Source organism: Bufo bufo, chromosome 9 (genome assembly GCF_905171765.1).
Source record: "Bufo bufo chromosome 9, aBufBuf1.1, whole genome shotgun sequence".
Lineage (NCBI taxonomy): Eukaryota > Metazoa > Chordata > Amphibia > Anura > Bufonidae > Bufo > Bufo bufo.
In genome coordinates this window covers 216,140,791-216,284,969 of record NC_053397.1, presented here as the reverse complement: position 1 = coordinate 216,284,969, position 144,179 = coordinate 216,140,791, and the positions used below count along the sequence as shown (strand labels likewise).

Here is a 144,179-nt window from a genome sequence, read left to right as displayed (position 1 = left end):
GACATGCGAATGATGTGTCAGACATCATCACTGCAGGATCGGTAGATAGCACCGCAGTGGTGGGGGATTTGATGGGCGAGTTTTTATTTTATACCATTTCCTTCCATTAGCCAACCTTTTTAAAATCTCAAACAACCACTTCAACCCTCCTAGTACTTCCTTAAGCTTAAACTAATATTTTATATAGTCATTTATATATTTTATATGCAGTAAGTGCCTAAACTCACCCTAGTGGTGGCTGCACATGGGCAATATTTTACCATTTAATGGGGCTGTCCAGGATTTTGATATGGGATGTCCTATCCTCAGGACAGGACCGCCAATCAGCTTTTTCGTTGGAACCCCAGCACTGGAATGACATCGCTCAGTCGGTTGTGTAGTGGATGGTGCTGGTAAGTGCAGCGCTGCTCTACTCGCTTCAGGGGGGGTGCAGGGCAATGGACCCCCCGACGATCTGATATCCCGAGTATAGGCCATCAATATCAAAATCCTGGAAACCCCCTACTGTATGTTGGGGATCTCGACCTCTGTGTCAGAACAGAGCTCCGCTATAAAGATATATTACGGAATTTTGTAATATATATATATATATATATATATATATATATATATATATATATATATATATATATATATTTGTGGTAGGAGCTAATCGAGGAACAGAGTAGGCATGCCTATGTACTGCCCTGAACCAACTGGCTGGAGTGTGCCCGGTGCCAGTGACGAGGTAAGGCCTAGATAAGTGGGCCACCCAGGAGGAGTGAATGAAAAGGGGATGGGAGGGAGGGGCAAAGAAACGAGCGCCCTCCTGCTTGGACTAGGGGGTTTAAATGGGGGAGGTCGCTCCACCCACAATTACAGGCTGCACGCAGCCTTAACTAATATATATATATATATATATATATATAAAAATTTAAAAAATGTAAGTAAAAATTTTGTTCAATGGATTACATTTATCTGGGAATAAACATTTTATCGGAGTGAACTTCCCATGAAATTTCCCCCCGCTGTATCCAATAAGGAAACAATCTGTTCCGCATATATTCTCTTCACTTTAGAGGTTTAGCAAAATTAAATTATCAAGCCCGGGGATAATTAGTATCCTGGTGGGAACTGCATAGACGTGTGACAGACTGCAGCTTTCAGGACAATTACAACTTTGTCATTTTCATGCGATGTGGAAAAAGGAATATCTTGTCTTAGACCAGAGAGCGTAAATTACAAAGAGTGGAATTTTACAGCAATTAGGCGGCAGAACAGAACATAACCAAAAAAGACCAATATACAAAAGAAAACTATTTAAAAATATTATTTTCCTGGTCAAAACTACCAAACTGTCTTATGCCGGTTGCAGGATTCTTGGAAAGGGAGCAAGACATAGTTTATTTTAGGTGGTATTTGAATCCCTCGGGCCCTGTACTAATCATACCTGGAGTGCTCCTTTAAGATCTAACTCCAAGAAAATCCTATTTACAGCTCTGATTATAGCTAAAGGGGTTTTCCGGGTGCTTAATATTGACGAACTAGGATAGGTCTGATCGGCAGGGATTGAGGAGGCCACATCACTCATCATAGCATACCAAGCACAGCACCATCCATTAGATAGTGGCTGTCCTTGGTATTGCATGGCCTAGGCGCAGCTTAGTCTCATTCAAGTGAATGGGGCTGACCTGCAACCGATGCACATGACGTCACTGACCTAGGAAGAGGCTGCAGCACTCACCAGAGCGCCGCGGCCTCTTCAAGCAGCTGATTGGTTGGGGGGGGAAGGATGCCAGGAGTTGGACTCCCGCCGATCTGAAATTGTTGACCAATGCCGAGGATAGGCCATCAATATCAAAATCTTGGACAACCCCTTTATCATCAATATCCCCAGGTCATATTCAGAGGGGCCCAGGAAGCTGAGCTATGTGGAGCTGTTTGGTGAGGTCCCTCCATTGTAGAGCTGCTTTATCATTTCCTCTGGTGTCTATGACGTGGGAAACACTCTGGTCGCCGACGGTTTCTCCCCTTGATTAAATAGGATCATACAGAATTTCACATTGTTCTGTCAGTAATGGAAGTCGCTGGGTGGATAAAGCAGCTGTATTCATATCTCAGATTCCTGGACCCCAGTGATAAGATAAAGAAGGGTTAAATGCTACGGCCTAGTCCCGTATCCTACCAAGCTGTGCCCTGGAACAGCATGATATTGCACCCTACATGGAACCATACAAGTCCTGTGCCGGTTTACACCTCCCATGATGCAGGGGATGGGGACCACAATAGTAGTAGGGTCCCAAAGTAACTACAGGCACACTTCCCAATCATAATGCAAAGAGTTTTTGTTTTTAAAGGGGTTGTGCAGGCATTGAGGTAGAGAGGCGCCACCGGACACTGTAGTATTGTGCATGGGTCCAACTAATTAAAAGACTGTGCATGACACTCACCGGGCGTCCCAATCACGCGCAGACTGGGTGGCTGTCAAGAGTCAGTTTGGTAACAGGTACTGACCACAAAGGGTCCTGCAGCAGGCTTCCTGCAACGGCACCCAAAATCCGCGACTATCCCGTTTGAGCCAGACAGTTGGGAGGTTTGGCTATAGGGGCTACACCTGCTCCATACATTTGGTTTTGCAGTACATTAAGGGCTCGTTCACACGACCGTATGTCTTTTTCAGTGTTTTGCAGGCAGTTTTTCAGTAGTGTTTCCGGTTCCGTTCTTCCGTATCGCATATACAGTATACGGTAATTACATAGAAAAAATTGCGCTAGGCATAACATTTTCAATAGATGGTTCTGCAAAAACGGTACATTCCGTATGTGTTCCATTTTTTTTGCGGACCCATTGACTTGAATGGAGCCACGGAACGTGATTTGCGGGCAATAATAGGACATGTTCTATCTTTCAACGGAACGGAAAAACAGAAACAGAATGCATACGGAGTACATTCTGTTTTTTTTTTGCAGAACCATCCGTATACGGAACGCAAAAAACGTTAGTGTGAACGAGCCCCAACACTGCACGACTTTGATTTACTCACATTCTGCGTCCTGACATCCAAAAAACGTGTCATATAATCGTCCAGAAGTCACTGAGGAGTCACCAGCTTCATAAACACCTCAGATCCTTGTCAATTACAGTACAGCGCCCTGTGAATGCTGTGAAATTCCCGGGAAGGGATGTTGTGGAGGACGTTTCCAGCAGTTGCAGCCATTGTAGTCACACTGTGAAACATGCAAAAATGAAAACATAAAAATGTGTGCAGTAAATAAATAATGAATCAGCAAACAGGACTAACGATCAGGACTTTGGTTAAGGGCTCATGCACACAAACATATTTTCTTTCTGTGTCCATTCCGGTTTTTTTGCGGACAGTGTACGGAACCATTCATTTCAATGGGTCAGAAAAAAAACGAAAGTTACTCCGTGTGCATTCCGTTTCCGTATGTCCGTGTTTCCATTCCGCAAAAAAAAAAAAAAAAAAAATAGAACATGTCCTATTATTGTCCGCATTACGGACAAGGATTGTACTGTTCTATTAGGGGCCGGCTGTTCCGTTATGCAAAATACGGAATGCACACGGACGTCATCCTTATTTTTTGCGGACCGCAAAATACATACGGTCATGTGCATGAGTCCTAAAGGAGCGCTCCGGGCAAAGCTGACACATTGCCTATTGCAGGGATTTCCTGAACTGCTACTACGCTCAGAGGGCTAATAATCCTGTTTACGGCATCACTATATCATAGTCTACAATGTGTCCGAAGCAAAACACACTGGTGACAACTTCCAGGAAACCAAGGGTATGTTTTTGTAGCATGTGAGGAAATTGGAGAACCCAGAGGAAACCTAAACACACACAAACTCCATGCAGATGGTGACCTGTGCTACAACTCATCCATTATATATGTATGTACATGCTCAACAACAAAAAGGATATATTACTGTGTATGGGATAGAAAATAGCTCTACCTTCCAAGGGGTACAATCACTGATCGACAGATCTTCTAGAGCTCACCACTAGGTGGCAGTACAGCCGGGTGTAAGACTCTACATGTCCCAGTGAAAAACTTCTGTAACCCATCCAAGTTGTTTCTGTACAAAGTTTCCCAACAAGGAAATAAAAGCAGAACAAGAACAAGAACACAGGTATCAAGGTTCCAGGACAGGGCTGATGAGGCTTGGTTCACACCAGCGCCATCAACTTCCTTAATGCACTCCAGTATAAGGCCCCTTTCACACGGGCGAGTATTCCGCGCGGATGCGATGCGCGAGTTGAACGCATTGCACCCGCACTGAATCCCGACCCATTCATTTCTATGGGGCTGTTCACATGAGCTGTGATTTTCACGCATCACTTGTGCGTTGCGTGAAAATCGCAGCATGCTCTATTTTGTGCGTTTTTTCACGTAACGGTAGGCCCCATAGAAATGAATGGGGTTGCGTGAAAATCGCAAGCATCCACAAGCAAGTGCGATTTTCACGCACGGTTGCTAGGAGACAATCGGGATGGAGACCCGATCATTATTATTTTCCCTTATAACATGGTTATAAGGGAAAATAATAGCATTCTGAATACAGAATGCATAGTACAATAGCGCTGGAGGGGTTAAAAAAAAAAATAATTAAAAAATTTGAACTCACCTTAATCCACTTGATCGCGCAGCCGGCATCGCTTCTGTCTTCTTTCTTTGCTGTGTGCAGGAACAGGACCTGTGGTGACGTCACTCCGGTCATCACATGATCTTTTACCAGAAGAAGTTCGGGTTTGGGTACCAAACATGCGCGATTTTTCTAACGCGAGTGCAAAACGCATTACAATGTTTTGCACTTGCGCGGAAAAATCGCGCATGTTTTCGCAACGTACTCGCACCTTTTCGCGCAACGCCCGTCTGAAAGAGGCCTAAGAGCAGAGCAACGACAATAATGGAAATGCTGGATCCAGGACATAACTAACTGAATGGCACCAAATGGACCCTGTTGACTATAATGGGGTCTGTTCAGAAGTCCGCTCTTAGCAGGGGGGAAAAAAAAACAAAAACTTTTTTGTCCACTGCTTTTGACCAAATCTGCAATGTAGCCTCCGACGCAGATGTGAATTTAGCCTAAGCAACATTCACAAGCAAGTCCTAGAGGCAGCCATTTTTAAGGGTATCAATCCAGGGATACAAATTGGGCATAGACAAAAAAAAATATCACCGAGTAAATATCACCGAGTAAAAACAAAAAACAAAAAAAACACCACAATTCACAAAGTAATGCTAATATACATGAGGCATAGTTTCAAACGATAGCAGAGGCATGCTGACCAAACGAGATGCCCAGGAGCCCCAACGCACGTTTCGCTTGCATACTTCCTCTAGGGCAGGGATGTCCAACCTGCGGCCCTCTTGCTGTTGCAAACCTACAACTCCCAGTACGCCTGGACAGCCTACAGCTATTAGGGCGTGCTGGGAATTGTAGTTTTGCAACAGCTGGAGGGCAGCAGGTTGAACATCCCTGCTCTAGGGGGTTTACCGTGGGCTCCTGGCCATTTTGTTTGGTCGGTATACCTCGGCTATAATTTGAACCAATGCCTCATGTAATGTACATTTATTTAGTGCTATACTGTTATTTTGTGCCAAAGGACAGGGTTGATCTAGGTCTTGCGTGCTGTCCACTGTTAGACATGGCTGACTTTGAAATCTAGGGGGTCGTCCGGTCTTACTAGGTGGTAGGTATGCACCTGCTTTTATCCATTTTTTTATTGTATGTTTTATTCCGATTGAATATATAAGAAAGATATGATTTGATATTAGGAATACTTTGTGCATTGTGGTGTTTTTTACTTGACAATAGCTCTCTATCTACGACACATTTCTAAAAGGAGCTGAAATTCCATATGACATCCCAGCAATCTGTGGCACCACAGTGATGTCACTTGTCCTCCACCTTCCCTGTAGCTGAACTGAATCAATCACAGGTCAGTGTAGATTCGGGTCTTGTGGTCATAATACAGAAGCGCTGAATCGGCCTCCACCTCATAACGCTATGCACATTTTAAGGCCTTACCCGTTTTGCTATCTGACCACATCCATATTTTTCAGTGTGCCGTCTGCATTTTTTATTTTTTTTGTGGACCCTTTGACTTTAATGGGTCCGTGGTCCGCATTTTGCAGACATATTTTATCTTTTTGCAGGACGGACGTACGGATGTGGAAAGCAAACCAATGACACATCGTTCCGCAAAAAGACTTTAATTGGTCTGTGGACAACATTTTGGTGCCAAGAATAGGTTATGTTCTATCTTGCAGAACAGACGTACCACGGACGTCATCCGTATTTTGGGAATGCGCATTTTATGGACTGCAAAATACATACGGCCGTGTGCATGAGGCCATATTGGATGGCAAAATGTGGACCACAGACCCATTGAAGGGAGGGGAGTTATTAATTTTCTCACTGTCGCCCTATGAATCCTACAGGACAGTGCACACTTCCATTCGTTACCGCCAGACTATACCAAAGGCAACCCTACATTTAAAGGAAAACTCTAGCAACCATTGGAGCTCCTTATTGCGATTACTGTGATACTCTGAGTTGTCAGACCATACAATGATGTTACTCCCTCTAGCTCAGGCATGCTCAACCTGCGGCCCTCCAGCTGTTGTAAAACTACAACTCCTACAATGCTGGAGGCTGTCTGGGCATGCTGGGAGTTGTAGTTTTGCAACAGCTGGAGGGCCGCAGGTTAAGCATGCCTGCCCTAGCTCCTGTTCTTGCTAATCTGCGGATCATATAGGGGGCAAAGTGATTAACACCCGGCTGCAGGATCAGACCACATAGGGTTTGTCTGAAGTCTATCTATGGAGACACATAGGAGCTGTGTGCACAAAACGGTAGGAGGTTATTTGCAAAGCAGCTTGACGCATTGGAGCAATACAGAAATGGATTGCGGAAGTTTACATACCCTGTATTGTTTTACATGCACAAGTGCGATTTCAGCTTAAACCTCTGGGCGATGAAGCTCTGTGCGTGACATAAGATAATGCAATACCTACTAAATAGTTATGCAATAGAAAAGGCTCATGTGGCAGAATAAATTGTGCAACATGAATATTTAAAAGGAGGAAAAAAAAAAAAAGTAAAATGTTAAAATAACAAAAAGATTATAATTTTTTTTTATTTGGCTTGAACGTGCACAAAAATCCCCAGCAGCCCATCCCATTTCCTCCACCAGCACTAACAGAATGGAAACCAGCGATCAGCTATAGTGGAAAAGCTTATGACAATAACTCTTTTGTTTTGGGAAAAGCTGGCCCCTGGAGAGGTGATATAACCTAAGTGGCACGGGAGGAATGAAAGAGACCAAGGTCCAATCAGCTCTGCAAAAGCGGCTGTGCTTTTCACATTTTCCAAAACAAGGAGTATCCACCATGTGCTTTTCAGTCAGGTTTTATAGAATGTAGTCTTCATTTATTAAATCTGCTTCTTTTGCCCCCACAAACAGTGCCCCTCTTGTCCATGTGGCTGCGTTGGGCATTGCAGCTCAGCCCCATTCACTCAGGCACAGCCAATACACAGGGATCAGCAGCCTCCTGCACTCAAGCTGTTCTGAAACTACAACTCCCAGAATCCTCCTCTCACCTCTATGGGAATTACAAAGGACAGCCGAATAAGTGTGCATGCTGGGAGTTGTAGTGCCAAAGGTTTCTGATCTCTGTGTTACACTGTTAAATCTCATGCACGTTACTGCAAATACCGGCCGTGTCCTTTCCGCTTTTTGTAGAATGGAACAGTCAGCCAATAATAGAACAGTCCTATCCTTGTCCGTAATGCGGACAATAATAGTCATTTCCGGTTTTTTTTGCAGCCCCATTTAAGTGAATGGTTCCACATAATGGAAAAAATGGAACGGACAAAAAAATAGTTTGTGTGCATGAGCCTTTAGGAATGAGTTATACAGCCAGGATCCTGTAGGTCATCAATATCAGATCAGTGGGGGTCCGACGTCCCCTCCAATCGCTCAGTGCGAGCGCAGCCTTCCCTTGTCAGTTTACCTGCTTGCCGTCGACAGCACAGCGGTGAGTGGGTGTAACTACAAGCCGTATTATTCACTTCGATGGGACGGCTCTGTAGTGTTCAAGTGTATAGGAACGAGCCAATCCATTGAAATGAATGGAACGGCTTGTAATTACACCTGCTTAGCGCTGCGCTGTCGACGGCGAGCAGGTAAACAATGAAGGGAAGGCAGCGCTCACACAGGGAGACGGCCTTCCCTTCATCCAAGTGATGTGTCAGGTGGCGAACCCCCACAAATCGGATATTGGTGACCTATCCCGAGGATAGGTCATCAATATTCAAATCCAGAAAACCCCTTTAAGTGGTTTTAGAGGTAGCGCTTTACAGAGGCACCTGAAATATTGAACGCCTGTCAGTATTAGGCTCCATTCACACATCCGCAATTCCGTTCCGCATTTTGCGGAACATAATTGCGGACCCATTCATTTCTATGGGGCCACACGATGTACAGCCCAGATCCGGGATTGCGGACCCGCACTTCTGGGTCTGCAATTCCGATCCTGAAAAAAATAGAACATGTCCTATTCTTGTCCGCAATAGCGGACAAGAATAGGCCTATTCTATTAGTGTCCGCAAAATGCGGAACGCACATCGCCGGTTTCCGTGTTTTGCGGATCCGCAAAACACACACGGATGTGTGAATGGACCCTTAAGCTGACAGGCATAATATAAATGCAATACAGAAGTACTGAAATGTATTACACAAGAAATCAATCACATGTTCAGATCCCCAGAGGAGACCAAAAAAAATAATAATAAAAAAAAAAAAAAGTAAAAAAATTAAATATATATAAAAATAAACCCCTGCTTTTCCATAATTTTATTAGAGATACATTAATACTTTAAATTCTCACTTATAGTTCTATAATTTTGCAAACTGACACTAAAACAATGTAATAAATTTACTTACCATATTTTATGGACCATAAGATGTACCTGACCCTAAAACGCCTCTCAGCTTTAGGCCTCTTTCACATTGCGGATCCGCAATACACGGGCGCTGTTCCGTGGTCATTCCGCATCACGGATGCGGACCCATTCACTTGAATGGGTCTGCAAATCTGGAGATGCGGAATGGAAGCACGGAACCCTACGGAGTGCTTCCGTGGGGTTTCATCCCGTACTTCCGTTCCGCAAAAAGATAGAAAATGTCTTATCTTTTTCCGGAATGGGCGGATCGCGGACCTATTAAAGTGAATGTGTCTGCGATACGCTGTGGCTGCCCCACGGTTGGTGTTCGTGCAAATTGTGGGCCGCAGCACGGCCACACAACAAAAATTTTTGAAAATAAAGATTTTTATTAATTATTCTATGGGTTCATGAAACCCACCAACACAACATAGATGCCATTCAGGTTTGGTCCATGGTTTTCACAGATCATGGCTAGAAGAGGCCTCGGCAACTAATTTTAAGCCTAGCGGTGTCCGTGAAACACGGATGACAAAAGGACTGAAAATCATAGAACTGTGAATTAAACACAGATGAATAAACAGACAGTGTCACAGATGAAACACTGACTATTCGGTCATGGACATACCATGGTCTTAGAAGTGTGAATGAGGCCTTGTCCATTTGAAGTCCGTGAAAAAAAGTCCACGTTTCATCCCATCCATGAAGAATCCACGTTTGTTCTGTGTGTCACCCGTATTCCACGGACACTGCTCAGCTGAAAAGAGATTTCCAAAGCATCTCCTACCAATGGTCCTTGAATCACTGACCGAACACGGATGGCATCCATGTTGTATTAGTGTTTTCTTACGGACCTATAGACTTCAATGGGTGTATTTGGTCTGCATCATGGACCAAAGTGGTGCATGTCTCCATGATCTTTCCCACTGACTCACGGTCCATGGAAACCCACTGATGTGTGAACAAACACATTAAAATCAATGGTTTATGGACAGCATACATCTATGAAAAATGGAGATCTGAACGAGGGCTTAGGGCTCGTTCACACTACCGTGTGAAGCCCGTGCTGTGGACCGCAAATTGCAGTCCGCAATGCACGGGCACCTTCCGTGGGGCATGTGCATGGGGATCGCAGACCCATTCACTTGAATGGGTCCGCGATCCTTCCGTTTTGCAAAAAGATAGAGCATGTTCGATCTTTTTGCGGTGCGGAGGCACGGAACAGAACCCCAGAAAGTACTCCGTAGTGTTCCGTTCCGCATCTCCGGATTTGCAGACCCATTGAAATGAATGGGTCCGCATCCGTGATGCGGAATGACAACGGAATGATACCCGTCTATTGCGAATCCGCAATACGGGAACAGGACACCAACATTCGTCTGAACGAGCCCTTAGGTTGACATTGGCGCTACGTGCTTTTCTTTATTTTATTTTTTATTTTATATTTTATTTTTTCTTACAAATTTCTGCAGACTTTGTATCCAGGCCTCATGCATACGACCATATTCATCCGTGTCCGATCCGCATTCATTTCTATGGGTCCGCCCCCCCCCCCCCCCCCATATTTTATTGTCTGAATACACCATAAGGGCATAGCCAAATGTGGCAATTGGCTTCAAAAACTGCAAACAAAACGAACGTATGGGGCAGCACCTTAGAGCGTTGGGCAAAAAAAAAAAGATTGATTATATATATATATATATAAATAAATAAATAAAAATAAAAAAATACTATACTAATATATATAAATATACACAAATCGGATTCCAAAAAGGTTGGGACACTATACAAATCGTGAATAAAAACTGAATGCAATGATGTGGAGGTGCCAACTTCTAATATTTTATTCAGAATAGAACATAAATCACGGAACAAAAGTTTAAACTGAGAAAATGTACCATTTTAAGGGAAAAATATGTTGAATCAGAATTTCATGGTGTCAACAAGTCCCAAAAAAGTTGGGACAAGGCCATTTTCACCACTGTGTGGCATCTCCCCTTCTTCTTACAACACTCAACAGACGTCTGGGGACCGAGGAGACCAGTTTCTCAAGTTTAGAAATAGGAATGCTCTCCCATTCTTGTCTAATACAGGCCTCTAACTGTTCAATCGTCTTGGGCCTTCTTTGTTGCACCTTCCTCTTTATGATGCGCCAAATGTTCTCTATAGGTGAAAGATCTGGACTGCAGACCGGCCATTTCAGTACCCGGATCCTTCTCCTACGCAGCAATGATGTTGTGATTGATGCAGAATGTGGTCTGGCATTATCTTGTTGAAAAATGCAGGGTCTTCCCTGAAAGAGATGACGTCTGGATGGGAGCAGATGTTGTTCTAGAACCTGAATAGATTTTTCTGCATTGATGGTGCCTTTCCAGACATGCGAGCTGCCCATGCCACACGCACTCATGCAGCCCCATACCATCAGAGATGCAGGCTTCTGAACTGAGCGTTGATAACAACTTGGGTTGTCCTTGTCCTCTTTGGTCCGGATGACATGGCGTCCCAGATTTCCAAAAAGAACTTCGAATCGTGACTCGTCTGACCACAGAACAGTCTTCCATTTTGCCACACTCCATTTTAAATGATCCCTGGCCCAGTGAAAACGCCTGAGCTTGTGGATCTTGCTTAGAAATGGCTTCTTCTTTGCACTGTAGAGTTTCAGCTGGCAACGGCGGATGGCACGGTGGATTGTGTTCACTGACAATGGTTTCTGGAAGTATTCCTGAGCCCATTCTGTGATTTCCTTTACAGTAGCATTCCTGTTTGTGGTGCAGTGTCGTTTAAGGGCCCGGAGATCACGGGCATCCAGTATGGTTTTACCGCCTTGACCCTTACGCACAGAGATTGTTCCAGATTCTCTGAATCTTCGGATGATGTTATGCACAGTTGATGAGGATAGATGCAAAGTCTTTGCAATTTTTCGCTGGGTAACACCTTTCTGATATTGCTCCACTATCTTTCTGCGCAACATTGTGGGAATTGGTGATCCTCTACCCATCTTGGCTTCTGAGAGACACTGCCACTCTGAGAAGCTCTTTTTATACCCAATCATGTTGCCAATTGACCTAATTAGTGTTAATTGGTCTTCCAGCTCTTCGTTATGCTCAAATTTACATTTTCCAGCCTCTTATTGCTACTTGTCCCAACTTTTTGGGGATAAGTTGACACCGTGAAATTTTGAATCAATGTATTTTTCCTTTAAAATGATACATTTACTCGGATTAAACGTTTGATCTGTCATCTACGTTCTATTACAAATAAAATATTGACATTTGCCATCTCCACATCATTGCATTCAGTTTTTATTCACAATTTGTTTAGTGTCCCAACTTTTTTGGAATCCGGTGTGTGTGTGTGTGTGTGTGTGTGTGTGTGTGTGTGTGTGTGTGTAATATATATATATATACACACTGCTCAAAAAAATAAAGGGAACACTTAAACAACACAATGTAACTCCAAGTCAATCACACTTCTGTGAAATCAAACTGTCCACTTAGGAAGCAACACTGAGTGACAATCAATTTCACATGCTGTTGTGCAAATGGGATAGACAACAGGTGGAAATTATAGGCAATTAGCAAGACACCCCCAATAAAGGAGTGGTTCTGCAGGTGGTAACCACAGACCACTTCTCAGTTCCTATGCTTCCTGGCTGATGTTTTGGTCACTTTTGAATGCTGGCGGTGCTTTCACTCTAGTGGTAGCATGAGACGGAGTCTACAACCCACACAAGTGGCTCAGGTAGTGCAGCTTATTCAGGATGGCACATCAATGCGAGCTGTGGCAAGAAGGTTTGCTGTGTCTGTCAGCGTAGTGTCCATAGCATGGAGGCGCTACCAGGAGACAGGCCAGTACATCAGGAGACGTGGAGGAGGCTGTAGGAGGGCAACAACCCAGCAGCAGGACCGCTACCTCCGCCTTTGTGCAAGGAGGAACAGGAGGAGCACTGCCAGAGCCCTGCAAATGACCTCCAGCAGGCCACAAATGTGCATGTGTCTGCTCAAATGGTCAGAAACAGACTCCATGAGGGTGATATGAGGGTCCGACATCCACAGGTGGGGGTTGTGCTTACAGCCCAACACCGTGCAGGACGTTTGGCATTTGCCAGAGAACACCAAGATTGGCAAATTCGCCACTGGCGCCCTGTGCTCTTCACTGATGAAAGCAGGTTCACACTGAGCACATGTGACAGACGTGACAGAGTCTGGAGACGCCGTGGAGAACGTTCTGCTGCCTGCAACATCCTCCAGCATGACCGGTTTGGCATTGGGTCAGTAATAGTGTGGGGTGGCATTTCTTTGGAGGGCCGCACAGCCCTCCATGTGCTCGCCAGAGGTAGCCTGACTGCCATTAGGTACCGAGATGAGATCCTCAGACCCCTTGTGAGACCATATGCTGGTGCGGTTGGCCCTGGGTTCCTCCTAATGCAAGACAATGCTAGACTTCATGTGGCTGGAGTGTGTCAGCAGTTCGTGCAAGACGAAGGCATTGATGCTATGGACTGGCCCGCCCGTTCCCCAGACCTGAATCCAATTGAGCACATCTGGGACATCATGTCTCGCTCTATCCACCAACGTCACGTTGCACCACAGACTGTCCAGGAGTTGGCAGATGCTTTAGTCCAGGTCTCGGAGGAGATCCCTCAGGAGACCGTCCGCCACCTCGTCAGAAGCATGCACAGGCGTTGTAGGGAGGTCATACAGGCACGTGGAGGCCACACACACTACTGAGCCTCATTTTGACTTGTTTTAAGGACATTACATCAAAGTTGGATCAGCCTGTAGTGTGTTTTTCCACTTTAATTTTGAGTGTGACTCCAAATCCAGACCTCCATGGGTTAAAAAATTTGATTTCCATTTTTTAATTTTTGTGTGATTTTGTTGTCAGCACATTCAACTATGTAAAGAACAAAGTATTTCAGAAGAATATTTAATTAATTCAGATCTAGGATGTGTTATTTTTGTGTTCCCTTTATTTTTTTGAGCAGTGTATATACACACACACATACATACACACACACACACCTAAAGAATTATTAGTGCCCCCATACTTATACGGTGTTGGACCCCCTTTTGCCTTCAGAACTGCCTTAATTCTACGTGGCATTGATTCCACAAGGTGCTGATAGCATTCTTTAGAAATGTTGGCCCATATTGATAGGATAGCATCTTGCAGTTGATGGAGATTTGAGGGATGCACATCCAGGGCACGAAGCTCCCGTTCCACCACATCCCAAAGATGCTCTATTGGGTTGAGATCTGGTGACTGTGGGGCCATTTTAGTCCAGTGAACTCATTGTCATCTTCAAGAAACCAATGTGAAATGATTCGAGCTTTATGACATGTTGCATTATCCTGCTGGAAGTAGCCGTCAGAGGATGGATACATGTTCTCATTCTGTTTACGCCAAATTCGGACTCTACCATTTGAATGTCTCAACAGAAATCGAGACTCATCAGACCAGGCAACATTTTTCCAGTCTTCAACAGTCCAATTTTGGTGAGCTCGTGCAAATTGTAGCCTCTTTTTCCTATTTGTAGTGGAGATGAGTGGTACCCGGTGGGGTCTTCTGCTGTTGTAGCCCATCCGCCTCAAGGTTGTGCGTGTTGTGGCTTCACAAATGCTTTGCTGCATACCTCGGTTGTAACGAGTGGTTATTTCAGTCAACGTTGCTCTTCTATCAGCTGGAATCCGTCGGCCCATTCTCCTCTGACCTCTAGCATCCACAAGGCATTTTTGCCCACAGGACGGCCGCATACTGGATGTTTTTCACTTTTCACACCATTCTTTGTAAACCCTAGAAATGTTTGTGCGTGAAAATCCCAGTAACTGAGCAGATTGTGAAATACTCAGACCGGCCCGTCTGGCACCAACAACCATGCCACGCTCAAAATTGCTTAAATCACCTTTCTTTCCCATTCTGACATTCAGTTTGGAGTTCAGGAGATTGTATTGACCAGGAGCACCCCCCTAAATGCATTGAAGCAACTGCCATGTGATTGGTTGACTAGATAATTGCATTAATGAGAAATAGAACAGGTGTTCCTAATAATTCTTTAGGTGAGATATAATATAAATTTATATATACACAGTACAGACCAAAAGTTTGGACACACCTTCTCATTCAAAGAGTTTTCTTTATTTTCATGACTATGAAGGCATCAAAACTATGAATTAACACATGTGGAATTATATACATAACAAACAAGTGTGAAACAACTGAAAATATGTCATGTTCTAGGTTCTTCAAAGTAGCCACCTTTTGCTTTGATTACTGCTTTGCACACTCTTGGCATTCTCTTGATGAGCTTCAAGAGGTAGTCCCCTGAAATGGTCTTCCAACAGTCTTGAAGGAGTTCCCAGAGATGCTTAGCACTTGTTGGCCCTTTTGCCTTCACTCTGAGGTCCAGCTCACCCTAAACCATCTCGATTGGGTTCAGGTCCGTTGACTGTGGAGGCCAGGTCATCTGGCGCAGCACCCCATCACTCTCCTTTATGGTCAAATAGCCCTTACTGTCAAAGTTTTCCCAATTTTTCGGCTGACTGACTGACCTTCCTTTCTTAAAGTAATGATGGCCACTCGTTTTTCTTTACTTAGAATTTGTATTATGGCAAGAAAAAAGCTTCTAACAGTCTATTCAGTAGGACTATCAGCTGTGTATCCACCTGACTTCTCCTCAACGCAACTGATGGTCCCAACCCCATTTATAAGGCAAGAAATCCCACTTATTAAACCTGACAGGGCACACCTGTGAAGTGAAAACCATTTCAGGGGACTACCTCTTGAAGCTCATCAAGAGAATACCAAGAGTGTGCAAAGCAGTAATCAAAGCAAAAGGTGGCTACTTTGAAGAACCTAGAATATGACATATTTTCAGTTGTTTCACACTTGTTTATGTATATAATTCCACATGTGTTAATTCATAGTTTTGATGCCTTCAGTGTGAATCTACAATTTTCATAGTCATGAAAATAAAGAAAACTCTTTGAATGAGAAGGTGTGTCCAAACTTTTGGTCTGTACTGTATATATAACAATAAAATAAAATATGATAAAAAAAAAAGAAGCATAATAAGATTTGAAACAACTAAAGGCGTTAAATATATATATAAATATAAAATAAAAAATTAAGAAATGATCAGTAAGGGGGCACATACTGAATCACACTCATAGATTTCCCTTTTTGGCAGCTATGAGCCTTCATTTCAGAGTCCCTTTCATGCAGCTACGTGGAGGTGAACCAGTTAATCCACAATGAGCCTGGGCATTTATGTAGCAATTTTCAGTCATCAGGATACAATGTAACATCAGACAGTCACTATTTACACTGCAAGCCCCCACTTCAAAGGCTTGATGTTTTTGCAACTCGCTACAAATCCGTTACAGTCTCCAGACATGAAAAACAGCTTCATCCTCACACTAATCACTGGTGTTTTCAATGCTCAGAAACCAGCCAAGCTTTTCAACAAATACTCGAGTGTTAATAACAAGGATTCTTTTTTAATGATCTGGTTTTTTTTGCTCTTCCTCGTAAACACACAGTGAAAAAATATTGCATCCCTGACATCAGGTATCCAGTAAACAGTCTGTAGACAACAGCACCTGCAAAATTGTTGTCACCTGTGTCACCCGCAGGTGTTTATAGCACACAGCAACAGCATGTAACCAATGCACTGAGTGAACACAGGCGTAACCAAAAGTGGCTCCAGGGCCCCAATGCAAAATCTGTAATAGGGCCTGACAACCATTATACAGTATATAATTGATAGTACCGCTGACCAGAAGGTTCCTGTGTTCCAATGAAAAGTCCTCCCAACTTTTACACAGTTAATAGCACTAATGGCCCTTTTATGTGGCTTTAGGGTCAATAAGCCCCTTCAGACAGCAAGGAGCAGCCAACCATCTAATGTTTATGGGGACCTCCCGACTCCCCCAACAGCGAGGGAGATCAAGATCTGGATTTCAACTGCCCAATCCCTTTGATCTCGGTAAAGGCCTTGTTCACATTTCTGTGTCCGTTTGAAAATCTGTCCGCGTTTCATCAGTGAAGGATCCGCGTTTGGTCTGTATGTCCGTTATTTCAGGGACAATCATTTCCACAGCATCTCCTAATGGTCAGTGAAAAACAGACCAAACACAAATGCAATCCGTGTTGCGCCAGTAATTTTTCATGGACTCATAGGGGCGCCTTTACCAAGCTTGCCTGTTTTTAGGCGTAAGATTAGACGGGAGTATTTCATTCGGCTGTCTTTCGTTTGCCGGGCAGTAATGGCCAGTTCTACGTGTTCGCCCGCGAAAACATGCGGGCTGCCATCTTAAATCACAAGTCCGGCGAAGCACAGGTAAGCCCTTACCTGTCCCTGCGCCGCGAGCTGGTCTGAAACAAATGCGGTCACCGGGAGCAGGCAGTTCCAAGAACAGCCTGATGAAGGCCCCCGGTGGCTGTTCTCGGAACTGCCTGCTCCCGGTGACCGCATTTGTTTCAGACCGACTCGCGGCGCAGGGACAGGTAAGGACATACCTGTGCCTCGCCGGACTTGTGATTTAAGATGGTAGCACGCATGTGTTCGCGGGTAAACAAGGCGAACTGGCCATCACTGTTGCCGAGTGTTTATTAAAAGTCGCTCAGCCGTTCATGAATTAGGCGAGGCGTATTTTTATTAGTCTGACCTCTGGTGGTTGTTTCTCCAGTTAGACGGGTTCATATTCACTTAGACTGGTCTTATTTATGTGCGCATGAAAAAAGTCGCACCTGTTCAGAGAAAAGTCGCATGTCTTCAGGCAAGTGCACCTTTTAATGCAAAAAAGAAAGTCGCACTTCACCACTGAAAACAGACAAAGAAAAGTACACCGACCCTGGGGTGGAGTAGAAATTAGACAAATTCAGATGCAAAAAAATGGCGTACCTACATAAATATGATATCCGTATGACATCCGTTTTTTTTGCGGATCCATTGTAACAATGCCTAAAACAGACAAGAATAGGACATGTTATATTTTTTTTGCGGGGCTACGGAATGGAAATACTGATGCGGACAGCACACGGTGTGCTGTCCACAATTTTTGCAGACCCATTGAAATGAATTGTGTTTCCTTGTGTCTGCCTTTTTTTTTTTGTCTGACAGGAGAAAAAAAAAAAAGGAAGGTTAATGAAAAGTGTAATTTTATTGCACCAAGGTCTTATACAAGAAAAAAACAGACACGGACGTGGATGACATACTGTTGTGCATCCGTTTTTTTTGACGGACCCATTGACTTGAATGGGTCCGTCCTCCGTTTTCCACTGACAAGAATAGGACAGGTTATATTTTTTTGACGGACTGGAATCACGGATGTGGAGAAAAAACGGAGGACTATATGTTTTTTTCCACAGCTCCATAGAAATGAATGGGACCTCCGCTAAACTGTGAAAAATGACGGAACGGACGCGGATGCACACAACGGTCGTGTGCACGAGGCATTTAATCTGCAGATTACACATATCTATGAAAAACTGAAATGTGAACGAGGTCTGATATAAAGCCACTACCTCAGGGTCCATTCACACGTCCGTGGTGTGTTGCGGACCCGAAAATTGCCCAGCCGGCACCCCCTATAGAAATGCCTATTCTTGTCCGCAGCTGCGGACAGGAAGTTCGGGGCCGAAACGCGGAAGTTCAGGGCCGCGCGCCACAAATGCGGAAGCGGAGAGCACAGTGTGCTCTCCGCTTCATGTCCGGGCCCATAGAGATTGAATGGGTCCGCACCCGTTCCGCAAAATTGCGGAACGGGTGCGGACCCTTTTGCGGACGTGTGAATGGACACTCACACTGACAAAAAAAAATACGTTTGTGTGCATGAGCCCTTTTACTGTACCCCCACCACCTCCATGGCCTAGGAGGGTTTCAGTTGTGACCATCAATATATCATACAGTAAAAAATTATTTTATCCAACAATTGGTACTCCAGAAATTGTCGTCCACCATAATTTTTTTTTTTTTTACAATAATCCAGAAAATCGGATAATCCAGCACCCGTTGGGTCCCGTTACTATTTTCCTATATTTTGTTTCTGGCACAGATCTCTCAAGCCACTTGAGAGAAGAATATCACAGTCGGGTGTTGTATAAAGCAGATTATTTAGCGAAGGAACAGAGCAGTTTTGTCAGGTGAGGTCATAGGTGTCTGCGTCTGACTCGTCTGTCGCCTCACGCAACATGCAGGACATAAACATATTATATAACACAGGAGCGCTGCAGCGCCACAGCTGGCCAGACGTGGTAGTAACTGTAGTCCCTCCAAGGGTGGAATAGCACCAGTCGCCCTATTTTGCCATGTAAACCGTTCTTTTTTCCCCTCATCATGATCTTCCCCACAACAAAGGCCGAGCAGCGGCTCCTTGTGTCGTCCTTTTACACTACTGGTAGGATTATGAGAGGTGGTCCGCTCCTTTGAGGCTCATCTGTGTCCATAACTCCTATAGCCTTTTGCGCAGGCATGCTCAACCTGCGGCCCTTCAGCTGTTGCAATACTACAACTCCCAGCATGCCCGAATAGCCTACAGCCATCAGCCTACAGCAGGGCATTGTGGGAGTTGTAGTTTTACAACAGCTGGAGAGCCGCAGGTTGAGCGTGCCCGCTTTAGCGGAAAGGGTAACTCGCATGTATGTCTGCCTCTACTATATGTGGTTGCCATAGGGTCCTCAGCGAAGGGATCATAGGAGGGCCATAGAAAGAATACCATCAGGCAGTGCTCACAGTGGTGTCATGTCTTCTGTTTATAATGGAGCCATGACGGCTATGCTAGATCTGCACCTACCCATTGCCTGCACCAGGAGCCGTGTACCCTGACCCTAGGGAGTACTTCATGTTCTCCACTATGACAAATCTCCTTTCCATAGCTTAAGGGCTGATTCACATGACTGCGATCTGCCCGGAAAACACAGTCTGTGCGTCGGCCAAGGCTCCCCTGACCCGAAGTGACTTCATCATAGTGTTTTATTACACCGTCAGTTCATATGTGAGTGCAGCTCTATTGTACTGTACTGACATGATGATAGACCTGCAATCACATATCAATTGACTGTATCAGCTCAGGAGCAGAGATGGCAGTCGCACCCAGGCCCTATTATCTAAGACCCTAGTGGTTGGCCCCCTTACAGGTTTTGCATGGGGACCCAAAATAAACCTCTGCTGCATTTAGGGTTTAGCTACAAGACAGCACATTTCATGTAATGATTGTCATTTGTGTGTCGCAATGCAGCAATTATGTAATAAATAAAGGGCTTATCCAAGGATTTGATATTGATGACCTATCATCAGGGGTCCAGCTCTTGAGACCCCGATGCTCCATGAGAGCTGCGGCCTCTTTCCAGGCCACTGTGCACATGGTCTAAGCAAGTGAATGGGGCTGAGCTGCAATACCAAACACAACCACTATCCAATGTACGGCAGTGAAGAGACCGCAGCAGTCAATGGACTGCTGGTGAGTGCAGTGACCTCTTCAAACAGCTGGTTGTCAGGGGTGTCACCAGGCGGATATGATCTATCCTGAGGATAGGTTATCAATATCAAATTCCCGGATAGCCCCTTTAAGCTTTATTTACAAGAGCGTAAAACCCCTTTAAATCCTAAATAACAGTTCTCGATGCCAGTGGGATAAGTGGTTTAAAAGGAAGACTTCAGATAAGGCCTCATGCACACGGCCGTTCCGTGGATAGGGGACCGCAATTTGCCACATCCGTGCTGTAGCCGGTACGGAACGAGACCCATTCAACTTGAATGGGTCCGTGATCCGTCCGCACCGCAAAAAGAATAGAACATGTTCTATTTTTTTTTGCGGTGCGGAGGCACGGACAGTAACACCACGGAAGCACTCCGTAGTGCTTCCGTGCCTCAGTTCCGCACCGCAGCTCTGGATTGCGGACCCATTCAAGTGAATAGGTCCGCATCCTTGATGCAGGGAGCACACGGCCGGTTCCCGTATATTGCTGACCCGCTGTTTGCGGGCCTCATCACGGCCGGCATGAGGCCTAAATCTGATGCACTTGTCTTATATCTTGGGCAGGGCCAGAGGGTGCGGGACATGACACAGGGAGTCTCTCTAACACAGTGTAGTACAGTACAGGGGTAGGAAACCTCTGGTACTCCAGCTGTTGTGAAACTACAACTCCCAGCAGGCATACTTGCATTGCTCTACTCGGAACTCTCATAGAAATGAATGGTGCATGCTGGGAATTGTAGTTTCACAACAGCTGGTGTGCTAAAGGTTGCTGTGGTGGTTAGGCCTGGAGGGTTCCTTTAAAAAGAGGGGGGGGGGGGGGGGGGGGGGGAATAATAAAATATGCAGAAAATGTTGATTATTTTTTTGTCTATGCATTCAGATTCCTTGGCTTGAGCGCGTTATATAAACCTGAATGACAGCCGACACGCACCTCCTGTCATTTTGAGGATTAATGAAATTTCATGCCACAAACCTATTGTGCTCAGTTCTCCGGACCCCGTCACACCCGCAGGGAGGCGCACATATCTTTCTAGTACATAACAAACAAATTACACAAAAATAGATATAATTACACAGAACAAAAGATTTGATTCCTTGACCGTTCCTTTCACAGTGCATGCATTTATCTAAGGAGAGATGAAAGCTTCCGTGGCCGGTCAGACACAAGGGGCGAATTCACGGTCCAGTAAAGAGGACGGTAAAATTCTCCGATCCGATCGTTCAAAAATGATGAACTGCAAGACCCCTCTGATTTGGGCCTGGACTCCATGTCGCTTTTTCAGCCCATGATATTGTGTGCTATGGAAGCTAACGTTAGCCTATGGGGGGGGGGCACGTGCAGTACGGTTTATTCTGACCATGCTTTCAGATCACAAGGTAATATGTGTACGTCATTCCAACCTGGATGGATTTTTTGCAACCGTCGAGTGGCAGTACATTACCATTGACTATCATTATGATAAATGTTGAGCAACATTGCTGCGACAAATAGTTATGCGACACACGTCGCCGTGTAGCCCTAAAGGGCATTTCCATCAAATTACCAGATACAATTCCTTGATTCATCCTCTTCTGTTACATTTTACTCAGCTGCAGTGATGGTCAGTTCGCAGTGTTCGCCAGTAAGGTAGACTCACCCGTCCGGCGATGCACAGGTGAGCCCTTACCTGTGACGGGAGCCGGTCTGAAATCAAATGCAGTCACCGGGAGCAGGCAGTTCCGAGAACAGCCCGATGAAGGCCCCCGGCGGCTGTTCTGCTCCCGGTGATTTCAGACCGGCACAGGTAAGGGCTTACCTGTGCATCGCCAGACGGGCGAGTCTACCTTACTAAAGATGGCAGCCCGCATGTGTTCGTTGGCGAACACTGCGAACAGACCATCACTGCTCAACTGTTTCAATTCCTCCGGAAGCCATCATTACAGGTGCACTATGACTGTCAGAACACATTCACATAACCCGAATTTTATGTGGATTTTGAGGGATGTCTCGTGACAAAGTCCACGTGACACCGCCTGTGCCCCATGGCTTTCAGTGGAAATCCACAATTCCTGTTTATGCAACCGTGGAAATAAAATGTCACCTTACGGCGGAATCCACATTAAGGGTATATTTTACACAACCGTAGGTATTTTGCTGTCTGCAAAACGAACAAGAATAGGACATGTTCTATCTTTTTTGTGGGGCTACGGAATGGACCTATGGATGCCGCGTGCTGTCCGTATTTTTGGCAGACCCATTGAAATGAATTGGGTCTTTATCCTATCCGCAAATAATGCAGATCAGATGCGGACCAAAAATATGGTTGTGTGAATGGCTAGGATCAAACGTATCCCACAGCAGAATCTGCTGCTCTGTGCTGTGGGTTATCATGCATACTCTCTAGGTTTAGCGTTGCGAGAGGTCCGCACAGTAACCACGCCAAAAATGGACCTGTACATTCTTGCACGGTCTGGAAAAACAGTGTGTGTGGGGGGGACCTCGGATGCATGAACTATGGAGGCAGTTTCAGCGCAGATTTTGACCAGTTTTTGGCACTGAATCTGTGCTAAAACCCTCACCCAAAATCCTCCATCTGAACATACCCTAAATCTATGCGGAAAACGCATCCGGATAGCCGCACACAGATTTGATCATGGTTGGATCAGCAGCAGCATTACAAACTCCAACTCCCCAGCAGAAATCTGAGGGATGGACTCCGATTTCTACTGCAGGTTCCTGGATTTTTCTTGCATGTATTTTGGACGGTGTGAGCGCGCCCCTCGCGGTACATTCCTGTGGGATATATTTTGCTGCACAAAATCCACAACGAATCCATGTCAAGATCTGCACGAGTCACATGTGGATTTTGCTGCGGTTTTCACTCTATGCCAGACAAAGGATACAATCCGAGGATGATCCACTTTGCTGCTATTGCAATAAACTGAGCAAATCTGTGGCGTAAAAAAAATAAAAATCGGCAGCGTATCCGCCGCGTATGAACATCCCCTCAACTCAGCTTTTGGGGGGATGAACTACTGTGACCTATTCGATTGGAATTTCATGAATCGATGGGCCAACTACCAACCTCAGTTCACAAGCTGAAATCACTGACTTTAGCCCAGGCCCCATTCCCACGATAACTGACTCGCGGGCCGAGCGGATTTCCCGTACGTTATACCCAGGTGCTCTTAATTAAAGGAGCCAGAAATCCATAAATTAAAACCATTCCTGTCTCGTTTTTCTTTTCTCACCAATGTTTCCTCCGCTCACACACTGGGAACATCAGGATTTTCAGGAACACGTCCTCCCCCGCCGTACGTGGAACAGAGGATTCCTTTCCCCCGGAGCACTGGCTTCTTCACATGTCTAGAGCTGGAAGTACAGTTGATCTGTGTGAGAATTCCCTTCATTTACAAGGCTCCCACACATCAGAGATGCAAAGTGCGACCCTGTGAAGACTTCACCGTACATTTCTCAATATGATACATAGAACACTGGCATCGGGCCAACGTGCGCCCCACCCTGCCATACAATAACCGGGACCCTCATGTCTTTCATATCATTCACCCGCCCGCTGATCCACCCTGTAATTACATCATACTGCTATTTTATATGCTCTGCTGTGTATCCCACTCTCACCCTCATGACCTGATATCACCTCCATGAATGAGAACCAGAATAGTAAAAAGATTTAAAAAAAAATAATACATTTAAGTGGATGCTGCATCTTAAGGACTCAGGCACACGAGTCCCGCGACCATATGTACTTTGCAGTCCACAAAACAAGGATCTGCAAAAAATACGGATGACGTCCGTGTGCATTCCGGAATTTGCTGAACGGAACAGCTGGCCCCTAATAGAACAGTCCTATCCTTGTCCGTAACAGCCGTAATAATAGGACATGTTCTATTTTTTTGCAGTGAGGACGGATCGTCTGCGCCAGCCACACGGATGGTGCCCGTGCATTGGGGACAGCAATTTGCCATCCCCAATGCATGGAACGAGCAGCACACGTTTTTTTGCATGAGCCCTCACTGCGGGCCTTATTGTAGAAATGCCTATTCTGTTAGCAAAACTGTGAATACATGTTCTATAATTTGCGGAACAGCCGCATGGATGGATGACATCCATGTGCTGTCTGCACGTCGCCCCATGGAGGTGAATGGGTCCACATGCAATCCGAAAATAAATGCCCATTAGAAGTGTACCCAATATACATGAACATGAGCCCTTATTCCAACACACTTCGTATTAAAGGGGTTTTCTGGGAGTAGAATATTGATTAGCTATCCTCAGGATGGGTCACCAGTGTCTGATAGGTGGGGGGGTCCAACTACCTAGGTTTTTGAAGAGTTGCAGTGTTGCAATCACAGCATACCAGGTACAGCGCCATACATTGTATAGTGGCAGTGCTTGGTATTGCAGCCCAGGCCCATTCACTTGAATCGGAAAGATCTCCACACAGGCAGACCTAGGAACAGACTGACGATTGTCGGAGGGGCTGGGAGTTGGACCCCCACTGATCTGATATATTGATGACCTATCCTGAGGATGCTCCCAGGGTTGTATGAAACAGGAGTCTCAATAAATTGTCATAGAAATTCTGTAACAACTCAGCCATGTGCGAATATAGTCTTAGATAGTGTTGAGCGAACTTGTGTTTTAAGTTCGGCGTCCTAACTTCGGATTATCGAAGATTGCCGTTATGGATTCCGCTACCACGGACCATAACGGAATTTGGAATCCATAACAGGATTCTTCGATAACCCGACACCGAACTTAAAACACAAGTTAGCTCAACACTAGTCTTAGACCACCCCCAAACAGGGATCACATGCTACTCAAGGGCTCATGCACACAAACGTATTTTCTTTCCGTGTCCGTTCAGTTTTATTTGCGGGCCGTATGCGGAACCATTCATTTTTAATGGGGCCGCAAAAAATAAAAATGACTCTGTGTGCATTCCGTTTCCGTATGTCCGTACCGCAAAAATATAGAACAGGTCCTACTATTGCCCGCGTTACGGACAAGCATAGGACTGTTCTATTAGGGGCCAGCTGTTCCGTTCCGCAAAATACAGAATGCACACAGAGGTCATAGGTATTTTTTGCGGATCCGTTTTTTTGTGGATTGCAAAATACATACAGCCGCGTGCATGAGCCCTAAAGGGGATGTCCACACAAGCCATAATTTGCATTTTTTTTAAATAAGTGCAACAAAATCTGCATGATTTACACGTGGATTTGTTGTGCATTACAAAGCATAAACAGCCATGCTTCAATTCTAAAAAGTCAAGTCATGGTGCTTTTTTTTTTTTTTTCTGCAGCGTTCTGGGAGAGATTTCTCTCACATTCTCTTTGCGGATACTGGAAAATGCTGTGGATTTGTGCAAAATCACCATCTGCATCTGTGTGCAAACACCCAAAAAGTGCTAATAGCACACAATCAATTTATACTTTGAAGCACGGTCACAGCATGCTGAGATTACAGTAGAGTCTATTTATTGACTTTTCTTGGGTGCAGATTTCAGGATTTGCACATTTTAATGCTATTATGTCTCTAACACACAGGAGGAGGAACACTTGCCGTACTTCTTAGGTGCCTGGTGTTAATAAACAAACCAGTTTTACACAGTCAATAATTAGGACATTACTAGGAATGTGGGTCATCGTGCATAGCATTCCTCACATTGGCTACTGCCCTTGGGCCCCAGGCATAGTCAGGCGTGGTGCACTGGGTGCTATTGCACTGTCTGCACCCCTATATATATGCAATGCTGTGCATTATCATCATCACAGGACCCCCTCCAGAAGATACTGGAGGTTTTTTTGGGGGGGATGGGGGTGACTCCAAACAAAACTAACCATGCAACTGAGCTCATTGTCATGCAGATTGCAGAGCAGACTGAAACTCACCTGGAGCAACCTGGGCTGTGGCCTGCAGCGTTTTCCACGTGCGGTTTTGGTTACCAGGCTGCAGCCATTGTGCTGCTGGGTTCCCAAAGCTCCTCAGTCTGCCCAAATAACAACACCCTTCCCTCATTAACTCTTGCAGGGAACTGGACACAGTTGCAATGTTATTCCCATTTAGGCCTACATTGCTATGAAAAGAATTACACTGTATTATACAATGTTTGCTACATATCTGTTAAAGGGGACATGATGAGACTTGTAGTTCTCCAAATAATAAAGATCCCCCCCCCCTCACAATACTGCCCATTGCCCTCTTTAATATTAAAATTATATTTTCCTTCTCCATTTCTATTTTAAATCTGATTTCCGATCAGCTCTTTACTATTCAAATTATCTTTTCCTTCTCCATTTCTATTTTAAATCTGATTTCCGATCAGCAAGAGCCGCACTTGGCTTTCGCCTGTTGTTATGATAATTACGGTAAAACGCCCCTGTCTTGTAGTGGGAGAATCCAAAATAACCTGGCCAGACTAGTCCAACGATTGTGGAGGAGGGGTGCCTGACTGGATAGCCGGAGGGTCCCTGGAGATTGCGCGCCTCTAAATCCGTCGCCGTGCAGATTAGGCTGCGGGTCTTTTGTTATGTAACTACAGTAGATCCAGGTATTATCCCGCTGTTTCCTACGTGAGGCCATTTTTTGGTGGGAATATAGGCTCAGATAATTTGAACCACTGAAGTGACAATTTTAGGTTCTTTTTAGGTCTAATCTTCTGCCATTTTTGCAGATTTATCAGAACTTCTAGAAAAACGAGTGTTGCACTTGTTGCCTGTAGCAACCAATCAGAGCCCAGCTTTCATTTTATCAGAGCAGAGTAAGAAATGAAAGCTGAGCTCTGTTTGGTTGCTATGGGCAACAGGGCTACTTCTATTGGGAAGGTTGGGTAAAAAAAAAATATGGCTGCCATAACAGTTCCCATGTGGGATGTCCCCAACTTTACTACAGTTCCTACAGCCCCTGGCCCCCTGCATACAGGCAGGGGAGGGCCAGCCGTAGACCCTACAGGGAAATTTCCTGGTGGGCCGATGCCCAGGGGGGCGCCGGAGCCCGCCTCACGGCTGCCTTTCAAGTACATCTGATCCTCTTAGCAATTAATGCTAGGAGCATCAGGTACTTATTATGCACCTGACCAGCGGCTGCAGGTGCGCTCCCGAATTCAACTGTATCGCTGTTCTCAGGACAGTAAAGCCTCATTCACACGTCAGTAGGGGTGCACCTAGCCTTTCTGCTGCCTGAGGCAAAAACTGATATAGCGCGCCCCCCTCCTGCCCCAACCTGGTGCCGCCTGAAGCAATCGCCTCACCTGGCCTCATTGGTGGTGCACCCCTGCACGGACGTGTGCTGTCCATGTTCTCCACGGACAGCACACGTCCCCATTCATTTTAATGTTTGTGCTCACACATCAGTGTTTTATCCCGGTCCATGGATCCGTGTTTTTACTACGGATGCACGCTCTATTTTGTCTGTGTTCACAGATCCATCACGCCCATTATAGTCTATGGGTCAGTGAAAACCACGGATGCAACACGGATGTTTCACGGATCTATCATGTAGAAAAAGTTAATACATGGCACTTACTAATGTATTGTTATTATCCATATTGCCTCCTTTGCTGGGTGGATTCATTTTTCCATCACTTTATATACTGCTCATTTCCATGGTTACGACCACCCTGCAATCCATCAGTGGTGGTCGTGCTTGCACACTATAGGAAAACATACCGGACTAGGCGCACTCTCATGGTCTCGGCCACCAGAGAGGCTTGCACTTTTTCCTATATTATACAAGCAAGACAACCGCTGCTGGATTACAGGGTGGTCGTAACCATGGAAACGAGCAGTGTATAATGTGATGAAAAAATGAATCCAGCCAGCAAGGGAAGCAATATGGATAATATCAAATCCATTAAGTGCCTTGTATTAACTTTCTCTACATAATACATATCATTTCCTGAAGTGAGACAACCCCTTTAATGGCATTTTTTAACAGAAAAATTAATAACCACAGTAGCATATTCCGTTTCATATTCCCCACAGGATAGTAAAAGGTGTGCATCGAAAATTGCTACTTTTTTTCTGGCAGCTGCAGAGGTAATGATACATTTCATGCAGATTGTCCAGCATGCAGCATGGGCGTATACCTGGAGCCTGTACGAAGGCGTGCACCATAACCGCATCTCTGTACCGCGGAGCCGTAGACACCCTGCCTGCCCCTGCCACCTGCACACGTTGCTGAATACGTGCAGTTTTTCCGCAATGAAAAACCGCAGCACATTACAGAACCAGCCAAGCGTATGAAATTACACAAATCTCATGTACACTTTGTGGATTTGTTCCGTGCGGAAATTGACCTGCGGATTTCGAAATAAATAGCAGGTCAATTACGTTTGCTGTTTTAGCTGCAGATTTCACCCTTTTCAATGGAAGGGTGAGATCTGCGGCAAAACGGCATCAAATCCTCACCATAAACGGCTAATGGACATTGCGGATTTTGGTGCGGATATGCTGCAGAAACGCACATAAATCTGCACGGAAATTCGTGCGGATCTTATGTGCGTTCACCCGCCCTCGTGTGCAGGTGGCCTAAGGCCTCTTTCACGCAAGCGTGACGGATTGGCTCTGGATGGGTTCAGAGTGCGTTCAGTGAAACTCGCACCATTTTGCAAGCAAGTTCAGTCAGTTTTGTCTGCAATTGCGTTCAGTTGTTCAGTTTTTTTCGCGCGGGTGCAATGCGTTTTGAAGGTTTACAAACAACATCTCCTAGCAACCAACAGTGAAAAACGCATCACACCCGCACTTGCTTGCGGATGCAATGCGTTTTTCACTGAAGCCCCATTCACTTCTATGGGGCCAGGGCTGCGTGAAAAATGCAGAATATAGAACATGCTGCGTTTTTCACGCAACGCAGAACTGATGCGTGAAAAAAAAAAGCTCATGTACACAGACCCATTGAAATGAATGGGTCAGGATTCAGTGCGGGTGCTATGCGTTCACGTCACGCATTGCACTGACGCTGAAAACTCGCTCGTGTGCAGGTGGCCAAAGGGTGCCGTCACACGCTGCAGATTTTTTTTGCTGAATTTTCCCCAGACTGAAAATCTGTTCCATCCACCTGAATGGGGCTTGCAGATATCCATGTGCTTGCTGCTCTATTCCAATGATTGGAACAGATTTTCAGTTGCGGAAAATTCTGCAACAAAATCCGCAGAGTGTGAAGGCACCGGTTATCACCCAGCTTTCCCAGAAACAGATACAACATAGATATTGCTGAATAGGATTTTTAGCAAACAGATGGCAATGTATGTACGTATGCAAGTAGCTAATATTTCAGTGGTTATAAGGCCCCTTTCACACGGGCAAAATTTTCGCGCGGGTGCAATGCGTGAGGTGAACGCATTGCACCCGCACTGAATCCGGACCCATTCATTTCTATGGGGCTGTTCACATGAGCAGTGATTTTCACGCATCACTTGTGCGTTGCGTGAAAATCTCAGCATGCTCCTCTTTGTGCTTTTTTCACGTAACGCAGGCCCCATAGAAATGAATGGGGTCGCAAGCAAGTACGGATGCGGTGCGATTTTCACGCAGGGTTGCTAGGAGACGATCGGGATGGGGACCCGATCATTATTATTTTCCCTTATAACATGGTTATACAGAATGCATAATACAATAGCGCTGGAGGGGTTAAAAAAATAATAATAATATTTTAACTCCCCTTAATCCACTTGTTCGCGCAGCTGGCATCTCTTCTGTCTTCATCTATGAGGAAAAGGACCTTTGATGACATCACTACGCTCATCACATGATCCATCACCATGGTGATGGATCATGTGACGGACCATGTGATGAGTGTAATGACGTCATCAAAGGTCCTATTGCTCACAGAAAAAGACAGAAGAGATGCCGGCTGCGCGAACAAGTGGATTAAGGTGAGTTAAAATATATATATATATTTTTTTTTTTAACCCCTCCAGCCCTATTGTACTAAGAATTCTGTATTCAGAATGCTATTATTTTCCATTATAACCATGCTATAAGGGAAAATAATACAATCTACACAACCTTGAACCCAAACCTGAACTTCTGTGAAGAAGTTCGGGTCTGGGTACCACATTCAGTTTTTTTTATCACGCGCGTGCAAAACGCATTGCACCCGCGCGATAAAAACTGAACAACGGAACGCAATCGCAGTCAAAACTGACCGCAATTGCGTACCTACTCACGCGGGTTTGCCGCAATGCACCGGGACGCATCCGGACCTAATCCGGACCTAATCCGGACACGCTCGTGTGAAAGAGGCCTAAAGGTGGAGCTCCCTTTTAAGTCCATTGTTGCGGCGGGGCAGGAATTCTGCTCCCGGCTTACATCATGCAGGCTGCTGCTTATCACATCGTCCAGATGACAGTGTCCAGCAATTACCCTGCTCCGTATTCTGGATTCATTTCCTCTCCAGGGACTTAGAATGATTTTCCACGATTACAGCTACACCTCGTGCCCGTCACGTGCAAACCCGCAGCACTGCGACCCCTGAACATGCACGGAGATGAGCGAATCCCTCCACTCATCTGCTGCTGCTGCTGCTGCTGCTATTCCGAGTGGATTATTTCATAGATTTCTCATTGTGTCATGAGGGTGATTATAATATGAGTCAGCGTGAAGTCAGGCCGACCTTTACTCCGCTTCTGAGACAATATATTGTAATAGTAAAATCCATCTTCCAGCTGTGTATTGGCGAGAGCCTGGAAACCGGGGAAATCTTACGTAACAGTGTCATCATTTATTAGACAAATATGGCAGCTATCAGTGCGATGCTCTCACTCTCCAGTCATGGGACATCATAAACGGATAATCTGGGTCCATAAAATACCAGTTATTGACATGGCGCTCTGCCAAGTATTACACCGGCGCCTGCGCGGTTAAACAGTGCTTAGGGTAAAGGGCATAGACCATTAAGGGCTGCAACTGTGCAGTATAAATGGAAGGGAGCCTTCGTAAGCGGCAGATTTAGGCCCCATGCACACGACCGTTGTTTTGGTCCACCTCCGAGCCGCAGTTTTTGCGGCTCGGATGTGGACCCATTAAATTCAGTGGGGCCGCAAAAGAGGCGGGCAGCACTCCGTGTGCTGTCCGCATCCGTTGCTCCGTTCCGTGGCCCCGCAAAAAAAAATATAACCTGTCCTATTCTTGTCCGTTTTGCCGGAAAAGAATAGGCAGTTATATCAATGGCTGTCCGTGCCGTTCCGCAAATTGCGGAACGTACACGGACGCCATCCGTGTTTTGCGGATCCGCAATTTGCGGACCGCAAAACACACCACGGTCGTGTGCATGAGGCCTTAGTTGCAGAAATTTCCGCCATGGAAAATCACTTCCGTTCATTTGAAAGAGACTTGCAGAAATCTATGCGCCTGCCGCCAGAACAACCCCATTCAGATGAATGGAACTGATTTTCAGTGGCGCCACGTGCGGAGGCACACTAAGTAGTCAGGTTGTCGCCCAATGCAAAAAATGTAAGGATCTCATCTTGACACCCCCTTGTTCAGTTGAAGCGGACCCAGGCTGTCCCATAGGAGGGATAGCCCGACCATGCTGGCCATTCAGTTGATGCGCCAGACACTCTGGGGGTCATTTATCAAGGGACTTGTGACTATTTCAGTTTTCAAAAAAATATTTAGTCGCCATTTTCGACAGTTAATACCTGAAAAAAAACGCTTCAGTTTTGTCCCCATTCATTGTCAAAATGTAACTGAACAGAACGGAGCGCTCCAAAATGCATTCTGTTCCATTCTCATACCGGAGAGCAGCGTGCTGCAGTTTGCTTTCCGCCCTGGGATGCGGAGCAAGACGTCATGACACAATAGAAGATCCGTCTTGGCTTTGTTAAAGATAATACAACTGGATCTGTTCATAACGGACGCAGACGGCTGTATTATCAGTAACGGAAGCGTTTTTGCTGAACCCTGCCGGATCTAGTAAAAACGCTAGTGTACAAGTAGCCTTACCCACAAGGCACAGAAGATGCAGAGAGTGCTCCTCGCTCATGTCGGATTATGTCGGCTGATGCGGCTTGTCACGCTGCGGAGGGTGTTTGTGATGTTCTCCTTGACTTCATCCAGGGGACGTGGATTGTTCGCGGAAATTTGCCGTTTTAAATTTCCCCACCGATAAAAATCGCATGTGGACAAGTCTGGGGAACATGGAGGCCATAACCCCTCACTCACAGTTCGGTTCTAAATGTAAGACCGATTCCGAGCTGTCTTACATTTAGACCGTTTTCTACTCCTAAAACGGTGTAGAAAATGATGACTGAGACGGGCCTGTCCCCTTCCGTGCCCACAATTTTGGCGTGAGCGGGGAAAAGTCGCAGATAGTGGTGCAGCGATTAGTCTGAAATATGCCTAATTTAGTTGCATTTCAGATTAGTAAATGACCCCCTATATGGCTATTTAACTTGATCACTGTAGGCTGAACGCATTTTGAAGACGGATCAGTCTTCAAATGCTTTCAGTTCACTTGCGGTGTTACGGATCCGGTGGGCACCTCCGGCAACGGAAGTGCACGCCGGATCCCAACAACGCAAGTGTGAAAGAGCCCTTAGGCCTCTTTCACACTTGCGTTGTCCGGATCCGTCGTGCACTCCATTTGCCGGAGGTGCCCGCCGGATCCGTAACACCGCAAGTGAACTGAAAGCATTTGAAGACGGATCCGTCTTCAAAATGCGTTCAGTGTTACTATGGCAGCCAGGACGCTATTAAAGTCCTGGTTGCCATAGTAGTAGTGGGGAGCGGGGGAGCAGTATACTTACCGTCCGTGCGGCTCCCGGGGCGCTCCAGAATGACGTCAGAGCGCCCCATGCGCATGGATGACGTGATCCATGCGATCACGTCATCCATGCGCGTGGGGCGCCCTGACATCACTCTGAAGCGCCCCGGGAGCCGCACGGACGGTAAGTATACTGCTCCCCGCTCCCCACTACACTTTACCATGGCAAACAGGACTTTAGTGTCCTGGCAGCCATGGTAACCATTCAGAAAAAGCTAAACGTCGGATCCGGTAATGCGCCAAAACTACGTTTAGCTTAAGGCCGGCTCCGGATTAATGCCTTTCAATGGGCATTAATTCCGGATCCGGCCTTGCGGCAAGTGTTCAGGATTTTTGACCGGAGCAAAAAGCGCAGCATGCTGCGGTATTTTCTCCAGCCAAAAAACGTTCCGGTCCGGAACTGAAGACATCCTGATGCATCCTGAACGGATTTCTCTCCATTCAGAATGCATTAGGATAAAACTGATCAGGATTCTTCCGGCATAGAGCCCTGACGACGGAACTCTATGCCGGAAGACAAGAACGCAAGTGTGAAAGAGCCCTAATACTGATCAGGATCCTGATCAGTCTTAAAAATGCATTGAAATGCCGGATCCCTCTTTCCAGTGCCATCTGGAAACACGAATCCGGCATTTATTTTTTTCACCTTTTTTCCGGTCTGCGGATCCAGCACTAATACATTCTTATGGAAAAAAAATTGATGCATTCAGACAAGTCTTCAGTTTTTTTGGCCGTAGATAAAACCGTAGCATGCTGTGGTTTTATCTTTTGCCTGATCAGTCAAAAAGACTGAACTGAAGACATCCTGAACGGATTATACTCTCCATTCAGAATGCATGGGGATATGCCTGATCAGTTCTTTTCCGGTATAGAGCCCCTAGGACCGAACTCTATGCCGGAAAAAAAAAACGCAAGTGTGAAAGAAACGATGCATCAGGATGTCTTCAGTTCAGTCTTTTTGACTTTTCAGGACGTAGATAATACTTGATCCGGCATTTTTTTCCCATAGGAATGTATTAGTGCCGGATCCGGCATTCAAATTGCCGCATTGACGGATCCGGTATTCCGGTCTGTGCATGTGCAGACCTTTTAAAAATGTGAAAAAAATAAATACTGGATCCGTTTTGCCGGATGACACCGGAAAAACGGATCTGGTATTGCAATGCATTTTTCTGACTGATCAGGCATTTTTCAGGATCCTGATCAGTCTAAAAAATGCCTGATCAGTCAGAAAAAATGACATGCGTTTGCATACAGTTTGGCAGTTCAGGCAACGGAACTGCCTGCCGAAATCAAACAACGCAAGTGTGAAAGTAACCTTATTGTTTGATTCCGGCAGGCAGTTCCGTTGCCTGAACTGCCAAACTGTATGCAAACGCATGTCATTTTTTCTGACTGATCAGGCATTTTTCAGACTGATCAGGATCCTGATCAGTCTGAAAAATGCCTGATCAGTCTGAAAAATGCATTGCAATACCGGATCAGTTTTTCCAGTGTCATCAGACAAAACGGATCAGGTATTTTTTTCCCATCATTTTTAAAGGTCTGCGCATGCGCATGCCGGATCCGGCACTAATACATTTCTATGGAAAAAAATGCCGGATCCGGCATTCAGGCAAGTCTTCAGTTTTTTTCGCCGGAGATAAAACCGTAGCATGCTACGGTTTTCTCTTTTGCCTGATCAGTCAAAATGACTGAACTGAAGACATCCTGATGCATCCTGAATGGATTGCTCTCCATTCAGAATGCATGGGGATATGCCTGATCAGTTATTTTCCAGTATACAGGGAGTGCAGAATTATTAGGCAAGTTGTATTTTTGAGGATTAATTTTATTATTGAACAACAACCATGTTCTCAATGAACCCGAAATACTCATTAATATCAAAGCTGAATATTTTTGGAAGTAGTTTTTAGTTTGTTTTTAGTTTTAGCTATTTTAGGGGGATATCTGTGTGTGCAGGTGACTATTACTGTGCATAATTATTAGGCAACTTAACAAAAAACAAATATATACCCATTTCAATTATTTATTTTTACCAGTGAAACCAATATAACATCTCAACATTCACAAATATACATTTCTGACATTCAAAAACAAAACAAAAACAAATCAGTGACCAATATAGCCACCTTTCTTTGCAAAGACACTCAAAAGCCTGCCATCCATGGATTCTGTCAGTGTTTTGATCTGTTCACCATCAACATTGCGTGCAGCAGCAACCACAGCCTCCCAGACACTGTTCAGAGAGGTGTACTGTTTTCCCTCCTTGTAAATCTCACATTTGATGATGGACCACAGGTTCTCAATGGGGTTCAGATCAGGTGAACAAGGAGGCCATGTCATTAGATTTTCTTCTTTTATACCCTTTCTTGCCAGCCACGCTGTGGAGTACTTGGACGCGTGTGATGGAGCATTGTCCTGCATGAAAATCATGTTTTTCTTGAAGGATGCAGACTTCTTCCTGTACCACTGCTTGAAGAAAGTGTCTTCCAGAAACTGGCAGTAGGACTGGGAGTTGAGCTTGACTCCATCCTCAACCCGAAAAGGCCCCACAAGCTCATCTTTGATGATACCAGCCCAAACCAGTACTCCACCTCCACCTTGCTGGCGTCTGAGTCGGACTGGAGCTCTCTGCCCTTTACCAATCCAGCCAAGGGCCCATCCATCTGGCCCATCAAGACTCACTCTCATTTCATCAGTCCATAAAACCTTAGAGAAATCAGTCTTGAGATATTTCTTGGCCCAGTCTTGACGTTTCAGCTTGTGTGTCTTGTTCAGGTGTGGTCGTCTTTCAGCCTTTCTTACCTTGGCCATGTCTCTGAGTATTGCACACCTTGTGCTTTTGGGCACTCCAGTGATGTTGCAGCTCTGAAATATGGCCAAACTGGTGGCAAGTGGCATCTTGGCAGCTGCACGCTTGACTTTTCTCAGTTCATGAGCAGTTATTTTGTGCCTTGGTTTTTCCACACGCTTCTTGCGACCCTGTTGACTATTTTGAATGAAACGCTTGATTGTTCGATGATCACGCTTCAGAAGCTTTGCAATTTTAAGAGTGCTGCATCCCTCTGCAAGATATCTCACTATTTTTGACTTTTCTGAGCCTGTCAAGTCCTTCTTTTGACCCATTTTGCCAAAGGAAAGGAAGTTGCCTAATAATTATGCACACCTAATATAGGGTGTTGATGTCATTAGACCACACCCCTTCTCATTACAGAGATGCACATCACCTAATATGCTTAATTGGTAGTAGGCTTTCGAGCCTATACAGCTTGGAGTAAGACAACATGCATAAAGAGGATGATGTGGTCAAAATACTAATTTGCCTAATAATTCTGCACGCAGTGTAGAGCCCCTAGGACGGAACTCTATGTCGGAAAAGCAAAACGCTAGTGTGAAAGTAGCCTTAGGTGACATGGGCACCCACGTGCATGCTTATATCATAGATTGGACCTGCTACTAGATAGCAGCGAATTGTGGAACCTCAGATCTGTCCCATCAGAACGGCTGAGAACACAGGCATAGGGTGATACCGATATATGAGAAGTTAGATTCACTTTTGCGTGTGGTGTAAAGTCTCAACAACTGTATGCACATGTGTGCCAATGTGGCATCGGGTTACAGGCTTGCCGATTAACCACATCAGGATGGAGCAGGAGAATCTCAAAAAAGTGTCACTGTGATTTCGTAGTAAAGAGGTCACAGAGAGGCACGGAGCGTTATCAGTCATGTTAATGCTCCGTGCCTCTGCAGTCTGCATCGGGTCTTGGCACTCTTTCACAGAGCGGATGCCACGCACGGCATCCGCTCGTGTGAAACAGCCCTAACAGTTTCAACTGGTTTTTATTGTAGTAAAAAAATATAAATATAAAAACACTAAAATCCATACATAACGCGTTTGGGGGCTCTGCCCCTGTCTCAGAGAATGGATAGCTGGATTCCTCACTCTATGGCTTCTTTCACACGACCGTATGTATTTTGATGTCCGCAAAAAATACGGATGAAGTCTGTGTGCATTCCGTATTTTGCAGAACGGAGCAGTTGGCCCCTAATAGAACAGTACTATCCTTGTCCGTAATGCGGACAATAATAGGACATGTTCTATTTTTTTTGGAATGGAATGCACACGGAGTACCTTCTGTTTTTTTGCAGACCCATTGAAGTGAATGGTTCCGCATGCGGTTCGCAAAAAAAACGGAACGGACACGGAAAGAAAATAAGTTTGTGTGCAGGGATGGGCAGAGCCCCGATACGCGTTATATATGGATTTTGTTGTTTTTATATTTTAGTTTTTACTACCATAAAAAAACATCTGAAACTGCAAGAGGAAGCGCTGGACAGAATTTCTGTTTTGAGATTTTCCTCCTCCACATCTGTCACATGGCGGACAGCGCGCAGAACAAGTGTGACCGGCTGTATTGTGATAGCTACTGTGGGTATTAATGAAAAGCATGACACAAAATGACTCAAAATCAGAAAAACAAAAGGAACCCTTTTTATTTTCTTCAGGTTTTGTGCCACTATAAGCATCCATTCACACATCCGTGTGTGTTTTGCAAAACACGGACAGCGGCAATGTGAGTTCGTGTGAACGAGCCCTAACCCTGAGCGCTTCCCTGTGATATCAAAATATAGGATGCACCATGCAGGCATGGTGTCTGACGGATATCTCTTCGCCCTCCGTGCATTTCTCGCTGCTGCAGCCTCTCTGCTCCACATCACGGTTTTCCATCGTGCAGCACCCGACACTGTAATCCATTTGATCAGGAGAGGGTGGCGGTGCTTTGGGTGATTCCACTTTCCATAGGAAATAAATGCTGCACAAACAGGGCAGACTGTCTGATAAATCAATGGGTAACAATCCGGCTCTGCATAGTGGAAAATAAACACGTATTAGCGGCTTTACACCTTACAGGTCAAGTGAGGTTATATGATCAGTAAGCGGTAGGGGCCGAAAAGTAGTTTTCCATGAATCATTAAGGGCCCCAACACACATGACTTTAGTCTAGTGTTTTCTTTATTTTTTTTACAACTAAACCCCCCCCATAAAAGCCACTTAGATTTTATCTCGGACGCTATCTCCTGGTGCTGACCCTGTTTCAGTTCCGACCTGACTCTCTGGATTTGACTTAGGCCTCATGCACACGACAGTGTTTTTTTACTGTCAGTGATTTGGCTTCAGTGGTCCGTGTCCGATTTTGCTTCAGTTGTGTCTCCTTGTGTCTTCCTTTTTTTTTGTCTGACAGGGGAAAAAAACGGAGGGTTAATGAAAAGTGTAATTTTATTGCACCAAGGTCTTGTAAAAAAAAAATGACACGGACGCGGATGACATACCAGTTAAACATCCGTTTTTTTTTTGACAGACCCATTGACTTGAATGGGTCCGTCCTCCGTTTTCCACTGACAAGAATAGGACAGGTTATATTTTTTTGACGGACTGGAATAACGGACGAGGAGAAAAAACGGAGGACTATCAGTTTTCTTTCACAGCTCCACAGAAATGAATGGGACCTCCGCTAAACTGTGAAAAGTGACGGAACGGACGCGGATGCACACAACGGTCGTGTGCATGAGGCCTTAGGCTACTTTCACACTTGTCGCAGAGGATTCTGGCAGGCAGTTCCGTCCCTGGAACTGCTTGCCAGATCCGGCAATCAGGGCGAAAACAGATGGCATTTGTCAGACGGATCCGTCTGACAAATGCATTGAAATACCGGATCCGTCTCTCCGGTGTCATCCAGAAAAACGGATCCGGTATTTATTTATTTTCACAGATTTAAATTTCTGCGCATGCGCAGACCGGAAGAACGGATCCTTCTATGCGGCAATTTAAATGCCGGATCCAGCACTATTACATTTCAATGGAAATTAATGCCGGATCCGGCATTCCAGCAAGTGTTCAGGATTTTGGGCCGGAGAGAAAAATACAGCATGCTGTGGTATTTTCTTCGGCCAAAAAACCGCAAGGCCCCTTTCACACGGGCGAGTTTTCCGCGCGGGTGCGATGCGTGAGTTGAACGCATTGCACCCGCACTGAATCCAGACCCATTCATTTCTATGGGGCTGTGCACATGAGCGGTGATTTTCACGCATCACTTGTGCGTTGCGTGAAAATCGCAGCAAGCTCTATTTTGTACGTTTTTCACGCAAAGCAGGCCCCATAGAAGTGAATGGGGCTGCGTGAAAATCGCAAGCATCTGCAAGCAAGTGCGGATGCGGTGCGATTTTCACGCACGGTTGCTAGGAGACGATCGGGATGGGGACCCGATCTTTATTATGTTCCCTTATAACATGGTTACAAGGGAAAATAATAGCATTCTGAATACAGAATGCATAGTACAATAGCGCTGGAGGGGTTAAAAAATAAATAAATAATAATTTAACTCATCTTAATCCACTTGTTCGCGCAGCCGGCATCTCTTCTGCGAGGAATAGGACCTTTGATGATGTCACTGCGTTCATCACATGGTCCGTCACATGATCCATCACCATGGTAAAAGATCATGTGATGAGCGTAGTGACGTCATCAAAGGTCCTATTCCTCACAGAAGAAGGCAGAAGAGATGCCGGCTGCGCGAACAAGTGGATTAAGGGGAGTTTAATTTTTTTAATTTTTTTTTAACCCCTCCAGCCCTATTATACTATGCATTTTGTATTCAGAATGCTATTATTTTCCCTTATAACCATGTTATAAGGGGAAATAATACAATCTACACAACCTTGAACCCAAACCTGAACTTCTGTGAAGAAGTTCGGGTCTGGGTACCACATTCAGTTTTTTATCACACGCGTGCAAAACGCATTGCACCCGCGCGATAAAAACTGAACAACGGAACGCAATCGCAGTCAAAACTGACTGCAATTGCGTACCTACTCACGCGGGTTTGCCGCAACGCATCCGGACCTTATCTGGACACGCTCGTGTGAAAGAGGCCTAAGAGTGACTGAACTGATGCATCCTGAACGGAATGCATTAGGATAAAACTGATCAGTTTTTTTCCGGTATTGAGCCCCTAGGACGGAACTCAATACCGGAAAAGAAAAATGCCAGTGTGAAAGTACCCTTAAGCTTGTTATTGGTTAGCTCATTGATTCTGATTCTGTCTCAGTCGTGTCCGTCTGGTTCTGACCCTGTCTGTCTGACTACCCCTTCATTCCCCTGATTAGGTCCTGTGCACTTAGGGTACTTTCACACTAGCGTTAGAGGAATCCGGCAGGCAGTTCCGTTGCTGGAACTGCCTGCCGGATCCGGAAATCCGTGTGCAAACGGATACCATTTGTTTCCGGATCCGTTTGACAAATGCATTGAAATACCGGATCCGTCTCTCCAGGGTCATCCGGAAAAACGGATCCAGTATTCATTTTTTTCACATTTTTAGGGATCCCGATCCGTTTTTCCAGAACACCGGATCCAGCATTAATACATTTCAATGGGAAATAATGCCGGATCCAGCATTCCGGCAAGTGTTCCGGAATTTTGGCCGGAGAAAATACCGCAGCATGCTGCAGTATTTTCTCCGGCCAAATACCGTAAGAGTGACTGAACTGAAGACATCCGGATGCATACGGTACGGAATGCTTTCCATTCAGAATGCATTAGGACAAAACTGAAGCTTTTTCTTCCAGTATTGAGCCCCTAGGACGGAACTCAATACCGGAAAACTTTAACGCTAGTGTGAAAGTACAGCCAGAATAGGGACCGTCGCCCAGTTGGGGTTCACCATTTAGGGTGGATCGTCCAAGTAGGTAGGGACAGTGGTGTGGGTGGAATTTAGGGCTGCACTATTCCCTATCTAATGTGACAACAGCACACTGGCCCATTCATTTCTATAGGGCCCTGAACACATCTGTACGTTGTGCTGATCCATGTGGCCTTTCTGCAAATTATAGAACATGTCCTATTCATGTGTAGATTGTAAATGAGAATAGTCCTTTCTGTTGATGGAAGTGATACAAATATGGAATGCACATAGAAGGTATCTGTGCATTTTAGGGACCACCTCTGGGAAGTGGCTCCCTAGGAGTCAAAATCTGACTTTCCAACAAGCCTTGGGATTTGACAAGGGAAAATCCATCCGTAGACAGCTGTTTCAGGGTGCTTGCCCCTCGTCAATACGGAGGACTGGCTGGGTGCGATGCCCTGAATGCGGCTCAGGCCTCTTGCACACGACCGTATGGCTTTTTCAGTATTTTGCGGTCCGCAGAAAACAGATCCACAAAAAATACGGATGACGTCCGTGTGCAATCTTTTGCGGCCCCATTGAAGTGAATGGGTCCGCACCCGAGCCGCAAAAAAATGCGGCTCAGATGCGGACCACAAAAACGGTTGTGTGCATGAGGCCTTACTTGTATTTTATTTTCAGTGGTAATGTACTGCAAAAAAAAAGTAGTGTTGAGCGAACTTGTGTTTTAAGTTCGGCATCTAGAGTTCGGGTTAGGGTTATCGAAGTATCCCGTTATGGATTCCGCTACCACGGGCCATAACGGAATTTAGAATCCGTAACGGGATACTTCGATAACCCGAACCCGAACTTTAGACACCAAACTTAAAACACAAGTTTGCTCAACACTATAAAAAAAGGCAACAATTTCATTTTTTTCTTTTTATGACTATTTAGTTAAAAAATACCCCTTTCTGATGGAAGTATCCCTTTAACCCCTTGGGTATTCCGTCCCAGTGACTAGACACCGGTGCATCCTCCTCATGACAGCATCTTGTGACAATGTATTTGTTTTCCGAATGATGAGCATTAAATATTAGCAGACAGCCGCCGCTCACACACATCCTAGCAACAGACTGACACACACATTTACACAAATGAGGCCGGGAGACTCCTCAGGAGGGAACTTGAAGACGCACATGATGAGGGGGGATCTTGTGATTATGTTTCAACTTCAGCTCATGAATTATTATGTCCTCTAACAAAATGCATTTTGTATCTACTTGTATGGATGCCTTTACCTGGCGGCAGACGCCTGCACCAGATGAAGTAGTAATGTGCATCTCTGCAAGGAATCGTCAGCGAAATCTGCACGTGCATCACAAGCGCATCTGCTGGAACTCCACAACCGCTAAATCTGCACCACGAAATTGTAAATGCGGAGGGTTAGGCCGGGTTCACATCACCGCTTATTTTTCCATTCTTCGGATCCTTCAGAAGAACAGAAAAATAAAGGGGGAAAAAAAAAATCGGATCCTGTATTTTCAGCCTCTTTTATGCTCATTTATGTACATTTGTCATCTGTTTTAGGCCTCGTGCACACGGCCATTCCGTGCATTGGGGGTCGCAATTAGCGTTCCCTAATGCACAGGCACCATCCGTGCGGATTCCGCAGACGGATCCAGACCCATTCAACTTGAATGGGTCCGTGTTCTGTCCTCGACGCAAAAAAAAATGCACCTTCCAAGTGAATGGGTTCCGCAAACGTGATGCGGTGAGCACACGGCCGGTGCCCGCATATTGCAGACCCGCTGTTTGCACGATGCAATATAGGCACGGCCGTGTGCATGAGCCCTTAGCCATGTCCGTCTGAGATCCGTTATTTTAGAAGGAACAAAAGTCCATTCAGAAGAGAAGCCGTATTTATCGCAGTCAGCGGCCTGGTTATTGTCTCCACCATCTGCCGGCCCTCGCACCTGACTGACCACTGATCACCATCAAGGGCAGCACCAGGCAGGAGCCAGAGTACCAGGGTGTGCCCCGAGGGTCCCTGCACAGCCACAGTGAACTGTGAATACTACTACCCCTCTCACAACCACCACTCCCATCTTCTCAGCCCTGCATGTCCCTTCCGTTATGGTCCGAGGTAGCGGAATCCATAACAGAATTCTTAGATAGCCCGAACCTTGATCTTGAAAACACAAGTTCGCTCAACACTACTGGGGAGGAAGGTCGTACTGGACAGACAGTGAGGTAACGCTCGTTTATTGCCAAGGACTTTACTGCTTGTGGCCTTGGTATATTGCTTCCCCCAACTTTGAAGACGGATTTACACTCCACAGACTGGGCATTGATGAAAGAGTTAATGACGACGGGATTGCAAGCCTGTGGAATTGCACTATCACTACCATCATTGCTGCTGCCTATTGGGAAAGGCTCACTCTGTAATGTACCTCAAAACTGTGCCTATTGCTGCAACATGTACTGCAACCCCTGATGAAGACACCAATTGACCATCTATGTGTCAGCGTCTAGTCTCTCAGCCACGCGTGGATATTAACCCCGGGGGGGGGGGTACATTGATTTGGAGCACCAGAGTGTATCACAAATGCTCTGATTTAGGGCGTCTTCATCACCCCTATCATCCATTCAGTAACGAGAGACTTTATTTACTGAAACCAAACGGACTTGGTCATTGACTCCACCAGCCATCCGCCTGCCTCGCACTCTGCCAACCATCCACCATCAAGGGCATCCCAACAATGAGCAGGCAGAAGCCCCCAAAAGGCCCAGGGTGTGTCCTCCCATCACTGCACGGCCCAGGGAGCTACAGGGTGAGGACTGCCACTGTGAGAGCTACCACCCCCATCATTGTCAATGCCACATCTCCTCTGTGTGCTGCACAGGCACCCAATGGACCCTATTATGGGATGGGGTGCCGTTCTTTTCTGCCATGTGAGAGATTTGTTGCTGTGTTTATTTATTTTTTTGCTATTTTTTTTTATTTTTCTGTTCCAAGAACGTAACAGAAAAATGATGCAGATGTGAACACAGTCTTATGGCCCTAAGTTTGTATGTGCCCCACACGTCTATGTCAGCGTTGGGGTTGCGCAAATTTTGGATTTCCACATTTTTTTGGGTATTTTTCTTGTGACGTGGCTGCTTGTTACTTCGGCAGCAGGTATTCTACTGAAAACGTATCCGCAAGAGGTTCCGCAGCAGCCATTTTCAGTCAGGTGACAGCCTCACACTCTGCCAGGCTCTTTGCTGACAGGAAGCCCCAGCATTGTGCAAGGCCCCGTGTGATGAAGAGGAGACCGGCACCACGTGACCGGCTTCCTGCATTCCAGCCCCGGGAGCGACGCGGTTTCCAGTCAGTTCGGGCGCCGTGGCAACAGCCTTGTCCCCGCCCTCTATCTTGACGTCACCACAGTGTGATTTACCCGCGCTTTACCCTTCCTCAGTGCGGGGAATGGTTTGTCACCTAGTCCCTGGGGGAGCAGTAATCGTGCGGCCGAGCAATGTGTCCTCCTGTGTTATCAGCACTGAGCATCTCCATGTGTAAAAAGATCACAGAAACTCGCCATGTGTCTGAATAAAGGCTGTATACAGTTGTGGTGGCACTACAAGCCCCAGCATGCCCAGTGAATAGCCTAATTCCACTTAAACCTAAAAAGGCAAAGCTGTTTATCTCTCGGTATCATATAACATAGATGCATATATAAGCATCAAGGAACAGTTTCCTCACAAAATATGTATATAGAACAGAAAATGAGTGGCTCAATCGTACTATTAAAATATGTATACGCCATGCATTATGGCTTTTGCGCGCATTTACGGTAATTTTTGGCTGAGGTGTGGACTGCAGCAAGGACGCCACACAACTGATCACCATCAAGGGCAGCACCAGGCAGGAGCCAGAGTACCAGGGTGTGCCCCGAGGGTCCCTGCACAGCCCCGAGGGTCCCTGCACAGCCACAGTGAACTGTGAATACTACTACCCCTCTCACAACCACCACTCCCATCTTCTCAGCCCTGCATGTCCCTTCCGTTATGGTCCGAGGTAGCGGAATCCATAATGGAATTCTTAGATAGCCCGAACCTTGTACGCCGATCTTGAAAACACAAGTTCGCTCAACACTACTGGGGAGAGAGACTTTATTTACTGAAACCAAACGGACTTGGTCATTGACTCCACCAGCCATTTGCCTGCCTCGCACTCTGCCAACCATCCACCATCAAGGGCATCCCAACAATGAGCAGGCAGAAGCCCCCAAAAGGCCCAGGGTGTGCCCTCCCATCACTGCACGCCTTCATGTCCAATATTTTACCTCAGAGTCCATGGGTTTTGTACCCCCATTGAATTCAGTGGGAAAATAAGGCCTTTTTGCAAGTGGCACTGCGAGGGGCGCAGCTATAAGGGGTGCGTAGGTCGCCCTAAGACCTCCCAAATACACACAAATAGGGATGAGCGAACTTGTGTTTTCAAGTTCGGTGTACAAGGTTCCTGTAATCTAAGAATTTTGTTATGGATTTTTCTACCACGGATCATAACTTATGGTCCGTGGTAGCGGAATCCATAATGGAATTCTTAGATAACCCGAACCTTGTACGCCGAGCAAAAACATACGTTCGCTCATCCCTAATGGCTCATGGAGGGCGGGGGCCCTGTTAGATTGTGTATGCACATTTTGACTCTCGGAAGCCATGACCCTGTCCCGAATCTGTTGTATAGCAGATCCCAGTGATGAGCACATGTGGTCTGTGGCGGGTTTATTGCGGTTTACATCAATATGGCAGCTAGAAAAGCAATGCACTGCAGGTTGCCGTATTCTTGCTGCCAATGGAGCCTCCAACGCAAGTGTGAAAAGTAGCCTTATGCCCCATTCACACTGGTTTCTTTTCTGTCAGAATTTTGGTGCAGCCATTGCTCCAAAAAGCCACCTACAGCAGCACAGTTTGCCAGCCATTGTTTTCCATGGAAGGCCATTTTGCACTTCATGCAGCCATAATTTATAGCCATGACCGCGGACAAGGTGTATGGACGACACTGGCACTAGCAGTTTAGCTCCATTCAGCATTGAAAAACTCAGCATTGAAATTCAGGATGCGGATTATGCATGTTTTTCCCATGCAGAAAAAAATGCAGTGTAAGGTCCATTCACACGTCCGGAGTGTATTGCGGATCAGCACCCCCATAGAAATGCCTATTCTTGTCCACAATTGCAGACAAGAATAGGACATGTTCTATTTTTTTCTGTAGCCACGGACCGGAATATCGGCGGCGCACTCCTGAAATGCGGATGCGGACAGCACACTGTCCCCGTAGAGAATGAATGGATCCGCACCCGTTCCACACAATTGCATACATAACGGATGCGGACGTGTGAATGGAGCCTAAGGGCCCTTGCACACGACCGTATGCCCTCCGAGACATACGGTCTGTGAGCGGGCCATATGTCCCGGAACGGCATTGAGTGTGCGCACGGGAGTACACAGCATCATAGGTTACTATGATGCTGTGCGCATCGGGCCATCCGCCCTGGCTATTGTCCTGCACTCATATGATCTTATTTGTGCGGGACAATAATCCCGCGGGCGGCCCGATGTGCACAGCATCATTGTAATCTATGATGCTGTGTACTCCCATGCGCAAGATCAATGCCGCTCCGAGACATATGGCCCGCTCACGGACCATATATCTTGGAGGGCATACGGTCATGTGCAACGGCCCTAATACAGTACCAGCAAAGTGTATGAGAAAAATCTAAAACTCTCATGTATGCTTTGCCTTTTTCTTTCGTGCAGATTCTGAAATTGTGTGGTTCTTTTGTGCACATTTCACTTTTTTCAACGGAAGGGTGAGATCCGCGGCAGAACTGCATAAAATCCACACCAAAAAACACAAGTAAATATGTGGGTACAGACACACGTGGCATAATACTACTATGTGCAGCACCAGCAGAGGGGACGAGATTTCAGAAATGTCACCGACATGCTGCGGAAAAATCCTGCAGCATAAATCGACTTTAATGCGGTTATCAATTTGTGTTGCGGGTTTTATCTGCATCTTTTAAAATTTTGCAATACTGCAAAATACAGCGTCTTTTTGCGAGACAGATTTAAAAGAAATTGCTGGTAAATTTCCGCCAATCTTAAAGGGCTTCTGTCACCCCCAAAACACATTTTTCATTTTTGGGCTTGTTAAAATCCTTATTGAACGACTATTCCCTATATAGGGCTCTTAGCTTGGTCTGTGGCTTCGTTTCATTAAAAATCGATCTTTTAAAATATGCAAATGACTTCACTACCAGCAAGCAGGGCGTCTAGCCACCACAAAAAACCGCCCCCTCCTCCTGTTGATTGACAGGGCCAGCGAGCGCTCTCTTCCTCCGGCTGGCCCTGTCAGCATTTCAAATCCCGCGCCTGTCTTCATTCGGCGCAGGCGCTCTGAGAGAAGGACGCTCGCCTCCTCAGCACTCCCTCAGTGCGCCTGCGCCGATAACGTCTTCTCTTTCGGTGACGTCATCGGCGCAGGCGCACTGAGGGAGTGCTGAGGAGGCGAGCGTCCTTCTCTCAGAGCGCCTGCGCCGAATGAAGACAGGCGCGGGATTTGAAATGCTGACAGGGCCAGCCGGAGGAGGAGAGCGCTCGCTGGCCCTGTCAATCCACAGGAGGAGGGGGCGGTTTTTTGCGGCGGCTACCAGCAAGTAGACGCCCTACTTGCTGGTAGTGAAGTCATTTGCATATTTTAAATGATCGATTTTTAATGAAACGAAGCCACAGACCAAGCTAAGAGCCCTATATAGGGAATAGTCGTTCAATAAGGATTTTAACAAGCCCAAAAATGAAAAATGTGTTTTGGGGGTGACAGAAGCCCTTTAATAGTTATCAACAGACTAGTATTTTAATGTGTATGGGGACCTCAAAGGGGGGTACGTCTTTGGGGGGAAGGGGAGTTTGCCAAACCCCATCCTCATAGGCAGACCTGCAAAGGGAAGCATACTTACCTACTTCCTGAAACTGGCTTTCTGCTCCTACGCTCCCAGGATGCAAAGTTCAATTTTGACGCCGCTGCAGCCAATCACTGGGCGCAGAGGTGGTCTGCTCCCCTTGCGTCATGTTAAATGGTCACATGACGCAAGGGGGGCAGGTCACCGCTGAGGCCAATGATAGGCTGCAGTGGCGTCAAAATGGAACTTTGCATCCTGGCAGCGCAGCAGCTGAGGCCGGGGAGAGAAGGAGTCGGGAGCCAGCATCAGGAAGAAGGTAAGTATGCTTCTCTTCACAGGTCAGCCCAAAGGTGCACAACCCCTTTAAGAACTTTTCTGTAGTGTATGTTTCCATTGAACAGCGATGCTGCAAATTTAACAGGGCAGAATTGTGGGAAGATCTGCAGTGTTTACAGCTGCAGCGAAGTGGGTGAGAATTTACAAAAATCTGCAGCTGATATTGAGTTTTTAAATCGTAGCATGTCAATTTATCATGTGGATTTCCACTGCGTATTCACACTTTGCAATGCACAGGCAACTCTGCTGCCAAATCGGTGGCAACTCCGCATGTGAATTGCACCGTGGATTAATTGCGGATATTGGCACAGAACCACGGCAGAAATTCTGCTGCAAAAAATAAAGAACCCTGTGTGGTCATCACTTAAAACAAGCAAACATTTTTTACGTGGCTGCGGTCCAGCTTCGTACCACGCTGCAATACCCATTTGGAATCCGGTGTCTTCCGCTGCATCAGATTTTTTTTTTTTAATCAGTTTTATCAACGTAACGCAAGCAAATCTGAACTGGATGACAAGTCGTAGTGTGAACAGAACCTAGCAGCGCTCAGTCATCAAGGTAAAACATTCCACCGAGGTCGTGGAGGGGGAAGATTTGGTGCAGATTTTGCGTCTTTTGAGATGTGCATTATTCCTTTCTACTACACTGTAAAAAAAATATGCAAAAAGTGCACTGCACTCGGTCTTGTTTCGTAACGTCCCGATGACTGGGCACCGTTTGCTAATGTCTGACATGTTTTGTTCTAGTCACACTACAATTTCTCATTCGATCAGTTTTTTTCCCCTTTCCCTACAGATTAGGGTCATGCAAACAAACGTATTTTCTTTCCGCGTCTGTTCCGTGTTTTTTTTTTTTTGCGGATGGTATGTGGAACCATTCATTTCAATGTGTCAGCATTCCTTTTTTCGTATGTCCGTTCCGCAAAAGAATAGAACATGTCCTATTATTGTCCGCATTACGGACAAGGATAGGACTGTTCTATTAGGGGCCAACTGTTCCATTCCCTAAAATATGGAATGCACACGGACGTCATTCGTATTTTTTGCAGACCGAAAAATACATACGGCCGTGTGCATGAGCCCTAACACTGGTCATCATTCATCACATTTTTATTGCCTTGTCATCTTGTGCATGGAGATCCAAGGTAGTCACCTATAACAGCAGGGCTTGTTGCTAGGCAACAGACACCACTCTGCAGCGCTTCCTATATGAACGGGCATAATGCATATTATTAAAGTGTAGCTTGAGGCTCATGGGCCCTAATGCAAATCATTACAGGCCCCTCGCCATGAAACGCCATTCCTAGTTCTGCTGCCATCTTAGGCACAAGGACACGGGTGTGACTGCGACTTTTGCACCCGGTATATCGGTCTCTGGAAGTTTTATGCTTTTGGTTATGATATTTCTTACTGCCTGTCAGATTTTCAGCTGAGCGTTACACATCATGAAGTCATAGCCTTAACTGGACCTCGCCCGAATGGGTGACTACCTGGGGTCCCGCTGTAAGTAATGACATCACACTGGCGATTTGTGGCGGAGCATGATCGCCTCCATATTGTCTGGAAGTGGAGGCCGTTGGGCCCCAAAAGAGCAAGGGCCCAGGTCTGACTGCACTTATGTACATCTGTCACTGATTATGAGGGATTTATGCTAAAAATGTGTAATTTTGGGATCCCACTGCCAGGAATGGGGGGGGGGGGGGGGGGGGGGGGGTCATCGTTCCCCGCAGAGCCTTGTGACCCCGTGTCGCACAGATTTTGGGCGCCCACATATTGGTGGGGTAGACTTTTGCACCAGTTGAACACACTTTTATTGGTTTTGTCATCGAAACAGCAGTTATCAGAAAGAATGAGCATTACTGGCAGAACCATCAGCTCCCATCCATGCATTGCCTTCAGGTCACAGAGCTGAGGTACTACCTGTAGTTTTTACAGTAAGGGGGGGGGGAGCTACTTCTGATGATATCACTATTATTTAAAGGACATGATGGGCACAGCCTGACCATTGCTCATCCTCTGCACCCCCTCTGTGAGGAGGAGCAGCCAATGCCAGGAGCCGCTTCCAGCACCGAAAGGGTTATGCCACCAATCCAATCGCCTAGCAACCGTCTTCCTTACAACAGCGCCGCCCCTCATCCCTAGGCCAGCCAATCGCAGCCCGCGCCTTCGTACTCGCTCCTTTACAAAGTAGTAGCCGTGGTGTCGTGCTGACTGGAGCTCCAGCCCAGAGCCAATCAGAGGGCGGTATGTTAATGAGGTGCGCGCCGGTTGGCTGGCAGTCCGGCACATGTAGCCGGGTAGGGGACGAGTTGAGTCAGAGACACTGGAGCTGAAGTACAGAGAAGACGCGCGAGTGAGACTTGGAGCAGTGACGGGCAGCAGGATTACTGTACGGACTGTCGGGAGCACTATGACACTGGAGGAGCTGGCTGCTGGAGAGCAAAGCATGGGAAAGTAAGGAGCGCGCAGCACTATTCCCGGGGCTGGGGTGACCGGAGCCTGTGACCCCCCTGATGGGGTGACTCGGTGACGATCTGAGGGTGCATGTCTCTGTTATGAGGTGACTGGGCTGCTGTGCATCGTGCATGACTGTTGTAAGGATGTGGGGGTGACCCTTCCTTCCAGTTTGCAGCGCTGACAGTTGTCTATGGGATGAGTGACCGTTGCTGTGTGACCCGCCGGGTGTCCTGTGCAGGGTGCTGACCCGCTGCCCGTGTTGTTTGCAGGATGGACATTGTGGGGTCTGCGCTGGAGGAGGTGCTGAGCAAAGCCAAGCTGCAGAGGACCATCACCATCGGGGTGTACGAGGCGGCCAAGCTGCTCAACGTGTAAGTGTCAGCTCTCTGCAATCACGGGGGACTACGACCCTCAGCGTGCCCTTACATGGGTGCAGCTCTCCAGATCCTAGAGCATGCTGAGCGTTGTAGTGCCCCAATTTTCCTTTATTCAGAATTGGTATAAATACTAAGTATCTGCCGGTCAGGGTAACATATTTGCTGCACTGACTTTAATGTTGCAGACCATGCATATAAATTATCTTGCAATTTCTGTCTTTATATACTTTTTCTGCATTTTCTCTCATACTTTTTTCCCCAGTTTTCTGTCCTATTACACTTTTTTTTTTTTTTGCAGTTTTCTTAGCATTTTTTTTGTTGTTGTTATTTTGATTACTTTGTGCTGCGTGTCCTGACCAGCCCTCTTATTTGTACCTTGCAGGGACCCAGACAATGTGGTGCTTTGTCTTCTGGCCACGGATGAGACGGAAGATCAGGATGTCGCCTTGCAGATTCACTTCACTCTGATCCAGGCGTTTTGCTGCGAGAATGACATCAACATCCTGCGAGTGAGCAACATGAGCCGGCTGGCCGAGATCCTGGGCGGCGCTGACAAGGCCGGGGAACCTGCTGATCTGCATTGTATTCTGATCAACGTAGGTGACATTCTCTCAGGGAGGGAGGGAGCCGGGGTGGTTTCTGCTGAATTTCAGGCTTATCACCTGAGAGGGGATTGTTGTGGGTTACTATGTGTACAATCCCCGGGAGGGGACGACATTCACAAGCGCACAGTCTCCCCCGCACCTGTCTGATAGAAGTAAAACAGGTCCTCGAGTTGTCATCATTGCAAATTCAGACATAACCGAGTGGCAACTAATATTAACGCCATATACGGGTTGTCGCCCAACTTTCCCAGACTTTTTTGAGTGGTAGATGTAACGTTGCATTTTAAATTTTGCAGTCCAGATCCGAATATGATCTCGTATTTATTGGTCTTTTTTTTTTTTATGATTTTATATTCGGCTGCAGTTTACGATTAGCATGGCACATGCAGATATATGGTAATTATTAGTGCAATGCACTTTTTTTTTTTGTGCAGAATAGTTTTCGCTCTCTTGATTTCTAATGCCCTGAGGTATACGGAGCCTGTGTGTGTGATAAACCTTACAAAGGACACCTGTGCTCTCCACTGTCCCCCCTACACCTACAACCCCCCCCCCGCACAGAACAATTGACGCTCAGAGGGTATTGTGAGCGTGTCCTACCCAGCCCTCGGCTCTCTACTGCCAGCTCCCGTTCCCAAGCTCCCGTAAGACTGACTCACTCCCACATTCCTAAGCTCCCTGTGTCGCCCCCGCCCCAGCACGGAGTTTCGGTAATGCAAGATCACAGTGACTTTGCTCTCTGCGCTCTCATTTCTTTCTAGTTGGACTTTGGACAACTGCTTGTGATCTCATCACTGGGGCATTCCTGCCCGTTAACTTGTTCTGACATGTCTTTTAGTAACGGACTCCACAGGTAGAGTAGGATGTAGTGCAACAAGTGCTTCTACGTTTGGGGGATTCACTTTAAAGGCTATTCTGAGTTATTTTCCAGACTTGTTTAAGGAGACCCTCTTTTGTAACTCTTTCAAATAAAAAATGTCGAATTTTTTATTTTTTTAATACAGTTCATTGAATTTATTTTTTTCCTATCTAGAATCCACATGCTTCCCAGCTGAAGGATCCCGCCATCAATCAAGTGATCAGTTTCTGCAAAGAGAGCCGTTATTTGGATCAATGGGTGCCTGTGATCAACCTCCCCGAGCGATGAGCTTTGTCGGACCTCCATAGGACACTTTCTGTTTTAAAAATAATATAAACAAAAATACAAAAAGTACTGTTCCCTCCAGAGGACGCTTCCACCCACCTGACAAGTGGACATGACTGGGCGACTGCTGCCTATTGTGTTTCAGTGGGAGAAAGGAGAAAAACTGTTTAAATATGGAAGAGGAGATGAGCACGTCTGTTGCGGCACCACCTCACGTTTTGGAGGCGACCGGATTTTATTGTTCAGGAGGAGTCGGGGATTCCCAGAAGTAAATGGACTCTACGTGTCTGACGTATTTTATATAAGATGCTATTTAATGGAGAAGAATGGTCGATATTTAAAGTTATCGATATGAAAAGTTAATTTATTTCTTAAACTTATTTATGCAACTTTGTTACCTATTCGATGAGTTCACTGAGCTGGTACTGTCTGCTTTTATATTCCGAATGGTTAAGAGAACCAGATTTTACATTGTTATTTTTTTTAAATATTTAGTATTATTAAATAAAATTTTAAAGACAAATGAGTCTTCCTCTTGTTTATCTTGCATGTAATGGAGTTGGAACTCTTGTACTGGTCAAACTCGGGGCTGATTCACACGACCGAGTTCACTACGGAACACACTGGCCGCATCTTCTGCACTGATCACCGCTTCCCTGACCGGAATGGACTGCATGGTAGTGATTTGATACAGTCAGTACATATCTAATCGCAGGTCTACTTACTGTGAATACAGTACAAGAGACCCATGATCAGATAGGAACTCCCTGCATCATAAATTGCTATGATGCCATCAGTTGGGGTCAGAGGAGCCGAGATGTGGCCGACGCATGGTCGTGTGAATTGGCCCTAAGGGAAAATGCATTGTGAGGGTGCCGGCACACTTTGCAGCTGTGCCACAATTGTGTTTTTGTTTTTTTTTGCAACAAACTACCAGTGTTTTATGGTGTTTTCTGCCATCAAAGGAAAACGCTATAATTACAGTATTTTTTTTCACCCCATGAGACGCACCTAGGTTTTAGAGGAGGAAAATAAATAAGAATATTTTTTTTTTTTTTTTTTTAGACCTCAGCTCAGACCCCAATATGAATAAGACCCCCTCCATTCAGACCCCCAAAGCATACCTCAGATCAGACCCTCTTAGAGCAGACAAAAAAAACCTTACCTCTTCTGCTCCAGATTCGGCCGTCGCTCCCAACATCCACACTTTTCTAGTTTCTTCCTGCCATGCACTGTGCTGTGACCTGACACCGCACAGCGAGCGGCCGAGGAAGATCAGGAAGTGGCGAGTACAGAGCCTGGGAGCGCTGCATTCAGTTTCCTGGTCCTCCTGTACTAATGAGCACTTTCTTAAAGGAAGCGCTCATTAGTATTCACCCCATAAGACTCATTGACCTTTTGCCCCCACTTTAGGTGTGTGTGTGTGTGGGGGAAGGCAAATACGGTAATGTAATTCAGTTTTGCTGTGTTTTTGCAGGTATGTTGTAAAAATTGCATGCGTTTTTTTTGCAACATCAAAAACACAGCACAGCCGTGATGTGCGCCAGCACCCTTGGGCCTCCTGCGCCCCGTGGCCGCAATGCATGACTGTGGGGCAGCTGCAGCAGATTGTGGACCCATTCACTTTAATGGGTCCGCGATCCGGCCATTCCGCAAAAAGATAGGACATGTTCTATCTTTTTGTCGAACTGAAGTACGGGACAAAACCCCATGGAAGCACTCCGTAGTGGTTCTGTTTCGCATCTCCGGATTTGCGGACCCATTGAAGTGAATAGGTCCGCATCCGTGATACGGAACGGTGCCCGTGTATTGCAGGTCTGCAATACGGCAACTGGACACCTATGGTCGTGTGCAGGTGGCCTTAGGCCTCTTTCACACGGGCGTGTCCGGATGCGTTGCGGCAAACCCGCGCGAGTAGGTACGCAATTGCAGTCAGTTTTGACTGCGATTGAGTTCCGTTCAGTTTTTATCGCGCGGGTGCAATCTGTTTTGCACGTGCGTGATAAAGAACTGAATGTGGTACCCAGACCCGAACTTCTTCACAGAAGTTATGGTTTGGGTTCAAGGTTGTGTAGATTGTATTATTTCCCCTTATAACATGGCTATAAGGGAAAATAATAGCATTCTGAATACAGACTGCATAGTATAATAGGGCTGGAAGGGTTAAAAAAAATATATATATAACTCACCTTAATCTACTTGTTCGCACAGCCGGCATCTCTTCTGTCTTCTTCTTTGAGGAATAGGACCTTTGATGACATCATTGCGCTCATCACATGGTCCATCACATGATATTTTACCATGGTGATGGATCATGTGATGAGCGTAGTGATGTGATAAAAGGTCCTATTCCTCAAAGATGAAGACAGAAGAGAAGCCGCCTGCGCAAACAAGTGGATTAAGGTGTTATATTATTTTTTTTTTAACCCTTCCAGCCCTATTGTACTATGCATTCTGTATTCAGAATGCTTATAACCATGTTATAAGGGAAAATAATAAAGATCGGGTCCCCATCCCGATAGCAACCGTGCGTGAAAATCGCACCGCATTTGCTTGCGATTTTCACGCAGCCCCGTTCACTTCTATGGGGCCTGCGTTGCGTGAAAAACGCACAAAATAGAACATGCTGCGATTTTCATGCAACGCACAAGTGATGCATGAAAACCACCGCTCATGTGCACCCGGATTCAGTGCGGGTGCAATGCGTTCACCTCTCGTATTGCGCCCGTGTGAAAGAGGCCTTAGGTTGCGATCAGACTGGCGATGTTTGACGCAGTGCAAGATGGAGAGCACCTGGACTAAACCACTGTTCCATGCAGAGACAATTGCAGCATATTCCATTTTTTTATTCACTCATTCAAATGAATGGCAGAAATGCAGAGGATTTTTTAGCAATGGATTTCCATGCGGAAAGTCTACGGCATCCACTTTACAGCAGAACAATGAATGAGATTTTGCTGTAGCAAACAAAGGCCTGTGTGGGTGTTCTCTAAGGGGGTATTCCAGTGTAATGTCCAGTAGATGCAGCTTCCACCTCTGGGACGGGTAACTGCATGGACTACTGTGGTCCTCCAGAGAGGCGGTTGTAAATGTCTGCATCTCTCCCCATTCACTTACATGGTTGCTACCATAGTTGAGTGGACACCTGTTCATTCATCCTCTGGATCTAGTAGCCGCCTCTCCACAAAGGTAGGGGACTCCTGTTCACATAAATGCACGTCCCAGATGTTCGTTGCATATCTTGCTGGAAATAGCCATGTACAGTACGTCCAAATTGAGAATATCCCTTTAAGATGATTTGCACATTCTGGTGTCTGCACTACAGCTTTCCCTTTATCGGACTCTGCATTCTCCTCGGATGAACTCTCACTTTCGGACCCTTGACAGCACCTGTCCAGCCACCCCCCCCCCCCCCCCCACTATCTGTCACATGGATGGCCTGATGCAGTTTTATCCATATCTCCAGACTCCTTATGTCCTGGAATCCCACTAACTGAATCCACATTCCCAGTCACCCACTATTTCCCGTCTTCCCACACTCCACGATAGCAGTCGCCAAAAGAACTTTAAATATTTATTCAAATGGGAAGCGTGCCCTCGGCCAGCACATCTGACAACATGTTCTGTGTTGCTGTCCTCGGGCTCCGTGCGTCCCCAGCTTCTTTACTTCCTGTTTTTTTAATTTTTTTATTGTGCCGATATACTCAACAGCGCTGTACAAACACAGCCAGTGCAATTGATGTACAATAGTGTGCAAAAAAATAATAATTGCTGCATTAAAAAAAAACCTGCAGTATAATGCGGCATACATTGTTTGCACGGGAGCACAGCATCATAGGTTACCATGATACCGTGCACATCGGGCCGCCCGCGGGACTACTGTCCTGCACTCAGAATAATAGCCCCGCGTGCGGCCTGATGCTCATATGAGTGCAGAATAATAGCCCCGCGGGCGGCCTGATGCTCATATGAGTGCAGAATAATAGCCCCGCGGGCGGCCTGATGTGCACAGTATCATGGTAACCTATGATGCCGTGCGCACAATGTATGCCGCTCTCGGAGGGCATGCGGTCGTTTGCATGAGCCCTAAATTACATGGAAGAAAGTGGCCATCATTTTCTAATCCTGGAGAAAGCAAAATTCGGAATTATGCCGGATTTTGGCTAGCAGTGCATTGCGGGAGCTCTGCTGCAGGGTACAGTTTAACCACACAAGATTCCAAGGAGCAAGCAACAGAATGCTTTGCTTTCACTTTGGCTGTGAATGGAGAAGAAAATGAAACCTCTAAGTTTACCAAAGTTGCCCATCAGAGACCCTCCGATTCCACCCCCACTCCCCCCCAATATAAAAAGGCACAGACACAAGAAGGAGACACGGTAAATGGCTACAACTTTGATGTATTTGCATGGTAAAGTTTTTACAGAGTCACAATCTGCTGCGTCTCGCGAAATGAGAACCATTCTGGTAGAACATAACACGCACAAAATCATACAAAAAGCATTTCACCGACAGCCCGGGGACACGGCATGGATTGTGGACTTTATACTGACGGGTTACAGCTCGCAATTTCAGCAATAAAAGATAAAAACAAAAGTTTTAAAAAATTATTATTTTTTTAAAATGCATCATCAGCAAAGCAAACAGGGCAGCGACGGACGATGTGGGCGGAGGCCATTTTGTGGTTGGTGCCAAAATTTGTAAGAATTCAGCAAATAGCTGAAGGTGGCGGTCCGACTCTCAGCATCCCCTCCTATTAGCGGTTTGAAAGGGTTGCGGTGCTTGGGCCAATCCCATCTAAAGGAATGGGCCTGAGCTGCAGTACCTAGCATGGCCACTATATGGTGTACACTACGAAGAGGCCGCAGCTGATAGACACGGGTGTTGGGAGTCAGACCCTTCGGGAAAAACCCTTTAATGGGGGTGTCCAAGATTAGAAAAACACCTGTTTTCTTCTACAAACAGCGCCACACCTGAAGCAGGTTGTGCATGGTACTGCAGATCCACCTCACTTTTCTGGAGTTGCAATACCAGGCATAACCCAGTGACTGGGACTGGTGTGGTGCCGTTTTTTTTTTAGGGAGATTTTAGAAGGTTTAGTTATTCTGGACAACCCCTTTAAGACAATGAATGGTTCATGAAGGGGAAGCCAAGGATTCCAAAAAAAACAACTGGGGTGAAGGAAACCTCAACTTTGACTAGTGGTGGCCATTTTTGGGGTTTTCATAAAGGAGGTCATCATGGTGAAGGTGCTGCTCATATCAACCAATCATATTCCATCTTATTTCTAAATTTGAACCTGAAAGTGATCTGATATGGCTATAGACAACTCGTGGACTTCCAGGCTGAAAAAAAAAAAAGAAAAGCCAACCCCAACAACAAAATGGCCACGGCTCCTGTGCGTCTGTGCTGGGTTTGTTTGCTGCCAAACAACAAGATGTTTCACAATTCTCATTACAAACAGCAATAACCCCTCAGGTGCCAGCGTTACATGCCCGCCCATGCTTCCTGAGCCCCACTGGCACCCGAAAGGGGCGATACGAAAAAAAACAAAAATACAAATCCTGTTGAAAATGTCTAAATGTACTGTGAATCTGTCAGTTTAGAAAAATATAGATTACAAAAATAGCTGAAGAATAAAAAGAAAGGAGTCGTCCTCTAGAAGATCAGCAGATTTATTTATTTATTTATTTTTGATGATTCAAAAATATTTGCTAAAAACGATGAGGAGAAAACGCAACGTACGCCCCTCCCGGGGGTCTCTGAATAGACCCCTCACAATGCCATGCAGCACCACAGCTCTAAGGAATAATAATAATAATATTAAAAAAAAAAAAACATAAATCCACCAATCATCTCACAGGGTAAAACACAACTGAACACAATGTTGCATCATGATTTAGAAAAAAAATTAAATCACATTCAACGTTTATTTTTTTTCGTGGCGCAAAAGATCATTTTTATTAACTTTTTTTTTTTAATCCACCCCCCCCCCCCCCCCCCCCCAAAATGGCAAATAGCGTTTTAGACATAATACATAGATGCCACTGGTGGCTTCAGGAATGTGTAGTAGGACTGGGAAGGTGCTTTGTCAAGATGGCGGACGGCCGTAGCAGTAGACTACGGAGACAATCAGTGGCCAATCCTTAAGATTTTAAGTCCATCCTTGGCATTGGCTCAGGGATCAGAGATCATTGGTGTAGCGGAAACCCGCCACTGGCAAGGTATTTCTACGTTTAGTCCGCCAGGATGGAGCGGTACATTCCTGTTCAGTGGCACTTGCATAAATGGATGAAGGTTTACAAAGCCCGCCCCTTTTAGGGAATTCTGGGTTAATAGAGCGGAGTCGTTTTTTTCAGGATCGTTTGGCTAGAGTGGAGAGCGGTTACAAAGAGCGGCACGTGCTGGAGGACCCGTCCTGTCTTACACAGGCAACCTATTGATTTGAATGGACACCATGTAATACCGTGTCTCCCCTGCTGTGGCACTGTGGGGAAACTGAACACCTATTGCCAGCTTTCGCCACAGCAGAAAACTGGAGGAGCTTTTCTAGACAAAAGTTTTAGGTTAAAAGAAAAGTCCAATTTAACATGTGCCGTTTGATTAAATTTGGCGCAAAGTACTCCAGCGCAGACTGACCGAAAATGGACTACAAATATAACCCTCATGATAAATATCCCTCCCCCATTCACATAATGACCACTCTCGGGGTGATGGCTGCCATTTTGTCACCTTCCCCCTCACCTGGACCAGAACTGCTACTAGTCCTTGATTCAGTGAAACTTCCCTTTATGGGGCCCAGTTCACACATGTCCTACGATGGAAGGACAGGAGCATTCCTGACTAAATCCCACCGCCCTCCGCCCCAGAAGACGATGCCTGGTCCCAGTCACTACTCCCATCATCCATTAGCACAATCCCTGCTATATGGTTGATTACACCACACACAGTCCTCTTGCCGTTCTCCTCGATTCTTGCGGTCATTTCCTAGTTTGGCTTTGTGTCACAAAACACGTATAATCTTATCAGCAGAGCACGGATTAGAAATGACCCCCACCGTGCCATTACTGATAGTGGGGGGGGGGGAAGAGGGTATGGCTTGCATCCTATGGACAAATATAGATGGGAAAGAGTTAAAACCAGGATCGTTGTGAAAAAAAAAAGAGATCGGCCTTGTTGCCCATGGAAACCAGTGTTCAGATCAAACTGGCTAAACCGGAATGGGAAACGGTCGCCCAAAGCAACCAATCACAGCACAGCTTTCATTCTGCATTCGACAAATGAAAGCTGCACTGTGACTGGTTGTTACGAGAAACAAGCCCCCTGGAAACCAAGTCCCTAAGCAACCAATCAATCCCCTAGCAACCAAACTAAATCAGGTCCCTAGGAACCAGAATCAAACTTTGTTTTTTTTTTCTTTAAAAAATTAAAGCAGCGACCCGACTGGATTTATAGACAACCTCTCCACACGAGGATCTGCGTTCCCATATTTTGGTCTGTTAGTGGTCATACAACCCCCCAATAAAACGCCCGTATACCCCTTATAAAGTATATTATTTTATAAAGTGTCATGATAAGACCCCCCCCCCCCCCCCCCTTAGAAATATACCTTCTCCTTGCACCCCCTGAGCAGCCATTTTGTGCAAGCCCACATCCATTATACAATGGCACCAAGGGGGCTTGTAAAAAAAAATAAAAAAAAAATAAAAAAATAAATGGCTTCCACGATTGTTCCGGCCGTCGATGCGGCCCACAAAATGGCTGGTCTGAGAAGAGGGTCGAGGACAGAACACCCAGCGGTGTGTAAAATACATCGGCAGCCATTGTAATACGGATCATTTTTAATTAAAAACACAGCGATCCTTAACCAACCAGGCGTTGGACTACAACACCCATCGTACCCCTAGAACATCGTGTAGAATGCGTTAACCCTCTCTGTCCTGGCAAGCCATGAATACATATATACAAGAGCCACCGCTATGGCACATGAGGAGTGTACTAGAAATTCTCACATCGATAGAAACAACCGCCCGCCATCACAAGACATCACATTAGCGCCTCGTACAAAAAAAAAAAAAAAAAATCAAATAAAAAATCCCGCCCCCAGTTCACTAGGTCATAAAATACTTCACCAATTTAAAAAAATACACACGGAGAAGGAGGCTTTCTAATAGAAACAGACTGGAGTCTTCTCACTACGTAGGGAGTTTCTACGGTTCATGGCGTTATCTCGAAGCACCGGCTTTAGTCGTTTGGAGAGAGAAAATAAAAAGGATAGGACGCAAAAAGTATATAATTTTTCGGCACAATTTTCTTGGCTGATTTTAGGTGCTCAAACAATATGATGGGGGGGGTGTTTCTTTTAAAAACCGTTGACGAGGAACCGAGTGCAAAAAAAGTCCTTTGGCTTCATGGTTTCAATACTTGGCTTTAAAACACTGACGTGAAGATGAAACAAGAACCAACGTGATGAGAAGGACGGAGACATCTTAGGTGACCCCCATGGTGGGACCAATACTAAACACTGGTGATTTAGATGAGGCGTCGGGCCCGGGCTCGTGACGCCAGGTTTCCAGCCTGTTGGTTTGCATGGAGCCAGGCAGGATTGTCCTGCAGCTGACTGGCATTGGTTAACAGCCTGGGCCTTAGGGATCCGTAAATGATGCTGCAATAATCTTGTGTCGCGCTCCTTCAGGAGCAATGCAATACTGTCCGTAATGCAAATCTGCAAGTCAAGGCTTCCAAGCGTAAGAGCAGAAGATCCTCCCCAGCGGTGATGCAGATAGAGCATGCAACTTCTTTGGTAAAACAAAATAAAAACTGTCCCTCGTGCTACATGGGTGGATGGGGCTTCCAGATAGCTCAGCGTCTATATGGATTCTCTGTAGAGGACTTTGCCCGTTTGCTTCTCCGGTGGGATGCTAGCACCACCTAATAAACAGAAATGGACTGGAGTGACAACCGTCGCCAAGGGTCCGTAAAATACTCTATGCATGAGTAGAGGGAATGTAGAGTGGTCATATACGGTGCCTTAAAGTACCTCCAGTGCCTACACTCAGTATCAGCAGTCATTCTGTGGCCCGACTAGCACAGAACCTATAGGAACTATCGAGGGGGATGGGGGCCTCTGGCCTAGTCTACATGAGCAATGGGTTCAAGTAATTAAAGATTTTCTGGATTTAGAAGATAAAAATGGACCCGGGCAAAGGCCTTGGAATGAGAAAAGGTCAGGTCTATGGCAACGGACTTCGAGTTGCACTTCACTATTTGCATCCTGCAGCGCTAATCTGTGCAGAAAACGGAAGCAACTTTGGTCTCGATAAGAATTTTCCTAGCAATACGTAGACTAGACGAGTAGACACTGCACATTAAAGAAAAGAAAAAAAAACATGAAATACAACAAAAATGACCGCCCCCAGTCCCGAAAATAAGAAGTATGGTTTAAGAAAGATTTAAAAAAAAAAAAAAAAAGGGGGGGGGGGGGGGGGGAATTATTCATTGGTATAGATTAAAGAGTTTGCATTTTTTTTTTTTCTATTTTTTTTTTTTCTTTTTATGTGGAAACCAGAACCCCTGGGTATCATGGGAGTAAGGATCTGCTCGGTGTAAGTGACGAGAGACGGTGGAGATGTTCGCGCTGGATACTACAATATAATGCACGGCTTTTTATCCTTGAAGGGGTTTTCTGAGGCAGGAATGCCCACGAGTAAAGGGTCGTTCTTGGCGTGTTCATCACAGTAGCGCATGAGGTCGGCTGATGCTTTGGAAATCTAAAAAAAAAAAAAAAGGGGGGGGGGGGGGGGGGGGAAATAGAGGATGTTACTGGTGCCAATATCTAATGCTGTGGAATTTCCAACCATCCTGGGGATGTCGCGTTGCATTCTAGGAGACAGACGGTTACCTTTATTCTTTCTATGGACGCCTCCACTTTCAGCTGCTGGACGGTTCTGCGTACTTGTGCTATGTTATTTGTGCTGGTTGTTTTGGTAGACATCTTTGGTGAAGCCTATGGATGGAGACAAAAGGAAAGAGTAGGTTACAAAATCTCCTATTGTAGTGTGTAATGCAGTCATATGTGTCTCCATGGTAACAGACAACAAACAAACCCTGTGTAGTCTGGTCCTGCAGTCATATTATGTGTGCCCCATTACTACTGGTATGTAGGTTGGCATGAAGTTGGATGGCAATATGACAGCAGGGACGGTCTACACAAAGTATACAGCCTGCACCACAACGATATGCAAATTAGGAATATTTGCAAAGTTGCTTTATTTTAGATGCCAAAAAAGAAAAAGAAAAAAAGCATAAAGTCGCCCATCTACATGCCATGCAGTGACCTACTGCTTCTCAGTACAATTAATAGTATACAATGCCATAATTAATCTTTACACGAGACATTTCTATACATTTTCATAGAAAAAGCATAAGCCCAGACACCACTTCAAGGTAACCTCTTTTGAGTCGGTACGTACATGGTGACCGCCACAAGTCCCATGGCATCTGTTCAGATGGTGCGGTACTGTGTGGTTGCTGGAAACCAGTGCCAAGGGGGCTTAGTCCGACAGCAGCAGTGCTGGGTCACGCCTCCTGTGGGCGCTGTGTTGTGGCGGTCGCCAAGTGGAGCTGCACATAATTAGAGTAGGCACCCACTCAAAAGGAGGCCACTTTAACGAGGCGAGTGGGTTTATGCACTTTGATCAAAACGTGCACCAATGCCTCAGGTACAGTATGTGAGTTATGGTGTGGGATACGATTAATTATGCTGGGAAGCAAGAGATCAGCGCACAGCATGTGGATGCGGGATGTAAGCCGTCTTGCACAGTTGGACCTCCACTGTCCTTCCTGATGAAAAGATAGTTCTGCGGACAGTCCTATTCGTCCCGTCACAAAGACAGACACGACAGGCTCCATTATAATCCAATGTGGTCTGCAGAGCGAACGTGATCTCCTCGCATGTATCTACGACCGACCGGAAGACCATCTGCTCTGGATTTGCCCTTTAGCTGCATCCGTGGAGCTCATCCAGTACAAATGACACATATCTGGGTGTCACAAGTACAGTAGTGGACTCCCGGAAGGGGGTACGTGCAATGATCCAGGGCTTTATAACGCACAAGAGTCAGCATTTGACAGAAAGCACACAAATCTCAGAATGGTGGCACAGAGCCAAACCCTCAAGACATCACAACACATGGCCGGAGTGGCAGAACCTGGAACCAGACCCTCTAATTACATAGCACTGAGGAGGGACGTCGGCCATGGATGACAACAGCGGACGCGCTGCACTTATGGGGACCTGGAGTTGTCAATCATGGGGAACAGAAGGCTGCGTCTCCCCCCCTTTACTTACACAGGGGTCATGGCCCATGGATGCTGAAGAGGCATTATTGGGACTGGGCTGCAGATGAGGGGACACCCCCAACTTCCCGATCAGGCAGATTTAGTGTGTCCGTAGAGGAGCTCGCTGTACGACATGAGGATATATGTGGGGCCTGCTCAGTAAGTGGCCCTCGCTGGGCTCCGGTGACACCAACCTGTTTACATCAGTGGCCGGAGCTCGACGTCGACATCACGGAGCCCGTGACTCATTGTACAGGCAAGAAAACAAACAACAAAAAAAAAGGCTTGGCCCCTGTAAACTGCTGAATGAACGCAGCTCCTCTGCCGCGTGGGAGCTGCAGGTATGTGGCTCCGGGTGCACCTGTCCATTGTATCCCGAATCATGACGTGGAGAGAAAGTCTGGATTGTTCACATAACTGAGAGGAAGCAACGCAACAATCCGACATCACACCGACGATCACGGGATCCATGCCCCGTCACAGAGGATACTGCAAGTGTCACATATGATATTGTGCATCCCTGGCCAGGTTCCAGGGCAGCGCCGGCTATAGCAGGCTAGACACTGCAGTCACGTGTGGTGCTACTCATCGTGACGTACATATGTCTGACACACATACATAGAGAGATATATGGAACTATTTTTAAACCAGGTTATGAATAAACTCCTGGGTGAGAGTCCACTTCTTCACAGATTCCTAAAGGGGTTTTAGGGGAGTTCAAAAGGCTTTACTACTGATGTCCTAATCCTCTGGATAGGTCATCAATACCTAATGGGTGGGGGTGAGACACCTGGGACCCGGCCAATCAGCTTTTGAGAAAGCATTGGCGCTCCTGTGAGCTCGCCAAGCACAGCGCCGTACATTGTATAGTGGCTGTGCTTGGTAGTGCAGTTCAGGCCCATTCACTTGAATGAGGGGCGCCTAGGCCATGCGACCGATGAACGCGACATCACTTGGCCTAGGGAAAGCTGAGAGCAGGCCGCGGCACTCACAGGAGCACTGATGCCTTCTCAAACAGCTGATAGACGGGGGTCCCGGGTGTCGCACCCCCACCAATCAAATACTGATGACCTATCCAGAGGATAGGTCATCAGTATTTACAGTCTCGGAAAACCGATTTAATCCTGGGAAAGGTCATCAATATCAGGCAGGGGTCTGACATATGGCACCCACCTCATCGGTCACGTGGCCTAGGTGCAGCTCAGTCCCATTCGAGTGAATGGGTCTGGTTTGCAATACCAGTTCAATGGACGACGCTGTTGTTGGTAAGCTGCAGAGCTCAGTGGAGCACCGCGGCCGCCTCAAACACTTGAGGACAGGTCATCAGTATTTGCCTTCTGGAGAACCCCTTTAAGCATTGCAGCAGGAATTGCAATTGAGTTTTGTGCGAGTGAAGCCCGCAGCATAAACAGACATAAAAAACCTGCAGCGCAAGACGGTTTATTCCGCAGGGTGTATGTGATATTTCCAAAAGCTTGTGCACTTTGTTTGTGCTGTAAGACCGCGGATTCTCCATGTGCAATTCCACAGCGGACAATCAGCGGCATCACAGCGATCGCCTCTAAAATCCCATTCCCTTACATGAAGCTGGATGCAGAAATTATAAAATAATAAATAAAACAAGTTGTGTGGGGTCTGAGCGTCTATCATTTGGATGGCACTTGTCCCGCTCAACGACAACTGGCACTAATTTAGGAAGAGGCTGGGGCCGTGCCCCTTGATGTGCCGGGGCCACACATGCCGTGAGGCGATATGTCCGGAGACTCCGATGCCGCCTGTGTTTCCTGTTGTGCAATTACTCGGATGCCCTGTAAACCGCAGGATAAAGTCATCGCCGTGTACAGGGTTCAGTAAATGGAGTGGGCAGTCGGCCAAGTCGCTCCAACCCGCTGCACTGGAAAGTTGGTCCAGACAAGTTAGAAAGCAATAAAGCCACGGGCATCAGGCGGCCGGGGAGCGAGCCAGGTCGACTCTTGTACAAATCAGATCCAACTGGATAAAATTCAGTAAAGCCGCCGTTCTACAGCTCTGTGCACACTGCGCAGGAACCGGACCATTGGCTTAGGGTTTGGTGCGTGCACCCGTCCATATGTTTTTTATTTTTTTATTTTATTTCTTAGAAAGAGGCTCTTGGACCCTAGAACAGAGCGGCTTCTGCTCTGGAGGACTATGGTCGCCTTGCAATGTGAATCTCCACTTTTTAACACAATCTAATTTTTAGGTATAAAGTCTGGAGCCCCTGCATAGTCCTAGAGGTGGAAGAGAACATGCTAGCTGTCTGCAGCCACCACTAGGGGGAGCTTTCTGTATACAGTTTTATTAGGGAGGTCAATAGATAAACCAGCATGCAGTACGCTCTCCCTAGTGGTGGCTCATGCCTGTATAGGTCTTAAAAGGGTTGTAAAGGATTCGAAAAACATGGCTGCGTTCTTCCAGAAACGGTGCCACAGGCTGTCTGCGGTACTGCAACACCGGACATAACTAATGGACAGGTGAGGCGCTACTTCTGGAATAACGCAGCCATGTTTTTGTGATCCTGGAGAACCTCAGTGTATGCGCAGCTTTACCGGTACAGTAGAAGCTCAGATGCCGCCTGAGAATGGAGAATTATAGCGGGACTCGGAGGAATGTCAGTAAGGAGCTTTACTGGAAATCACTGGTGATCGGGGGTCATTCACACAGACTTTCAGAAGCTCCGGTGTCTTTTCATAACCCTCCCACAGCAGAAGGGGATTTTTTTTTTCAGACTTACAAGTTTCAGGCTGTCAGGAGGAGTCCTGCCCGGGCACTTTCTTCCAGTTTCATCACTTCACGTGCTTTGTGCCCTCCCCCTCACATTCACCTGACACTGCTGACACTACACCGGCTCTTTAACCTACATTCACCCTGCCCCGGCATTTTACAACTGATCAAAGTGTAACGAAGCAGCTTCAAGTCAGCTCTTTCCTGCATGAAACTGCTGATGACATGGAGCAACAGACCGCAGCGTCCCGGACAATGGTAGTGCAGACTTTAGCTTGGACCCTATAGTCCGATGCGCCGGTCACTGCACCCCAAAGTCCACGCTGCGGATGGGAGGGGGGAGGATCAGTATTTGGCAGCTTATAAGCCATCACAATTATGAGAAAATCCACCACAATAGCCTCATATTTTATATCTGTCATCGCGTGAATCTCTTTGTCTGACTGGAACAAAAGTTTCTTCTGTCAGTGAGAAAAGGAGGAAGCAGAACAAGAGGCAGCAGCTTCCTCCTGGGACAGGCGGGCATTCATCAAGCGTCCAGCGGCCGGGCACTGCAGGTCCATGGGATCGTCTACTGCCCTTGTCCTACATGCAAAAACCAAAAGTAAAAAGGCTTAAAGTGTCGGTTCAGTGTCACTGAATTGGTCAGTTGCTCCTTAGCACAGACTACAAACTCAATCTGGTCATGTCAAACCACGGGGAGAATTGGGTATAAGGTTTACATCCACTGACAGCAATCAGACAGTCGCTAAAGGTTTCATTACAAAGTGAAGGAGCTTGATTTACATAGCACCGCGCTGAATCCGTTTTTGCAGTCATGGTTCATGTTCACACGGAGCAGATGCGATGCAGATTTTCCGGCCGCGTCAGCCATGAATAGTGCGAATTCAATGCAGTTTTCTCAGACTCCAGGGTGGTAAAATCTGCCAGTGCCGAAGATTTACCAACCCCTGTCGGAGCTGTAGCAGCACCCATATTGGATATCACCCAGCTTTCCCAGAGGAAGATATGGGTAATATATGGCTGCGGGATACTTGGAGGGACAGTCTCGGTATATTCTGCAGAGTATAGAGGTGGCACAGGCTGGCATCAGCCGTGGGCTGTTATGACGTGGGTTCATCAGGCACACTAATCAGGTTATACAACGACGACCTATAAAAGCCGTGACCTACTCCGGCAGGAACTTCACAAATCCACCTATAGCCCTCACCTGCGTAATACCTTAACCCCTTCCTGGAGGAGTTGTGAATGTGCTGGGAGCAGAGTGGGATTATCGGAGGGGACGGGTGCAAGGGAGATCTCCCGGGGAGTGTGGTTTATATGGACTCCAGATCCTGACAACGCCGACTTATATCACCATCCTATTTGTCAGACGTTGTATGTTTTGTCTTAAAGGGCCAGTCAACCTTAAAACATGCAAAGTGTGGGCGACTAATCCTGGGGCTATGCAGAGTGTGACACGCAACAGATTTTAGAAAATCCATAGCGTAAACTGAACTGAAATTCAAAACCTGCCAATTGATTATGCGAATTTCACCTATGCAGCGCAGCAGGGGAAAATCTGCAGCAAACCCTGCATTTGTAATTAATGCAGATTTGTCACAAATTTTGCAAATCACGTCCCTTCCCTAAAATTGGCTTTATCCTTTAGATCAGGGATGCCCAACCTGCGGCTCTCCAGCTGTTGCAAAACTAAAAACTCCCAGCATGCCTGGACAGCCTACAACTATCTGTCTACAGCGGGGCATTGTGGGAGTTGTAGTTTTGTAACAGCAGGTTGGGCATCCCCGCTTTAGATGAACCGGCTCACGTAAGGGCGCGCGCACTGTAGTTTATGTGGATCTCCTCCTCAGTTTTTCGCACCATAATTTGCAGATCTTGATGCGCTTTTTGCACCAGATCTCACCCACGGCACTGCAATCCGCACAAACAATGGACAGGCTGCGCATTTTTAAATCTGCACCGCAAATTAATTTACACATCGGGTAAATGAGATTCTAAAAAACTCATCTACTGAGCTGCTCGAAAATCCGTGCATAATACGCACCGTGAGCATAGACCGTTCACTTGGCGGATTTTGTGCACGGATTTCCACATCCAAAGACGGATGGAATCGGTCATCTGAAATAAAAAATAAAATAAAAATGGTATATATCCATCTATACCAGCCTGATGGAGGCGGCTATACTCCTATAGATATGCGCCGGAGGAATGCAGTGTGAATGCCGCCCATGCACTGCAGTACAGGCCGTGGCAGCATAACACTGTAATACACTGCCATGTGCATTATTTAAATAAAAAAAAAAAATGCTAGTGGGTTCATATCAGTACAGGCTCTTTTACCCTAGAGGACCCCTTTAACCTCAGCCTACAATGCTGCAGGCCTGAATACATATCTGCATCCAATCTAATCGGAGGTGACCAGTCCAGGACTGGCGAGGACCAGACCCTCGGCCCAGCGGGTACAGGGAGCTGTGAAGTGAATCGGCATTCGTGGAAACCCTGAATCTCATTTCCAGAAGTGTTTTCTCCCCTCCCCCGTAGAGTACCTGCGCTGTGGACACAGAGAAAGGACGAGGACTGGAGCAACCCCGGCCTGATACAACAGGAAAAAATAAAAATAAAAATCTGAAAGACGACGGGGCGGCCGCTGGGACTTTCACATCGCACAAGTCTGAACCGGGCAGATTACTGTGTGTTCACTGAACACAACCACCATTGATTACAGTCAATAAGGTCTTCTCCGCACACACCCCAAGCGAGGCATCAACAAGCACTCCCATCAGATCAGGAGACCCACAGCCCTTACATTGGTTCCTGGGAAAGATGGGTGACAACCAATGCCATGGCCGCTTCCAGGGAGGAGTCACCCAGCTTTCCCAGCTTCTGAATGGCAACGTACCTAGTTCTGTCCCAGATTTGCTTTTCAGGGGGCTAACACCCAATATGGGCCGAGTTTCAGTACCACCCAGCTTTTTTCAGGCTACGAAAAACAGCAAATCTGCCTAGTCCTTAAACTGCAAATAAACAGACAGGAGCCCGGGAAAGCTGGATGACCAAGCCTGCGGCGGCTGTAGGGTGGTCTTGTACTGACAGACTGCGGAGGATTTTTGTTTTTTTAAGGGGGCAACTGCTTTGAGAACTGGAGGAGCTACAGGCTAAAGCAGAGAACCCCCACAAGCGCGGCTCCGGCTCTGCTACTTTACCGGACACCTTCGTGTTCACGGCGAGTAACTGAGTTTGCAACGAGTTACACAAGCGCCTCTTGTTAACCCCTTCCTGCCTCCTAGACACGTGGGAACTTCCTGATGAGAGAACACAATGCAAAACATCTGCAGCGTCCACAGACTCCCAGGAGACATTACAGGGTCTTGGTAAAAAAACAAAAAACAAAAGCAACCGTTAAAATTAAATCTACAGTTATTAGCGCCAGCAAGGGGAGAGCAGCGGGGGGGGGGGGGGGGGGGGCGATGCACTGCTAGGAAACGGCAAGATGCCGCGCCTGCTGCAGCCATTCATTAGTCGCAGAGTCACCCGGGCTCCACAGGAATGCGCCGTCCCTGCGCCAATTACATATGCACGCTAGCTTTCATATCCACATCGTAGTGTCCAGAGGAGGAGCTCCACGTGCAGCATGAACGCCATGAACACGCTGCTGCAGGACCTGGCGTGTGGATCAGAGATAGCAAGCCCAATTCACAGAGGAGATCCAGCCCTGCGGAGGTCTGATAAAAAGGGAGTTTCATCGGTGCAAAAAGCAGACACGGATGACGCAGTTCCGCAGTTCTGACTATGAGCTAGCTCGAAATGCGTCCATGCATCCAGTTTTATCGGACCTCTGTCGGGTTGGATCTTCTCTTGAAAGGGGTATTCCCATCTTACGTAGTGAAGGCATAGCACTGTGTAATAGGGGAGGGGGATTGCGCAGGGCATGTGAAGAAATCAAAGGGACCGCAATACTACGACCTCTAATTTCTAAGGTCACACCCATCATAATGTGATGGGATATCCATTTTAGGAGACTGGAATATCCCTTTAATGGATGTGTAAACATGAGTGTTAAAATAGCGTGTCATTGAACGATGGGTGTTATCTGTGTCTGGATGTGGCATCACTATCACTGCCGGCAGCACGCCGAGGACGGATGCCGCCAGTGCCAGCGCTCAGACGGGGGCTTTCTCACCAGACGACCACCTGCTGGGATAATGAAAGGGATAACTACCCTTTTACTGGGCCAGTTAGTGGGGAGGAGAGAAGCTGGAGAGCTGCAAACGGCCTGATAAGACTCAATTAGCACATGGATGCTGAAAGGATCCTGGGAAAAAAATAAAGACTGCGGACGCCACCGGCGAGGAGGGGGAAGGGGGGGGGGGGGGGGGGCGTTATCAGCAGAACACAAGAACTGGCATCCAGGAACTGATAACGACTACTTAGGAAATCATTTGGCAAACATGTAAAAAAAAAAAAAAAAAAACCTTAAAAAGTCCTGTGTTAGAGCGGCCAACTGAGTAAGGGTGCGTTCACATGACTGTGTATTTTGAGGTCTCCAAAAAATACGGATCTCGTCCGTGTGGCATCTTTTTTTTTTTTTTTTTTGTGGACCCAAAATGGAAAAGAATAGGATATCTTCTATCTTAGGCCTCTTGCACACAAACACATTTTCATTTTCACTTTCCGTTCCGTTTTTTTTTTTGCAGACCGTATACAGAACCATTCATTTCAATGGGTCCGCCAAAAAAAAAAAAAAAAATTACGGACAAGGATAGTACTGTTCTTTTAGGGGCCATCTGTTCCGTAAAAAACGGAATGCACATGGATGTCATTCACATTTTTTGCGGACCGCAATATACCGTACATACGGTCGTGTGCAAGAGGTCTTACATATGGATACGAATAGCATGCAGTGTGCTCTCCGCATTTTTTGCAGCCCCATTGAACTGAATGGGTCCACATCCAATCTGAAAAAAAATCCCAACCTGAGCTCCAGGTCCGTGTGGTAACGGGCAGACGACGCACAGGAAAGCCTCTGCGTCTACATAAGTTTAGCAATCAAATTTGTGTAACAGGGTCCGACGTTGCGCCAGAAGAGACGTAAAGAAGGATATGGTCAATGCCAGGAAGCAGCTTCAGCCACTGCAGAGCCCTGTAATTATCCCAGGACCTATATATATGGGAGGGATGGGGTGGTAGGGGCACCCTAAGGCTTTATTCAGAATACATATTTTTGGGGAATAAACTTGATTGAACCCCGTCATAAAACTACAACTCCCAGCATTCCCTGGCAGCCACAGTTTCACACCAGCTGGAGAGTCATAGGTGGGAGACCACGGCTGCAGGCTATAAAGGCATGCCGCAGACAGTGGGGGCATGTTGGGAGTTGCAGTCTCATAACAGCAGGGGAGCTACAGGCTGTCAGGTGCTGCTGGGAGTTGTAGTTTCAGGACAGCTGAGGAAGACCACTGCTCTCGAGTCTCCGGTCTTTAGTCGCGGTGCCCCATTTTCAGTGCAGGGTGACTCCTATAAAGCCCAGGAAGGCGACTATGCCCCTTCTATAGTCATGGGAGATGTCTCCTTTAAGGAGCAGAGCGCCAGCACTTCGGTTGTGTCCGCTTTCACGAACCTCCCGGCTGCTTGCGTAATAGCGTGTGTGTATGTTGGAGCGATCCCAGCTCTTGTGTGTGGAACAATCCCACGTGTGCACCGCAGGTGACCACCACCCGTCTCCATTCACCGGGCACCCATGAGACTGCTGCCCCCGAGCCTGGAGCTGTCAGGTCATGCTGAGCGTTGTAGTGCCATACTAATCTCCATTGTAGGCAATGAGAAGTGTGAAAAAAAAAAAAGAGAGGAACAACAGGAAATTGAGAAACGTGTTAGATAAGAGCCTGTAACGTGTTAAAGCTTCACCTTCATCCTGCGGCCGCGTACAAGGATGTTAGTCTATGCAAATGGGAAAGCGATCGGATTCCAGGTAGAGAGGACAGGATCTGCCGGCTTCTCGCTTCCTGATAACCTGACCCAGAAAACGTCAGGGCCACATGGATCCTGGACTCCCACCAGGACTGGCGGCAAGAGCGGAGGGGTAAACCGCGGCTTCAGTCCCATGATCCTGGATGGGGGGCATTTCTCTACCTTAAAAGGGGTTGTCCATTTTATTTTTTATGTTTTTAGATGCCTCCCCCACCCCAAGTGGTCCCTGCGAAGAAATCTATGCTCACCTGCACCCTGCAGCCCCATTCCTGGTCCCTTCTATCCACTTCAAGTCCCGTGCGCGGCCCCAGAGAAGGACCGACATGTCCCCTTGTCACCACTGAAACGTGTCATTTTGGCAAGGGGCCCCGTCCATGCAGGAATTTGACAGAGGAACGGGAAACCAGTGAAGAGGCGCAGGGAGGTGGGAGTGAAGCAGCGAGTATACACTTCGTCATAGGTACCCCTGGGGGTTGTCCGGCCTTGGGGTTAACAACCCGTGGGGTCCTGAACATAAAACAAAACCCCCCCATGCACCTGTCCGTGGCCCCCACCGCTGCTGTGATGTAGCATTCAAGCTGCGTGACCAATGAAGCCCGAGACTGGCTGCAGCGGTCACGACCCAGCCACTCCCCGTTCTGGAGAGGACAGGGAATGGAGCTGCAATGGGATGTTTGACAGGAGAGTGTTTTTTTTATGTTCAGGTGGGGTTTTTTTTTAGCATAAAACAAAACAAAAAACAGTAGTTTGAGGTCAATCTTGGGGATTTTGGCCAACCATGTAATGTGTATGTGACCTCCCGGCCCTCCCCTAATGCTCATGTTGGAGCAGAGAAGAATCGGGCATGCTGGATATTAACTGCCTGATCCTTTCATTCTTGGAGAGATAAGCAGCTTTCTCCCCATTCCCTCGGCCTAGCTGAGCAAAGGAGGGACTGGCAGAAACAGCCGTCCACTGAACAATCAGCCACGCTCCGAGGGACACGCCGACACCCATGTACGCCTACTTAGGGCATCTGCTGTGGCCGCTTCAAGTTTCGCCAAAAAACACACTGTCCCATGCCATTGTCCTTTTTAACGCCTTAGTGGCCACGCACATTTTTTATTATTATTTTTTTTTTAGACGCTTTCCAAGAGCTATAACTTTTTGTTTTTTTCATCAATGTACTTGTACGAGGTCTTATTTTTTGCAGGACAAGTTCTAGTTTTTAATGCACCGTTTTGGGTACATGTGATGATTGATTAAAGCCGGCCGTTTAGCAGTAAAAAGGCGGATTAGTGGTCACTAAGGGGTTAATTAAATTAAAACCAGTGTCGCTTTACTGATCCCGTTGGGCCGCGGCAGTGAACAGGTGTGGCAACAACATACGGGAAGCTCGGTGCCGGAGGCTATAATGTCGCCATAGAGTGCACTTGGCCTGACAGGTGTCTGCTGCAGGAGGAAGATTCCAGACCAGGAGAGTCATCGCCATAGACTGGGGCGAGGGAAGCTGAGGCCGGGGCAGTCCACGAGCCACGGCAATGCTTTCTAGTGGCCCGGGAAGAAGTTTTTATAGCCCAGCAGTAAAATGTGTGGGTGCACTGATGGTGAAATCCTGACGCCTGCCAGGCCCGGACCTTCCCATGGAATGCAAGAGGTTCTCCGAAATGTCTCAATTATCCTCCTGCTAAATATAGACTTTCCGTAAAGAAAAGAGCGTCATAAAAGAAGGAGCGGCCGGCCAGTCAGAGCAAACAGAGGAGGCCACAGGGTTTACTCTCTGGGAAGGTTTTACTCCAATTCCCAGGGCTAATCTTATGTCATTGAGATGCCATGACTGAGGGAAGTGAGAATGCAGGGGACCCTGCGGAACCTGTATAGAGCAGAGACCCCCCTCCCCCAAATCTGCACCCCTGCCTATACCAGACACTGGTATTATACCGTCCTGTTCAATGCAATAACACGCGGACCCTGCGGACCTGTATAGAGCAGAGATTTCAGTTTGTTTTTTAATTGAGTTGCACAGTTTATAGGTCACATTAAAAGGTGGAAAAAGTTCTGAAATGTCTAATTTTTTTACATCACAGAAACCTGACATTTTACAGGGGTGTGCAGACTTTATATCCACTGTATAACACGCTGATGTCACCGTGGATCGGTCACGGTGCTAACCAGTGCACATATATAACACGCTGATGTCACCGATGGATCGGTCACGGTGCTGCCAGTGCACATATATAACACGCTGAGTCACCAGTGGATCGGTCACGGTGCTGACAGTGCACATATATAACACGCTGATGTCACCAGTGGATCGGTCACGGTGCTGACAGTGCACATATATAACACGCTGATGTCACCAGTGGATCGTCACGGTTGCTGACAGTGCACAAATATAACACGCTGATGTCACCGGTGGATCGGTCACGGTGCTGCCAGTGCACATATATAACACGCTGATGTCACCGGTGGATCGGTCACGGTGCTGCCAGTGCACATATATAACACGCTGATGTCACCAGTGGATCGGTCACGGTGCTGACAGTGCACAAATATAACACGCTGATGTCACCGGTGGATCCGTCACGGTGCTGCCAGTGCACATATATAACACGCTGATGTCACCGGTGGATCGGTCACGGTGCAGGCCAGTGCACATATTATAACACGCTGATGTCACCGGTGGATCGGTCACGGTGCTGCCAGTGCACATATATAACACGCTGATGTCACCGGTGGATCGGTCACGGTGCTGCCAGTGCCATATATAACACGCTGATGTCACCGGTGATCGGTCACGGTGCTACCAGTGCACATATATAAACACGGCGGATGTCACCGGTGGATCGGTCACGGTGCCTACCAGTGCACAGATATAACACGCTGATGTCACCGGGTGGATCGGTCCACGGTGCTACCAGTGCACATATATAACACGTGATGTCACAGGCGCGCCTCACGCTCTCCCCGCTCCCCCACAATCTTACATTTCTCTGGCAGCTTCTCTTTCCCTCAGTTCCTGAGCTGGGGCCATGTGAAAAGCCAAGATGTACGACTTCCTCAGCTCTGAACGCGCTCGCGGGGAGACGACCCTGGGACGTCAGAGCAGACGATGTGTTCATCATCCACATACACAGGGCTGAATACCAGAGAGAGTCCGCACAGCAGAGCCGACTGCGATACAACGCAACTTCAGCTACTGGCGTAGGCTCCGTGAACAACAGTAAATAACGGATGGGATTCAGAGGGGGTGAAGGGTTTTTCCCCCTCAGAAACAGTGCCACTCTTATCCACAGGCTGTGTCTGGTACTGCAGCTCAGCCCCATTAACAAGCAGTAGAAAAGAAAGGACAATAAAACAATCTCAAAGGGGGAAATGATCACAAGCCGTACAGCGGTTTTCTGGGGTACAACAGATGCAAGTTTTTGTGGAAGTGGCATTTTAAATGAAGTGGGTGGGGCCTGGTAAGTGGGGGCATGACCTCCAGACCGTTATATTTCCTTTAATTATTTAGGGGGTTCTTCATGATTTTCATATTAAAAGGGTTTTCCGAGATTTTGATACCAATGACTTGCGTTCTGCGAATCGGGTTTGGATGGCTGTATCCGAACTTGGCTTCCTGCCTCTTTAGCGAAGCAGAGTTCAGCTTTGGACACTGTAATTTATGCGAATAAACAAACTGCCACATCAAACACGTGAGACGAAGCAAGTCTTGCTATATTTGCCGCAGGTTCGCAAAGATCTCCGGGGAGCCCACAGTTCGGACACAGCAATCCAAACCTGATCCTCGGGACAGGCTTTCCCTAGGCCAGTGACGTCACGTTCATTGGTCACATGGCCTAGACACAGCTCAGCCCTATTGAAGTGAATGGGGCTGAGCTGCAATACCAAGCACGGCCACTATACAATGTATGGTGCTGTGCACACAGATTTCTGACTATTGCAGCAGAAAGGATTCCTGGTATTTCCCCCGGGAAGTCCGGACTTTGGTCTCGTGACACCCAGTGACTGCATACCTCGAATACCTCAGCGCCATGAGCTGTGCACGAGACAAGGGACATTTACCTGTCATTTCCTATCATCTGGGGAGCCGGGTGACAGTCATTATGGCTGCACCGAGGCCATAATCTAGGGAAGGAAAAAAGTCTGCTGTGGATTTCAGAAAACAAATAAAAAATAAATAAAAAAATGCAGATTGTGCCACAAATTTACCTGGAGTATACCTGATCCGTGGCGAAGGGTGAAAACCTGTGGAAAGAACCGACACACTTGGGAGTGTCACCAGGAAACCCACTGAGAAACCAGGCACAGTGCCTTGTCGGGCTAGCTCGGCCGAATGCAAGGACACCTTTCACTTAGTGATCCGTTGCTTCATTCTGGAGAAAAAGGACTTTGAATCCATATGCAAATGAGCAGCTAAGTGCACTGAAGGCGGACTCGTGCACCTTTGCCCCTCCTACTTCCTCTGCCCAGCCTCTCCCTCTTAATTGACAGGGTCAGGTGAGAACTACCTGCCAATCAAGGACAAAGGAGGGACTGGCAGGGGAAGCAGGAGGGGCAAGGGTGCACAGAGTGGCTTAAGCCCGCCCTCAGAGCACTTAACTGCTCATTTGCATATGAACTTAAAAAATGCAGGCGTGCTGCATTATTTTATTTATTTTTTGCCATTTTTTAGGTTACTCTCACATCTGCGTTTTCCTTTCCGGTTTCGAGATCTGTCAGAGGATCTCAAAACCGGAGGAAAACTGTTCGGCTTTGTCCCCATTAATTGCTCCGTTCCGTGGCCCCGCAAAAAAAAATATAACATGTCCTATTCTTGTCCGCGCTTTGCGGACAAGAATAGGTAGTTATAGTAAAGGCTGTCCGTGCCGTTCCGCAAGCTGCGTAACGCACACTCCGGTCGTGTGCATGTAGCCTTAAAGGGATACATGCTCTCTGAAGGCAGAAGTAAGAAGTGTTGCTGCCGGAGTCCCTGGAAGTCCGGACCTGACGTGGGAGAGGAGGTTACAGGGCTGAGCACACAGCTTGTTTGTGGCACCTGATACGCAATGTTTACCTAGCGCGGGCACACCCTGCCCACTGCACGCAATATTAACACATCCGGGACATAACAAGGCAGTGCCACTGGCTAAGGGTTGTCAGAACGCAGTGTGCCAACAGCACAGGCACCAGGGGGCCCAATAGAGCCACAAACAAAACACTTCGAGGCCCCTTTCACACGGGCGAGTATTCCGCACGGATGCGATGCGTGAGTTGAACGCACTGCACCCGCACTGAATCCTGACCCATTCATTTCTATGGGGCTGTGCACACAAGCGGTGATTTTCACGCATCACTTGTGCGTTGCGTGAAAATCGCTGCATCACTTGTGTGTTTTTTCACGTAACGCAGGCCCCATAGAAATGAATGGGGTTGCGTGAAAATCGCAAGCATCCGCAAGCAAGTGCGGATGCGGTGCGATTTTCACGCACGGTTGCTAAGTGACGATCGGGACCCGATCATTTTTATTTTCCCTTATAACATGGTTTTAAGGGAAAATAATAGCATTCTTAATACAGAATACATAGTACAATAGCGCTGGAGGGGTTATTTTTTTTTTTACAAATTATTTAACTCACCTTAATCTACTTGCTCGTGCTGCCCGGCTCGTCTTCTGTCTTCTTTCTTTGCTGTGTGCAGGAACAGGACCTGTGGTGACGTCACTCTGGTCATCACATGATCTTGATGGATCATGTGATGGACCATGTGATGACCGGAGTGATGTCACCACAGGTCCTTTTCCTGCAATCAGCAAAGAAGGAGACAGAAGAGAATCCGGCTGCGCGATCAAGTGGATTAAGGGGAGTTAAAAAATTTTTCATTTTTTTTTTAACCCCTCCAGCGCTATTGTACTATGCATTCTGTATTCAGAATGCTATTATTTTCCCTTATAACTATGTTATAAGGGAAAATAATACAATCTACAGAACACCGATCCCAAGCCCGAACTTCTGTGAAGAAGAAGTTCGGGTTTGGGTACCAAACAAGTGCGATTTTTCTCACGCGAGTGCAAAACGCATTACAATGTTTTGCACTCGCGCGGAAAAATCGTGCATGTTCCCGCAACGCACCCTCACATTTTCCCGCAACACCCGTGTGAAAGAGGCCTTACCCCAGAGACCAAAGGGAAGCAGCTCCCTCTGTTAGGGCTCATGCACACAAATGTATTTTATTTAACTGTTTTTTTTTGCGAACTGTATGCAGAACAATTTCAATGCGTCCACAAAAAAAAAAGGGAAGGTACTCCGTGTGCATTCCGTTTCCGTATGTCCGTATTTCCGTTCCGCAAAAAAATAGAACCTGTCCTATTATTGTCCGCATTACGGACAAGGATGGGACTGTTCTATAAAGGGCCAGCTGTTCAGTTCCGCAAAATACGGAATGCACACGGACGTCATCCGTATTTTTTGAGGATCCGTTTTTTTGCGGACTGCAAAATACATACGATCGTGTGCATTAGGCCTTAAACAATGACATCTGCTGTGAACCCGAATCTGTGGATCAGAGAACTGCATACATAGCAACTCCCCAATATTACCGGCATGACACAGGTCGCTGCATCGTAACTATAGGCCGCAAACCAATCAAGACCCAGACTGCCATAAAACAGCCACGTCTGCTACCGTCTGGGAAGCTGCAGGGATTTACACCGCTACGATGTGGATGGCGGCCAATAATGATCATGCATTAGGGAATTGCGATTTATACAATTTCTTTATACACTGGATTAAGATCATGAATGATGAATCCACAGCATGGAGACAGGAGGAGCGGGCGGCTGCCAAAAACAGCAGGCCAGAGGTCTCCTCTAGGAAGAACTCAACTCTGATCTACACGCGGTGACCCCTAGTGTAGGCGAAGGCTCGGTGACTGCAGACCCCCGACATGGCCGATCTTGTTGGGGGTGGTGTCTGGTGCTGCAGGGCTATCAAAGTGGACGGAGCTGATCGGCCAATGCAGACACAATCCATGGACAGGTGAGGTGCTGATTTTGGAAAACAGCAGCCATGTTTTTCTAATTCTTAGCAACCCTTTTTAAGGCCTCATGGACACAACTGCATCTACAAATCGCAAAACACGGATACTGGCGGCGTGCGCTCATCTGATGCACAAAAAAAAACGGTTGTGCGCGTGGGGCCTTCAGGGTAAGAACCGAAGGACTGCAAGACGTTTTCCCAGCATGCACTGGACATAATCTGAAGCTGGCGTACGGCGCGGCCACACAGGTCCCGTTACGGGCGGCGTGTCAGGTGCCGGATGTCACAATCGACACCAGGAGAACAGGCCGGACTGGACAGACAGATGTCTTTTTTCGGCCTTATAATACATGTTCTATCAAGGAACAGAGGAAACTCTTTCCAGGATCCGACTTCACAGAGACAGAAATCTCCTCGAAAGAAGACGGCGGCGTTCAACAGGGAAGCAATCTAACGCTTCAGAACGTTCTGTCCCTCCAGGCCCTGCTGGGAGATGTAGTTCTGCAGCGCCAGCCGAATAAACATGTACTAAATGGGGCCGGGATGTTTGGAGCCGCAGGTGATGAGGAGGCAATCATGGCATTGTACAAACAGCGACACGTGCTGTGACCGGGAACAAAGGAATCTGGAACATTTCATGCGCAAACCTCAATTTCCATGACTTAGAACGTGGCTGGCACAGAAAGGAGGTCACTGGCAGAGGTGGGCTTCACCATGGCATCGGAGGGGGCACTTGTGACCTGCCTTACTTTATAAGCAGGGCAGGAATGCTTGTTTACAGCAGATGTGGGATTGTGGCCTCTATCTACAGAGGGGGGGGGGACGCGCTCTCCGCCTAGGTCATGTCCCTCTGCATCGACTGCTTTTCATCACCGCTACGATCGGCGACTCCAGCTTATCGGCGCCTTATATTAATGTATATAAACAGGACCAGTCCCCTCCCCTGACACGTCTGTTTTGGTAACTACTTACAATTCTGCAGCATCTTTTCTTATGACTACGTTGCACCATTCCTCTATTATTCCTTCCGGAAGTTCTGAACGAACTGCCAGCATCCTGCAATAAAGGGTATTCCCAGCACCAGTCAATCGGTACTGCCAGTGTCAGACTGTGCAGGGACACACCCTCAACTGGTAACACCCAGCTGGACCTTTACGGTACAGCTACATGTGTCGCTTCCTGTAACTGTAAAGTCGGGCAACAATTTTTGTCATGAAAGGCAATGGTGTTGCAAAGAGTCATGCTGCGACTGCGACAGTAACCAACAAATGCATCCAAGTCAGACTTTTGTGCGACTGCGGCGTCGCAGCACGTCACATAACGACACCATTGACTATCATTACAAGAAATGTTGCGGGACTTTTCAGCCATGTAGCCATAGACTTATTGCAGACTGCTGGCAATTCTTTCCTAAACTTCTAGTAGGTCTAATAGAGGAATATCATAACAATAAAATGTTCCAGAATTATTTTTACATGGGGGATGCAAGTAGTGGCTGAAACAGACGCGTTTCAGAGAGGGGGATGGGGGGCGGAGGGAGACAATAATTAGGATCCATTTTGGTCACATCTGAATAGATGTGGGGGGGGGGGAAAAGGGAAAAGATGAGCAAAGACAGCATTAGTCAGCAGCCATTTATGTGCATGTAAAGGGCTCAGCCTCGTGCCGCGCTGTTGCTGCCAGTTTCCAGCGCGTGTCGTGTGGAATAGCTGACGTCTGATTCAGCGAGGGCTCGCCCGCTGCCATCACCTGCTCCGGCCAGGACTCACATGAACGGAGCCCTACAGATCCAGCGCCGGCTGAGGACAGAGGCTTTCCATGCTGTGACCTACATTGCATCACGCAGAGTGTCACATTACCAGAGCAGATCTGACAACTAACCTGCTGACCACGGGCACCCACCCAGGGTCAGACCACGGGCGCCCACCCAGGGTCAGACCACTGGCGCCCACCCAGGGTCAGACCACGGGCGCCCACCCAGGGTCAGACCAGCGCGTCAGTCACCATCATCATTTCAGTCATTCTGCTACAATGTATCAGTGCAGGCAAAGGGCCTGAAGAGCAGAGTATTATCTAGACTGGATACAACTGTAGCAAACACTCAGCTGTTAGGTGTATTGGGGCTTTAAAGGGGTATTCCGGTTGTTGTTACAAGTGAGGGGATAACTATTAGATCGTGGGGGTCCTACTGCTGATCACGAGAAAGAGGGCCCAATACCCCCATGAAATGAATGGCGCGGTCGGCCAGGCATGCATGTGCCGTTCCATTCATTTCTATGGGAGTTCTGGTGAGCGCTGTACTCTGTCATCTCCGGAACTCCCATAGAAATGAATTTAGCGACCCCACACATGCCCAACCGGCCGCTCCATTCATTTTAGAGGGGCTGAAGGGGGTATGGGGCAGTAGGACCCCCACCGATGCAATAGTTATCCCCTATCCTGTGGATAGGGAATAACTTGTAGCAACCAGAATACCCCTTTAAGCCTTTAAAAGGTGATCGCCAAGGGAGCTGAGGGATGTGCCAAAAAATAAAAAAAGTAGACCTCAAAACACCATAAATCGCCTCAAAAAGTCCTGTCCCTGCAGCGGTCACGCACTGTTCAATCTTATGACCACTGCACCAATCACTTCACGTACCCTTCATGCACAGGGGTCAGCGATTGGCTGCAGCGGTCACAGGACGTCGTCGCTACAGCAGGAATCAAAGTGACAGTGCGGCATTTTAAAAAAGGTTTTTTATTTGTATTCTTATTTTGACCAGCGCCTGCTCCCTACCGAACTGTACTAACTCTTGGAGAGCCTCTTTAAACCCACTGATCAGTTAGTCATCCTCTATCCTGTGGAAAATCCACAGCGCGGCTGCCAGCGCTCCATGGCGGATGTTGAGGCACATTTCAGCGTATTTTACCGCAGGTCAAGTCGTGTGTGGATTCTGCTGCAGCCCTTTTTCCGCACAGCGTGGATTTTCCACATACAAATCTGCAGCTTATACATCAGGTGTGAACAGACCCCTAAATGTCAGTGGGCATCTCAAAACCGATTCCCCTGAACTATCTGGGATCGCTCCCATTATAATCCGTGTGTCGGAGGGGTAATAACCACATGGATTTTGGCTGGGACGCCGAACGTCTTGTAACTTTCGGACACGAGAAACATCTGAGTTTGTGGAGGGAAGAAAAAACAAACTCGTATCTTGTAGAATTTCACACGTCCAGTAAAACAAATAGGAGGCCAGTTGGTAAGTGCATTACATCCCAGCACGGTGGCCTCGCCCCAGCGGGTCACAGGTTCACTTTACACCCTCATGGTTACCCTAATATCCGTGGGAGGTCTTCTGCAACAATCCAAAAACACACTAGGGGCCCGAGTCAATCATCCGCAGTCCATGAGCAAACCCATATCAACATGTTTCCAGCCATTGAACGGATGCAGGGGCGCCGCTCCAATCAAACTTGGGACCCCTTTCCAGTGATCGGTGGGGCTGATGCCCAACACGGGCTACAGGTTTTATATGATAAGAATTCGATTTTAACCTTAAATCCATCTGTCTATCTAAGACTACTTTCACACTAGAGCTGTGAAGATCCGGCAGGCAGTTCCGTCGCCGGATCTGGAAATCTGTGTGCAAACGGATAGCATTTGTAGACTGATCCGGATCCGTCTAACCAATGCATTGAAACATCGGATCCGTCTCTCCAGTGTCATCCGGAAAAATGGATCCGGTATTTAATTATTTTTGTATTTTTAAAGGTCTGCGCCTGCGCAAACCGAAAAACCGGATCCGTTTTGCCGACACACGGTGTCGGATCCGGCATTAATGCATTTCAATGGAAAATAATGCTGTGTCCCGGAATTTTGGATGGAGAAAATACTGCAGCGCTGCAGTATTTTCTCCTTGCAAATACCGTAAGAGTGACAGAACTGAAGACATCCTGATGAATACAACGGAATGCTCTCCATTCAGAATGCATTAGGATAAGGCTACATGCACACAAACGTTGTTTGTTTCCGTGTCCGTTCAGTTATTTTTTTTCGGATAGGATGCAGACCCATTCATTTCAATGGGTCCACAAAAAATGCGGACAGCACACCGTGTGGTGTCCGCATCAGTATGTCTGTTCCACAGCCACGCAAAAAAAATCTAGAACATGTCCTATTCTTGTCCGTTTTAGGCAATATTACAATGGATCCGCAAAAAAACAAAAAAAAAAAACAAAAAAAAACACGGATGTCATCCGTGTTTTTCTTTTTTGTGGATCCGCTAATTTGCGGACCGCAAAACACATACGGTCGTGTGCATGTAGCCTAAAAGTTTTTTTCCCGGTATTGAGCCCCCTCAATACTAGAAAACTTTGAACGCTAAAATAGTTTGAATTTAATCATCCAAAAAATATATTTAACTTCAGTTACCAAAACAGCAGAATTCAGGACAAGCGCCAAGTGAGCCGTTATGGGAACTCAAAGTTCAAAAAACGCTGTAAAAACAAGTTATTACGAAACCCAGGACCCAATGACGGCACCTAACAGAGCAGGACAATGTCTCCATCTAGTGGATGGTACACAGAATGCAGAATTCAGGAGCTCTTGACTTAAAGGGGTATTTGGTTCGTGCAAGTTATGCACAGAATAGGGGATAACCAAGATTTGTGTGGGTCCTACCGCTGGGACCCCCACTGATCATGAAAACAGGGGCCCTGTACCCCCTGCAGGCCCCTTGCTGCTCCCCTGAAACGACTGAAGCGGACGGTCACACATGCATATGACCACTCCATTCATTTCTATGGGAGTTCCGGAGATAGCCGAGTACACTGCTTACCTATCTCCGGAACTCCCGTCCTCTCCAGTCATTTTAGGGGTCTGCAGGGGGGTAGAAGGCCCCCGTTCTCGTGATCAGTGGGGGTCCTATTGCTGCTGTGGGGGATAACTTGTACCAACTGGAATACCCCTTTAAAACAAGAGTTCACTATTGCATTTGGTTATAATGAGGTTTAGTTTTGAAATGGGGAGTTAAAATTTTAAATTTTATATATTTTCACATTTTTATATGATTTTGGAGCCAAGCACAGGGTTCAGGGGCAGGAGAGATCAGAGGACTGATCTGAGCGGCCTCTTAGCGTACCTGCAGGCAATGCGGAATATAGGTTAAAAAAAAAGAGTAGCGCAACAAAGTACCTGCAAAGTGAATGGGAAAGTTGTGACAAATCCCATGTACACTTTGCTTTTTTCTTCCGTGTGGAAACGGACGCGCTGTGCGGATCTAAGAATCTGGAGCCTGTCAATTGCTTGTGTGATTCTGCACCTTCTGCAGAGCGGTATTCTCTCTATAGACTTCAATGGGGCTGTTAAACAGAAAATCCACAACAACAAAAAACAAACCTAAAAAATGCATCAAAAGTATGATAAAAACGTGAGGATTTACATGTGTTTTTTATGCAGATTTTCTGCATACAAATCTGCAGCGTGTGCGGTTACCTTCTTCGGCTAAGGCTACTTTCACACCTGCGTTTAGGTGCGGATCGGTCTGGTATCTGCACAGACGGATCCGCACCTATATGCAAACGCTGGTATCCGTCTGCATTACTCTGTCTAAGTGTAAGTCAAACGGATCCGTCCTGACTTACATTGAAAGTCAATGGGGGACGGATCAGTTTACAATTGCACCATATTGTGTCAATGTAAACGGATCCGTCCCCATTGACTTACATTGTAAGTCAGGACGGATCAGTTTGGCTCCGCATAGTCAGGCGGACACCAAAACGCTGCAAGCTGCCTCCAGAGCGGAATGGAGGCGGAACGAGCCAAACTGATGCATTCTGAGCGGATCTGCATCCATTCAGAATGCATTAGGGCAAAACTGATCCGTTTGGGGCCGCTTGTGAGAGCCCTGAAACGGATCTCGCAGGCGGACCCAGAAACGGCAGTGTGAAAGTAGCCTTATACGAGGCACTGTGCTGAACTGATTCATTACACTGGCCTCCTGCTGACATGATATATACCTCTCCTGCAGGGGGCACTGTTGTGCTGCAAATGTTGGAGAAAAATCCAGGCGTCTACTCGCCTGTGTTTACCGCCATCCGCACAGAGACTGATCCCCACTGCTGGAGTACGGTCTAGAGGAGGTTTGCAGTATAGCTGGTGTGGTAGTCACTGGGGCTGTGGAGGCGGTAAAGCAAAGATCCGACTCCTTCATTAATGGCCAATAAGTTAATAATAATTTTGATGTCGTGCTAACACCTGGCTCTTCTCACCATCATGGAAGTAAACGGGCTACTGGATCTGGACATTTTTGTAATTGAATGTAATTAAAAATGTAATATAACCACTGAGTTATTCAATAGAATGCATCTGTATAGCGCCAACTGCTGTTTGTTTTTGTTCTTATTTCTTTGTCCGGCTCACCGAGATTGCCGCACATGCTCAGTTTCATCCTCCTAAGCTGCGATCGGGAGAGCGCTCCAGCAGAAAGGACACGCCCCCCCCCCCCCCGAGCTCTAGCAGAGAGGACACCCCCCCCCCCGAGCTCCAGCAGAAAGGACACCCCCCCCCCCGAGCTCCAGCAGAAAGGACACCCCCCCCCCGAGCTCCAGCAGAAAGGACACCCCCCCGAGCTCCAGCAGAAAGGACACCCCCCCCCCGAGCTCCAGCAGAAAGGACACCCCCCCCCGAGCTCCAGCAGAAAGGACACCCCCCCCCGAGCTCCAGCAGAAAGGACACCCCCCCCCGAGCTCCAGCGACCCCCCCCCGAGCTCCAGCAGAAAGGACACCCCCCCCCCGAGCTCCAGCAGAAAGGACACCCCCCCCCCGAGCTCCAGCAGAAAGGACACCCCCCCCCCGAGCTCCAGCAGAAAGGACACCCCCCCCCCCCCCCCGAGCTCCAGCAGAAAGGACTGAATGTGGAGATCTCTGGATCCATGTTCGGTACAGGGCTTGGTCTAGCTTTCTAAGGCTCCTTTCACACTCGCATTTTGTACGGATCCGTCATTGACTGATCTGTTCAGATAATACAGCAGTCTGCATCCGTTCAGAATGGATCCGTTTTTATTATCTGTAACATAGCCAAAACGGATCAATCCCCATTGACTTACATTGTGTGCCAGGACGGATTGGCTCAGTTTCGTCAGACGGGGGGACACAGTTTTCCATGGGGGTGCGATGCGTGAGGTGAACGCATTGCACCCGCACTGAATCCGGACCCATTCATTTCTATGGGGCTGTGCACATGAGCGGTGATTTCCACAAGTGCGGATGCGGTGCGATTTTCACGCACGTTGATAGGAGACGATCGGAATGGGGACCCGATCTTTATTATTTTCCCTTATAACATAGTTATAAGGGAAAATAATAGCATTCTTAATACATAATGCATAGTATAATAGGGCTGGAGGGGTTAAAAAAAAAAAAAAAAAAAATTTAAAAATTAAACTCACCTTATCCACTTGTTCGCGCTGCCCGGCTTCTCTTCTTTTTTTCTTCTTTGATGACCTGGGAAAAAAGGACCTTTGGTGAAGTCACTGCGCTCATCACATGATCCATCACTATGGTGATGGATCATGTGATGAGCGCAGTGACGTCATCAAAAGGTCCTCTGCCAGGTCCTGAAGAAAGTAGAAAGAAGAGGAGATCCGCTACACGATCAAGTGGATGGGGCGAGTATTATTATTTTTTTACTATTTTTAACCCCTCCAGCGATATTGTACTATGCATTCTGTATTCAGAATGCTATTATTTTCCCTTATAACCATGTTATAAGGTAAAATAATAAAATCTACACAACACCGATCCCAAGCCCGAACTTCTGTGAAGAAGTCCGGGTTCAGGTCTGGGTAGCAAACATGCAGATTTTTCTCACGTGTGTGCAAAACGCATTAAAACGCTTTGCACTCGCGCAGAAAAATTGCGCATTTACCCGCAACGCACCCTATCCGGCCCTCACACGTGACGCCCGTGTAAAAGAGGCCTAAGGGCTCATGCACGCAAACGTATTTTCTTTCCGCTTCCGTTCTTTTTGCGGATCCATTCACTTCAATGGGGCTGTAGAAAATACGGAAGTTACTCTGTGTGCATTCCGTTTCCGTTTGTCCGCATGGCCGTTCCGCAAAAAAGTAGGCCATGTCCTATTATTGTCCGCAAATCACAGTCCTTATGATTAACATTACTAAATGTATATGAAAGTTAATAAATTAAGTACACAGTATTAAAAACCAGATACTTTCTTAATCCGGAGTCGGTACATTTCTACGACTCCACAGCCCTGGTCGTCACACATACAACTTGTAAATTATAGATCACCAATATATTCTGGTAGGGACGTCCAGGCCTCCCCCGTGTCCTCCGCCCACTGCGAAACTGCTTATGGGAAGCATGACGGCGGCTCACAGCGGTAGTCACTCAGCACCATGTGAAGAAGATCCATAGGAAGTCAGATAACAGAACCGGCCACAGAGCCCTGCACAGAATGTGGCCACCATGGATGCAGTCTATGGGGTCTCCTCCTATAGCTCTATCACTATTAGGGCCTCATGCACAATGCAAGGAGACCCTCTAGTATGGTGCCTATGGACTCCATGTCTATGGAGATATTCCCCCCTTAGATGCAAAGCTTCCTTAGGCCCCTTTCACACGGGCGAGATTTCCGCGCAGGTGCAATGCGTGAGTTGAACGCATTGCACCCGCACTGAATCCGGACCCATTCATTTCTATGGGGCTGTGCACATGAGCGGTGATTTTCACGCATCACTTATGCGTTGAGTGAAAATCGCAGCATGCACCTCTTTGTGCGTTTTCCACGCAACACAGGACCCATAGAAGTGAATGGTGCTGCGTGAAAATTGCATTGCATCCGCAAGCAAGAGCGGATGCGGTGCGATTTTCACGCATGGTTGCTAAGATGACAGTCTATACACTGTATTATTTTCCCTTATAACATGGTTATAATGGAAAATAATAGCATTCTTTAATACAGAATGCATAGTACAAGGTCATTTGAGGGTTAAAAACAAAAAAATTTTTTTACTCGCCTCCTCCTCTTGATCGCGTAGTTGCCGATCTCTTCTTACTTCTTTAATCATGAGCTGCCAGCTAAAGGACCTGTGGTGACGTCACATCACATGGTCCATCACCGAGCTCAGTGACGTCACCACAGGTCCTGAAGAAAGAACAGGAGACCGGCAGCAACACGATCAATTGGAGGAGGTGAGTTAATTTTTATTTATTTTTTTAACCCTCAATTGACCTTGTACTAAGCATTCTGTATTAAAGAATGCTATTATTTTCCCTTATAACCATGTTATAAGTGAAAATAATACAATCTACACAACACCGATCCCAAACCTGAACTTCAGTGAATAAGTTCGGGTCTGGGTACCACATTCAGTTTTTTATCACGCGCATGCAAAATGCATTGCATCCGCGCTATAAAAACTGAACAACGGAACGCAATCGCAGTCAAAACTGACTGCAATTGGGTACCTACTCGCGCAGGTTTGCCGCAATGCACCCGGAACGCATCCGGACACGCTCGTCTGCAAAAGGCCTTATACCTCCTCGTACAGCCACCAACGTGCGTGCCATGATTGGATGTTTTCCCAGACCATACACTTATGCATAAAATCGGAGGGATAAGCAGGTACCGTAGAGGGGTAATTACTGGAGTTGTAATACGGCCATGTGCATGAGCTCTTAGAGGGCTGCTCCAGAGAGACAAGGACTGGGCGTAAAGGTATGAATGTGAGCTCTAAAAACAAATTCAAAAAAGGGAGAAAAAAATATAAATTCTCAAATAAAGAATGTTTGTGTCAATGAGCGGTGATACTGTAGCATCTCACTTCTAAGATCCCAATAAAGCGGGGGAATGACAGAAATATCCACTAGGTGGCAGTGTGTCCAATGCGATGAAAGGGAGAGCAGGCTGGTTTTACTATGGGATACATTTAAGGCCTCATGCACACGACCGTTGTGTGCATCCGTGGCCGTTGTTCCGTTTTCCGTGATTTTCTGCGGACCCATTGACTTTCAATGGGTCCGTTGAAAACTCGGAAAATGCACCGTTTGTCATCCGCCTCAGTGATCCGTGTATCCTGTCCGTCAAAAAAATATGACCTGTCCTATTTTTTTGACGGACAACGGTTCACGGACCCATTCAAGTCAATGGGTCCGTGAAAAAACACGGATGCACACAAGATTGGCATCCGTGTCCGTAGGCTACTTTCATACAGACTGATCCGAAGATCTGTCTGCATAAAAACTTTTTCAGAGCAGAGTTTTCACTTCGTGAAAACTCAGATCCGACAGTATATTCTAGCACAGAGGCGTTCCCACAGTGATAGGGATGCTTCTAGTTAGAATATACTACGAACTGTGTACATGACTGCCCCCTGCTGCCTGGCAGCACCCGATCTCTTACAGGGGGCTGTGAGCCGCACAATTAACCCCTCAGGTGCCGCCCCCCCTCCCTCTATTTTATTAATATCATTGGTGGCCAGTGCGGCCCCCCCCCCTCCCTCCCTCTATTGTATTATCATTGGTGGCCAGTGTGCCCCCCCCCCCCCTCTATTGTATTAATATCATTGGTGGCCAGTGCGGCCCCCCTCCCTCCATTGTATTAATATCATTGGTGGCCAGTGTGCGGCCTCCCCTCTCCCCCCCCAATATTAGAAGCATCATACTTACCTGCTGCGCTGTCTGTGAGCTCCTCCTACTGGTAAGTGACAGATCATTAAGCAATGCGCCGCACAGACCTGTCACCAGTAGGAGGAGCTCCCGGCCGGTCACAGACCGCGCAGCAGGCAAGTATGATGCTTCTAATATTGCTAAGTAACCATGGCAACCAGGACTGCAGTAGCGTCCTGGTTGCCATGGTTACCGATCGGAGCCCCAGCGATTAAACTGGGACTCCGATCGGAACTCTCCGTTGGGGGGGGGGGGGGGGGGGGGAAGGGGAGACCGCACACTGGCCACCAATGATAATACAATAGAGGGAGGGAGGAAGGGCCTGCCCCCTGCTGCCTGGCAGCCCCTGATCTCTTACAGGGGGCTATGATCCGCACAATTAACCCCTTCAGGTGCGGCACCTGAGGGGTTAATTGTGCGGATCACAGCCCCCTGTAAGAGATCGGGTGCTGCCAGGCAGCAGGGGGCAGTCATGTACACAGTTCGTAGTATATTCTAACTTGAAGCGTCCCCATCACCATGGGAACGCCTCTGTGTTAGAATATACTGTCGGATATGAGTTTTCACGATGTAACTTAAATCCGATGGTATATTCTAACAGAGGCGTTCCCATGGTGATGGGGACGCTTCAAGTTAAAATATACCATCGGATTGGAGAAAACTCCGATCCGATGGTATAATAGGGACTCCTGACTTTACATTGAAAGTCAATGGGGGACGGATCCGTTTGCAATTGCACCATATTGTGTCAACGTCAAACGGATCCGTCTCCATTGACTTGCATTGTAAGTCAGGACGGATCCGTTTGCCTCCGCACGGCCAGGCGGACACCAAAACGACTTTTTCCTTCATGTCCGTGGATCCTCCAAAAATCAAGGAAGACCCACGGAAGGAAAAACGGACACGGAGCATGAGGCCTAACTCTGATCAGTCGCTGGATTCGTCCTCAGCTACATAAAATGTCACAAAGCCCCCCCCCACCCCCCAATGATTTAATTAGAAAGGATTTTTTTTTTTTTACAGCTCCGCATACGAAACCTCTCACTTCAATGGGTCCGCAAAAAAACTGAAATGACTCAGTGTGCATTACGTTTCCATATGTCCGTTACGCAAAAAAATAGAACATGTCCTATTGCAATAAGGAGGTCATCCGTTTTTTTTTTTGCAGATCCGTGTTTTGTGGACCGCAAACATACATACGGCATAAGGAAGGAGATCACTGGGAACCTGTCTGATGGCCACTGAACTGAGGAGCTATAGTGTGAATGAGACCCATAAACTCCTGCGCTGCCCTCTAGTGGTCTCAGTGATGTATGACTGCACAGTATAATAAAAGGAATCTGGGGCGGTGGTGCACTGTACTCCCCCCAGTCAGCAGGATAACGCACCGTACTCTCCCCCCCCAGTCAGTCAGCAGGATAACGCACCGTACTCCCCCCCCCCAGTCAGTCAGCAGGATAACGCACCGTACTCTCCCCCCCCAGTCAGTCAGCAGGATAACACACTGGCCACATCGCACAAACTTCTCAGGAATGAGGAACATGACAGATGAAGGTGAGGACTTGTTTTTCGGCAAATTCCACAGATGAGGTTCGGATTGAGATCTGGGAATCTGGAGAAAAGTCCGATCTATGGAGGCCGCACCGAGTAACTTCCAGGATCTGCTGCCAACGTGCTTGGAGAGTCCAGGCCTCGACGAATCACAGTGGTTCTGGAGGCACGAGGGGGCTACACAATATTAGGCTAATTGGTGTACACTTTTCCACGTGACGTCGGGGTGTCCTCTTCTGTATCTGCACCGACGACCACCCATAAGTCCCAGGATTGGGACGAGGTGTATATCAGAAAGCTGCACCTTTTCCTAAATATGTGTAGGATCATTGAAAATGGTTTTATTTCAAGGGGGAAAATACCCTGAAGTTTAGCAAATTGTGTCGCAATGAACACTCCAGGCGGCTGAGCTCGTCACGATGGAAGTGACGAGGACATTTAGGAAGCTTCTATGACTCCACAAGTAGGGTGCGCTTTGCTCTTCTGCCTCACTAAATAATGCCTGGAGGCCGACTACATGCCCTACAGACTGAACACAATGAGGTCTTTCTGTGTCGCCCTTGGCTTTAACCACATTGAACATTTCAGAGTTAATCCATGCTTTACACTGCAGCCTGACCACTGAATGTAGCACTCAGACGCCGCAGTTGTCACTGGATCACGGAAAGCATTTCGTTTCCACAAGACTGGCTCAATAGGTGCCAAAAGATAAATTTTTCATACAGGCCAAAAATGGTGAAAAAAAATAAATAAAAAATATGAATCCAGTATGAAATTGGAGGCATAAAGAGATGCGGTACGGACCTCCAGATTTGTGCTGGTGCCTTATGACGGATCTGTACAAAAGGGATCCGCAAACCCCCCTTTTGTTTGACCTCATGCCACGCCAACCACAGACACACGCAGCTGCTATCGGCTCGCTGGATATTCTCATTTTGCAAGAAGAAAATGTCATTTACATCCGAACTCCAGTATCGCTTAAAGGGGTCTTCCCATCAGATGACATGATGGCACTTCACGAGGACAGGTCATCACTCTGGGACCCCCACCAAGCCTGAACTTCCCAGCTGTGTAGGCAACTGCAGCTGGGCGCGACATTAAAGGGCATCTGTCAGCAGTTTTGTACCTATGACACTGGCTGACCTGTTACACGTGCGCTTGGCAGCTGAAGACATCTGTGTTGGTCCCATGTTCATATGTGCCCGAATTGCTGAGAAAAATTATATTTTAATATATGCAAATGAGCCTCTAGGAGCAACGGGGGCGTTACCATTACACCTAGAGGCTCTGCTCTCTCTGCAACTGCTGCACCCTCTGCACTTTATTTGATTGGGCCAGGCAGTGTGAAAGTGATCATGTCTGCCAGGTCCTGTCAATCAAAGTGCAGAGAGCAGAGCCTCTAGGTGTAACGGCAACGCCTCTGTTGCTCCTAGAGACTCATTTGCATATATTAACACTTCATTTTCCTCAGCAATGCGGCCACTGTTAATGTGTTCAAAATGAATATTTAACAATTATTTTTTTCTTGCTATAGACTGCAGACATTTCCTGAAGGATTATGCTCCGTAGCCACAGGGGTATATATGGGATTGCATGGAGAGCGGAGGGTCAGGACTCACCTAGAAGGGCGACAGCTGCTCGTACCCCTTTTAAAGCCTTGGTCGTCTTCCTGGAAATCTGCAGAAGAACAAAAACAGGTGTGAACAGAGCTACAGATTCATACAGAAGACGTGCGAGTCCTATGTGTCTGTGCGGCCACTCACTGCATGGGAGGCACGTTCCCATTGCATTCCTCAGAACATGGCCGCTTTCAGTATTTTACTGGTTGCCCATGGAAACAGACAACAGTTTAGCTGCACCCTGCTGTCAGACACATGACCTAACCGCCCAATCGTGGCTCCCATAATGCACGGCTGCAAAATAGCCATGTCCTAATACAAGGTCTGCAGAGAGGCAGGAATGGGAAGGCAGCAGCAAATTGGGGCACATTTACTATAGGGTCTGCGCCTGTTTTTAGGTGTTAAAATGATGTTTTAGACTTTTTTTTGTCACATTTACTACTGAAAATGTGCCCGTTTTGAAGCCATTTGCGCTTCGTTCACCTGTTTTGATTTTTTTGACTAATTCAGAAGTTTTTTTTTTAACTTTTGCACCTTTTTTCCGACCTACATAGGGACACTATCTGGCACCTGATTTAGTTGCAGTAACAGTGTAATTTCTACTCCACTCCAGAGCTGGCGTACATTTTCTTGTCTCTTGTGTGGCGAGTTCCGGAAATTTTAAACCTGCGCCTACTTTCCGCTCACTTATGCAGCTATATTGTGCACATACTAAATTAGATTAAGTCTTCGTGAATATGAACCTGTCATACTGAAAAAGAACCACTAGAGGTCAGACTACTAGCAATACGCAGAGTCTAATTCATCAGCTGCTGTGCGACTTTTGGTAAATATTAGGCAAAAGAAAGAGCCGAATGCAACGCGCCTTAATAAAACCTATTTCCATATAACCGATAAAGGAGTTAGAGCGGAGTCTCCTGCTCAGGACCCTTATCTATTCCCCCAAAAGGGCCCCTACAGTAGAGGTAAGTTTATTTTAGGATGTTTGCTCACATTTCACGCACCGGATGCAGATTTCCATAAAGCGCTTTGTATTCACAAACTTGGGCCCCATTCACACGACTGTATTTTTGCTCCGCAGACCCGCAAAAAAGATAGAACGTGTCCTACTCTTGTCTGTTTTGCAGAGAATAGGCATGGTTACAAAGGATCCGCAAAAAGACGGATCCAACAGGGACGTCATCCGTAATTTTTGCAAATCTCCATTTTGCGGACCGTAAAGCGGTCCTTCTCAACAATGTGATGATCGCTAGCGGAGGAGACCGCTGTATTTACATGCAGCGATCTCCTCCACACTAAGGGGAGGAATGATCACTAATGCCATCGCTCTTCCCCATACAGACTCCTGTCGGGGAAATGAGGATTTGTGTGTTCACCCGTTGAACAGGCGTTCTGGGGAAACATTTACACCGCCCAATCATCGCTAATAAGGGTGGCTATGAGCGCTCATTAGCGATAATCTGTGCGATTCTCGGGCCCTTTGGACTGCTGCTCTGTCCTTCCAACATGCTTTACACTGCAGCCCAGCTCCTTCAGGTTGACTGCTGTGTGTAAGTACCACAATTCAGTTCACACAGAGCTGATTAATAGGGCTCATGCACACAAATGTATTATTTTTTTCAGTGTCTGCTTGACTTTAATGGGGCTACACCTGATTACACACGGCATAGGCTTCTATAGAGGGTCTGCTGCACCTGTGTGCCCCCGATTACACACGGCATAGACTTCTATAGGGGTCTGCTGTACCTGTGCGCCTCATTACACACGGCATAGACTTCTATAGGGGTCTGCTGCACCTGTGTGCCCCTGATTACACACGGCATAGACTTCTATAGGGGTCTGCTGTACCTGTGTGCCCCCGATTACACACGGCATAGACTTCTATAGGGGGTCTACTGTACCTGTGTGCCCCCGATTACACACGGCATAGACTTCTATAGGGGGTCTGCTGTACCTGTGTGCCCCTGATTACACACGGCATAGGCTTCTATAGGGGGTCTGCTGCACCTGTGTGCCCCCGATTACACACGGCATAGACTTCTATAGGGGTCTGCTGTACCTGTGCGCCTCATTACACACGGCATAGACTTTATAGGGGTCTGTGGTACCTGTGTGCCCCCGATTACACACGGCATAGGTTTCTATAGGGGTCTGCTGTACCTTTGTGCCCCCGATTACACACGGCATAGGCTTCTATAGGGGTCTGCTGTACCTGTGTGCCCCTGATTACACATGGCATAGGCTTCTATAGGGGGTCTGCTGCACCTGTGTGCCCCCGATTACACATGGCATCGGCTTCTATAGGGGTCTGCTGTACCTGTGAGCCCCTGATTACACATGGCATCGGCTTCTATAGGGGTCTGCTGTACCTGTGTGCCCCTGATTACACATGGCATCGGCTTCTATAGGGGTCTACTGTACCTGATTACACACGGCATCGGCTTCTATAGGGGTCGCCTCTGTGCCCCTCATTATGTAGAAGAAAAATGCACTGTGATGAATTGGTTATAACATCACATAACCTAAAAGGATGAAGAGAAGTACCGCAGATTGTACGATTCTACGAGCAGGCAGCGGAGGCGCCACCAGGCCTGATCCCGGCCGGCTATACATCCTTATGGCATCTGGAGCCAATAATGCAGCAGAGGACGACTACGTCTCGAATATGGATTTTGTATTTCCCATAAATAGACACAAAAAAACAAAGGATCTGATGGGGATCAAGATATTTGTGAATGGCCCCAGAACGGTGGCAGTGAGGATGTGATCAGACCTGACATGTCACAGCTTCACCACCGAATGCACTATTAAAGGGGTATTCTGGTTATTCAGGATGGGGATCCAACCTTTGGGACTTCCACCGATCACAAGCCCTGAAATGAATTGAGTGTCAGGCTGAGCGTGCGCACTGCTGCTCCATGCATCTCTATGGGAATGCTGGAAACAGCCGCGCGCTTGGACTCTGCTATTTCCATTAGTCCGATAGAGAATGACTGGAGCAGCATTTCAGGGGTATGGGGTCCCCGTTCTTGTGGTCCCAGTGGTCCCCCTGTTTCGGGGCCTGTTTCTCACTGCAGGTACAATTGAAATCCACCGCAAAGCTGCAACACGTCATCCCCACAGATGGTGCAGCAAAATCTGCACCGTTTTTTCCTGGTCCCTCTGGACGTGCCATTAGTGATCACTCAATTGTGGAATGAATGAAACCGTTAAAGCAGAGTTGTAGCTGTATGGAAACCATCAGCAAGTCTGCTTCAGCTGCTGCACTTAGGATTACTAACCCGCACTGTATGAGGGGTGAAGGAGGCACTCATACGGCACATACACAGCGGGATACCATTATACTAAACAAGCAGCTTGCTGATGGTTTCCTCCGCTTTTTCATTCTCTACAGGAACTGAAAACTAAATCAAAAAGAGAGGATGAACATAATAAGGGCTCATTCACACGGCCATATGAATGGGTCCGCAGCCATTCCACAATTTCGGATCCACCATTTGCGGGCTGCAATACAGGCATGGCCGGCACGCGGTCACGTGCATGAGGCCTCCTTGTGAGCCGAACCCGGGTGCGGGTCAAAAACACAGAATAGGTGGCAATCAAATCATTACACCTGATCTCTGAGTAGCTTTACTGCGAGTTTTGGCTCACAATAAGGCCTCATGCACACGACCGTTGTTTTGGTCCGCATCTGAGCCGCAGTTTTTGCGGCTTGGATACGGACCCATTCACTTCAATGGGGCCGCAAAAGATGCTTTCCACATCCTTTGCTCCGCAAAAAAAACATATAACCTGTCCTATTTTTGTCCGTTTTGCGGACAAGAATAGGCAGTTATATTAATGGCTGTCCACGCCGTTACGCAAATTGCGGAACGCACACAGACGCCATCCGTGTTTTGTGGATCCGCAATTGGCGGACCGCAAAACACAAAACGGAGGCCTAGGTTGAGCAAGAAAACTGCTGTAAGCTTCTTTAATGTTTCAGGCCCCGCACTCTCCCAAAAAGGGGCTTTTGCAAAAAATTTTGAACTATTTTCTTGCACCAGTATTCCAGCGGAAGGTGCTTGAAAACATTCCCCTTGGACTTAAAGGGGTTCTCCTCCTTTTCTTACTGATGATCTATCCTTTGGATAGGTCATCGGCATCTGATCTGTGACGTCTGACACCCGGGACCCCCGTTCGCAGTAGCGCCACGGACTTCACACTGCCTCCCGCAGGCCTGGAGATGTAATGACTATCATCACTGGCCAGGCCACGGCTCAGCCCCATTCAGATACTGATGACCAATCCAAAGGATAGACCATCAGTAAGAAAAGGGCGGAGACCCCCTTTACATTTAATAGGTAGGGGTAAGTCCATGAAAAGTTGGACAAAAACAAAAAATTATTTTTTTTTACTCCAGTAGGAGGGTGGTGTAAAAATCAGAGATTTGAGCAGCTCTCACCTGCCAGGGATTCCACTGGTATAGCACGGACCGGCTCCTTCACCCGAAATAGGAGAAATATAAGTATGAAGAAAATAAATTGGTTGGTCCAGCTTGTATTCGTGGTAATCCAAAGGCTTTATTCAATATTCAATAAAATCCAGGTACAGGAATGCAGGTCTACATGTTTCGGGCACAATACAATCTTAGCCCTTACTTAGTAGGAGGGTGGTGTACAAAAACTGGAGGGACGGCTCTATACAAAAAGGCTTATTTGTAAAGACAGGCCACATGTGACATCTGGTACATTTGGCGCATGTTACACCGGCGGCGACTCATGAGAAGCGGGCTTCACAAACTCCCCTCGTGACGGATTCTCTCCAGTGTACAGAAGCTCGGTTTTCCCAGATTCTGCAGATTCTTATCACCGCTGGAGCATCAGCAGGCTGAGGAAACCGGAGCTCGGAGATACCAGCATGGACAGGACCTGCGGGAGACAGATCTACTGGAGCAGAACGTGCCGAGAGGTCACCACGGACGGAGGACTTCTACAGAAAATATACCGGGACATTCAGGCCCCTTCAAAGAGCTGAATACACGCTGCAGAGGCGGCTCTACGTGGAGGGGTGCCACATCTACTGTCTGCGCCACTTAGGCCACATGCACACGACCGTATGTACGGTAATATTGCGGTCCGCAAAAAAATACGGATGAAATCAGTGTGCATGCCGTATTTTGCGGAACGGAGCAGTTGGCCCCTAATAGAACAGTACTACCCTTGTCCGTAATGCGGACAATAATAGGACATGTTCTATTTTTTTTTTGCGGAACGGAAATACGGACATATGGAAAGGGAATGCACACGGAGTAACTTCAGTTTTTTTTTTTTTGCGGACCCATTGAAATTCATGGAACGGACACGGAAAGAATATACGTCCATGTGCATGAGGCCTAACACTGCAGCTCTAACACCTCTCCCCAGGAGGTTTAATCACACCTAATAGCTTCAGTCATGCGAATGTAGTCAACACTTTACCTCCATGACTGAAGCACGAGTCACCAGTATTAAATGCTGGAGATTTCTTGTACAAGTCATCCAGCTGCTCTGACTTACTACTACGGATACAGCTGGATGTATGGTCACCCTGATGACCGGCAGATCATGTCCCACCCGTGGCAGTCCAGTTCCTAAGCGGACATTCAGATTCGGCAGATTTGACGCAGAAATTTGTGTGTCTGGAGATCAGTTCCAGACACACAAGGTCTTTTTCTTCCCCTTCTGGAGACCTGTGAGCATCACATCCATACGTGCTTAAGGACCTCCGATTCCAACATCATGGAGCATATGGATCTGGTCATTTTGCTGCCATGTCAGACTCCACTCCTCTGAGGAGTCTGGAACGTGGCTGCGCGCTCCAAATTCACATCAGAAGGCGCTTTATGTCCCCTGTAAGGAGGCCTGTTAAATCCCATCATGCTCCGGTGGTGCCGGGAGCCCTCCTTTACCATTCTCCTGCATTCACATGACCGCTGCAGCCAGCCACTGGCCTCGGTGGTGACGCTTGCAAGTACAACGTGTCTCTGCAGACACCAGAGATTGGCTGCAGTGGCCACATGGATGAATGGCATAAAGTTTAATTTTTAAAAAACTCAATTTCCTTCCCTTGTGGTTGAAGGGATATTTCCACCTTTCCCTCACAGTGCCATACATGTCTGATGGATGCGGATCCCCCGACTCTCTCGGTAAAGCAGCTATTGGGCAAGATCGGGGCCAGGGTCCCCCTGCTCTAGAGAGCGGTGAGACACTTATGGCATGTGCTGTCCAAGGTGGGAATACCCCTTTAAGGAACTCAGCCTATGAAGAGTTGCTAGTCAGTGCATACACAGCGACGTTGGGTCAGGTATCGCAGCTGAGAACGGGATCGATAGCGTCTTGTGTAATGCCACCGTCCGCATCCTTGTATCGCTCAGCGAGATAACGCTGTTGACTCTGTCCATCGATCTGAGCTTTCGGTTTCTATTGATTAAGGTTTATGGCGTTGTTCGTGAAGAGGACGGAGCAGGAAGGTTATCAGGAGGAGAACAACGGCCGCAAGAAATGAGAAGTCCGACAGCAACCGGCGAGGAAGGGAACTGGGGGCATACGGTATTTATTGCTGCTTTATGGCACTTCCCAGGGTCTGTTCACACAGCTAAAATATGCCATGTAAAAAACAGGGGCAGAAGCCCGACCGCCCTCTGAACAGCGCCATTTTGTAGGTGTAAACGCTGGCCAAAAAAAAATAAAAAATAAAATGCTAGCTAGTTTAGAACTTCCTCATTGACTTGAATGAAAAATGTGGCCAAGGATACTTTTACACTAGCGTTTTTGTTTTCCGGTATTGAGTTCCGTCCTAGGGGCTTAATACCGGAAAAGAACTGATCCGTTTTATCCTAATGCATTCTGAAAGGAGAGCGATCCGTTCAGGACGCATCAGCTCAGTCCCTCTTACGTTTTTTGTCTGGAGAAAATACCGCAGCATGCTGCAGTTCTCTCCGGCCAAAAATCCTGAACACTTGCAGGAATGCCGGGTCCGGCATTATTTTTCATTTGAAATCCATTAATGCCCGATCCGGTCCAAAGTGTTCCGGAAAAACTGATCCGGTTTTGCGGTCTGCGCAGACCTTTAAAAATGTGAAAAAAGATAAATACCGGATCCGTTTTTTTCCAGATGACAACCGGAAAGACAATCCTGGTATTGCAATGCATTCGTCAGACGGATCCGTCTAACAAATGCATCCATTTGCGTCCGGATTGACGGAACTGCCTGCCGGAATCCTCTGCCGCAAGTGTGAGAGTAGCTTTTGATCCGCTTCAAAGAAGTAACATGAAACTTCTGAAGCAGTGGGAAAAAAAACCCCGCTATGTGCACACGCTGGCGGTTTCCCCATTGAAGTCAATGGAAAGCTGCTGGTGTTTTGATTGCAGATCCCGACGGAATTCAAAGGGGTTGCCCCACGGAAAATATTCTACAGTTTTCAAACCAGCGCCTGGATCGGAGTACTTCTGTCATTGCATGTAATTAAAAAAATAAAATAAAAATAATGAGTATAGCCACTGAGATATTCACTGAAACCTGTCTGTATAGCGCCACCTGCTGTTTGCGCTTTCTTATTTCTCTGTCCTGCTGAGATGGAAGCACATGTTCAGTTCTATTCTTCAACTACCACCAGCTCCAGTAAAAAGGACACGTCCCCCTGAGAAAGGACACGTCCCCTAAAGTAAACCTAGAAGAGCAATGAATGGGGAGATCTCTGGACCCATGTGAGGTGCAGCAGGGCTGGTTCTAAGTTTGTTAAAAAAAGAAGAAGACTGCCATGTGCCATATAATGTCCGATTTTCATTTTTTGATCATGGGATAGCCCTTTAGGGTACTTTCACACTAGCGTTTTTCTTTTCCGGCGCTGAGTTCCGTCCTAGGGGCTCAAATCCGGAAAAGAACTGATCAGTTTTATCCCCATGCATTCTGAATGGAGAGTCAGTCCTTCAGGATGCATCAGGATGTCTTCAGTTCAGTCTTTTAGACTGATCAGGCTTTTCAGAAAAACGTAGCATGCAGTATTTTTACCTCCGGCCAAAAAGCCTGAACACTTTGACTGAACGCCGGATCAGGCCTTTTTCCCATTGACTTGCATTAACGCCGGATCTGGCACTGTGTGTTCAGTCAAAACGGATCAGGCTTTTGCATGTTAAACCCGAAAAATGTGAAAAAAAAAGTTAAAGTCCATAAATGGCGGATCCGTTTTTTCCAATGCATTTTTTCATTGTGATCAAAATCCTGATCAGGATTCAAATGTAATCCGTTTTCACACGTTTTTCCGGATCCGGCGGGCAGTTCCGGTGTCGGAATTGAACGCCGGATTAAAACAACGCTAGTGTGAAAGTAGCCTTAACTGTGTGAACATATCCTCAAAAGTGGATGGGCATGGGGCCAAAAAGATTATATGTCCGCTAGGAGATTTAAAAGGGTTTTCAGAGATTTTTATACTGATGACTTATCCTCAGTGTAGGTCATCAGTATCTGATCGGTGGGGGTCCGACACCCGGGACCCCCACTGATCAGCTGTCTGAGAAGGCACCGGCGCTCCTGTAAGTGCCACGACCTTCTCGCAGCTCATCAAGCACAGCGCCGTACATTGTATAGTGGCTGTGCTTGGTATTGCAGCTCATCTCCATTCACTTTATGGGGCTGAGCTGCTTCTAGGCCCACGTGACGTCACATGGCCTAGGCGAGAAGGCCGCAGCGCTACTGCCTTCTCGAACAGCTGATCGGTGGGGGTCCCGGGTGTCAGACCACCACCGATCAGATACTGATGACCTAGGTCATCAGAATTAAAATCTTGGAAAACCCCTTTAAGTTTCTGGTTCTTGGACACCCCAAGAGGTACTAACATTCTTCAGAGGTGTTCAATTAAAGGCAATCTGTCGTCAGTTTTATGGCGTCCTACTCTAATGACAGATCCCTTGAAGTGACCCAGCCGTTTTGCTAAAGTCTGTACTGAACAGCACCAACACAAGACCGTCCTATTTATGAGCTCAGCGCCCCCCTTTCCCGCTGCTGACTGACATCTTTTTTTCCCCTGTGAAGGGTCGGGAGCTCATGAATATGGGGGCTCTCCAACGCGCAACTTGCACCGTTCAGCGCAGACTGGGCCAGATGAAGTAAGTGACCCTGCGCTCTGCTTAGCGAGGACAGATTCTCTAAAAATGTGTAAAAGTAACAGACACAGGTGTGGCGTCACTTCCCATATGCCGGAGAGGAAGGTGATCTACACAAGATGATAAGAGGAGTCAGTTCTGGCCGGCACAGTAACATGAACCGCACGACCTTTATCTGATGAGAGAAGTGAAGGCTTCTGGCGCGGGGGGGATTACAGCCCACGGACGGCCCTCGCTTCACACGCCCGCACCAACTGACAAACTAATTGTCATCCCTGTGACAAGTGATTGTGTGCGGCGGCCTCGCTGACTCGACGCGTTTCATTTGCAAAAAAAGAGAGGCGGCAACGGGACGAGGAATTTTTAAACACACAGTTCAAAGAACGCACCAGTCGCGATTAGAGAGAGCGGAGCCAAGACCAAGACGGGACCTGTGAGCCGGGGCTGACCAAAAATACTTGTTTTACCAGCCGAGACCTTTGCGTGTTGCGGTTGAGAACTTAAAGCTTTAAGGTTAAGGCAAGGTGCCGCTTCCAGCGACCTACATAAAGGCGTCTGGAAACACCCGGGCTGGGCAGCACTTAATTAGACCAAGACATCTGGTCCGACAACACTTTATAGTCCTTTAGGACCCCTCGTCAGTGGAATTCCTAGGAGAAACCTAGCCCCATCTAGGTTGGGTGTGTGGGGGAAGAAGGTGTCCGAGAATCCAGCGGATAGTAGGAGAAAAAAATAAAACTAAATAAATAAATAAAAAAATAAAAAAATGTTTAGGCCCACTCACGTCAAGATGGCCTCTTATGAGTGGGTCCCTACACCGTTTTCATGCAGCGCCACATGGCGACTACTGCTGCCGCCGCGCAGCGCCGCATGGCGACTACTGCTGCCGCCGCGCAGCGCCGCATGGCGACTACTGCTGCCGCCGCGCAGCGCCGCATGGCGACTACTGCTGCCGCCGCGCAGCGCCGCATGGCGACTACTGCTGCCGCCGCGCAGCGCCGCATGGCGACTACTGCTGCCGCCGCGCAGCGCCGCATGGCGACTACTGCTGCCGCCGCGCAGCGCCGCATGGCGACTACTGCTGCCGCCGCGCAGCGCCGCATGGCGACTACTGCTGCCGCCGCGCAGCGCCGCATGGCGACTACTGCTGCCGCCGCGCAGCGCCGCATGGCGACTACTGCTGCCGCCACGCAGCGCCACATGGCGACTACTGCTGCCGCCGCGCAGCGCCACATGGCGACTACTGCTGCCGCCACGCAGCGCCACATGGCGACTACTGCTGCCGCCACGCAGCGCCACATGGCGACTACTGCTGCCGCCACGCAGCGCCACATGGCGACTACTGCTGCCGCCACGCAGCGCCACATGGCGACTACTGCTGCCGCCACGCAGCGCCACATGGCGACTACTGCTGCCGCCACGCAGCGCCACATGGCGACTACTGCGGCCGCCACGCAGCGCCACATGGCGACTACTGCTGCCGCCACGCAGCGCCACATGGTGACTACTGCTGCCGCCACGCAGCGCCACATGGTGAATTACTGCTGCCGCCACACAGCGCCACATGGTGAATTACTGCTGCCGCCACGCAGCGCCACATGGCGACTACTGCTGCGCCACGCAGCGCCACATGGCGACTACTGCTGCCGCCACGCAGCGCCACATGGCGACTACTGCTGCCGCCACGCAGCGCCACATGGTGAATTACTGCTGCCGCCACACAGCGCCACATGGTGAATTACTGCTGCCGCCACACAGCGCCACATGGTGAATTACTGCTGCCGCAACGCAGCGCCACGTGGCGACCGCCGACGCCGCAACACATTATTCCGCACGGCTGTTCCAGCAAACCAACTGACATGATGGAACCCGTCACTCCGGATCACAAGTCAATGATGACCTCAGCTGAGGACCTGTCCTGGCCAGAAGAACAGGATGTAAAAGAAGCAGCTGCCCGAGGCAAGAAGTGGGCACTAACTATGGCAGAGATTGACACCAAGAAATCGACTGATACACCACCATCCACTGCTTCATTCTGGAGAAAAAGGAATTTTAATTCATATGCAAATGAGTAGTTAAGTGCACTGAGAGCGAACCAGAGACACACTGTGCACCTTTGCTCCTAACTGCTTCTTTCAGCCCCCCCCCCCCTCTAATTTTCTCGATTATGTAGGAACCTGGCCCTGTCAATCATCTCGTCTGGCCCAAAAAGAGGGAGGGGCTGGCAGAGGAAGCAGGAGGAGCACTCGGGTCCGCCCTCGATGCACTAACCTTCTCATCTGCATATGGATTAAAAGTCCTTTTACCCCCAGAATGAAGCAATGGATCTCTATGTGAAAGACATCAGTTCATTCAGCGGAGCTAGCCCTAGCAGGCACCGTGCCCGGAGCTAGCCCTAGCAGGCACCGTGCCCGGAGCTAGCCCTATTTACAGAGCCTGGGTCTTGCAAAGTTTGAAGTTTAGTTTCCATTTGCACTTCCTGCTATAGCACATGAACCAGGAAGCTCAGGATGAACAGTAATTTGTTTTGCCTTTTGACAGGAGCACATCTACTGCAATGAAGCAGAAAAACCTAGATTACATAGGGGGACAACCCAGCAGATTCGTAAAATGAAGGGGGCTCCTTTAAGAAGCCCTGAAGACCTTACTGCACAGACCCTTACACAGTCCCTACTCTCTTTGTGTATTGTAGCCTCACTCTATAATGAAGCAGACCCAATATGTCAGACCGTCCCCTATAATTAAATCATTGAGATGTCCTTGTCTAATCTGAACACTGGCAGAGCCGTCACTTCCCGGGGACACTCAGTACCAAACAGACCACAGAGACGTCGGCGGACATAATGGGGCTCGCTGCCCCCGACGGCTTCATACACAGACATGACAAAGGCGACCTCTCCTCCTACACAGTTCTTACCGCTGGCCGACATGGTAATGCATTCAGCAGAACCGCACATAATTAGTACCTGAGGGACGCAGAAAAGAGACCATCCGGGGGGAAAGCGCCCCCTGCAGAGACTTCAGCTTTTCATCTTGTTGATGCCTTGTAATAGGACTTTGACAACAAAGCTCAGCATATAATATTAAAAGGACAGCTGAGCAAGAGTGAATGCTGGGAGTTGTAGTTTCACACCAGCTGGAGTGTCAAAGGTTGCTGAACCCTGATCTAGAATAGTCATCCAGGCAGAGAGCGGTTCAGATCTGACGCTTTACAGAAAAGCACCGCTTTCCGATTCTGGATTCTATTCTATATTGCTCCAAAGTCCAGGCCACACCAAAGTCCATAGCCTCCTGCCTTAGTCCTTAAAATAAAAAAATAAATTACCGTTGTTGAGATACCAAAATTTTGATTCGATTTCGATACTATTCGATGCCACACGAAAAAAAAAACACACCAAAAAAGCAGCCTGCATTCCGCATTTTATGGAATGTCCGGCCCATAATCGAACAGTCCGGTCCTATTTTTTTGGGGGACAGGGTGACTAAAAAAAATTGGTGAATCGCGCGGTTTTTATTTTTCCTGTTACGGCGTTCACCGCATAGGAGATTTTTTTTATATTTTAATAGTTCGCACTTTTTGGGGTGTGGCGATATGTACTGTAATATGTTTATTTATTGTTTTATATAAAATTGGGAAAGGGGGTGATTAAAACTTAATATTTTGGCGTTTGTTTTTTAGAAATATATATATTTTTTTTTACGGATTAGGTCCGAAAGGCGTTCGTTTGTGGTCAGTTCAGTTTTTTCCCCACGGGTGGAATGCGTTTTTCACGCGCGTAATAAAAAAAATGAATGTTTACAAACATCTTAGCAACCATCAGTGAAAAACGGATGCAATGCGTTTTTTCACTGAAGCCCCATTTACCTCTATGAGGCCAGGGCTGCGTGAAAAATGTAGAATATAGAACATGCTGCATTTTTCATGCAACGCAGAACTGATGCGTAAAAAAAAAAAAAAAAGCTCCTGTACAGAGACCCATTGAAATCAATGGGTCAGGATTCAGTGCGGGTGCTAAGCGTTCAAGTCACACATCGCATCTGCGCGGGAAAACTCGCTCGTGTGAAAGGGGCCTAATTCTTGCCGAATATGCAGGGGCAAATACTGTAGGTTACAGTTCCAGATGGGAATGGACAAGGTTCCTGTGCAGATGTGTCCATCTTCAGAAGCTTTCCAGGCTTTCTTTTCAAGGCCAGCAAACTAAGGACATCTTCCAGGGATCCTTCTACAACCAATTTAAACTTTCCTACAGCTTTGTTTCTGCAGCTCTTATGCGTCTTCGTGATTCTGTAGTCCTCCTCCTCCGCTTCTTGCCAACCTTCCAAAAGTAAGAGAAAACGGAAGGGAATCTGACTGCGGGATCAGACTACACGGGGTTCGTTTGTTGTCTGTTACCATGGAAACACATCCGAGCACATTTACTAAGAGCAGATTTTTACATCAGTCTAAAAGGTCCATTTACACGTCCGTATGTGTTTTGCGGATCCGCAAAACATGGACACTGGCAATGTGCATTCCACATTTTGCGAACCGCATATCGCCAACACTCATAGAAAATGCCTTTTGCGGACAAGAATAGGACATGTTCTATTTTTTTGGGGGGGAAAGGAAGTGCGGATCCGCAAATGCAGATGTGGACAGCACATGTACTCCGTATGCATTCCATTTCCGTATTTCCGTTCAAAGATAGAACATGTCCTATTATTGCCCGCAAATCACGTTCTGTGGCTCCATTCAAGTCAACGGATCCGCAATAAAAACAGAACATATACAGAATGTACTCCGTATGTCTTCCGTTTTTGCGCAACCACCTATTGAAAAATTTTATGCCCAGCCCAATTTTTTCTATGTAATTACTGTATATGCCATACGGAAAAACGGAACTGTACCGGAAACACTACTGAAAAAAAAAATTAAAACGGCCCGCAAAACACTGAAAAAGACATACGGTCGTGTGAATAAGCACTTAAGCTACATACACTGGATCCGGCATTGCCAGATTCAAAAGATCCCTACTGAATAGAATGGGATCTGGCAGCTTACTGGATCATCTCTAATGGAGATCCGATTGCTGCCTTAGCTTCCCCTCTGCTCTGTAGACATTTCCACCTTTCTGTAAATTTGCCGAAGCTGGAGTTCCTGCCCCGGAACAGTCCCTGACCGGCCCCCATCCTGACCAAGTGTTAAAAAAAAAAAAAAAACACACACAAAAAAAAAAAAAAAAAAAAGAACAAATCCCTTAGAAAATGTGCCATTGTCTACACGAAATCCAGCGAGACAAAAAAACTATAGGAAACGTTGGCGTTAACACCTATTCACAAAGTGGCTTTGTTTTCCATTGTAGGGGCAGAATGATGGATCCGTCCACAAGCAATAGATCCAGGCCGGGGGCTGTATAAATCACACGTGAGCGCGGCAGCTGCCAGGGGACGCACCTGCGAGTCAGGTGAAGCACAAACATACCGCCTGATGTTTACAGTTCCAGGACCCAACTGATAGATGGAGAATATTTCAAGCCTCAGAGCGGTATCACAGGAAGCCCTTCCACAGGAAATTGCTGGGTCATTGAACCGTTCGTACAGGACAGGTTCAATCTACGGCCGAGGAACAGACGGATGCATCAGCGCAGTGCCTCCTCGAACGCCCCAGGAAAAAAACTGCTTCTCCTACAGAGAACCGCATGTAAAAAAAACAAAAAAATAAATAAAACTGTTCACAGCTTTTACTTGCAAATATGAGGCAAGCATATACCGCTATGTAAATGAGCCTTCTCTCAGCTGAGCGAAAGGTCCTGGTGAGACATAGAGAGGGTGCTTTAAACATGGTTTAAATAATTAGGATCATGAAACCACATATAAGCAAAGTGTCCCAATTTGGCCTTCAATCAGTACTGTATAGAATGGGGTAGAAAAAAGGGCTACAGATTTTTTTTTTTCCTGTGGCAAGATATTAAAGGGGTTGTAACATCATTAAAAGGGGTTGTCTCACTTCAGCAAGTGGCATTCAACATGTAGACAAGGCACTTACTAATGTATTGGGATTGTCCATATTGCCTCCTTTGCTGGTTCGATTCATTTTTTCATCATCGTAAACACTGCTCGTTTCCATGGTTACAACCACCCTTCAAGCCATCAGTGGTGGTCGTGCTTGGACACTATAGGAAAAAGCACTGGCCTCTCTGGTGGCCGGGACCATGGGAGCGCACACAGGCTGCTGCTTTTTCATATAGCGTCCAAGCATGACCACCACTGATTGATTTCAGGGTGGTCGTAACCATGGAAATGAGCCGTGTATAATGAGATCGAAAAATGAAACCAGCCAGCAAAGGAGGCAATATGGAGAATCACAATACATTAGTAAGTGCCTTGTATTAACTTCCTCTACATAATAAATGCCATTTGCTGAAGTGAGACATCACCTTATGTTACCTTAATATAATTCGGCAGGAAAAAACAGTTAGGTTTCTAATTTACTTCCAGTTACAAAAATGCTTCACTGCATTATAATGGCGCCCCCTGGTGTTTAATCTGTATAGTACTGAGCACGTCCACCTACTGATGCTCTGTCCCATCCTTCAACTGCTACCAGCTGTAGTTAGTGTTGAAAGCTGTGACAATTAGGGCCCATTAACACGTCCGCAGTGATCTGCAATACACTTGGCCGGCACCCCCATAGAACTACCTATTCTTGTCCGCAATTGCGGACAAGAATAAGACATGTTCTTTTTTTTTGCAGAGCTGCGACCCGGAAGTTCGGGGCCAAAGCCCGGAAGTTCGGGGCCGCGCTCCAGAAAAATGCGGATGCAGAGAGCACATAGCGTGCCCTCCGCATCTCTTCTGGCCGCATAGAGAATGAATGGGTCCATTGAATGGGTCCATTGCGGAACGGATGTGGACCCATTTGCGGACTTGTGAATGGGCCCTTAGGCTACTTTCACATCAGCGTTTTCCTTTCCACTATTGAGATCCGTCAAAGGATCTCAAAACCGGAGGAAAGCGCTTCCGTTTTGTTCCCATTCCTCGTCAATGGGGACAAAACTGGTGACTCCGTTCCATTCCGTTCAGAATACATTCCGTCCCCACGATGCACACAAGGGCACAGCAAGCAGCGTTTTTGACTGCGTCGTGGAATACTGATCAAGACGGATCCCGCACCCATTGACTTTACAATGGATTTTGTGACAGATCAGTTCCTTTGGGATATAATACAACCGGATCCATTCTGAACGGATGCAGACGACTATTATATACCTGATGCGTTTTTTGCTGAACTCATGACAGATCTAGCAAAAAAACGCAGATGTGAAAGTAGCCTTAAGGTCCATTCGCGCATCCGTGAATGTGTCCGCCCCGTTCCGCAATTCTGCGGAACGGGTGCAGACCCATTTATTCATTCTCTATGGTGCAGGAATGGATGCGGACAGCACAGTGCACTGTCCGCATCCGCATTTCCGGAGCACGCCCCTGAACTTCCGGTCCGCGGATCCGAAAAAAAAAGAGAACATGTCCTATTCTTGTCCGCAAGAATAGGCAGTTCTATGGGGGTGCCGGCCGGGTTTATTGCAGATCCGCAATACACTACGGACGTGTGAATGGACCCCTTACAGACAGAGCTGCAGCAGGAAAGGCACGCCCTTGAGCTGCCAGTCTGATAACAATCTAGCGGCACAATTGCAGCAATGAATGTGGAGCTCTCTGGATCCATGAGCGGTGCAGGGCCGATTGTAGCTTTGTTAGAAAGGTATTGTCATGGACTAGATCACGGAAGCACAAACTGCGGCCCCCCAGCTGTTGAAAAACTACAACTCCCAGCATGCCCAGACAGCCTACAACAGGGCACGGTGGGAGCTGTAGTTTTACAACAGTTGGAGTGCTGAGCATCCCTGGGACTATATGATGTCTCATATTTGACATCAATCATGGGGTGAGCCCTTTAAGGACAACCATAATTCTCAATAGCAAGAGACAATCAACCAAAACCTTAAGCTGGCGGCAGACCGTTCTACTGCCGGCTGATTGCCTCCCTAGCTCTCCAAAACAGAAGATCCGTCTGGTTTTGGGGCCTGGGTAGATCATAAACCTGATCATGAGAGGCCGGGTCACAATAACAAAAGGCAGGATTTACTAACTACTATTATAAGGAAGAAATCCAGCGGGGCACTGCGGGAACTTGTGTGTGGATTTCTTGCCAACACCACTAGCGAGCCAATATAAATAACGAGGAAGAAGAACGAGCGAGAGGCCAGAATTACAAAAACCAAGTAGTAACTCCGGTTAAGCCAGGCAATGGCGTATAGGCAAGGAGAAATTAACGCCTTGTCCCGGTGACTCATTACTGGCAGAACGAGGCGGAAGACCAAGACGCAGATCCATCGAGATTCTCATCTTAGAAATCAAATAAAATTCCAGTCAAATTCCACCCTCCCTCCCCAAAAAAATAATAAAAAATAATCATGCAGGAAGAAAAGCCCGGTTAACAAAAAGAGCTGCGCGAGCTCCGAGCCAAGTGCACAAGATGTTCAGTGTTTAAATATTCCTTGATCGCGCAGACGGAAGTCTGCTTCCCAACTCCGGGGCTGTTCAAACATTTTCAGGAAAAATCTAAACACAAGCAGATGATCAGACGTAGCACATGAGAACCGCGAGGAACCGGGGCGGGGTAGCTAGAAGCTGCTCTCGTTTCCACAACAAATGAAGACTTCTGGCCAACAGACAGATGAAAATCCATTGCGTCCGGTCCTCGTTGGTCTTCCGGGAGAAGCAGAACACTTACCTGGTGTCCTCCTCTTCAGCTGTGGATCCGTCAGTTCTTGGGCTCCTCTCCAGTCATCCAGGATGGACACAAGGCTTCTCGGGCAAACTGATGCACACCATGCATGTGGTAGTCCAAGACACTTCCTGCTGTCCTTGGATTGGCCAGTGCTGCTCACATGAGCCGTGTTGGCCAATCTGAGGGCAGGGCTGGACAAGCAGGAAGTGTCTGCATCAGGTAGTCTGAGAAGAGGTGCAGCCATCCTAGATGGCAGAAGAAGAGCCCGAAAATTGGTGGAGGAAAAGAGGAAACCAGGTAAGTGTTCTGTTCGTTCCACAGTTGATGTGAATTTTTTTCTTCAAGTGGAGCGTTACTTTACTTTAATTAGGATAGGAAAACTGTTAAAACAACCTTCTGCTTCGGGGGGAACGACATAAAGAACACTTACATGGTGACCTCCTTTTTTTTTTTAGCTGCACGCCCACCGATCCCTGGGCTCCTCTTCTCCCATCCAAGATGGCTGCACAGCTTCCTACTTGTCCAGCTCTGGTCTTGGATTGGACAGTACTGTTCACATGAGCAGTGCTGGCCAATCCAAAGGCAGCTGGAAGGCTGGAAGTGTCGTGAGCTACCAAAGGCACACTGGGGGATCAGGTAGCCCGAGAAGTGGCGCGACCATCTCTGATGGCAGAAGAGGAGCCCGGGAACTGAGATCTGCAGCTAAAAAAGTCGAAAAGGAGGGCACCATGTAAGAGTTCTGTTCACTCCCCAGTAAACGGGAATTTTTTTTTCTTGAACCAGAGGGTCACTTTACTGCCTTTGGCAATGGTGAAGGCAGTGGATCCTTGACCTTCTCAAGTCAGACCTTCAACTTGGGAGGATTGGAGATCAGAAGGAAGCTTTAAACAAAGGACATCAAAGTCGGATGTTACATGTTGGCCAAAAGGAAATTATAAAACACCCTACAAAACACTAGGGGGGGGGGGGGGGGTCATTTATGGACAGATTCTGTTGCACGCCATGTGCGACAGAATCTGCGACTTCTTCCTCACTCATGCAGGTCTAAAAAAGTTGGTGTGGTGTGGACGGGGAAGGGGGATGTCTCATTCGTCATTCTCTACGCAGGCTTAGGTGTACAAAATATCTAAGGAAGCAGTCTCGCATTTACAATCGGCAACTTTGGCGATCCACCGCCAGCTATAGGGGTTAAGACTGACAGCTAAAGCCTCATGCAGACGTCCGTGGAACGCGGTCCGTGAGATACCGGACTGGCATTGCAGGAGCGCACGGCGGCATAGCAACCAATGACGCCGTGCTCTCCTGCAATGCCAGTCCGGTATCTCACGGACTGTGTTCCACAGACGTCTGCATTAGGGCTTAAAACGCAGGTCTTAATAATGTACCCTTACGTTTTTTTTGAAGGGGGATTTAAGATTGTGCCCTGGCATTTTTTTTCAATCCATTGATGTTTTTTTCCCCCCCAAATCGCAGCGTGATCAGGATTTTTAGGAGTTTACCATAGATGTCTCTATAGGAAACCTCAGGAAAATAAGTAAAATGTTATGTGACTAAAAACTGTCACCCCCAAAACACTGGTAAAAAAAAATTAATAAATATTGAATTTCAGGGATTTAAGCTAAAAAAGGCAAAAAATTCTCCAGCTACACCAGAAGCCTGGAAACCCTGGACCTCGGTGTCTGTTTATACTGCGACTCGAAATTCAGACCCTCATCTGTATACACGAAGCGGCCAGATAATTCTGTTCACACCTGTTTACAGAGACGAAGGAACAGAAATGCATCACGCTGGCATCCAATGCAAGTAGCAAAGTGCACGGTTTCAATATCAAAGGCTTGGGCCACCCGGGAAATTCTGCAGGAGCAAGAGGAGGGACCGTGGCCCCCGCCTGAACCTGCTGCGCCGTGCGGGACCCTGGACAGTCAACCAGGCAAGCAAAATGTGCGCTCAGATATCGCCTGCTAAAAGTGGAAAGTAACCGGAGCACAAAGCATAAGCAAAGGACGGACACTGTGGGACGCAGCAGGACAAAGCATGTTACTTCTATGGAGAGGGGAAAATATCAGTGCGCATGGACGTTACACAGGAGGGGCCCTTCTCAGGACCCCGACTACGAGCCAGAATGGAGAGCTGCTCCTGTTCTGCAGGATTCGATTCCCCCTCATCCCATAACACCACCCATCGATAAATAGTCAGGACTCCCCCATACACCTTACGGGGGCTCTCTTTACTGCAGTTCCGAACCCGGGGTCATGTGCTCCGCTGCAGACATGACTGGCCTCAGCAGTGGATGTGATCCCAGCAGTGACATGCTGCTTGGGGACAGTCATAGGCTGCAGTGGTGCACCTGACCCTGCCTGTGCAGAAGATGACAGACGGGGACAAGCAACGTGCTGAGCAGCATGTCACTGCTGAAGCCAGTTATTGGCTGCAACAGTGCACGCAACCCCATCCATGCAGAACCTGACAAACGGGATCCGGAAGTCCAGTGAAGGGAGCCCAGGAGCTGGAATGACGCGGCAAGGGACAGGCAAACATGGATTACTCCACAGTTGCAGCTCACTAACGGGGTGGACAACCCCTTTAAGGGATAGTTCACATGGCAAATTTTGTCTGCAGGTTCCGCATCGAAAACTGTGCAGAACCTGCTTCCCATTGACAATTTCCACGCGGATTTACAAACCACGCCGAGAAGTGACCCTTCTCGGTGTGGAAACCACGATGGGTGTCCACACAAGGTCTAGCTCCACTTACAGGGGTTCTCCCATGACTCAGACCTCATATAGGACATGACAATGTCTTTCTAACAAAGCTAGAACCAGCCCTGTGCCTCACATGGATGCAGAAGTCTCCACATTCAGTGCACTGCTAGATTTATATCAAGCTGGCAGCTCAGGGGGCGTGTCTTTTCTGCTGCAGCTCAGGGGCGTGTCTTTTCTGCTGCAGCTCAGGGGGCGTGTCTTTTCTGCTGCAGCTCAGGGGGCGTGTCAGCTCTCCCTATCACAGCTCAGGAGGCAGTTGAGAGATGAAACTGAGCATGTGCGACCATCTCAGTGAGGCAGGACAAAAAAAAAAAAAAAAAAAAAAAAAAACACAGCAGGTGGCACTGTACAGACACACGTTATTGAACAACTCCGTAGTTATACTAATTTTTCATTACATGAAATTATAAAAGTATTCAGATCCAGGTGCTGGTTTGAAAACTGTAGAATATTTTTCGTGGGACGACCCCTTTAAAGAGGGATAAAGCCACGGAATGCAAAACTGCAGTAGAAAGGTTTCCAGAAGAATAATCCCCTCATGCGAACATACCCTTAATAAACACCTTCAGTCTCAGGATCAGTGGGGACCCCAGAGGTTGGATCCCCATCAATAGTAAAACAATATGGAAATTCCCCTTTAAGAAGCATTCGATGCTCAGGTAACATGTTGGGGGCTCCACTTACACACATGCGGTGAAGTCACATTGTGCAGTTTATCACGGAAGGTAAACGCAGCATTTTCTTTGCCCAATGACGTGACTTTTAGGGTTTCCTATTTCACAGCGAGGAGCAGAGATCTCTGTACAAGAGCACAGAGTGCCAGGGAAAGCTAAAACCGAGCGCCGGCCGCTTCCTGCCCCCTCCTTACTGCGCCCAAACTTATTTATATAATTGCATCCGCCATGTCAGGTTCATGTTTTAGCAAGTTCATGTACGGTGGCCGCAACGATGACAGTGCATGTGCTTCACGGGAAGGAAATCCAGAGCCAAAACATGGAGCAACTGTGACTAACAGAACGCAACCGGCGGCCGATCGCCCACAGGGCTGTGCGCTCCATGCTGGGACATGTAGTGTACATCACCAGTGTGGATCTACAGAGATGGACCTGGGCAATCCAAAAGGACCGGTTAGGCTCTGTTCACACTACCGTCAAGGGTGTCCTTCTTAAAGGGGTATTCCATTCTTATATGGTTGTGGTATATCACCAAGAAATGTCTTGACGTTCCGATCCAAGACATCCGACCTCTGAGATCCCATCCTGACCAATTCCCTGCAGAGTGGACTTACCTGCCACCAGATGTACAGGGAGCTGTAATATCATTCCAGACAAATTAATGGGGGGAGGGGGGCCTCTAGTTCCCTTCTAAAGACAGACACACACTTTAAAGGGGTTGTCCAGGATCAGAAAAACATAGCTGCTTCCTTCCAAAAACCTTCCGCCCACCCCCCACCCACCGACTGTGAGGCCGCTGCATGCGGAACGCTGACCCTTTCACTTGAATGGGGTCGGTGGTCCGCACCGCAAAAAAGTAGTGCATGCTGTTTGCGGGCTGCAATACAGGCCCCGTGTTTGACTGTATTAAGAGAACGCCCCTGAGCTGGCTGAGGAGGAACTGCAGCACTTTAAGCTAGCGCTGTGTGACCGTCAGTCTCAGGTTTAAAAGGTGTTGTCCGTGCTCTTCCTATTGATGACCTATCCTCAGACTAGATCATCAATATCAGATTGTCGGGGGTCCGACACCCTGGCCGATCAGCAGTATGAGGCGCGCGCACGTGCCATCTCCCTTCTCTCCTGTATATCTATGGGACTGCAGCAGCCGGCAGGAAGAGAGAAGGGAGACGGCACTTAGGCACGGCGCGCGCTGTCTCCTCGGACTCCCGCCGATCGGATATTGATGATCTAACCTCAGGATAGGTCATCAATAGAAAAAACCCTTTAAGGCAGGGAAACTCCCACCAAACAGGAAGTGGTGGCATATCTTACTACCACGGGAATACACGATTTAAGGGGTTGGGCCATGTTTGCAGTCGCTACGAGTCCTAGACTGATCGTTAGGGGTCCGACAGCTGGGATTTCCACAGATCCTGAGAACGAGGGTCCCGTTCCCCCAATCTGATGGAGCAGCAGCATGTGCCCTGCTATTAATTCTCTATGGGACTGCTGGAAATGGCCAAGCGCCATACTCCTCTACCTCCACGAGAAGGGAATGGCGGGATGCACGCCCGACCTACTGCTCCATCAGATCAGAGGAACGTGACCGCCGGTCTTGGAGGGGGGACGTTGTGGTTGGATCCTCAGCGATCAGTTAGTTATAACCTATCCCGTGGATATAAGATAACTTGCAAATTTGGCACAACCCCTTTAACAGACCCATGTTTGACAAGACTGACCCACTTTCAATAAGGATTCAAGATCTCACTGACTTATATGGGGTACAGAAAGATTTTTAGGGGATCCAACATTTTTTCAAATTACCTCCATAGGCAAAACAGTGGCTCTGTGGTTAGCCGTCTTGCCTTGAGGCGCTGGGGTCGAATTCCAGTAACGGAACCTCTTCACGGAGTTTGTATGTCCTCCCAGTGTTCTGATCACAGCGGCCAATGCCGGCCTAGTCTCCACCTATTCATTGGCTTTGTTTCTCAAGGAACACGCCAAAGTTTTGGTGCATTTTTGGCACATATCTTAGCAGCTAAGCCACGTCCCTTTTCTGCTAATTCACACCTTTTTTCCAGTAATCCATGTGCCCCCCCCCCTTGTCCAACAGGTTGCAAAGTGTCTAAAGCCGTTAATAAATCTGCTGCAAAGCTCGCCGGATTTTTGGCCCAACTGTGCAAGAATTCCGGCCCATTTTTGTTAGTAAATCTCCCCCTTTGTGCACAAACTCACTTGAAAGCTGCCCCCATTAACCGCTGGGATCCCAGACCAAAAGACGACTAAGGCTTTATGCAGTGCTGTGCTCCTGTATATAAACAGCAGGGTGTGTGGCGGGCGTCACAATGTGTCGGGAACCTTGAGAGAGAACTGTGCCGCTCAGTTCTGAAAGGGGATAATGATTCGCGCAGGTAATCCGATAATACCTGGATGAGCGCAGACACTACGAGACAACCTGAAGGGCAACCCTGTCAAACTACGAGGGAGGCCCCGAAGAAACCAGCCAGACGACATGAACAGCGAGGATCACTGACCCGCTCCCAACATAAACAACTACACCCTGGACGGATTCACACGGCGCCAAAAGCAGATTAAAGAGCACTATATATACTCCAGAGCTGCACTCACTGTTCAGCTAGTTGTCGTTGGAATCAGTCAACAGAACGGGGGTCCTGAATGGAGCAGCAGCGTGTGTGAGACCATCGCTCCATTCAAAGAGGGGACTCAAACCAAATTCTCGGGATCATTGGCGGGCCCCTCTTTAAAAGGGGTGGGCCAGTCTATATGACAAGCTGCACACGCGCTGGTAACGGCGCCCGCCTGCTGCTAGGAATGAGCAATAATAAACTACTGGTGATGATGTTTGGCAGCATATCGCTAGTATGTGGCCCCAATGTCAGATAGGTGCAGGTCCCAGAGGTGGGACCTGCACCTATCTCCAGATTGGGACCCTGATAGGAGTGGCGAAGGGGAGCGGCGAGCGCGCTTGCGGGGTGTGGTCTCCATTCACTTGCACAGAAGTTCTGAAAACAGTCGAGCTATTTTCGGAAGTCCCATAGAAATGAATGGAGAGAGCATCATGCAATTGTGCCGAACCAGCGCCAAGCACCTGCCGGGTGGTCTGAAGATAGGAGCGGGTCACAGAGGTGGGACCCCCACCTGACATTGGTGGCATATCCATATCCTCAGGTGAGACAACTCTTTAAACAAGAATAATTCAGGTTTACAAGTAAGTTCCCTGCGAACATGGCCGCCGAAGGGGGGTCCGTCCATCATCGGCCTCCAGCATTTACACCGGGGACTGATGGGGGAACTAAGTAATATAGACTGGCCAACCTCTGTCAGCCGGATCAACCCTACTGATCCTGATATTTTAAATAATACCCGTCTCGTTAAAATTGGTTGTGGCGTCCCCAAGAAAAAAAAAAAGACAGACATTCTTTATGCAAATAAGGGCTTCAGTGCACCGAGGGGCCACATCCCTCAGTGCAATAAAGTCCTCATTTGCATAAAGTATTTTTCTCCTCGGGAAACCAGTTTTAAATATTGCACCAATCATCCCCGTACACAAGCCATGTGAACGCCCCCCCCCCCCCCCCCCGCAAAGGTCTAAGTCACATGACAGAAGCCACCTATTACATTGGGACTTCAAAGGGGCGGGTGGCAATTAGAGGCGCGATCATACGACTTATGGTCGTAGTAGATGACTGTAAACTGGGAGAGCGAGCAGATCAGCTGAAGAAGGGGCAGAACTGGTGCAGCTAGTTTTATTTTTTTTTATGGTTCTAGGAATCAAGTTGTTTATCCTGGACAGTTTCCCTTTAAGGACTCCATGCTCAAAAAAAAAAAAAAAAAGTGAAAGTTAACGAAAAGAAAAAAACGTAATGTGAATTACATCACCGTCGACTCTGACACACCAGAGGCTATAAACCCACAAAAGGGGGTCGGAAGCTCTCCATGAAGCAATCAGATGAAGTCACACCGCCAGAGTACACAACCGAAAAAACTTCCAGGGTGTTGTTCTAAGACCGAGGAAGTTTCAGCGTCTTATTAAAGACTCTGCTAGAAAATGCCAGGAAAAGACTCCTTATCTCCTCTCAAGTCCAGCCCGAGAAGTAAATCATTGAGTGCTGGCCGCTGAAAGACGGGGCAGACTGAATACTACCCACAACACAGGACGACTTCTATAAACAGCAGATCGTTGGGGGTGCCAGGACTTGCACCCTCCCCCATCGGATATTGAGGAGACTTCCTTAGAAAGACCCCAAAAAATAAAAATAAAATACTTAAAGGGGATGTCCAGGGTCATAAACAAGAATCTGCTTTGTTCCCAGAACAGCGCCACATCCATCCATAGGCTGGGTCTGGTATTGCAATCCAGCTCCATTCACTTAAACTGCATCACACAAGGCCTATGAACAGATGTTTCTGGAAACCCCTTTAAGTACAAACCGAGGGGCTTGAAAATAAATCAGCAAAGAGTGTTTGGACGACACCCTACTGGAGCCCTGACTGACACCTGCGAGTTCGTAGAGGAGCCGTGTCCGTTTTTTTCCCGCTTTAGGGCTCGTTCACACGAATGTGTGATGCCTGTTGCCGTATTGCGGATACGCACCGTTCCATGGCCATTCCACATCACGGATGTGGACCCATTCATTTCAGTGGGTCCGCAAATCCGGAGATGCAGAACAGAAGAACGGAACACTACGGGGTGCTTTCTGGAGTTCCGTTCTTCCGCACCGCAAAAAGATAGAACTTGCTCTATCTTTTTTTGCGGAATGGAAGGATCGCAGACCCATTCAAGCAAATGGGTCTGCGATCCCCATGCGCCTGCCCCACGGACGGTGCCCGTGCATTGTGGACAGCAATTTGCGGTCCACAGCACGGGCTTCACACGTTCATGTGAACGAGCCCTTACACTGTATGATTCACATGTTCAGGCCCAGAACGTCTGCCGCTTTCCACAGAATCCATGCGCCGATATGTGACCCCGGAGACTACACATGGCAGCTGTGCAGGGTGTGTGCGCGCCGAATCAAATCCACAAGCTACAAAAGTAAAATGTCCAAAAAGCAAGAGAAAAAGGACAAAGAACCAGAGAGGCAGAAAAATCTATTAATCTGTGGGGGTCGCAGAGCCTGGACTCCCAGCAATCATCCATTTATGTGGAGACCCTTCAATTCTCTAGTAACTACTTGCACTCCAAGTAATAACGTATCTGGAACATCTATTCTTTTGACTATGTTGTGCCATTCCTCTATTATTCCTGCTAGAAGTTTCAGAATGACTTGCCAGCAGTGTGCAATAAAGGTCTGACATGCCAACGTGTAGGCTCTTCTATCAAGAGTAGCAAGGGGAGTATAGTGGAAGCCCCTAGACCACCATTAACACGAAGGCTCAGCGCTGGTGACATTATGAAGTGCAGACACGAGGCCTAAGCGGCACAGAATTAAGAGGTCCTACAAGCGGCCCAAAACAGATCAGTTTTGCCCTAATGCATTCTGAATGGATAAGGATCTGCTCAGAATGCATCAGTTTGCCTCCGTTCAGCCTCCATTCCGCTCTGGATGCAGCTTGCAGCGTTTTGATGTCCGTCTGATGAAACTGAGCCAAACGGATCCGTCCTGACTTACAATGTAAGTCAATGGGGACGGATCAGTTTTTACTGACACAATATGGTGCAATTGAAAACGGACCCGCCTCCCATTGACTTTCAATGCAAGTCAAAACGGATCCGTTTGCATTATCATGAACAAAAATAAATAAATAAAAAATTTTTTGTTCATGGTAATGCAAACGGATCCGTTCTGAACAGATACCAGCGTTTGCATTATAGGTGCGGATCCGTCTGCACATACCAGACGGATCCGCACCTAAACGCAGGTGTGAAAGTAGCCTTAATGCGTTTTGCACGCGCGTGATAAAAACTGAAGGTATACAAACAACATCTCTTAGCAACCATCCGTGGGAAAACGCACCGCATCCGCACTTGCTTGCGGATGCGATTTACACGCAGCTCCATTCACTTCTTTGGGGCCAGCGTTGCGTGAAAAATAAAAATAAAATCACAGAACATAGAACATGTGCGTTGCATGAAAATCGCAGCAAGTGATGCGTGAAAAGCAACGCTCATGTAGACAGACACATTGAAATGAATGGGTCAGGATTCTGTGCGTTCGCATCGCGCATTGCATCCGAGCAGAATGGCAGTCCCTAGATCAGCACCCAAGGAATCCACGGGCCAGATTCTGTGCCTCTACTTTTAAAGGGGTTGTCCTAGCTTAAAGGAAAAAAAAAAAAAAAAAAACACAAATAGTAAAGGGTAGAGAAGATAGTCAATAACACACTTGTTACACTCGCCATTCCAAACTCCTCCCTGTCGCTGCAGCCATGATGTCCCATATACCATGTATGACCGCTGCAGAATGTGGCAGCAGTGGTCACATGCGGTATACGGGCACGACCGGCAGGGTGGATCCAAGAGGTGGCGCTGGAACGGAGGGGGTTAGAAATGGCGAGCATAGCCTTTTATTATTTAAATCCCATGCCTTACAGTTATTATTTTTATCTCTGACAACCCCTTTAGCCTAGAAAACATTGCACATCATGTTAACAGTACTCTGGTTTTTTAAAAACCCATGTTAATATACTTCTACAAGAATTCAGACCTAACAGAGGGGGCACCAACGTTCAGGACCCTCATCTCATACCCTTACAAAGAGCATCTCTCACTCTGGAGGACCTGTCCTACTTCACACAGGCAACCTACTGACTAGAATGGGCACTTGTAATGCCCCCTGTGGTGGCGCTGCTGGGAAACCGAACAGTTACTGCTAGACAGGGGGCATGGTGGGGGCTCAGTGGCAGCCCTGGGATCCGCAACATCTGCATGGAGTTTGTATGTTCCGTTTCCTCCGTGAACTTAGATTGTGAGCAGATGTTGGGAGACAAGGATCAGGCTGTTGGATTTCAACATGCCTGATCCTCTAGTTCTCAGGGAAGATAAGCATCTACCAAAAGAGTCGGGCAGTGACTTTCTCCCCTCTTCCCATTCAGAATACATGCAAGCTCGCTTCTACAGTCTAAGCCTTAGACTGTAGAAGCGAGCTTGCATGTATTCTGAATGGGAAGAGGGGAGAAAGTCACTGCCCGACTCCTTTGGTAGATGCTTATCTTCCCTGAGAACTAGAGGATCAGGCATGTTGAAATCCAACAGCCTGATCCTTGTCTCCCAACATCTGCTTAGACTCTAAGGCCTCTTGCACACGAACATTTTTTTTCCCCGTTTTTGCGCTCCGTATACGGAACCATTCATTTAAATGGATCCGCAAAAAAAAAAAAACGGAAGGTACTCCGTAAGCCTTCCGTTTCCGTATTTCCGTTCAAAGATAAACACATGTCCTATTATTGTCCGCATAACGGACAAGGATAGGACTGTTCTATCAGGGGCCAGCTGTTCCGTTAAAAACAGAATGCACACAGAATTTTTTGCGGATTTTAACCCCTTCCTCATGCTCACTGCATATTTCTACAAGGCATATTATTCCCTTTTTCGCATCTACAACAAAACCAGTAACGAAACCTACAACCCGTCAGTAAATGGGTTTCGACAGCTGTTTGATTAAAGCCGCCCCTAATTGGTTTAATATGTGCAGCGTGGATTTCAGACGTCGCCGAGCGCTAATCCCGCAAAACTCACATGAATGATTCTGAAAACTGGATTAATTATAGGACAGATGTTAATTAATCTCACTGTCTACGTGGTGCAGAACTGGGGGGTAGGGTGGTGGTATATCCGCGTCACTTCTCTAACATATTCCGCAGCGGTGCCCAACTTGTGCCCCCTGTCAGATCTTGCATAACTACGACCCCCAGAGTCCGCTGCTGTCAGAGCATGCTGGGATTCGCAGTCCTGCAGCAGAAGTGAAGACGTATGTCTCCAATAATAATGCTCAAGGTTAAAACCTCGCCAAGGAAGCGGCAGCCTTAACTCCGAGACAGGGTGAAGGAGAGCCGCATGGCAGGCTGCGCCCACAACCTCTCACTTGGCAAGCGCTGCACGGCCGTGGGAAGAGAAAACAAACAAAAAAAAATTTAATAAAAATCATAAATCTCTGCGGGATCAATAGGACACTGTAGAGACAATCCACTGTCATCTGCTGCACAGGATTACGGCACTTCATGGGTAACAGCCTGTACTCTGAAATTTAAAGGTGCAGTACACCTATAAGAGGAGCAGCTGAGGTCAGGAGGCAGCACTGGAGATGATCTGCTGAGGGACACCACAGTCTTCTCCCTGGTCCGGAGCAGCTGATAACAGAACAATATCCTACATGAACCTGCAGAGAAGGGAGACGAGACACTTTGGGTTTACTGTCCCCTCTGCAAACCATAAAAGGTACTGATCCGAGTCACCCTCTGCGATGGATGCAAGTACTTACTCCAAGATGCAACTTCCGGGCCCCTGAAACCCAAGTGCACCTGAAAGTAAAACAGCTTTACAAGTTGGATAGAGCGCTAGCTCTGCGGGTGGACAAAGGGTGCTGAATGTATGGGGGGGGGGGGGGAGAAGAGAAATGCTGACAATATTCCCAGAATATTGCACATATGTCAGAAATGTCCATCCTGAAAGCTGCACAGAAAACCACTGCGGGCACAAGGCGCGGGGTCTGATACCGGCGCACAGCAAGGGCGGCAGATCTACCCCCGATCTGTCTGATGGGGCAGAGCGGTCAGACAGATCGTTGGAGGTGAAGTCATCAGTAACCGACCGGCACGATCTGCAAATCACAACACAGGAAGCGTTAATGACGGGTGAAAGGTGGAAATCCAGGTCAGGAAACCCACTGACGGCAGACCTGGATCTACCCCAGACATAGGAGGATCTGGTGAACTGTTTTGCGTCTCGGAGAGACATACACGGCGGTCTACACGTTCACAGGACACACGGAGAGCCCCACAAGGAGGTCTACATTGTACACACAACGCACATCTACATTTTCACATTATCCACTGAAGCACACAAGATCTACAGGTTCAAAGGATCCACTGAGACACACAAGATCTAAAACTGTCACAGGATCCACTGAGAGACCTGCCAGATCTAATTTCACAGGATCCACTGACAGAACTAGAAAATCTACTTGATCCACAGGATCTACAGAGAGACCTGCAAGATCCACACTTTCACAGGATCCACTGAGAGACATACCAGATCTAATTTCACAGGATCCACTCAGAGAACTAAAAAAAGCTAAAGTTTTACTTGATCCAGTGATAGACCTGAAAGATTCACAGGATCCACTGAGGAGACCTACACTTTGACAGGATCCACTGAGTGGCACGAGGAGATCTACAGTATTATGGGTCCCATGACAGAGAAGACAAAACTTTGATGAAATCCACCGAGCAAAGGGGATCTTTCGTTTGAAGGAACCCACCCAGTGACAGACCCCAGATGAGATTTAGTAATCTAGAGGAAGGAGAAGTAGGAGGTGGGGATCCAGTGTAATAGGATCTCCTGACACGTGTAATCCCAGGTGATCCAGGGGCCAATGATAAACACAAGGGGTGACCCGGGGAACAGCGGAGTGGATCTACTGCGATAAGTGACATCCGTCCGCGAGAGATCCACTCAAGAGTGACAGGCAGCCAACGTGGACCGAGTAACATCCGGCGGGGAGCAGGCAGGAGATCCCGTTCTGACAGCCTGTGACACCTGAGAGGAATCTCCTCAGAACTCCTGGCGGGGCTCCGGTGACTGACAGCTCCCCTTACCTCGGCCTGCGCTCCTCCCGGTGACTCCGAGCCGCTGCCCGTTGCCTGGCTCGGTGTCTCTCCTGCTGACCTCTCACCCGGCCGCGCCTCGGTCTCACTCCGCGGTTGCTAAGGCAGTGAATGCTCGGGAATGCTGGGAAAGATTGTGACGTCAGAAGGAGCCTCCCGTTAGAGCACGCCCACCTCGTCTCCGCCTCCCCGAGGGCGTGGTCAGCAAGCCAGGCAGAAAGGTGGGACGTGAGGGAGGATGGTGACGGGCGTGTCTGAGGTAAAAGAAAAGACGCAGGAAGCTGTAGGTGTGAAAATACGTGCGATATACAGGACGGCAGCGTTAATATTATTATTAGTGTCACCTCTAGGCCCATAGACTGCGTGTGTGGAAAACTTACCTGCGACCCCTTATTGAGTAGACACCATGTGCTGAACTCCGCTTCCCAGCCGCCTTCTATTGTTTCCAATGGGAAATTCAGGGCACAGTTTACACTTTATTTTCACATGCGGGTTTGAAATCCAAAAAGCGCATTCTGCACGTAGACGGCTATGAATTAGCGCCATCTAATGGGGACAATCGGCACACGGCTCCGCCGCAGGGGCTGAATGCAGATCCACGGCAGGGTCGGTCTCTCGCACACGACTGTATGTATTTTGCAAAAAAAAAAAACGCAAAACACGGATCCTCAAAAAGAACTTATGATGTCCGTGTTGCTTTCGTTTTTTTTTTTTGCAGATCTATTGTAATGCTTGTCGTTGTCCGCAAAACAGACAAGAATAGGACGTGTTCTATTTTTTTTCCGGAACATGAAGAGATACAGACATGGAATACACGCAGAGTCATTTCCGTTTTTTTTTAAGCCCCATTGAAATGAATTGTTCCGTATACGGACCCGTTATAAAAAACAGGACGGAAACCGAAGAAAAATCCGTTTGTGTGCATGAGCTCTTAAAGCCAACACCAATGTCTTCAGCTGCCAAGTGACCAAGGTCAGCCGGTGTCATAGGGACAAAACTGCTGACAGACGCCGGGGGTTTTCGGGAGTACACTGTTGGTGCGCAACCTCAGGATAGGTGATCACTATCCGATCAGTGAGGGTCCAGCACCGCCACCGATCAGCTGCGGCCCCCTGACAGCACACCGAGCACAGTGCCCTACATTGTATAGTGGTTGTATTTGGTATTGCAGCTCAGGCCCATTCACGTGACACAGCTGATCGGTGGCGGTGCAGGTAGTCAGACCCCCACTGATGAGCTATCCTGAGGATAGGTCATCAATATATGCATCCCGGAATACCCCTTTAAATGACTATTGCAAAAGTCCTGAATAGTTGCCATAACCGAAAACCTGCCACATTTTTACCCAAAGTGCGTGACTGTAGTTGCATTGTGACCAGGATTTTATCAGACTTCGGCTACATGCAGACGACCGTGCCGTTTTTTGCAGTCCGCAACCCACCCAAAAAAACGGAAGCCGCCCGTGTGCCTTCCGCAATTTGAGGAACGGAACGAGCAGCCATTGATATAACTGCCTATTCTTGTCCGTTTTGCGGACAAGAATAGGACATGTTATATTTTTTGGGCGGGGCCACGGAACGGCGGCTCGGATGTGGACCCAAACAACGGCCGTGTGCATGAGGCCTTCTTGTGCACTTTTTAGTGCTCGTTCAGCCCCAGCCCAGGATGGAAACGATTTTCCCTGTCGCCAACCGGCGGTCAGATATTTTGTGATGTCAGGACACTCATTGGTAAAAGTGCATACATCATAGGAAGGTATCGGCAACAATTAAAGGGGTATTAGCATCATAAACATTTCTGAAATACCCACCTGTGACCCCCCTTCTCACCGGTCCTGTGACCCCCTCTCCTCACCAATCCTGTGACCCCTTCTCCTCACTGGTCCTGTGACCCCCTCTCCTCACCAATCCTGTGACCCCCCCTCCTCACCGGTCCTGTGACCCCCTCCTCACCGGTCCTGTGCCCCCCTCTCCTCACTGGTCCTGTGCCCCCCCCTCCTCACCGGTCCTGTGACCCCCTCTCCTCACCGGTCCTGTGACCCCCTCTCCTCACCAATCCTGTGACCCCCTCTCCTCACCGGTCCTGTGCCCCCCTCTCCTCACCGGTCCTGTGCCCCCCTCTCCTCACCGGTCCTATGACCCCCTCCTCACCGGTCCTGTGCCCCCCTCTCCTCACCAGTCCTATGACCCCCTCCTCACCGGTCCTGTGCCCCCCTCTCCTCACCGGTCCTGTGACCCCCTCTCCTCACCGGTCCTGTGACCCCCTCTCCTCACCGGTCCTGTGACCCCCTCTCCTCACCGGTCCTGTGACCCCCTCTCCTCACCGGTCCTGTGACCCCCTCTCCTCACCAATCCTGTGACCCCCTCTCCTCACCGGTCCTGTGACCCCTTCTCCTCACCAATCCTGTGACCCCCTCTCCTCACCAATCCTGTGACCCCCTCTCCTCACCCATCCTGTGACCCCCTCTCCTCACCAATCCTGTGACCCCCTCTCCTCACCAATCCTGTGACCCCCTCTCCTCCCCGGTCCTGTGACCCCCTCTCCTCACCAATCCTGTGACCCCCTCTCCTCACCGGTCCTGTGACCCCCTTTTCTCACTGGTCCTGTGATTTAGGCCGCTTTCACATGAGCGAGTTTTCCATCCGAGTGCGATGCGTTAAGTAAACGCATGTCATCCGGACTGAATTCTGACCCATTCATTTTAATGGGTCTGTGCACGAGTGTTTTTTTTTTTTTTCACGCATCATTTCTGCAATGGAAAAATCGCAGCATGCTCTGTGTTCTGAGTTTTTCACACAGCTCTGGTTCCATAGAAGTGAATGGGGCTTCAGTGAAAAACAGATGCAATGCCTTTTTCACTGATATACAGTCGTGGCCAAAAGTTTTGAGAATGACACAAATATTAGTTTTCACAAAGTTTGCTGCTAAACTGCTTTTAGATCTTTGTTTCAGTTGTTTCTGTGACGTAGTGAAATATAATTACACGCACTTCATACGTTTCAAAGGCTTTTATCGACAATTACATGACATTTCTGCAAAGAGTCAGTATTTGCAGTGTTGGCCCTTCTTTTTCAGGACCTCTGCAATCCGACTGGGCATGCTCTCAATCAACTTCTGGGCCAATTCCTGACTGATAGCAACCCATTCTTTCATAATCACTTCTTGGAGATGGTCAGAATTAGTGGGTTTTTGTTTGTCCACCCGCCTCTTGAGGATTGACCACAAGTTCTCAATGGGATTAAGATCTGGGGAGTTTCCAGGCCATGGACCCAAAATGTCAACCTTTTGGTCCCTGAGCCACTTAGTTATCACTTTTGCCTTATGGCACGGTTCTCCATCGTGCTGGAAAATGCATTGTTCTTCACCAAACTGTTGTTGGATTGTTGGAAGAAGTTGCTGTTGGAGGGTGTTTTGGTGCCATTCTTTATTCATGGCTGTGTTTTTGGGCAAAATTGTGAGTGAGCCCACTCCCTTGGATGAGAAGCAACCCCCCACATGAATGGTCTCAGGATGCTTTTCTGTTGGCATGACACAGGACTGATGGTAGCGCTCACCTTTTCTTCTCCGGACAAGCCTTTTTCCAAATGCCCCAAACAATCGGAAAGAGGCTTCATCGGAGAATATGACTTTGCCCCAGTCCTCAGCAGTCGATTCACCATACTTTCTGCAGAAGATCAATCTGTCCCTGATGTTTTTTTTGGAGAGAAGTGGCTTCTTTGCTGCCCTTCTTGACACCAGGCCATCTTCCAAAAGTCTTGGCCTCACTGTGCGTGCAGATGCGCTCACACCTGCCTGCTGCCATTCCTGAGCAAGCTCTGCACTGGTGGCACTCCGATCCCGCAGCTGAATCCTCTTTAGGAGACGATCCTGGCGCTTGCTGGACTTTCTTGGACGCCCTGAAGCCTTCTTAACAAGAATTGAACCTCTTTCCTTGAAGTTCTTGATGATCCTATAAATTGTTGATTGAGGTGCAATCTTAGTAGCCACAATATCTTGCCTGTGAAGCCATTTTTATGCAACGCAATGATGGCTGCACGCGTTTCTTTGCAGGTCACCATGGTTAACAATGGAAGAACAATGATTTCAAGCATCACCCTCCTTTTAACATGTCAAGTCTGCCATTTTAACCCAATCAGCCTGACATAATGATCTCCAGCCTTGTGCTCGTCAACATTCTCACCTGAGTTACCAAGACGATTACTGAAATGATCTCAGCAGGTCCTTTAATGACAGCAATGAAATGCAGTGGAAAGGTTTTTTTGGGATTAAGTTAAAGGGGTTATCCGAGTTATGGGGAAAAAAATAAAACCTAACAAAATTAATCAGGATATACATATACATTAGTCAAGCTTGATTTTTTGAAAAAAGAACGATCCTTACACCTTTTCCAGGTTCTGTTATTGCTGTGTTTACATGCAGCAGTAACAACAATGACTCATCTCTCCCTCATGAATATTTGTGGGAGGGGTTGATTTCAAGAGAAAACCCTCCACCCCGCCCCCCCCCCCCCCCCCCATTATAATAAATGGGGATGGAGTGGCAGCACGGTGGGACATATGTACTAGCGGCAGGGCCAGTCCGGCAAGGTGACAGGCTATTCAACTGCTGTAACAGCCTGCCAATAATATAAAAGTAATACATTATTTACTTTTTTCTTCAAGTGGGCGGTCTTCACTGGAACGGAGCAGCCAGCCTTACAAGTGCCGAATGAAGAGCTGCGGCAGTGGTGAGGATCGCGCATGCGCGATCAACTCACAGCCGCACGGACTGTAATGCATAGAGGTGGGGGCGTGGCCAAGGCTGATGACGTTCCGTTGAGGTAGCCGCGGCACAAGAGAGGATCGCGCATGCGCGATCAACTCACAGCCGCACGGGCTGTAATGCAGAGATGTGGGGGCGTGGCCAAGGCTGATGACGTTCCGTTGAGGTAGCCGCGGCACAAGTGAGGATCGCGCATGCGCGATCAACTCACAGCCGCACGGACTGTAATGCAGAGATGTGGGGGCGTGGCCAAGGCTGATGACGTTCCGTTTACATGGCTTAGTCACTCCGACAAGCAGAGAGCTCCATGTCAACGGAACGTCACAGCTGATGACGTGGGCGGTCACATGACTGTTTAGTGTAGCAGAGAAACGGCACAAGATAGGTACAGTAAGTGATTTAGGAAAGCTAAGGGATAGGAGAAATAAAGCCATAAAGATAAGGTTAAGTTAACTTGGATAACCCCTTTAATTTTCATGGCAAAAAAGGACTATGCAATTCATCTGATCACTCTTCATAACGTTCTGGAGTATATGCAAATTGCTATTATAAAAACTTAAGCAGCAACTTTTCCAATTTCCAATATTTATGTAATTCTCAAAACTTTTGGCCACGACTGTAGATTGTTATTCTTCAGGTTTTTTTTCCCACATGCCTGAAAAACGCATCCAAAACTGATTGCACTTGCATGGAGAAAAACTGAAACACTGAACGCCAATCGCAGACAAAACTGACACATGCAGTGTGAACACAGCCTGAAAGAAAGAGCTATGTGTTCACCTCTCCATTGACTTCTTTGGGGGGACATTCACCTTGAATGGCCAAATAGTGAACCCCCCCCCCCCCCCCCATTTTCCTAAGGCCTCTTTCACACGGGCGAGTTTCCAGCGCGGGTGCAATGCATGAGGTGAACGCATTGCACCCGCACTGAATCCCGACCCATTCATTTCTATGGGGCTGTTCACATGAGCGGTGATTTTCACGCATCACTTGTGCCTTGCGTGAAAATCGCAACATGCTCTATATTGTGCGTTTTTCGCGCAACGCAGGCCCATAGAAGTGAATGGGGCCGCGTGAAAATCGCAAGCATCCGCAAGCAAGTGCGGATGCGGTGCGATTTTCACGCATGGTTGCTAGGTGACGATCGGGATGGGGACCCGATCTTTATTATTTTCCCTAATAACATAGTTATAAGGGAAAATAATAGCATTCTTAATAGAGAATGCTTAGTAAAATAGGGCTGGAGGGGTTAAAAAAATAATAATAATTAAACTCATCACATGGTCCATCACATGATCCATCACCATAGTGATGGATCATATGATGGACCATGTGATGAGCGCAGTGACGTCACCAAAGGTCCTTTTCCTCCCAGGTCATCAAAGAAGAAGACAGAAGACGAGCCGGGCAGCGTGAACAAGTGGATGAGGTGAGTTTAAATTTATTTTATTTATTTTTTTAACCCCTCCAGCACTATTGTACTATGCATTCTGTATTAAGAATGCTATTATTTTCCCTTATAACCATGTTATAAGGGAAAATAATAAAATTTACACAACACCGATCCCAAACCCGAACTTCTGTGAAGAAGTTCGGGTCTGGGTTCCAAACATGCCGATTTTTCTCACACGCGCGTGCAAAAACGCATTAAAACGCTTTGCACTCACGGGGAAAAATCGCGCATTTTCCCGCAACGCACCCGCATTCTTTCCCACACGTCACCCGCAACGCCCGTGTGAAAGAGGCCTAAGGCTCAGTTCACACTTCAGTTATTTGGTCAGTGATTTCCATCAGTTATTGGGAGCCAAAACCAGTAGTGAAGCCTAGAGGTCAGGTATAATGGAAGGATTTGCTCCTGTTCTGTGTTTTTGACCCGCACCTGGTTTTGGTTCACAATAACTGATGGAAATAACTGACCAAATAATTGAAGTGTGAACTCAGCCTAAGAGGTAAGGGTTCCAGAGGTGGGAATTGTGTCTATTTAAGGAATACCCCTTTAAAACATTATTTAAAGTATGTGTCCCATTAAGAATGCTTATTCCCTATCCACAGCATAGGGGATAAGTGTCCGATCAGCGGGGTTCCAATCACTGGGGCCCCTCCGATCGTGGGAAAGGGGGCCCGTGTTGTTAGTTTGAAGGCAGCCTCATAGAAGTAAATCGAGCGGTAGCACACATGCGTGAGGAGAGTAATGACCCTCATGATTGGCGGGGGCCTCAGCCTTTTGCGATCCGCAAAAAATAGGGATGACATCCATGTGCATTCCGTATTTTGCGGAACGGAACAGCCGGCCCCTAATAGAACAGTACTATCCTTGTCCGTAATGTGGACAATAATAGGACATGTTCTATTGTTTTGCAGAATGGACATATGGAAATGGAATGCACACGGAGTAACTTCCGTTTTTTTGCAGACCCATTGAAATGAATGGTTCAGCATACGGTCCAAAAAACACGGAATGGACATGGAAACAAAATATGTTCTTGTGCGGGAGCCCTTAAAGTTTTTTTTTGAGATTTTGATACTGATGACCTTTCCTCCGGATAGGTCATCAATATCTGATGAGTGGTCCGACACCCGGGACCTCGCAGATCAGCTGTATGAGGATGCGGCGCTCCTGTGAGCACCCCGGCCTTCTCGCAGCTTACCAAGCACAGCGCCGTACACTGTATAGCGGTTGTGCTTGGTATCGCGCCCAGCCTCCTAGAAGTGAATGGGGCTGTGTGCAATACCAAGCACAACCACTATACAATGTGCGGCGCTGTACTTGGTGAGCTGCGAGAAGGCCGGGGTGCTCACAGGAGCGCTGGTGCCTTCTCGAAGAGCTGATCAGCGGGGTCCTGGTTGTCGGACCCCCACCCATCAGATACTAATGACCTGTCCTGAGACTAGGTCGTAAGTATTAAAATCCTGGAAAAACCCCATTAAGACCCCTGCCAAGCAGACACTCATCACTATCCTGTAAATGGGGGATTAGTTGTCTTAATGGAAAGACCCCTCTAAAATTGGAAACATTTGCAAATATAATTGAATATTTTTGGAAATTAAAATTAGAAAAACTCCATTGTACCGATTAACAGCGTTTGACTTTGTGCAGTTTCGCTCATCAGAAGAACCATTAAAGGTGATAATTACTGATGTTCAAAAATCCAGTCAAGAGTCGAACAACTGGTTCACTGTCCAGTTTGGCCACAAACATGAGAAGGCAGAACTGGGTGAGACACAACTATTCGCCCCCTCGAGCTGCACTGGGTTACTTCCAGCGCCACGCGGTCTTTCTCGCAGTGTGGACGCCCCGCAGACCAATTCAAAGTTTTCAATTCCTGCTCCCATTTATGTATACTTTTATAAGGAATCACCGTGGAGAGAGAAAGGCGCATTTTCGAGTAGGTCTGTGCCATTTTAATCTTTTTCCCTGAGTGACAAAAACAATAATCCAAAAATGAATGTTGTTGAGTAATTATATATGTTTTATTAAGTGTGGCTTCGTATGCATGTTTTAAACGTGCATACATAAATCGGTCTAGAAACGAAATATTTGTGAAATTAAATTCCCCTAAGACCTTAAAACGATCTGCCACAAACAAATGTGCCACTTCACACATCAGTGTTTTAGCACAGTCCGTGGCTCCGTGTTTTTAGCACGGATGCACGCTCTATTTTGTCCGTGTTCACGGATCCATCACATCCATTATAGTCTATGGGTCCGTGAAAACCACAGATGCCATCCGTGTTGCATCTATGTTTCACGGATCATTAAGAAGAGATGCTTTGAAAATTATTTTCTCAGCTGTTCAGTGTCAGTGAAACATGGAAGCAACACGGACAGCAAAAAACGGACACAACACGGATCCTTCACGGATGCTTCACTGACCACCTGCTCACGGATTTGAGCACGGACGTGTGAATGGGGCTTTACACTGCAAGATGATCGCTAATGAGCGTTCATACGAACACCCATTAGCCATCATCTGCAGGTGTAGTATTATGGTACCAATAAATGTTGAAGTAATCACTTACATTTACAAAAGAACCAGGTTAGGCTACTTATTCACACTTGCGGGACGGAACTGCCTGCCGGATCCGGCAATCCGGACGCAAACTGACAAATGCATTGAAACACTGGATCCGTCTCTCCGGTGTCATCCGAAAAAACGGATCCGGTATTAATATTTTTTTTTTTGCATTTCTAAAGGTCTGCGCATGCACAGACCGGAAAGCCGGATCCGTTTTGCCGGAGCACTTCAATGTAAATTAATGACGGATCCGGCATTCCGTCAAGTGTTCAGTATTTTTGGCCGGAGAGAAAACTGCAGCATGCTGCAGTATTTTCTCCGTCCAAAAAAAACGTAAGAGGGACTGAGCTGATGCATCCTGAACCGAATGCTCTCCATTCAGAATGCATTAGGATAAAACGTTTTTTTCCCGGTATTGAGCCCCTGTGACGGAACTCAATACCGGAAAAGAAAAACGCAAGTGTGAAAGTGCCCTTATCCATTTAGAGAGAGACTACGTTTTTACATTACGTCAGCCCTGCAGCCGCCCCGGTGAGTAGTTACAGATCTGAGAAAGCGGCTTTTTATTTGACCAGATTGACATTAATAGAGTAGATTTTACTTCAATCAGCACAATCCTATTGAAGTAGAATTTCTTTGAAGTTATAAATAAAGATCTCAGAACTAGTAGGCTGTTCTAAAGCCGCAGCAACCGAGAGGTTGTCCTAACCTTCCCTAATTTATCTATCCATCTATCATCTATCTACAGTATTTATATTCTGTCTGTCTGTATATCTACCTTTTTTTTACAGTGAAACCCTATGGCATTCACATTCTGTAAGCTTTCAGTAAATGTGATCTTAACACAAACGGTTATTATCTTGATGAATTATCAAGTTATGTCAGATTCAGCACAGACCTGCCCTCTACTCCGACAGGTAGAACCAGACATATGCGATCACTGCCAAAATCGCTCTGTGTTGTCAGAAATGTTTATAGGGCAAAGCAGGTTTCTGGAAGCTCCATTTTCCATATAACACACGTCCTGAAGGTAAAGCCGCGAGTGATTGCTGATGCAAAAGACAAGTATTTTAATCTCCAGGAAGACATTAAAGTTCTGCTTTTAACAACACGTCTCAGTTCAAATATTCATAGGACGTTTGCAAATGTTCTTTTGTTTGACTGTTTTTGAATCGAATCTTCAGTTATGTCATGTTTGTCACGAACCAGCGGGTGTGAACCCACTGTGCCAAGTGTCCTACCTGTCACGGATGATGTTGCAGATAGCTGGAAGTTATGGATAAACATCCGACTGGCTTGATCCCAAACTAAGGAGCATAAAGGTGACCCCTATAAAACCCTAAGAGCTCACCCTGACTGCTAAGCACATACAAGGGTCTCAGAGGTAGACGATTGCATGCCCACGTACCTAGATTGTGTGACACCTGAAAGCCCTATAATAGTGAGGGGACACGACCACCGGCTCCCTGCATTTAATACGGAGGGAGTCAGGGTCACCTAGAATCAAGCCAGCATGGAAACACAAAACATGAAAGGACTTATCTGAACAAGCAGCAACAGAAGTCTCCAGCAGTGAACACTTAAATCCAGGAAGTAGTATAAACCGCAAAGTGAGGCAGTATGGGAGGGAATATAAAGGAAAGAGGATTAGTCTAAATAGGTGACACCTGGGAGAAGGAAATGAGATGACAAAGTTAAACCAAAACAAAGAACATCATGCAAGAGGTAGAAAAGGACGTCTGTCAGACCTCACAGAAGTGGCGGTGACACTACCTCCTCTAAGGGCGTTGTCTAAGTGAACCCCTAGATTCTTCACAGTACCCCTGATGGTGGGGATAGACACCAGGTCGCTACCTCTTAAAGGAGAATAGGCACACGAGGCAGCTAGTCCAGGCAGACCAGGAGGTACCAGGGAAAGGTACTAGAAGTACAGGCATAGGCAGGCGTAGTCGTTACCAGGAGCAACAGTGCAGGACCGAAGGATGAGGCAGAGGCGTAGTCAGACAGGTGAAAGGTCAGGGCAGGCGGCACAGGTACAGGTCAGGCAATCTGGGTCGGCAACAGGAGAGTCAAGGCTAGCAGGCAGGGATCAGACGGGTAGCAGAATCCAATAACACAAATACGAGTCAGAAAACAAGTGGTTATCAGGAGCCTTAGCAGAGCACGAGGACCTTGATACTAAGGCATCTGGGAAGGGGGCTGAGACTTATATATGCTCAGGAGGGCTAGGATTGGTCAAGCGAGGTCACATGACCTAACCCATAAAGCCCAGGAAGTGACGAGCGCCGGCCCTTAAGGAAGTGCTGCAGAAAACAAACAGCAAGCATGATGTGGCCAGGGCTGAGAGGAAACTGTGGAGTGGATCCCAGAACCACAGCACCCACACAGACAGAGCCCAGGACTGCAGCGGTGAATGGGAAGCACTGGCCACAGATCACCGCTGAGTGCGGCACCCGGGAACGCGGCGGTAAGCAGGGGAACAGCAGCGCTCAGCACCCCCTGTTACAATGTTTCCCCCATTCATATGAAAAGCTGCTTCCAAAGTTCCTCTGGTTGTCCTTTTGGAGACCATTGGTGGATGTGGTCTTCAGACTCACCTAGATAGGGACATCTCTTGGTGCGAAAACATGACCAGAATAGTTATACGGTAACTTCATCATTAGAACCTCTAAGAAACGGACAACGTGTTTCGGAGTTCAAGGACGCCTTTCTCAAGTCTGCAGTAACGTCTTCAACCAAAAGTCTTTATGGCATTCATGGCACATTCTGGGGGCTGTGGATGAGAATACCTCTATTAAAACTGTGTGAGAATACCACGTGAAAAAGGTTAGAATGCCCTTTTAAAATGAAGTCCATACATCTAAGGGTCCATTCACACGGCCGTGGTGCCGCCTTGCCAGTGTTGAATGTGTAAACTCGTTGTGTGCAACCATTGGCGGAAATACACGGAAGCCCTTCTGTGGGCTTCCAGGTCCGTGTCTCCTCTCCGCAAAAGGTCACGTCTTATCTTTCACCATATCTTACTGATTGCGGACCCATTAAAGTCAGTGGGTCCTAACGGCGACGTGGAATTCACATGGCCGGTGCCCATGTTTTGCGGTCCGTAACACGACGGAATGGGCCCTTAAAGGTATTTTCCAAGATTTTTAAAATATTAGCAAAGAGCAGGGGCTATGTAAAATACACCCCAAAAAACTTTTTAACCTTCTTAAATGTTCTACTGCTCCAGGGCCTAGACTGTGGACCCTTCCGCTCCAGTTCTCACCGGGCCCGCAGCAGTCACAAGCCATTCACTGTCTTCAGTGGCTACATGTGTATGAATGGAAAGTGACCTCTAAAGGCTAGTGGTTGGCAGCCACAGTCATGTGAACGATGGATGTGATGTCATCATTGGAACAATGTGGCGGGACATTTAATAAGGCAAGTGAGTTGTTGTTTTTTTTGTTTATTTTCTAAGGCTACCTGCTCTTTGCCAGTTTATAAAAAAAATCTCAGAACACCCCTTTAAAGCTCTGTTGGTCTTGTATTCATATTCATTGCCAAATAATGTTAAAATAATCGCTGGCAATTATCTAATGTGTGTGCCTATCATTAGAGCCCTTGCTATACATTTCAATCTTGCGTAGGCAATGAGAAAGGACAAACCCCACCAGGTGAATTATTTTGCACATTGAAGCTTGCATAGATGAATTGCGCTTCCATCTTAGACGTCTGGGCGCTGCTGACGTGTCCCCATATAGATCTGTCTCCATGCACATTTGAGTTTTATTGTGCCCCTGTAGCAATAGTTCTTTTTCCCTCTCTTCTTGTTGTGTTAGTTCTTCCTGTTGGGCAGCAGCGTCGGAGAACATTTTATCAGACTGCGTCTCTTCACACAACACTAAACAAGAAACACTTTTTATCACCATGTTTGGTGAAACGATGCAGAGAAAATACAGCAGGAATGCAATTTCCCTTCTCTGAATCATAAGTAGGAGAAGCATTAATGATCAGGCTTATGGTCCCAGGACAACGGTAACATATCATTTTGTCTGGGATGTTAAAGTGCATTGTTTGCAGGGAAATATTATAATCAGATGTGCCAGAAAGGATATAACCGCCCCCAGTGACTGCTCATACACATCTGAGAGTCTAATACTTCTTATAAAGCAAAAATAAAGTAGTATGGCTGAGCTACGGAAATGCAGGGTGATGGGACCTCGATGTTACTCGGTTCTGTTGGTGGAACCTGATTTTTCCATCATTCACCTGTGTGCTCCTGACATTATGACGCTGCTCCGTCACATGTACCTTTGTTCACTCATAATCGCATGAGTAATCAGGTCACTGGGTTGCTTTGATTCCTGAAATACTTTGGGCTGCTGCGTGACCGTCTAAGGGCTGCTGCACATACACCGACGAGCAAAAGGGTAACAATGTTTTGAACTTTTGACTTTCAGGCTCCATATCTCACCATCCACTACACGAATGAGAGACTCCCATCATCATACATAAATTGGACTTGCAGCTATTTAGCATATGATTAGTTCTGCAGATTCTTCTCATGTAACTACATTGTTACTGTTTTTCTGCTGATGGTGGAACAATCTTTTTCTTTTTGTACATTACACATCACAACCTGTTCTCACATTCCCTAATAGCTCAGTGTGTCATTAGGTTGATTCCCAAGTGAAAGGTCACTGGTTCGAATCCAGGAGCAGTAATGAAGATTTCCCGAGGAAAGAGAAACCGTATCTCGGCCAAGAAAATGGCCAAACTGCATCATGTCAGGCCATGACAGTTGGAAAAATATGAAATGAAATCCGTCCATCCATTCCAAAGCCAAGAGGTGGACGTCCAGGCAAAATATCGGAGTCAACAAGTCGACTCCTCACAGGGTCTATCTGTTCTGGCGAGACAAACACGGCAGTGGAGGCGGCTCGTATGCTTCGTAATAGTGAGATTACAGACGTCCGTGCAAGCACCGTGTGGCGGGCATTACACAAGTCTGGAATAGTGGCCCGAAAAAAAACGTGAAGAAGCCTCGACTTCAATATCGTCATAAGAAGCGTCGGCTCGAGTTTGCAAAAAAGTACGAACAGTGTACAATTGGAAATGGGCCATTTGGAGCAATGAGATGAAAGTCAATAGACTGGACTCTGATGGGAGCAAATGGTCTGGAAGAATCAAAGGAAAAGGGGGCTACTGGATCAAGAAACTGAAGGAACTGTCAAGTTTGGTGGAGGAACCCGGATGATATGTGGTTGTTTCACAGCCAAAGGCGTTGGAAACTTGACCAAGATCGATGGTGGTCTCAATGCTGAGCTATATATGAGTAACCTACAAGACTTGTTACTTCGTACACTCGAGTACTATGGGTATGAAAAGGACGACATAGTGTTCCAGCAGGACAACGACCTGAACCATACATCAAGATTGGCAAAGCAATGGTTCAATGACAATGAAGTAGAGGTGCTGAATTGGCCTCCACAGTCCCCAGACCTCAACCTAATCGAACACTTGTGGGTAGAGTTGAAAAAAAGCTGTATTCGTACTCAAGTAGGTCGACCAGTATGCACCAACATTGGGAACATGTAGAAGAGACCTGGGAACAGATTTTGGTTGAGACATGCTTGAATCTGATTGATAGCATGCCCAGAGGGATTCAGGCAGTGCAGAAAGCCAAAGGTGGTTTTACTAAATACTAACAAAATAATAAAAAATTAAATTCAGAATTTTAGGCACAAATTAGTAACAAAGCAGTTACATGACAAGAATCTGCATAACTAATCATATGCTAAATAGTTGCAAGTCCAATTTATGTACGCCAAATGTCTATAAAATTATGGTTGTCAAAGCTGTAGTGGATGGTGAGATATGGAGCCTGAAAGTCAAAAGTGCAAAACATTGTTACCCTTTTCTCGTCAGTGTAGATGGATTGTGAATCTGTCTGGTACATACCCATAATGTGGTACCCAGAGAGATCTATGGGCCTGAACTTTTCTCCAACTTTTCTGCATGCTCCATTGCCCGCCATATTACAGGTACTGCAAGCAACAGAGAGGCCCTTCAGGAACCTAGACTTAATAAACCTTAGGGTATGTTCACACCTCAAGGATTTGCCTATGGCGAATCTAATATGTATTGACAAAAGTCAGAAATCTGCATCTGCCATGGATGTGCACAAATGGGGAGGGTTATTGGTACGGACGAATAGGGACCATATTCTCCTTTAGAAGCAGTAACTCTTATCAGGGTTTCATTATATCTGAGAGAAAAACCTCAATCTGCCTCTGAATAGAATCGGATGCACATGTAGGTACAATATGGCCCTTAGATCTCTATGGGTGGCATATACCAGATTCAAACAACCCAGATCCATGAGGCCGAGTGCAGTATCCAGGCATCATACATAGCACATCTATCATGCACCTAAAGATTTTGCAGAATATTGGCATTATACGGTGCCCATAAGCAGTATCCTTTCAGTGAATCACATGGGATCTTATTTTGCTTTTTCACGCACGACAAAAGAAGAAAAAAGCAGTATTCAAATATCTACAAAGTGATCTGGATCCATTACAGATGATTGAAGGGATACCGAGTCCCTCTTCCTGTTTGTATTTAGTAGAGTCACATTTGGCAGCTATTTTTCACATCTGGACCCTGCACTTTTATCTCATCCTTCTTTGCCGAAGAGTTCATGATCGATGGAGTTGTGTGTTAAGTATGAGCGTACAGCCAAGCCTGAGGAGGGGGATACTTTCTTCCGGTACTATATATGGTACTAAGTAGACATAAGAACTCTCCATCTAGCAAATGGAACAACCAGACAAACTGCCTCAAGCTCCATTTGAACCCAATTTGACCTGTATCATTGCTTTTCTGACGATTCAAGTTAAACGGGGGTATTTTTAATACTCCTGAACCCGTAATAAAAATCTAACATTTGTGATATACTGTCTGAAGTCGGTCATGTTGTGCTTTGTCTTTATGGACGCAGTGTTTCTGCGATGTGAGAGCTCTACTGTTCTGAAACTTCCTGTTTTCCTCCTGTTATTCTTCATTCTCCCTCCCAATTTGGCTATTTTACCAGTACCCCGAGTGAGAAGCTGCAGCTGCATAAGCCTCCTTGGTGGTCCTAACTTTAGTATGATACTATTTCCCTTAATTAGGTATATTACAAAGTTTAATTTATTTAAATGTGCTACTGATTTATGCAAAGTAAAAAAGTGTATTCGGAGAAACCATAAGAACGGCATGTCGCTGGGATATTACATCAGCGTCTAATTGGAGGCAGTCACACCTGTGGGACCCAGTGACCCTTAGAACCAGGGGCGGACTGGGAACTTAAAGTGTAACCATTTTTTTTATTTAAAAAAAAAAATAATTTTAGCATATGATACTGCTGCAGCATAAAGCAATCTTTAGTTTCTTCACTTACCACTGTTTTCCCTGAGTTTTTCCCTTAGTTACGGCTGTAAAAATGTACAACATGAAGACCTTCTCAAGATGGCTCCTCTGCCAGTTCTCTGAGGTCAAAACTGCTTTCCCTCAATTCACATACACACTTGCTGTAGCCAGCAGCTCCCTGCCAGCCAATCAGATTGGTTTACTGAGAGACACGCCTCCTCACTCTGAAGCCTAATGCAGGCATGCAGTGTGAAGGACCGCCCGGAAAGCCAAAACGCTAGTGTGAAATTAGCCTTAGCCGGAGACAGAGAAGCCATAGCAACTGTCTTTTAAGGGAGCAGCGGAAAGTGACAGAGGACATTAATGAAAGCTTTTATTATAAGGTAATTACAGATCTTTTGACAATCATTGACAGACTAACTCAGGTATACATGCCGAGCTCTAATAAACTAGCAAATAAAAAATAAAAATGACAGTTACACTTTAAAGGGTTTCTGTCACCCCGCAAAACTCATTTTTTTTTTTTTGGATAGCTAGATTCCTCATAGTGCGATATAGGAGAATATAATGCTCTTAATTACTTTCATGCGGCCGATTCTTTATAAAACGAACTTTTATAATATGTAAATGAGGGCTCTACCAGCAAGTAGGGCGTCTACTTGCTGGTAGCTGCTGCAGAAATCCGCCCCCTCGCCGTGTTGATTGACAGGGCCAGCCGTGATCTCCTCCTTCGGCCGGCCCTGTCAGTAATTCAAAAATCGCGCGCCTCGCGTCATTCGGCGCAGGCGCTCTGAGATGAGGAGGCTCGTCTCCTCAGCACTCCCTCAGTGCGCCTGCGCCGATGACGTCTTCTCTTTCGGTGATGTCATCGGCGCAGGCGCACTGAGGGAGTGCTGAGGATACGAGCCTCCTCATCTCAGAGCGCCTGCGCCGAATGACGCGAGGCGCACGATTTTTGAATTACTGACAGGGCCGGCCGGAGGAGGAGATCACGGCTGGCCCTGTCAATCAACACGGCGAGGGGGCGGATTTCTGCAGCAGCTACCAGCAAGTAGACGCCCTACTTGCTGGTAGAGCCCTCATTTACATATTATAAAAGTTCGTTTTAAAAAGAATCGGCCGCATGAAAGTAAGTAAGAGCATTATATTCTCCTATATCGCACTAGGAGGAATCTAACTATCCAAAAAAAAAAAAATGAGTTTTGCGGGGTGACAGAAACCCTTTAAAAGTGGCTCCATGTCGTAGGCACATATAGATCGATAGAAGTAGACAAAGACAACCGAAGTAGGCAGGGGCCAGCAGTACCTTAGTGCAGCACAAAATACCGTCAGCAGAACCAAATACCACAGTGAAGCATAAAATACTGCCGCCCACGTCAGAGTATTCAACTGTATCACAGTCCTGAGGACCGTGATACAGTTGAATTCAGGAGGGCACCTATGGATGCCAGCCAGGGGCATTTGTACCTGATGCTCCTAGCATTAATTAATGCTGAGAGCATCAGATCGTTATGTACCGAGGCATCAGCCATGAGAAGGGCTTGGGTGGCCCCCTGGGTATAGGCCCACCAGGAAATTTCCCAGTAGGGTCTATGGCCAGTCCGCCCCTGCTGAGACAGAGGCTACAAGGGTAGATAGTGCAGTTAGTGCAGCTGTGAGCATTTCCCCTACATGGTGCCACCTGTACTATGTAGGAACTGCAACACAGTCTTATTAAAGGTGGTGTCAAAAATAAGAAAAACATGTCTGTTTTCTTCCAAAAACTGCACCACACTTGTCCACAGGTTGGGTGGAATTGAATTTCAGTGTCATTTACTTCATTGTATCTGAGCTGCTGCTTTTGAAAGAATGCAGCCATGTTTGGTTATTCCTAGAAACCCCCTTTAAGTTGAATAAGACTGTGTTTCAATATTAGACACATGTAATATTCAAGAGTTTCCCTGAGCCTGACTGAGGCAAAAGGGGTCATGGCCAATTCATGCTTAGGGGGAATAATTGGCTGGTCCAACTGAGTTATGCCAGGCTTGGTTGATGTCTGTTGTCAGAATTCCCCTTTAAGTCACTTTTCATATTCTCTAACTACCCACTGAATTAGGATTTCGGAGATCTGAGATTTAACAGGCAGATGTAAAATAAGATGCCACAAAAAGGCAGAAATATAAGCTCTGATATAGAGCTGGAAAATGTAATTCATTTATGTAAATTGACTTAATTTGCCCGGCACAAGATAACATTACATTGCATCTTAACCCATAGAGGACCCGCGCTGTACATGTACGGCGCAGATGTCCGTGACTTAAGGACCAGCGCTGTACATGTACGGCGCTGTGATTGGGCGGGTGCAGGAGATGCGCCCGCCCAATCTGCGGCAGGGGTCCGGCAGTCACTGATAGCCGGACTCCTGCTGCATGCGCCGGCATCGGTGAAATCACTGATGCCGGCGCATTAACCCTTGATGTGCCGCGGTCAACGCTGACCGCGGCACATGCGATGTCCTCCCGGGTATCGGAGCTGCCATCGGGTCCCCGTGCTGCTGTGACGGGGACCTGATGGCATGGAAGGCAGCGCGATGCCTTCCGTAGGCATCGGGGCTGCCCTCCGGGGGATAGCCTGTGAGATCCAGCCCCCTGGATCTCTCAGGCAGGAAGCTGTATGTGTAATACACACAGTATTTCAAAATTGAAACTTTGTAAAGTTTGAAACTTTACATTTTTTTTTTTTACTTAATTTTTGAAACTTTTTTCTCACTTTATTTTTTGTCCCACTCTGGGACTTCAACTTTTGGGGGTCTGATCCCCTTTACAATGCATTCCAATACTTTTGTATTGGAATGCATTAGCTGTAAGTGGATACTGTAAAAAAAATATATATAAATCATATGCACCCTATAATAGTACCCTATAATAGTACTGGCATTCTAAGGGCCCAAATGTGTGGTAAGGAGTTTGAAATCAAATTGTGTAAACAATGGCCAGTGAAATCCGAAAGGTGCTCTTTGGAATGTGGGCCCCTTTGCCTACCTAGGCTGCAAAAAAGTGTCACACATGTGGTATCTCCGTACTCAGGAGAAGTTGGGCAATGTGTTTTGGGGTGTCATTTTACATATACCCATGCTGGGTGAGATAAATATCTTGGTCAAATGCCAACTTTGTATAAAAAAATAGGAAAAGTTGTCTTTTGCCAAGATATTTCTCTCACCCAGCATGGGTATATGTAAAATGACACCCCAAAACACATTGCCCAACTTCTCCTGAGTACGGAGATACCAGATGTGTGACACTTTTTTGCAGCCTAGGTGGGCAAA

The 144,179-nt window shown here is 47.2% G+C and overlaps 2 protein-coding genes across 3 annotated transcripts; one reads left to right on the top strand and one right to left on the bottom strand.

Moving 5' to 3' along the window:
- The first annotated feature begins 50,446 nt into the window (after positions 1–50,446).
- GADD45A (growth arrest and DNA damage inducible alpha) lies at positions 50,447–53,256 on the top strand. The gene is made up of 4 exons (XM_040408039.1): positions 50,447–50,604; positions 50,877–50,978; positions 51,367–51,580; positions 52,623–53,256. Exons 1-4 carry the CDS (start codon positions 50,561–50,563, stop codon positions 52,734–52,736), a joined length of 474 nt encoding a protein of 157 aa, XP_040263973.1. The 5' UTR covers positions 50,447–50,560; the 3' UTR covers positions 52,737–53,256.
- A 5,321-nt stretch (positions 53,257–58,577) lies between these two features.
- On the bottom strand, positions 58,578–124,823 carry GNG12 (G protein subunit gamma 12). Of its 2 annotated transcripts, none has more exons than XM_040406903.1 (4): positions 124,698–124,823; positions 93,617–93,674; positions 62,632–62,736; positions 58,578–62,500 (listed from the first exon to the last, which is right to left on the bottom strand). In XM_040406903.1, the coding sequence occupies exons 3-4, from the start codon at positions 62,722–62,724 to the stop codon at positions 62,375–62,377; spliced, it is 219 nt and encodes a 72-aa protein (XP_040262837.1). In that variant the 5' UTR covers positions 62,725–62,736; positions 93,617–93,674; positions 124,698–124,823; the 3' UTR covers positions 58,578–62,374. The 2 variants fall into 2 exon arrangements, with proteins under 2 accessions (XP_040262837.1, XP_040262838.1); XM_040406904.1 differs by lacking the exon at positions 124,698–124,823 and adding an exon at positions 111,509–111,606.
- Between the last annotated feature and the right edge of the window lie 19,356 nt (positions 124,824–144,179).

Coding starts and splice junctions, on each gene's coding strand:
- GADD45A (XM_040408039.1), top strand. CDS start 50,561: ATGACACTGGAGGAGCTGGCTGCTGGAGAGCAAAGCATGGGAAA. Junction 50,979..51,366: donor GCGGCCAAGCTGCTCAACGT/GTAAGTGTCAGC, acceptor TGTACCTTGCAG/GGACCCAGACAATGTGGTGC. Junction 51,581..52,622: donor TGCATTGTATTCTGATCAAC/GTAGGTGACATT, acceptor TTTCCTATCTAG/AATCCACATGCTTCCCAGCT.
- GNG12 (XM_040406903.1), bottom strand. CDS start 62,724: ATGTCTACCAAAACAACCAGCACAAATAACATAGCACAAGTACGCAGA. Junction 62,501..62,631: donor CGTCCATAGAAAGAATAAAG/GTAACCGTCTGT, acceptor TTTTTTTTTTAG/ATTTCCAAAGCATCAGCCGA.